Source organism: Triticum dicoccoides, chromosome 6B (assembly GCF_002162155.2).
Source record: "Triticum dicoccoides isolate Atlit2015 ecotype Zavitan chromosome 6B, WEW_v2.0, whole genome shotgun sequence".
Lineage (NCBI taxonomy): Eukaryota > Viridiplantae > Streptophyta > Magnoliopsida > Poales > Poaceae > Triticum > Triticum dicoccoides.
In genome coordinates, this window is record NC_041391.1 from 262370529 (window position 1) to 262514707 (window position 144179).

At 45.5% G+C, this 144179-nt stretch overlaps 1 long non-coding RNA gene across 1 annotated transcript; it reads left to right on the forward strand.

Moving 5' to 3' along the window:
* Positions 1-138815: 138815 nt before the first annotated feature.
* On the forward strand, positions 138816-143504 carry LOC119324639. Its single transcript, XR_005157066.1, has 2 exons — positions 138816-139221; positions 142268-143504. It is a non-coding gene; the product is annotated as an uncharacterized LOC119324639 (long non-coding RNA).
* The last annotated feature ends 675 nt before the right edge of the window (positions 143505-144179 follow it).

The window sequence follows — 144179 nt, forward strand, 5'->3', positions numbered from 1 at the left end:
AGAGACATTGATAGATGATTTGAAGGAAACCTTCGATAATCTCCGGGTTTACAAGATGATGCTTAACCCGGCCAAGTGCATTTTTTGTGTGCCAGCAGGCAAGCTTTTGGGTTTTCTAGTTTCTAACAGAGGCATTGAGGCTAACCTGGAGAAGATCAAGGCAATCAACTCCTTGGCTAAGACGGCGTGTATCAATGATGTTCAGCATTTGGCGGGTCGTATTGCTGCTTTAAGCTGGTTCATAAGCCAGTTAGGTGAGAAGGCCATACCACTGTACGACTTCGTCTGGAGTGATGCTGCTAACGCTGCCTTTGAAGATTTGAAGAGACAACTAGCTGATGCTCCTTGCTGCTCCCATTGATAAGGAGCCATTATTGTTATATGTGGCTGCTAACACACATGTTGTCAGTGTAGCCATTGTGGTGGAGCGCAAGGAGGCTGGCAAGGAGCATCCGGTTCAACGGCCGGTTTATTACATCAGCGAGGCGCTTATTGAGTCCAAGCAAAGGTATCCACATTGGTAGAGGCTCGTTTATGGGGTGTTCATGGCGAGCCGGAAGCTCAAGCAATATTTCTTGGGTCATCCCATCACTATGGTCAGTTCTGCCCCTTTAGGAGATATCATTCAAAACAGAGAAGCCACATGACGAGTCGCCAAGTGGTCCATTGAACTTGGGCCTCATGGTTTAAAGTATGTGCCACACACTACTATCAAGTCTCAAGCACTGGTGGACTTCATCAATGATTGGATAGAGCTGCAGATGCCTTAAGAGAAGCCGGACAACACATATTGGACTATTCACTTTGATGGGTCCAGGCAATTAGAGGGCTTGGGGGCTAGAGTTGTTTTAGCTTCCCCTCGAGGTGACAAATTTTGTTATGTGCTACGGTTGATGTTTCCCTGTACTAACAATGCAGCTGAGTATGAGGCCTTGCTCCATGGTCTTCGAATGGCTCAGGAGATGAGCTTAAGCCGGGTAAGGTGCTTTGGCGACTTAGATTTGGTGGCTCAACAAGTATCAGGCAAGTGGGATTCCAAGGATCCTCTCATGGTGGCTTATCGCCATGAAGTTGATGCCATTGCTCGACACTTCAAGGATTACCAAGTGGAGCACATTGATCGCAGAAAGAATGAGGCGGCTGATGCCTTAAGCCGGCTGGGGTCTCAGCGTAAGCCGGTGCCACCTAACACTTTCTTGGATATTCTGCATAACCTTCTATCAAGTTGCCTACAGAGGAATACTTGGTTGTTCCTGACCCGAAAGCACAATTGGTGGCGGCTCTTGACGTCATCCCAGATTGGACAGTGTCGTACTTGTCTTACATGACCCGGGGTGAGTTGCCTGAGGATGAAACCTTGGCTAGGCAGATAACCCGGCGGTCTAAGTCAATGACAATTGCCAATGGTGAGTTGCATCATCGCAATGTGAGTGGGGCATTTCAACGTAGTGTCTCTCCTGAGGAAGGTCAAGAAATTCTTCGTGAGATTCATGAAGGAGATTGTGGCCATCATGTCGGTTCAAAGTCCCTGGTGGCCAATGCTTTTCGTCATGGATTTTATTGGCTGACGGCTCACGCTGATGCGGAGGATCTGATCAGTAAATGTGACGGTTGTCAGAAGTTCTCAAGGCGTGCTCATGTGCCGGCTCAAGAGTTGAGGATGATTCCAATTACTTGGACGTTTGCAGTCTGGGGGCTTGACATGGTTGGGTCTTTCAAAAGGTCCAAATATAAAAAGACCCACCTCTTGGTGGTGGTTGACAAATTCACAAAACGGGTCGAGGCAGAGCCAGTTAGTATGTGTGATGCAGCCACGGCAATTCAATTCATGAAAAAGGTGATCTTTCGTTTTGGCTTTCCACACAGCATTATAACTGACAATGGTACTAATCTGTCCAAAGGTGCCATGGAGGAGTTTTGTCAACGTGAGCATATTCGGCTAGATGTTTCATCAGTAGCTCACCCCCAATCCAATGGTCAAGATGAAAGAGCCAATTAGGAAATCTTGAAAGGCATCAAGCCCCGGCTTTTAGTTCCTTTGCAACGGACGCTGGGTTGTTGGGTTGAGGAGTTACCCTCTGTGATATGGAGCATCAATACTACCCCCAACAGGTCTATGGGTTATACGCCTTTCTTCATGGTCTATGGAGCTGAGGCGGTTCTCCCTAGTGACATCCGTCATGACTCGCCTCGTGTTGCGGCTTATGTTGAGGCTGATAATGAGCTAGCGCGTCAGGATGCACTTGACCTATTAGATGAAAAGCATGATTTGGCAGCAGCCCGCTCGGCCATTTACCAGCAGGACCTGCGTCGTTATCACAGCCGTCGGGTTAAGTCCAAAACCTTTCAAGAAGGTGATTTGGTGCTCCGGCTCATCCAGGATCAAACTGATGCACACAAGTTATCCCCACCTTGGGAAGGGCCCTTTGTGGTTAGCAAGAACTTGAACAACAGGTCATACTACCTTATCGATGTTCGAGAGCACAAAGACTCACGTAAGTCGGAGTAGGAGACCCGCCGGCCGTGGAATATCTCTCATCTGCGGCCTTACTAGACTTGAGCCACCGGCTCTCATGATGTACATATTTTGACGATGTATATATTATGATAAGTAATAAAGTATGACCTGTGTCCTTTTCATCCTCAATGATCATATGTCCTCGTTATCATTTCAAACGACCAATTGGGGGTTGATCATATCCGAATCTAGCTTAACCCTCTTGGTCCGGCTCATGATCGTATTTGAATCTAGTTGTTAAATCTCATGGTCACTAGGGGGCTTCCTGTTCAAACATAGGTCGTATTCGAACCGAAGAGAACATAGCTGTCGGTACCCTCTTGATCGGCACAATGCCAAACTCACTAGGGGGCTTCTTGATCGTATTTGAATCATAGCTTAACCCCTTTTGGGTCCGACTTTGACCGTATTCGAATCAGAGTCGTTAAAAAACTCTCAAAGTCAATTGGGGGCTTCCTGTTCAAACATAGGTCGTATAGAAACCAAAGAGAACATAGCAGTCGGTACCCTCTTGATTGGCGCAACGCCAAAGCCACTGGGGGCTACATGATCATATTCGAATCCTAGCTTAACCCCTTTGGAATAGTTTATTAATCGTATTCGAATCAAAAGCCTCAATTTTTTTTTCTATTTTGTTTAAGTTTTTTAAAACAATCTTTGGTTTTATCTTGAGACTTTTTTGTTCAGATTTAAGTATAAGTGTGGTTTAAATTTAACCCGGCTTGGCTTTGGACGATAAGTCGCCAGCATATGACAATCATCATATATTTGGAAGTGTTGGCTTCTAAGGATTGGGTTATCACCCTTACTGTTCAGGTCACGTAAACCGGCAGTACATTCAAAATCACAGGTATGATAATTTTTTTGATAGAAAGACAGTAAGGGAACCCCCTACAGTATAATTGGTGCAACAAACCCAAATTTCAAGTACTATGCCTTGAACCTGGGTGGGTGGGAAGGCATCAGCCCCTTCCCACCACTAGGGTATGCCTTAGTCTGCATCACAGGTATGATATTATAGTTGTGTTTCAAAGCTATAATCCATAATAGGCTTATCTGTGACGCTTTTTTCCATATTAGTGGTTATATGAAAAGATCTTATAACCCGCCCTGCGGTAAACCGCCAAGGGTTCTTGTGATCTATTTCTGTGTGCAGGACAGTTCAAACAGTTTCTTATGCATAAGGAAAACAGATGATAAGTATAAAAAGGGGTGAATATAGTACGGTGGCTTAACAATCTTGAGCACAAAAACGTCCACGATGGCACGGCAAAGCAAAGTCATTTCTACCCTATTACATGACTCCCCGAGTCCAAATGATTTTTTTTTCAGCGGTTACAAATATGAGCCGCCCGGCGCATCAATTCTCTTGTTGGCCTGAAGCTTCCGGAACAACCCTTTCTGCTCCTCCGTCCTGTTCCCTGTCCTCGAAGGTTGATGATGACCAGTCAATGCCATTCAAAGCTTCAAATTCAGCTTCATCATCAATTAGTTCGGCCGGGTCAACTTCAGGGGCAAGGGTATGCTTACGGATTGGTGGAATCAGGCTGGTCACTTTATAATGCGGAGTTGGAATCCTCCGATTCTCCGCGTCGTAACCCGGCTGGTACCTGGTGAGATCCGCCTCATTGGCAATCAGGGTGGCCACAGGGCGTATTTCCTTCACACAAGCGGCGAAGTCATCCTGTTCAAATGAAGTGCCATCCTCCTTAACTCTTGGATACCCAATGGCGATGTCGGCCGGGTATAATTCCGGTAGCCAAGCTTTGGCCCGGCTTAAAGCAACCATGACTCTGGCTCTCGCAGACGGTCGCCTTAGTTCACTGAATCGCTGAGGCAGCTGTCGGTGTCAAAACCAGCGGATCTCGGGTAGGGGGTCCTGAATTGTGCGTCTAAGGCTAATGGTAACAGGAGGCAGGGGACACAATGTTTCACCCAGGTTCGGGCCCTCTTGATGGAGGTAATACCCTACTTCCTGCTTGATTGATCTTGATGATATGAGTATTACAAGAGTTGATCTACCACGAGATCGTAGAGGCTAAACCCTAGAAGCTAGCCTATGATTCTGATTGTTCCTGTCCTACGGACCAAACCCTCTGGTTTATATAGACAGCGGAGGGGCTAGGGTTACACAGAGTCGGTTACAAAGAAGGAGATCTAACATCCGGATCACCAAACTTGTCTTCCACGCAAAGGAGAGTCCCATCCGGACATGAGACAAAGTCTTGAGTCTTGTATCTTCACGGTCCAACAGTCCGGCCAAAGTATATAGTCTGGTTGTCCGGATACCCCCTAATCCAGGACTCCCTCAATAGCCCCTGAACCAGGCTTCAATGATGATAAGTCCGATGAGGGAGTCCTGGATTAGGGGGTATCTGTCACACCCTAGCTAGTTCATGCATTAGAGTGTTGCATCATGTTTATTTTTTCATCACAAACCTGAAATGGGGATGACAGAACCCCCAGCCCCCTCTGAAACCAACTAGGGTTTACTAAAAACTTTTTCAATGAACCTGAAATGCCCTTCTAAAATGCCCATCATTTTTGTCTTGGTTCAGAACCTCTGCCAGAAGTGATGCACATTTTCCTAGGCCATCTTAGGGTTTTTGAATTAAATCATAAATATTTGAATTTGGGCATCTAAAATTATATAAAATGTTCAAATGCTCAAATATCTCCAAACTAAAATGTTTCATGTTGGAAATAATCCAACTATGGACCAGGAGCAGTTTGGTGATTTTAGGAGTTGCCTAAGTATTTTTAATAATTCAACAAAGTTGCAGAAGTATTAAATAAACAGAAAACAGGAGAAAATAGAAAGACTTACCTGGCGCCCAGCACCCGGCCCACCTGTCGGCCCAGCCCAGCGCCGCTCCAGCGAGCTGCTTGCCGGCCAGGCAGGCAGGCAGGTGCCCGACGGTGACCGCAGCGCGCGCCACGCACCTGCTCGCCGCCTCGCCGCTCCCCTCGCCCGGTGACGTCGTGGATCGCTCCCCCTCTCTCCCCCGAACCCCCCAGACACCCCCTCTCCTCTCCAGCTCCTCCCCCTCGCGCCCCCCAGCCATGGCCGACGCCACCGCCGCCGTACCTACGTCGTAGCCGCGCTCCCCGCCGCCCGTGCGTCCTCTCGACGTGTCCAGGAGCTCCGTCGCTGTCCACTTCATCGAGCAAGCCGAGCCCTAAGCGCTCGCAACGCCCGAGTCCACCGCACCGACCTCGCCCGAGTCCGCCGTCGCCGGAGATCCCCTTCAACGCCGTCGTCGCTCCGGTCCATCCCCGGCCGCACCAAGGGCTTCGTCGCACTCCCTGTGAGCTTAGCCATCTTCCCCTCCCTTCTCTTCTTGCTCCCGAGCCGTGAAGCCACCGCACGGAGCTCAACCGCACCCACCGCCGTGGAGCTCGTCGCCGACGTGCTCCCGATCATCCTCCGGCCACTCCATGGTGTCCAACGCACTCCCCACACTGCGTTGGGTCCAACCGTGCACTCCCCGCACCTCACCGACCCCTCTAGCGTCAAGTTCGTCTTCGGCCGAACTCCGGTGGCCGCCAAAGTCGTCGCCGGCGCCAACTCCGGCTACCCCGACCCCAACGGACTCCACCAAGAGCTCCGGCTCGTCCTCAGCTCCTCTCCAGTGGCCTCCGCGACTCGTTTGGTTGCCGGAACGGCAAAAACCACTTCCGCCGCCGCGTCGGGCTCGCCGGCGGCTAAACGCCGGTGCAGCCGACCCGGGTTTGACCACGGGTGGTCCCTGGTTGACTCCCCTGAGTCAATGACAGGTGGGGCCCAACCCTGTTAATTAAACAGATTTAGTTTTAATTAAACCTTAACTAATCTAATCACACTGACACGCGGGACCCACTGTCAGGTTTGACCCGGACCGTGTCCCGTTGACCTGCTGATGTCACACTGACGTCAGGCTGACGCAATAATTGATTTTCTGGATTTATTCTAATATAGGAAATTCCAGAATATAGTTTAAACTTCAAAAATTCATAACTTTTATTCTGTAACTCCAAATCAGACAAATTATATATGAAAAATGATCAGAAAAATCCAATATATCCATCTGTACTATTTTCATGCATGATTAAACAAGTTAACTTGATGTTTAATGCAGAACAAGGAAAAACACGTTAAAGGGCCATGTATGAGGTTGAAATTTGAATCTTTGGTTCAAATTGGTTCAAACCCTTCTGGTCTTAGCTGCATTAGCCCAACACACTCATATTGCCATGTTTCATGCATGCATCATATTGTCGCACATTGTTTGGTGATGGTTGTGTACCGGTGTTCTTTGCGGCAGGTTCTGCCTCCGAGGAGTACCGTGATTACCCTAACGAAGAACTGTATCAGTGCATCGAACCATCAGGCAAGCAACCAACCATTTGATCATATCGATACAATCCCATGTTCTCGCTCCTGCTCTCTTTTACTACATTAAGACAATGCGTTTCAAACTGCTGTGTGTTGCGGTAGTTGAACCCATTTCCTCTGCATGACCTGTCATTGCCACAGTAACTAGATGAAACCCACTAGCATGTGTAGGAATTGTTTGAGCCATATGTGTGTGTTGTTCCTACCTTGCTATGCCTGCTATGCTTAGAGTCGTGTCAGGTCTGGTTCATCTGGGTGATGGACTAGAGTGAAATGATTATGTCGGTAATAAGAGTGGTGTGGTGAACACGTTTTGGTAAAGGTATTGATGAGAGGCCATGTAGGAGTACATGGTGGGTTGTTTCATTGAAGCCGACCTTAAGCACTGAGATCTGTATGTGTGATTTAAGATACAGCTACTACCATGCATTGGGCCCTGAAATATGACCCCGCTCGACTTCTTATTCACCCTAGTTCTCTGTCCAGGAGTTGCAAGTAGTTTCTGGTGTTTGTAGCCTACCGGAGGCCGTGGACAGCGCTGACCGTAGGGGTGGGCTGTGATGCGGTAGGTACGTGGCCGGGTGTACCGAATACCCGTTGGGTATCTCGGGAACCCTGTTCACATCGTTCGGGGCCGTATGGGAAACCTCGGCCGGACTCCCTGCGGATGGAACCTGGATAGGAAATAAACCTGGACTAGAGACTTAAGTGTTTAGGTAGGTCGTGGTCTACACCCACGTCGGCTTTCGCTTGAAGTCTGCCGAGCACATGTCGTGTGCAGACGCTAAGTGGTGGAAACATGTATGAAGAAGTACACCCCTGCAGGGTTATCATGATCTATTCGAATAGCCGCGTCCACGGTAAAGGACTACTTGGTTGCCTATACAGTTCATAGACAAGTAAACGGAAACTACTAAAAGCCTCAAGATAAGTGTGAGTGCCGAGGATGGCTCTTCCGTAGAAAGACGGAGGTGGATCCTCGGTAGTGTATTGAAGTGGTGAGTAGTGGACTCGTGTGCGCAAAACCATTTCAAGTTGGAGTCTCGTAGGATAGCCTAGCCAAGAGTCAAAGCTGGCTTGCTGCAATAACTCCACCAACCCTTCTTGATAACGTGCATGTATGTAGGATCTAATGTAAGTCTTGCTGAGTACCTTTGTACTCATGTTGCTATAATTTACATTTTTACAGAAGACGCTGCAACCCCTTCTGATGGGTTCTTCGTAGACGTTGACATCAATGAGTAGGCTAAGGCCCAGGTGGTGATCCTGAGCTTGTGAAGGACCACGTAGTATAGCTAGGCTTTCCAAGCCTCTTTTATTTTACTAGTTGTCTGTACTCAGACAAGTTACTTCCGCTGCTGGTTTGTATGACTGTATGACTTGAATGCTGGGTCGTGTGACCCGTACTTGTGTGTATGTTATGTATGGCTCCCTGAGCCTTAAATAAAGTACTTGTGTCATAGAGTCATGTTGTGATGCCTTGTTGTATTTGCACATATCGGGCATATTGCGTGTATGATTGAAATGCTTGGTATGTGTGGGATCTGACTATCTAGTTGTTTATCTTTAGTAGCCTCTCTTACCGGGAAATGTCTCCTAGTGTCTCCACTGAGCCATGGTAGCTTGCTACTGCTCTGGAACACTTAGGCTGGCCGGCATGTGTCCTTCTTCGTTCCTGTGTCTGTCCCTTCGGGGAAATGTCACGCTTTGAGTACCGGAGTCCTGTTAGCCCGCTACAGCCCGGTTTACCGGAGTCCTGCTAGCCCAGTGATACAGCCCGGACCCACTTGCTGATGACCGACACATTCGTTGCTGGGTCATGGATGCATGTCCCTGTAAGTCCGTGCCACTTTGGATTTACGACTAGTCATGTCAGCCCGGGCTCCTTATCATATGGATGCTAGCGACACTGTCATATACGTGAGCCAAAAGGCGCAAACGGTCCCGGGAAAAAGGTAAGGCGACACCCGTGGGGATGCCGTGCGTGAGGCCGCAAAGTGATATGAGGTGTTACAAGCTAGATTGATGTGACATCGAGTCGGGGTCCTGACAGCGTTGGTATCAGAGCCGGACTGCCTGTAGGTTCTCCAAGCCAAACTGGTCGATGTTGAGTCTAGAAATTCCTTAGTTATATGTAGGGGAATTGTTTGTGGGTTGGAACGTAAGGTTCTTTTTACTCCTTATCTTACGACATTCTGATCTGAGTCAGTCTATTCTTCCACCGGGGGTTAGGAAATTAGGATCTTTTCTCTCTATCAGGATCACGTGTTACTAATCAGTAGTACCTTATAGGTTGGATGGATACAAGCCTAGTTCAGTTCTACTACCACATTATGTTGCTAGGATGGACTCAGAACTTGATATGATGTTGTTGAGTGTGTATGAAATCCTTTGTCAAATGTCTCAAAATCCTTCTTGAGCATTTACAGCTGTTATGCTGCCGAAATTTTGCTAGAAATTCTAATGCCTTTGCATTATGGTTGTGCTTTCAGATGGCCACTCGCGACCTCAATCAAGTGGTTCACCTGACTCGATGCCTAGATGTACCCGGCCATACCGCCATGTTGGTCAGGGTGATGACTGAGGCTGGATACCGTTGGTATCCTGAGTACACGGTCGAAGAGCAATTTCGAGATTTTAATCAAAGCCAGTATCTCTGCACTGTCAGGATATTTCCGTCTTATCCTGGATCCACCGAGCCCCTTCACTGCTCCTATGGACTCGAGGTTACTATTGAGATGGCTGTGCAGGACGCCGCCTACTCTATGATGACCATCATGCGAGTTAGGTCTGGCCTATTTCGGGACTTTGATTTCCGGTATATGCCAGGATCACTTCCGGGAGCACAAGGGTATCTCCAGGCTATCTATGCTGACCCCACTCAGGAGGATTCACGGACTCGCACCACTGCTGAGATGCTCGAGGATAAGGACCGTGAAAACCGGGCCTTGAGGCTAGAGCTTTTCAATACCCGTGCTGACCATTGGGCCACGTTGACTCGGTTTGCACCGGCTGTGCAAGCTGGATATTCGGATATGCGCGATCTCTATCCTGTGAGATCTGCTCTGCTAGACGTGATGGGTTGGTGTGATGTAGGAGGCATCACCCCACCTCGCGGTCCCCGCAGGCCACCGTCTGTTGGTCCAAGACCTCATCCTAGCCCCTATGGTCCTCAAGCTCCGCGGGATCGTCTGTTCCCGGATGATCATGTTGAGCTTCCAGGCTATGGAGGAGATTTCTGCGAGGACTACTACGGATCGGTCTGAGTTAGTGGTAGTATCACCAGTTCGTACTAGCTGTGTCGTCTATCGTCCTGCGTGACTCGTGGGATATGACCTAGTTTGTACCGCTTTCCGGAGGTGTACAAAAATAATGTATAGGAGCTTGGGATGCCTCCGATGAGATGTAATCCTCTTTTCACCGTAATAGTACCTTGTTTGGTCTTGTACTAAACCTTGTATGGTGTGTATGACAATGGAATAAAGAAGCAGTTCCTGTATCTACCATGTCATACGGATGATCATCTTGCATTCCGAGTTATTCCTTACATTCTGTATCCTATGTCAGAATCTTATCATTCTGACTAAATCATTGTCTTGTTTACCTAGGATGGTCAACACGCGCAGCAACCCTGTTTCCCAAGAGCAGGCCGAAGGCAGTGAAGTCAGGAATGCAAATTTGCCTCATCCTCCTTCCCTAGCCGAAGTTATGCTGGAAGCTGAGAGAAACAAGCGGGAGACCAACCGTTTGTTGGAGCGTATTGAACAGAACACCGCACACCATAAGAGAAATAACTTGGTGTCACTCAGTGATTTCATCAAGTTACATCCACCCACGTTCCACCACTCCGTCGAGCCTCTCGAGGCTGATGACTGGCTTCACAGTATTTCTCACAAACTGCGTTCCGCGTTAGTAGCTGAGGCTGACAAGGTCACCTTTGCTGCATATCATCTTGAAGGCCCCGCCAGTCTATGGTGGGAGAATTATGGAGCTATGCGCCCAGCGGGCCATGTCACTAGTTGGGCTGAATTCAGCGAGGCTTTCCGTGAACATCACATTCCGGAGGGTCTCATGGACCATAAACGTGAGGAATTTTGCAGTTTCACCCAAGGCCGACTCTCTGTGGATGCTTACAGCAGGGAGTTCGGTAACCTCGCACGATATGCCACTTAGGAAGTCTCTACTGATGCCAAGAAGCAAGCAAGGTTCCGTAAGGGACTTAGTCCTGAGCTTCGCCGCGACCTCCGTCTGCATGAGTGCACATCTTTTCAGAAGCTTGTTAACAAGGCCATCAGTGCTGAGACTGGTCACACTGATTATGACGCAACACGCAAGCATGGCCGTGACATGGGCTCCTCATCCGGTGCTGGTCCTCAGAAGCGTCGCGTATGGGTGCCTAACACTGCCCTGCCACCCAGGTTCACACCGAGGCCATCCTTCCAGGCGCCTCGCCCCGTTCAACAGTCTGCACCAGCCAAGCCCTATGGTGGTCCAACCAACAGTGCTCCTCCACGTGCCAGTTCCGTGACTTGTTTCAAGTGTGGGGTATCTGGCCACTACATGCGCGAGTGTCCCCAGACCAACCCCAACCAATCTGCTAAAGCTGTGGGCCGTGGCAAGCCGACAGGTAAAGTGTTCCACGCCAAGCCGGCCACCGCCACACGTGGCAATGTCAACTGTATCTCTGCCGAAGAAGCTCAAGAGGATCCCAACGTCGTTCTCGGTACGCTCCTTGTTAATTTCCACCCGGCATCTGTTCTTTTCGATATAGGAGCCTCTCATTCTTTCATATCCGAAAATTATGCTCGTTTGCATAACACCGCATTCTGTAACATGCCATCCACTATGGAAATTTCTACTCCCGGTTCTAGATGGCAAACCTCCAGGGTAAGTTATGGAAATGAAATCCAAGTCGACAGACTTGTTTTCCTTGCATCTTTGATAGCTCTTAAATCTTCAGATATTAATATTATCTTGGGTATGGACTGGATGTCAGCCCATCATGCCAAAATTGACTGCTTCTCTAGGACTATTCAACTCACCCATCCTTCGGGGAAGGTAGTCAATGTCTTGACCCGAATGGCCAAGTGACAGTTATATTCTCTTAACGCTAGCCCTTTGCCAGACCTTGAGGACGTTCCGGTAGTCCGTGACTTTCCGGATGTCTTCCCAGAGAAATTGCCAGGTGTTCCACCTGACAGGGATGTTGAGTTCGTAATAGACCTCATTCCAGGAACCGTTCCGATTGCTAGAAGACCCTATAAGATGGCACCACTAGAACTAGCCGAGCTTAAGAAACAACTCGATGAGTCCTTGAAAAAGGGTTTCATCCGACCTAGTTCATCTCCGTGGGCTTGCCCCGTCCTCTTCGTCAAGAAGAAGGATGGTACGGACCGGATGGTTGTAGATTATCGACCTGTCAATTTGGTCACAATCAAGAACAAATATCCGCTCCCCAGGATCAATGACCTGTATGATCAGCTCGCTGGATCCTCAGTCTTCTCCAAAATGGATTTGAGGTTGGGCTACCATCAAATCAAAATCAGGAACGGGGACATTCCTAAAACGGCCTTTGTTACTCGTTATGGCCAATACGAGTACACCGTTATGTCCTTCGGTTTAACCAACGCTCCAGCCACCTTTTCTCGGTTAATGAACTCAATCTTCATGGAGTATTTGGATAAATTCGTCGTGGTTTACCTCGATGATATACTCATCTACTCCAAGAACGAGGAAGAACATGCTGAACATCTAAGGCTAGTGTTGAAGAAACTTCGAGAGCATCGTCTTTATGCCAAATTCTCTAAATGTGAATTTTGGTTGTCAGAAGTGACCTATCTGGGTCATGTAATATCTGGTAAAGGTATTGCTGTTAACCCTGAGCGAGTTCAAGCCGTCCTTAATTGGACTCCACCTGAATCGGTCAAGCAAGTACGGAGTTTTCTGGGCTTAGCGAGCTATTGCCGTCGCTTTGTCGAGAACTTCTCCAAAGTTGCTAAACCTCTAACTGAACTCCTCAAGAAAGATAAAAGGTTCGAATGGACTCCACAATGTGAGCACAGCTTTCAGGAACTGAAAAGACGCCTGACTTCTGCTCCCGTACTGGTACCGCCAGACTTCTCTAAGGACTTTGTTATCTACTGCGACGCCTCGCGACAAGGACTAGGTTGCATTCTCATGCAAGATCGACACGTAATTGCTTACGCTTCACGGCAATTGCACCCACATGAGGAGAATTATCCTACTCATGATCTAGAGCTTGCAGCCATAGTCTATGCACTTAAAACCTGGTGACATTACCTTCTTGATAATCGTTGCGAAATATTCACTGATCACCAAAGTCTGAAGTACATCTTCACCCAACCGGATTTGAATCTCAGGCAAAGACGTTGGGTTGAGTTGATCACAGATTTCGACTTAGGAATAACTTACACCCCAGGGAAAGCCAACGTCATGGCTGATGCGCTAAGTCGTAAATCTTATTGTAACAACCTGATGTTACAACAAAGTCAACCGCTTCTCCATGAGGAATTTCGGAAGCTTAACCTTCACATTGTTCCTCAAGGATTTCTCTCCACCTTGGTGGCGAAACCTACTCTTACGGATCAAATCATCGCTGCCCAAAAGCGAGATAAGGGAATATCTAAGATCAAGGAGAACATTGCTAGCGGAGGTGCTAGTTGTTTCTCCACAAATGATCATGGTGTTGTGTACTTTGAGAACCGTTTAGTGGTTCCCAAGAACCAGCATCTACGGCAGTTGATCCTTAAGGAGGCTCATGAATCTCCTCTCACCATTCATCCCGGTAGTACTAAGATGTATCAGGACCTACGCCAGAGGTTCTGGTGGACTAGGATGAAGAGAGAAATTGCTCAGTATATCGCTAATTGCGACATCTGCCGTCGTGTAAAAGCAGAGCATCAACGGCCTGCTGGCACCCTTCAACGCCTAGCTATTCCTGAATGGAAATGGGATAAAATTGGTATGGACTTCATTACCGGTTTCCCTAGGACCAAAAGAGGGAATAATGCTATCTTCGTCGTTGTCGATCGTCTTTCCAAAGTAGCCCATTTCCTACCTGTTCGCGAGAGTATAACCGCTAGTCAATTGGCAGACTTATACATCTCCCGAATAGTGTCTCTCCATGGTGTTCCTTTGGAAATTAACTCGGATCGAGGAAGTCTTTTCACCTCTCGATTTTGGGAAAGTTTCCAAAATGCTATGGGAACCCGCCTTTCCTTTAGCACCGCTTTTCACCCTCAATCAAGTGGTCAAGTAGAACGCGTCAACCAGATCCTAGAAGACATGCTTCGAGCCTCTGTTATCTCATTCGGAATGGAGTGGGAGAAATGCCTTCCATTTGCCGAATTTGCATATAACAACAGCTATCAATCTAGCTTGGGTAAAGCCCCTTTTGAAGTTCTCTATGGACGACGGTGTCGAACACCCCTTAACTGGTCAGAAACCGGGGAAAGACAATTCTTTGGCCCGGATATGATTCAGGAAGCAGAAGAGCAAGTTCACATCGTTCGTGAAAAGTTGAAAACGGCCCAATCTCGTCAAAAGAGTCAATATGATCGAAAACATAAGGCTATGACTTTCGAGGTTGACGAGAAGGCTTACCTTCGGGTTACTCCTCTGAAGGGAACCAATCGTTTCGGTATCAAGGGAAAATTGGCTCCTCGTTACATTGGACCTTTCCGCATTCTCGCAAAACGAGGGGAAGTTGCTTACCAGTTGGAACTACCTCCGCATCTCTCCAGAGTACACGATGTCTTCCACGTTTCTCAACTCAGGCGTTGCTTCTCGGATCCTATCCATGGAGTGGACCACGAAACGCTTGATCTCCAAGATAATCTCATGTATCGAGAGTACCCCATTCGTATCCTCGATCAGGCCGAGCGTACCACTCGACGTCATAATATCAAGTTTCTCAAAGTTCAATGGTCGCACCATTCTGAGGATGAAGCAACTTGGGAAAGGGAGGATCGTCTTCGACTTGAGTATCCCGCCTTCTTCCTGGAGGAACCCAAATCTCGGGACGAGATTCTTTTGAGTGGGGGTGAGTTGTCACACCCTAGCTAGTTCATGCATTAGAGTGTTGCATCATGTTTATTTTTTCATCACAAACCTGAAATGGGGATGACAGAACCCCCAGCCCCCTCTGAAACCAACTAGGGTTTACTAAAAACTTTTTCAATGAACCTGAAATGCCCTTCTAAAATGCCCATCATTTTTGTCTTGGTTCAGAACCTCTGCCAGAAGTGATGCACATTTTCCTAGGCCATCTTAGGGTTTTTGAATTAAATCATAAATATTTGAATTTGGGTATCTAAAATTATATAAAATGTTCAAATGCTCAAATATCTCCAAACTAAAATGTTTCATGTTGGAAATAATCCAACTATGGACCAGGAGCAGTTTGGTAATTTTAGGAGTTGCCTAAGTATTTTTAATAATTCAACAAAGTTGCAGAAGTATTAAATAGACAGAAAACAGGAGAAAATAGAAAGACTTACCTGGCGCCCAGCACCCGGCCCACCTGTCGTCCCAGCCCAGCGCCGCTCCAGCGAGCTGCTTGCCGGCCAGGCAGGCAGGCAGGTGCCCGACGGCGACCGCAGCGCGTGCCACGCACCTGCTCGCCGCCTCGCCGCTCCCCTCGCCCGGTGACGTCGTGGATCGCTCCCCCTCTCTCCCCCGAACCCCCCAGACACCCCCTCTCCTCTCCAGCTCCTCCCCCTCGCGCCCCCCAGCCATGGCCGATGCCACCGCCGCCGTACCTACGTCGTAGCCGCGCTCCCCGCCGCCCGTGCGTCCTCTCTCGTGTCCAGGAGCTCCGCCGCTGTCCACTTCATCGAGCAAGTCGAGCCCCAAGTGCTCGCAACGCCCGAGTCCACCGCACTGACCTCGCCCGAGTCCGCCGTCGCCGGAGATCCCCTTCAACGCCGTCGTCGCTCCGGTCCATCCCCGGCCGCTCCAAGGGCTTCGTCGCACTCCCTGTGAGCTTAGCCATCTTCCCCTCCCTTCTCTTCTTGCTCCCGAGCCGTGAAGCCACCGCACGGAGCTCAACCGCACCCACCGCCGTGGAGCTCGTCGCCGACGTGCTCTCGGTCATCCTCCGGCCACTCCACGGTGTCCAACGCACTCCCCACGCTGCGTTGGGTCCAACCGTGCACTCCCCGCACCTCACCGACCGCTCTAGCGTCAAGTTCGTCTTCGGCCGAACTCCGGTGGCCGCCAAAGTCGTCGCCGGCGCCAACTCCGGCCACCCCGACCCCAACGGACTCCACCAAGAGCTGCGGCTCGTCCTCAGCTCCTCTCCGGTGGCCTCCGCGACTCGTTTGGTTGCCGGAACGGCAAAAACCACTTCCGCCGCCGCGTCGGGCTCGCCGGCGGCTAAACGCCGGTGCAGCCAACCCGGGTTTGACCACGGGTGGGCCCTGGTTGACTCCCCTGAGTCAATGACAGGTGGGGCCCAGCCCTGTTAATTAAACAGATTTAGTTTTAATTAAACCTTAACTAATCTAATCACACTAACACGCGGGACCCAATGTCAGGTTTGACCCGGACCGTGTCCCGTTGACCTGCTGATGTCACACTGACGTCAGGCTGACGCAATAATTGATTTTCTGGATTTATTCTAATATAGGAAATTCCAGAATATAGTTTAAACTTCAACAATTCATAACTTTTATTCTGTAACTCCAAATCAGACAAATTATATATGAAAAATGATCAGAAAAATCCAATCTATCCATCTGTACTATTTTCATGCATGATTAAACAAGTTAAGTTGATGTTTAATGCAGAACAAGGAAAAACACGTTAAAGGGCCATGTATGAGGTTGAAATTTGAATCTTTGGTTCAAATTGGCTCAAACCCTTCTGGTCCTAGCTGCATTAGCCCAACACACTCATATTGCCATGTTTCATGCATGCATCATATTGTTGCACATTGTTTGGTGATAGTTGTGTACCGGTGTTCTTTGCGGCAGGTTCTGCCTCCGAGGAGTACCGTGATTACCCTAACGAAGAACCGTATCAGTGCATCGAACCATCAGGCAAGCAACCAACCATTTGATCATATCGATACAATCCCATGTTCTCGCTCCTGCTCTCTTTTACTGCATTAAGACAACGCGTTTCAAACTGCTGTGTGTTGCGGTAGTTGAACCCATTTCCTCTGCATGACCTGTCATTGCCACAGTAACTAGATGAAACCCACTAGCATGTGTAGGAATTGTTTGAGCCATATGTGTGTGTTGTTCCTACCTTGCTATGCCTGCTATGCTTAGAGTCCTGTCAGGTCTGGTTCATCTGGGTGATGGACTAGAGTGAAATGATTATGTCGGTAATAAGAGTGGTGTGGTGAACACGTTTTGGTAAAGGTATCGATGAGAGGCCATGTAGGAGTACATGGTGGGTTGTTTCATTGAAGCCGACCTTAAGCACTGAGATCTGTATGTGTGATTTAAGATACAGCTACTACCATGCATTGGGCCCTGAAATATGACCCCGCTCGACTTCTTACTCACCCTAGTTCTCTGTCCAGGAGTTGCAAGTAGTTTCTGGTGTTTGTAGCCTACTGGAGGCCGTGGACAGCGCTGACCGTAGGGGTGGGCTGTGATGCGGTAGGTACGTGGACGGGTGTACCGAATACCCGTTGGGTATCTCGGGAACCCTGTTCACATCGTTCGGGGCTGTATGGGAAACCTCGGCCGGACTCCCTGCGGATGGAACCTGGATAGGCGATAAACCTGGACTAGAGACTTAAGTGTTTAGGTAGGTCATGGTCTACACCCACGTCGGCTTTTGCTTGAAGTCTGCCGAGCACATGTCGTGTGCAGACGCTAAGTGGTGGAAACATGTATGAAGAAGTACACCCCTGCAGGGTTATCATGATCTATTCAAATAGCCGCGTCCGCGGTAAAGGACTACTTGGTTGCCTATACAGTTCATAGACAAGTAAACGGAAACTACTAAAAGCCTCAAGATAAGTGTGAGTGCCGAGGATGGCTCTTCCGTAGAAAGACGGATGTGGATCCTCGGTAGTGTATTGAAGTGGTGAGTAGTGGACTCGTGTGCGCAAAACCATTTCAAGTTGGAGTCTCGTAGGATAGCCTAGCCAAGAGTCAAAGCTGGCTTGCTGCAATAACTCCACCAACCCTTCTTGATAACGTGCATGTATGTAGGATCTAATGTAAGTCTTGCTGAGTACCTTTGTACTCATGTTGCTATAATTTACATTTTTACAGAAGACGCTGCAACCCCTTCTGATGGGTTCTTCGTAGACGTTGACATCAATGAGTAGGCTAAGGCCCAGGTGGTGATCCTGAGCTTGTGAAGGACCACATAGTATAGCTAGGCTTTCCAAGCCTCTTTTATTCTACTAGTTGTCTGTACTCAGACAAGTTACTTCCGCTGCTGGTTTGTATGACTGTATGACTTGAATGCTGGGTCGTGTGACCCGTACTTGTGTGTATGTTATGTATGGCTCCCTGAGCCTTAAATAAAGTACTTGTGTCATAGAGTCATGTTGTGATGCCTTGTTGTATTTGCACATATCGGGCATATTGCGTGTATGATTGAAATGCTTGGTATGTGTGGGATCTGACTATCTAGTTGTTTATCTTTAGTAGCCTCTCTTACCGGGAAATGTCTCCTAGTGTCTCCACTGAGCCATGGTAGCTTGCTACTGCTCTGGAACACTTAGGCTGGCCGGCATGTGTCCTTCTTCGTTCCTGTGTCTGTCCCTTCGGGGAAATGTCACGCTTTGAGTACCGGAGTCCTGTTAGCCCGCTACAGCCCGGTTTACCGAAGTCCTGCTAGCCCAGTGCTACAGCCCGGACCCACTTGCTGATGACCGACACGTTCGTTGCTGGGTCATGGATGCCTGTCCCTGTAAGTCTGTGCCACTTTGGATTTACGACTAGTCATGTCAGCCCGGGCTCCTTATCATATGGATGCTAGCGACACTGTCATATACGTGAGCCAAAAGGCGCAAACGGTCCCAGGAAAAAGGTAAGGCAACACCCGTGGGGATACCGTGCGTGAGGCCGCAAAGTGATATGAGGTGTTACAAGCTAGATCGATGTGACATCGAGTCGGGGTCCTGACAGTATCCGGACAGCCGGACTGTGTACAACGTCCGGACTATTGAAGCGTGAAGATCCAACACTCAAGACTTCGGCCCGTGTCCGGATAGGACTTTCCTTGGCGTGGAAGGCAAGCTTGGCGATCCGGATATTATATTTCCTTCCTTGTAACCGACTCCATGTAAACCCTAGCCCTCTCCGGTGTCTATATAAACTGGAGAGGTTGGTCCTTAGACGGCCGATCACAATTACAATCATACCATCATAGGCTAGCTCCTAGGGTTTAGCCTCTACGATCTCGTGGTAGATCTACTCTTGTACTAAACATATCATCAATATTAATCAAGCAGGAAGTAGGGTTTTACCTTCATCGAGAGGGCCCGAACCTGGGTAAACATCTGTGTCCCTTACTTCTTGTTACCATCAGCCTTGACGCATAGATCGGGACCCCCTACCCGAGATCCGCCGGTTTTGACACCGACATTGGTGCTTTCATTGAGCGTTCCTCTGTGACGTCGCCTCAAGGTTTGATGGCTCCTTCAATCATCGTCAGCAACGCTGTCCAGGGTGAGACTTGCCTCCCCGGACAGATCTTCATGTTCGGCGGCTTCACACTACGGGCCGATCCGCTCGGTCATCTGGAGCAGATTGTGTCGTGATCGCCGGATAGTTATGATGAGCATGGCTTGGGCCTGCCGTCAGACGATGCTCAGGATATTACCCCGGCAGAAGCCTCGGGTCTAAATCTGGGGCAGGTTGCGTTGCCTAAGGACGGAGGGCTGGTCCTGCAGGTCGTACCCTCGTTGGCGATAGAGCCGAACACAGGTCTCACCCCCGCGGGAACCTGTGACTCCAGAACCCTGGATGCATATCCGGGTGTAGGTTCCAGTCCGCGCATCCCCGAGCCCGCCGATCCTGGTTGGGCTCTGTTGATGGAGTTCACCGCGGCGGACATCTTTCAGCATTCGCCCTTTGGCGACATGCTAAACTCATTTAAAACCCTCTCTTTGACAGAGAACTTCGGGCCAAACTATGCAAGGCTCGAGTGGGAAGCAGGCGACGAGGAAATTCGTTACCCACCCACCACCCACTTAATAGCCACTGAGGGAGTCCTGGACTAGGGGGTGTCCGGACAGCTTGGACGCATTGGAAGAGGAGCGCGACATGGCAAAGGCTCGTTCCGCATTCTATCAGCAGCAGGATCGAAGATATCAAAGCAGAGAAGTACGGGCTAAAACTTACAATGTTGGCGAACTAGTTCTACGCCTGCCGGACAAGAAAAAGGACAAACTCAAGCCCAAATGGGAAGGTCCCTTCATCATCGACCAAGTCCTGACCGGCGGAGCATACCGTCTGCGAAACGCATCGGACAACCAACTCGACCCGAACCCATGGAACGCAGCCCGCCTCCGAAGATTCTACGCCTAGTGCCGGACTCAGAGTTCGTCTCCTTCCTCCGTCCACATTTTATACTTCAGTTGTCTTTTGTTTCTCTCTTTTCTCCCACCTTTTTCATCAAGCCCTTGAGGGATGATTCGCGCATTGTTCGCACCCGCTTGACGTGCTACTCGCACTCATTATACCTGGGGGCTTCTTTAACAGAAGCTTATTAATACGGGCTTTATGCCCAACACATGCGTCAAACTTCCGCATGTACCTTTTATTCACCATTATATGCATCGATATGACTTAAGTTTTGGCCAAGCTGGGGTGTCTGGCTCCTGTGCTTACCCCTACGTTCCCGATTATTCGGCTAGGAGGTAAAGGGAGCACCTCTGCGATTGTTACTGCCTGGTCAGCCGGATGTGTACCTCAGACTGGGTGAAGCCGAAAGCTAGCGTTCTTAAGGGAATATTCGGTCGGTGACTTGAAAGATGATTTCTCATTTATTTATTTATCTGTCCCCAGATGTTTTCCTGCTCTTTTCGCAGTCCGGACATGCACTTTAGGGCATGCCTCCTAGGGAAAGGAACCCTTAACGGAACTATTCTCCCTGGAAGATGTTTCTTACTAACCATGTAATATAACATAACTAGTTGGGCACTTGTCACATACCTAGCTGTTGGTAGTGCTCTAGGCTAGCTCATGTGTGCATCATATTTAAATTCTGAAAAATTTGAACTGAGGGAATTATTGGAAGCCTCAAAACCCTAAATAAAAGAGGGGCAAAAACCCTAGAAATCTTATTCATTGCTCCAAATGGCTCTTCTTAAATGTTTGATAATTTTGGTAAGGGTTCTGGTCCCAACCAAAATATTGAACATTTTTAAGGATTTATTTTTGGGACTTTGGATTTAATTCATTAGCTATTTGAATTTGAATTATATTCATATAATTAGAATATAATTCAAATATCCCTGAATTATTTTATGAGCTTTTGGAAAAGTCCACCTAGCAAAATAAAAAAATATTCAGAGGAGTTTTGGCATTGTTTGAATTATTTTTAAATTCAAACAATGGAAAAAGGTGTTAAAATAAAACAAAACAGGAGAAAAAAAGAGAGAGAGAAGCCCACTTACCTGCAGCCCCACCTAGCGCCCCATCTGGCCCAGCACCCGTGCAACCCAGCCGGCCCGGCTCCTCCCGCGGCCCAGCCCACCTGGCCCCTCCTCCTGTCTTCTTCCCGTGCCAGCGCACGAAGCAGCTGCGTGCTGGACGCACGCGCGCCGACGCCGGCCACCTCCTGCTTCGCCGTGGCAGCCTCCCCGACCCCCTCGCGACGCCACGAAGACGGCCTCGACCCCCCTCGATCGTCTCTCTCTCTCTGGACCCCCTCCCTCTCCTCTGTTTCCCTCTCCCGCGAACGGCCGAACGCCATCGTCGCCGCCGTTCGTCACCGCCGCAGCCACAGCCACTCCCTCGCTCCCTCGTCGTATCCCCGAGCTCCGCATCATCGTCCTCCTCGTCCACCCCGAGCCAAGCAACCAGGGGAGCGCTGCATCGCCGCCCCGGACGTCTTCTTCAACCTCGGTGCCGGCGATCTCCGTCGCTTGATTCGCCGCGTCCAGAGCCTCCCCGGCCCCGCCGTCTGCACCGTCTGACTCGCCGTGAGCTACTTACCTTATCCCCTAACTCCTTGTGCTCGCCCCCGTGCTGTAGCGCCGTTCCCCACGAGCACCGAGCTCCGGCCATCGCCATTGCCGGCGAACCTCGCGTCCCGGAGCTCTTCCGCTCGCTCCAGTAGCTCCCGCGTGCTCTCCAGGTTCCCAGGGTTCCGACGCGCTCCTCTGCTCTCTGGCTAACGCGCTGCAGCCACCGCGCCGTGCTGGCCCGAACTCCGGCCGCCGCCGAAGTCGACGCTGCGCTCGACTCAGGCCACGTCTCACCCTCCCGATGCTACAAATGGATGCGCGCAAGTGCTAGCAAGCTAACGCCGCCACCAACTCGTTCTCTTGTGCACCATAGCGCTAAGCCGCCCGAAACCGTAGCTCCGGCAGCCGCCAAAGAGCTCTCCGCCGGCAGCTCCGGCCACCCCAGCCCCTCCCACTTGCACTACCAGACGCGCGCGAGTCTGGGCTTCGCGTGGGTGGTCTCCGCCGCCCGAATGGTCGCCGGAGCGGCGATCCCGAGCCCCTCCGCCGCGTTTGCTGTCGCCGGCGGCTAAACGCCGGCGCATTAGCCCAGTTGACCAGGGGGTTTGACCTCCCCTGGGTCAATGACATGTGGGCCCGGCCCTGGCTAATTCTAGTTTAGGATTAATTTAAAGTTAATCAATTCTGTTAATTAATCGTGACACTGACAGCAGGGCCCCACCTGCTAATTAAGTATAGATTAGTTTCTGTTTAGTTTTTAACTAATCCAGTGGCCCCACCCGTCAGCATTGACTCTGCTGACGTGGCCTTTGACCCGGCCCCACCTGCCATTGACACTAAACAGCCCTGGGTCACTGACCAGTGGACCCCACTGGTCAGGTTTGACCTGGAGGCGCACTGTTGACCTGCTGACGTCAAGGTGATGTCATGCTGACGCATTAAATGATTTTCTGGATTTAAAATAAATCAGAAAATTCCAGAAAATTGTTTAAACTTCAATAAATCATAGAAAATTAACCGTAACTCCAAATTAAATAAATTATATATGAAAAATTATCAGAAAAATTCAAGGAATCCATCTGTACCATTTTCATGCATGTTAGAACAACTTATCACTACTGTTTAGGGCAAATGAAGTAAATGGCATTTGAATAATCACATATGGAGTTTGAATTTGAATCTTGTATTCAAACCAACCTCATTTAATCTGTTGCTAGCTGCATTAGCTCAAAACACATTCATATTGCCATGTCATGAGCATGCATCATATTGTGCATTGCATTGATTGTATTTCTTCTTTGTTGCCGGTATTTGTCCCCTCTCGATAGACGTGATACCGATGATGTGATCGTTGACACTGATGAAGACTCAATGTTATCTTCAGAAGTGCCAGGCAAGCAAAACCCCCTTGTTCATTCCGATAAAATCCCACTCTCTCGCTCCTGCTCTCTTTTACTGCATTAGGACAACAACGATTCAACTGTTACTTGCTGCGGTAGCTGAACCCCTTTATCCTTTGCATGACCTGTCATTGCCACAGTAAATAGATGAAACCCACTAGCATGAGTAGGAGTTGTTTGAGCCCTGTTGTGCCTACTCATTCATGTTTGTTTGTCATGCCTGCTACTGCTTAGAGTTGAGTCAGGTCTGATTCATCGGGGATGAATCAGAGGCGTGTGAACATGTCCTACTGTGTGTGAGATAAGTGTGTGAACACGATTTGGTAAAGGTAGCGGTGAGAGGCCATGTAGGAGTACATGGTGGGTTGTCTCATTGCAGCCGTCCTCAGGAACTGAGTTCTGTGTTTGTGATCCATGATTCAGCTACTACCACGCATTGGGCCCGAAACCAATGGACCCTCTCGGCTTCTTGATCACCCTTGTCCTCTTTCCAGGAGTTGCAAGTAGTTTCTGGTGTTTGTAGTATGCTGGAGGCCGTGCGCAGCGCTGACCGTAGGGGTGGGCTGTGATGCGGTAGGCACGTGGCACGGTGTACCGGGCGCCCGTTTGGTGTCTCGGGAACCCTGTTCACATCGTTTGGGGCTGTGAGCGAAACTCCGGCCGGATCTCCTCATGGATGGAACCCGAATAGGCGATAAACCTGGACTAGAGACTTAGGTGATTAGGTAGGTCGTGGCCGACACCCACGTTGGGCTTCCGCTTGAAGGTTGCCGAGTACATGTCGTGTAAACGACGGTAAGTGGTGAGAGCGTGTGTGAAGAAGTACACCCCTGCAGGGTTAATATGATCTATTCGAATAGCCGTGTCCGCGGAAAAGGACTTCTGGGTTGCTTATATCAGTTCATAGACAAGTGAAAGTGGATACTCTAAAATACGCAAGATAAGCGTGAGTGCTATGGATGGCGTTCTCGTAGGGAGACGGGAGCGGATCCATAGTGGTGTATTGATATGGTGAATATGTGGACTCGTGTGCGCCACCTCAAAAGTTACTCGCAGTCGTAGTTCAGGATAGCCACCGAGTCAAAGCTGGCTTGCTGCAGTCAAACTCCACCATCCCCTTTGTTGATAATGATGCATATGTATTTAGTTCTGATGTAAGTCTTGCTGGGTACATTTGTACTCACGTTTTCCTATTTTATGTTTTTGCAGAGAGACTTCAGTCTCACTAGTAATTCCGCGTGGTCTTCGACGTTTAGCTTGATACCTCAGCTACGATCTTGTGCCCTCGGCAGGATCTGATAGATAGTCAGGCTTCTCAGCCTTTTTCATTTATAGTTGTCTGTACTCAGACATGATAGCTCCCGCTTGTGCTTTGACTTGTATGCTCTGAGTGTTGGGTCATGAGACCCATGTTTGTAATATCTCGCTCCTCGGAGCCTATTGAATAAACTACTTGAGTCGTAGAGTCATTTTGTGATGCCATGTTGTATTGCACATATCGAGCATATTGTGTGTATGTTATTGAAATGCTTGGTATGTGTGGGATCTGACCATCTAGTTGTTTATCTTTAGTAGCCTCTCTTACCGGGAAATGTCTCCTAGTGTTTCCACTGAGCCATGGTAGCTTGCTACTGCTCCGGAACACTTAGGCTGGCCGGCATGTGTCCTTCTTCGTTCCTGTGTCTGTCCCTTCGGGGAAATGTCACGCGATGAATACCAGAGTCCTGTTAGCCTGCTACAGCCCGGTTCACCGGAGTCCTGCTAGCCCAGTGCTACAGCCTGGATTCACTCGCTGATGACCGACACGTTTGATGCTGGGTCATGGATGCCTGTCCCTGTAAGTCTGTGCCGCTTTGGGTTTACGACTAGCCATGTCAGCCCGGGCTCCTTATCATATGGATGCTAGCGACACTGTCATATACGTGTGCCAAAAGGCGCAAACGGTCCCGGGCAAAGGTAAGGCGACACCCGTGGGAATACCGTGCGTGAGGCCGCAAGGTGATATGAGGTGTTACATGCTAGATCGATGTGGCATTGAGTCGGGGTCCTGACAGCGTTGGTATCAGAGCTTGACTGCCTGTAGGATTACCAAGCCAAACTGGTCGAAGTTGAGTTTAGAAATTCTTTAGTTATATAAGGGAATTGATTGTGGGATGGAACGTAAGGATCTTTTTACTCCTTATACCTCATGCCCTTCTGATCTGAGTCATCTTATCTTTCCTGCGGGGATTAAGAACTAGGCTATCTCTTCTTTCCATCAGGATCACGTGTTACTAATCCGTAGACTTATAAGATTGTTCGTTAAGCTTGAGTTCAGTTCCTACTACCTCCATATGTTAATTGTTGATCTCGAAACCTTGATATTGTGCTTCTGAGTGGTTATGCCACCATTTTTGTGAATGTCTCAAGTCTTTTCTGAGCATTTACAGCCGTTATGCTGTCCGAGTCGTTCCAGGTTTCTAAATAGTCTGATGCATTTGCAAATCCTTTCTTCCCGTTTCAATGTTCCCATGGGCCAGATTAACCACACTAATCAGTGAGTTGAGGTACTCCGTTACCCTGACATATATGTTGGAGATATTATTATGGCCCTAGGTGTTTAGGGAGTCACCTAGTAATCTAGCAATGTTTTGTGATCCCCAGTGTGATGATTCTGGCTTTTATTCTCGAAAGCATCCCGTGATGCCACTTAGTAGTAGGTATTCTACTCCTGGGTTCTGAACCCGAGATTCACTCTACCTACTTCATGTTGATAGTAATTGCTAGTGCCTTTAGGATATTAGTAACCTTTGCGATAGTCCTTGAAGTCCGTGGTATCTTCTTCTTCCAAATACCATGAACTACTTATGGCAGATGTTTATTGGATCAAAAAAAATCACAATTAGAGTACTCTTGAGGAGTTCTCCATTCATAAATCGTGACTCTGCCAGTTCTACCTTTCTGCATGGGTTATCCGGAAGAAATATGTTGAACTTGGTTCGACATACTAATCTATGCATCCACAACTCAGAAAGTTATATGTTCCTTTGAGTTGTTCTCTTTAGTTGCATTCTGACCCTCGTCTATCAATTGATAGTCAAGAGTATGCATGCATTCGTTTACCGATGCCTATTACCCTTATGGTCCGTCAAGCCATTCTGTCCTGAATGACTTGGAGAAACAAACTCCAGTACCTCATCCATACCTAGGATTGGGTCAAAGTAGTTGTATTCCGCAGATCAAATGCCAACCCAGCTTTTGGTTCTGTTCTACCTTGGAGTATCACCCCCTTTATGTCAGGATCTTCATGAGAATTGCTCCAGCCCTTGTGAATTCTTGACGTAGTGATACTTCTCGCCATCCTTTTCATTTTTTGCTTCCGTGTTGTTGCAACCGGAGCGCCGACAAGTGAATCGTGATGTGTGAACTCCATACTCCTAGCAACCCCGTTGCTTGGTAGTTAAAGGACAATAACTTCATTCTTAGCATGTTGGTTATCGAATCATCATTCTAAGATTGATCGTGCTACCTAGTCCATTCTCCTGGTTCACTCCTCGATCGATGAGTTAGGATTATTTCAAATTCTTGCTCTATTGATCATATCGTCTTGCCCTGGAAAGCAAGATTGTTCTCGAGCTTAGTAACATACCGGTGGCTCGTGATTTTCTGATTATCTTCTCAGAAGTATTACCAGGTTGTCACCTGACCGCTATGTTGAGCTCGTGATCAAGTTGGTTTCTTGTGAACCATCCTTCTCCAAGAATCTGTGTTGGATATCCCTGAGCTAGTTGTTTAAGTTAGACAACGACTTGGAGAGTTGGAAGATAAAAGCTTGCCTGACTTAGTTCGTTCCAAAGGGATGTTCTTGTGTAGTGTGTGTTGAAGAAAGATGATATCTTCATCGATTGGTCCCTGTGATCAGTTGCTGGACCTATCGTCTTATCAATCCTTTGATTTGAGTGTGGGCTATCGTCAAATCAAGTCAGAACCAACGATGCTCGTAATGTTGTCTTCCTCGTGGTTGATCCCTCGAGCATACACCATTATATCTTTTGGATCTGACCAATGCTATCACCGTGTTCACACGATGGTGGAAGTCCAGTGATATGGAAATTCCGATGAGTTGTTGTTGAGCCCATTGACAACATCCTTATCTCCTCCATGATGTTGTTGAACATTAAGTTAGCGTTGGAAACTTTTGAAAGCATTTTCTTCATGCTAGCTCATGAAGTACTTGTTTGATGAAAGGAGTGACTTCCTTGATTCACGTGCATTTTGATGTAAGTTGCCGTCGCGAATTCGAGAGAGCATGTTTTTGCCTCCTCTGGAACCATCCCAAGTCAGTTATGCACGTGCGAAGAATTCTGTGGTCTGTTAGACTGATCATCTTCATTCCATATGTGTATCCTAGCACATCAAGCCACCAACTGATTTGTTCAAGGAGAAGGAGTATCTTCATAAGAGCTAATCCGGACTTATGAAAGAACTTCGATATCCTCGATGATGGCTCCCAACCAGAACTCGGTAGTGTTTTATTGTAAGACTACCACGTGGTCATGTTTGTCTGGGACAGCGTGTTCACATGTTTGTAGCAGAACCAGCTCATGTTTTGGAGCTTGCTATCGTAGTTCATTTCCCGAGAATCTCGCAACGTCATCTCGTCGATTTGTGTTGCAAACTTTCATTTTTCGTCCTAGACTCGATGAGTCTGGAATAACCTGACACCAACCAGATCTGAATCTCAGGCAGATAGGATGGTTGGAACATTTCCCAAAAACTATAATACTAGTCCCTCGATAACCGGTAAAGTGGATGTCGTGGCCAACACACCCAGCCGGAAGACCTATTATTGTAGTATCCTTATGGATTCTATTGCTCCCGAAGTCCGACCTTTTACTTGATGTTCTAGGTATCAAACCATATCTATGGGTGTATTACGCTAGCACATTAAGGAGAACATTAGAAGCGGAGTGCTAAATGTCTCTCGGTCGTTCATCCAGATTTTATTTGCTTGGCCTCGCTAAGGTGAAATCTGAGAAAGTGTTATCCTCCTTCGCATCTGCATCCTCCATCACCATTCATCATGGTAGCAAGTTGTGTTGCCAGGATCCTTGACACGGATGTTGGTAAAACTTTGATGAATATGGAAATGCTCAAGTTCTTGAGAGCACGCACAAGCGCTACGTGTTATCATCGGCACTAACCGAGGTTGCTCTCAGTTTCCTCGGCAATGCTATAATCTTTCAAACATAGAATCCACTCTCTTTGTTGGGTTCTTCTTCCCCAGTTACCAGAATCATTCCAGCATTTGCATTTTGTTCCCAGCTTGCACCACCAATGTGCCATTCTACCATGGGTCTCTTCCATCTCCGGTGATAAGGAAATTCATCCATTACGTTGTCTTCAACAAGGTAATCCACATCATCCAAGTCCGAGTATGCCATTCTACTGACCCCCTCCAAACGATCGTTGTGAATTGCCTTATGCTGGTATGAAGAGTTTCAATGATCTCCGAATCAAAAGTAATTCTTTTTGCCACTTAAGGAAATATCTCTACGAGTCACCTTCCCTAAGGTGTATCGTTATGGTATTAAGACAATTCAACTCCTCGCTACGTTAACAATCGATTACCACCTTCTTAAGTGTGGAATTGTTGTCCACCTAGTGAACCTTCGTCATCCATTTCTTTCCACCCCTCTTGATGTGTATCTCGTGTCTCACCCGAGAGATGGTTCTAAGTCTCATTCCGTGAGTTAGTCCTGAGTTGTTCGACCTTCGAGAAGACCGATCCTTTTAGAGTTTTCCTTTCCTCTTCTTGTCATGATTAGCTGAAGTTCTCAGAGCAAGACGACAAGACCAAGATGGTGTTCAAATCAACGTTCAACTAAAGTGCACCCTGGATCGTGAAGATTACACTAGTTTGCGTTTCCCCTTCATCCTACCCTACGCTTGAATCTCGAGACGAGATTCTTGTTTAGTGGGGGTGAGTTGTCACATCCCTAGCTGCTGGTAGTGCTCTAGGCTAGCTCATGTGTGCATCATATTTAAATTCTGAAAAATTTGAACTGAGGGAATTATTGGAAGCCTCAAAACCCTAAATAAAAGAGGGGCAAAAACCCTAGAAATCTTATTCATTGCTCCAAATGGCTCTTCTTAAATGTTTGATAATTTTGGTAAGGGTTCTGGTCCCAACCAAAATATTGAACATTTTTAAGGATTTATTTTTGGGACTTTGGATTTAATTCATTAGCTATTTGAATTTGAATTATATTCATATAATTAGAATATAATTCAAATATCCCTGAATTATTTTATGAGCTTTTGGAAAAGTCCACCTAGCAAAATAAAAAAATATTCAGAGGAGTTTTGGCATTGTTTGAATTATTTTTAAATTCAAACAATGGCAAAAGGTGTTAAAATAAAACAAAACAGGAGAAAAAAAAGAGAGAGAGAAGCCCACTTACCTGCAGCCCCACCTAGCGCCCCATCTGGCCCAGCACCCGTGCAACCCAGCCGGCCCGGCTCCTCCCGCGGCCCAGCCCACCTGGCCCCTCCTCCTGTCTTCTTCCCGTGCCAGCGCACGAAGCAGCTGCGTGCTGGACGCACGCGCGCCGACGCCGGCCACCACCTGCTTCGCCGTGGCAGCCTCCCCGACCCCCTCGCGACGCCACGAAGACGGCCTCGACCCCCCTCGATCGTCTCTCTTTCTCTGGACCCCCTCCCTCTCCTCTGTTTCCCTCTCCCGCGAACGGCCGAACGCCATCGTCGCCGCCGTTCGTCACCGCCGCAGCCACAGCCACTCCATCGCTCCCTCGTCGTATCCCCGAGCTCCGCATCATCGTCCTCCTCGTCCACCCCGAGCCAAGCAACCAGGGGAGCGCTGCATCGCCGCCCCGGACGTCTTCTTCAACCTCGGTGCCGGCGATCTCCGTCGCTTGATTCGCCGCGTCCAGAGCCTCCCCGGCCCCGCCGTCTGCACCGTCTGACTCGCCGTGAGCCACTTACCTTATCCCCTAACTCCTTGTGCTCGCCCCCGTGCTGTAGCGCCGTTCCCCGCGAGCACCGAGCTCCGGCCATCGCCATTGCCGGCGAACCTCGCGTCCCGGAGCTCTTCCGCTCGCTCCAGTAGCTCCCGCGTGCTCTCCAGGTTCCCAGGGTTCCGACGCGCTCCTCTGCTCTCTGGCTAACGCGCTGCAGCCACCGCGCCGTGCTGGCCCGAACTCCGGCCGCCGCCGAAGTCGACGCTGCGCTCGACTCAGGCCACGTCTCACCCTCCCGATGCTACAAATGGATGCGCGCAAGTGCTAGCAAGCTAACGCCGCCACCAGCTCGTTCTCTTGTGCACCATAGCGCTAAGCCGCCCGAAACCATAGCTCCGGCAGCCGCCAAAGAGCTCGCCGCCGGCAGCTCCGGCCACCCCAGCCCCTCCCACTTGCACTACCAGACGCGCGCGAGTCTGGGCTCCGTGTGGGTGGTCTCCGCCGCCCGAATGGTCGCCGGAGCGGCGATCCCGAGCCCCTCCGCCGCGTTTGCTGTCGCCGGCGGCTAAACGCCGGCGCATTAGCCCAGTTGACCAGGGGGTTTGACATCCCCTGGGTCAATGACATGTGGGCCCGGCCCTGGCTAATTCTAGTTTAGGATTAATTTAAAGTTAATCAATTCTGTTAATTAATCGTGACACTGACAGCAGGGCCCCACCTGCTAATTAAGTATAGATTAGTTTCTGTTTAGTTTTTAACTAATCCAGTGGCCCCACCCGTCAGCATTGACTCTGCTGACGTGGCCTTTGACCCGGCCCCACCTGCCATTGACACTAAACAGCCCTGGGTCACTGACCAGTGGACCCCACTGGTCAGGTTTGACCTGGAGGCGCACTGTTGACCTGCTGACGTCAAGGTGATGTCATGCTGACGCATTAAATGATTTTCTGGATTTAAAATAAATCAGAAAATTCCAGAAAATTGTTTAAACTTCAATAAATCATAGAAAATTAACCGTAACTCCAAATTAAATAAATTATATATGAAAAATTATCAGAAAAATTCAAGGAATCCATCTGTACCATTTTCATGCATGTTAGAACAACTTATCACTACTGTTTAGGGCAAATGAAGTAAATGGCATTTGAATAATCACATATGGAGTTTGAATTTGAATCTTGTATTCAAACCAACTTCATTTAATCTGTTGCTAGCTGCATTAGCTCAAAACACATTCATATTGCCATGTCATGAGCATGCATCATATTGTGCATTGCATTGATTGTATTTCTTCTTTGTTGCCGGTATTTGTCCCCTCTCGATAGACGTGATACCGATGATGTGATCGTTGACACTGATGAAGACTCAATGTTATATTCAGAAGTGCCAGGCAAGCAAAACCCCCTTGTTCATTCTGATAAAATCCCACTCTCTCGCTCCTGCTCTCTTTTACTGCATTAGGACAACAACGATTCAACTGTTACTTGCTGCGGTAGCTGAACCCCTTTATCCTTTGCATGACCTGTCATTGCCACAGTAAATAGATGAAACCCACTAGCATGAGTAGGAGTTGTTTGAGCCCTGTTGTGCCTACTCATTCATGTTTGTTTGTCATGCCTGCTACTGCTTAGAGTTGAGTCAGGTCTGATTCATCGGGGATGAATCAGAGGCGTGTGAACATGTCCTACTGTGTGTGAGATAAGTGTGTGAACACGATTTGGTAAAGGTAGCGGTGAGAGGCCATGTAGGAGTACATGGTGGGTTGTCTCATTGCAGCCGTCCTCAGGAATTGAGTTCTGTGTTTGTGATCCATGATTCAGCTACTACCACGCATTGGGCCCGAAACCAATGGACCCTCTCGGCTTCTTGATCACCCTTGTCCTCTGTCCAGGAGTTGCAAGTAGTTTCTGGTGTTTGTAGTATGCTGGAGGCCGTGCGCAGCGCTGACCGTAGGGGTGGGTTGTGATGCGGTAGGCACGTGGCACGGTGTACCGGGCGCCCGTTTGGTGTCTCGGGAACCCTGTTCACATCGTTTGGGGCTGTGAGCGAAACTCCGGCCGGATCTCCTCATGGATGGAACCCGAATAGGCGATAAACCTGGACTAGAGACTTAGGTGATTAGGTAGGTCGTGGCCGACACCCACGTTGGGCTTCCGCTTGAAGGTTGCCGAGTACATGTCGTGTAAACGACGGTAAGTGGTGAGAGCGTGTGTGAAGAAGTACACCCCTGCAGGGTTAATATGATCTATTCGAATAGCCGTGTCCGCGGAAAAGGACTTCTGGGTTGCTTATATCAGTTCATAGACAAGTGAAAGTGGATACTCTAAAATACGCAAGATAAGCGTGAGTGCTATGGATGGCGTTCTCGTAGGGAGACGGGAGCGGATCCATAGTGGTGTATTGATATGGTGAATATGTGGACTCGTGTGCGCCACCTCAAAAGTTACTCGCAGTCGTAGTTCAGGATAGCCACCGAGTCAAAGCTGGCTTGCTGCAGTCAAACTCCACCATCCCCTTTGTTGATAATGATGCATATGTAGTTAGTTCTGATGTAAGTCTTGCTGGGTACATTTGTACTCACGTTTGCCTATTTTATGTTTTTGCAGAGAGACTTCAGTCTCACTAGTAATTCCGCGTGGTCTTCGACGTTTAGCTTGATACCTCAGCTACGATCTTGTGCCCTCGGCAGGATCTGATAGATAGTCAGGCTTCTCAGCCTTTTTCATTTATAGTTGTCTGTACTCAGACATGATAGCTCCCGCTTGTGCTTTGACTTGTATGCTCTGAGTGTTGGGTCATGAGACCCATGTTTGTAATATCTCGCTCCTCGGAGCCTATTGAATAAACTACTTGAGTCGTAGAGTCATTTTGTGATGCCATGTTGTATTGCACATATCGAGCATATTGTGTGTATGTTATTGAAATGCTTGGTATGTGTGGGATCTGACCATCTAGTTGTTTATCTTTAGTAGCCTCTCTTACCGGGAAATGTCTCCTAGTGTTTCCACTGAGCCATGGTAGCTTTCTACTGCTCCGGAACACTTAGGCTGGCCGGCGTGTGTCCTTCTTCGTTCCTGTGTCTGTCCCTTCGGGGAAATGTCACGCGATGAATACCGGAGTCCTGTTAGCGTGCTACAGCCCGGTTCACCGGAGTCCTGCTAGCCCAGTGCTACAGCCTGGATTCACTCGCTGATGACCGACACGTTCGATGCTGGGTCATGGATGCCTGTCCCTGTAAGTCTGTGCCGCTTTGGGTTTACGACTAGCCATGTCAGCCCGGGCTCCTTATCATATGGATGCTAGCGACACTGTCATATACGTGTGCCAAAAGGCGCAAACGGTCCCGGGCAAAGGTAAGGCGACACCCGTGGGAATACCGTGCGTGAGGCCGCAAGGTGATATGAGGTGTTACATGCTAGATCGATGTGGCATTGAGTCGGGGTCCTGACAGCACTTGTCTGATAAAGCACTAATGACCCCTACGCTTGGTCTCCATGCATGTCCCGGTTTTTTGCATAACCGCGAGGGTATTCGGACACACTCCGGACTGTTGGGTCCTGAGGTTGAAGCGAAAAGGTCCGCAAAGACAAACGATCTACAATCCGACTAGAAGGCATTATACATGTCATTTTAAAAATACATCGTCACATTGACTGATTGTACTCCTCTTCAATCCCATCTAACAGGCTGTCTAATTTACAGTCCCGTTGGGAATACTTAGCGGCCAACTCTACTTGGCCGTACACTAAGCTCACAGGGATCTCCTTCCCATCGGGCCCCACAGGTCCGACCTCGGCCATGTGGTTCGGATCTGCCTTCTTGTACTGCATCTTCACCATGGCCCAGGCCTCCCTGGCGCCTTGACGACAGGCCGATATCTTTCATAGACGGAAGCGCTGCCGTGCTCCCTGAAGCTTCTCCGCAAGCCCTCCAAGACCCTCGGGTAGGGAGACAGACGGCCATAAGGCCTGGGCGACGCCAATCATTGCCTGTCGAACACGTTCGTGCAGTTGCAGCAGCTCGGGAAGTTGGTCACCCGTTGAACCGGCATTTCCTCCGTAGGGTGACCTGTGAGCACACCTACATACACATTTCTGTCAATCGACTTCCTCGCCAAACTCTTTCTTTCAAAAGAGTTTTCTCAAGCACTTACTATAGATGCCGCGACGAAGCCGCTGATTCTCCTTCACGGAGCCAAACAGCTGGGCCCGAACACCTTTTAGCTCTTCTCCAAGCTGGGTGTGAGCATCTTGGAGTTTGTTCCTCTCCTGCTGCACCTTCATAAGCACCCTCTCGCCGGCCTTCAGCTGACGCAGTAGCTGTTGCTTGTCCGGATCAAGTCCGGCAACATCTGCAATATCATTGTCAGACTTATACGCACGCCGCACACTACTTATCTTTTCGAAATATGTGTTACCGGAGGGGGTCTCTATGTCTCCTCCTGCGGCTGATAGTGCGGCCTCAAGTTGGGACTTGCACTCTTGTAGCTCCTGGGACAATTGGGTATTCTTCTCCGTAAGATCCTGCACATCAAAGGATCCTTAAATCAGTTATTCTCACTACTTTAAGTCTTAGGGGCTACTGGCATATACAACTATTAAAATCCCTTACCCGTATGTCTTTCACATACTGCTCCATGGCTCTGGTTAAACCATCTTTAGCGGCACAGAGGTGCGCGTCTCCCGCGTTAAAGGCATTCAACGCCTCAGGGGAGAAACACGCGTCACAAAGAACTGTCCGGCGGTGCCTGTGATTCATGTCGCTCTCCACCTCAGACCTGGTGGCGGACAGCCTGTCGGCATCCTCCGTTGGAGGAGCATCCGGCTCGCGCCTTGCGCTCGCCTCCCCCTCTGGACCAGGTGTTGGAGCCTGGCTGGCGGAGGCCTGGTTGGCAACCTCTCCGGGCACAGTCCGGCGAGCGCTCTTTCACCTGGAAAAGTCATGAGCATCAATATACTTCACAAGGGTCTTTTCCTTTAAAACGGTGGCGTGCCATACCGTTGTGGCGACGTTTCAATTTGCACCGCACCCCTCTTCCGCCTGCTGGGCCGAACTGACCCTGGTTGGTCAGCTGCCGCGGGATCAGCTTCCCGCCCTGAAGGCACCTCCTGCGAAACACCGTTGGTATGCGGTGGTCAGAAATAAGCACGGACGAAGTAATGGTGTCAGGGCTCTGGTCATAGTTACCTGGGAAGTCGGAGATAAACCGGGGTAGTCAGCCGTAATGGCGACTAGAGCATTATCCATGCTAAGTTGGTGGACCACCGCGTCAATCAGCTCCACCTTTATGTCCGGATCCTCTTCAGAGGCCGGATCAAGGGATCTTCCCGGATCCTCGGGTTGTGGAGCCGGACTGTGTATGCCCTCCACATCCTGGCGCAGTTCCTGCGTCAAAATCATAAAGTAAGACGCTTAACTTTGAGAGCACAGATCGGATGAATAAACGTCCGCTTACCCAGCTTCGAGGGTTATTCATGGAGAATCCGTTCAATGGGATCGTTTGGAGGAAGTCCTCCTTCTCCCCCTTGTACAAGCCGGACAAGATCTTCACCAGATCTGCGGCCGATCCCGGCCCCTTGCGGCCATGACAGGTGGCGTCATTCTCCCTGTTGAAATCCCACATGGGGTGGCCCCTATATTGGAGCGGCTGCACCCCTCGCATAATGCACGTGGCCATGACTCCAATCATGGTCAATCCGGAATGAGCCAGCAACCTTATCCGGCCCATCAGATAATGGACGCTCCGTCATCCTCCTGTTGAGGGCTCCGCGGGCGCCAACTCAGGCGTTTCTTCAAAGGAGCATTGCTGAACTCTGGGAGGCCGATCCGAACTGGGTCCGGCAGTGGAGCACCTTCCACATAAAACCATTCCGAGGGCCAGTCTTCGGACGCCTTCTTTGGGGTTCCGGATAGATATCCGGTCCCGGCGATGCGCTGTATTTCGGCTCCTCCCACTTGATATATCGACCCCTCGTGAGAACGAGGTACGAGGCAAAACAATCTCTTCCACAGTGCGAAATGGGGCTCGATGCCCAGGAACAGCTCGCAAAGAGCTACGAAGCCCGCAATGTGCAGAATGGAGGCGGGCGTAAGATGATGAAGCTGGAGTCCGTAGAACTCCAGAAGCCCCCGGAGAAACGGATGTATGGGAAATCCGAGCCCCCTTATTAGATAAGGGACGAAACACACCCGCTCTCCTTTGAAGGGACTGGGGGTGTTCTCCGCCTGCTTTCCACCCTTGTAGGTGGCCAGCCCGGCTCGAACCGGGACCATAAAGGCCGGAGGAAGGTATCCCTCCGCTTGGAGCGTCACCAGCTCGTTGTGTGGGACTGAACATCTCCTCCAATCTCCTGGCTGAGGGCTGGGAGCGTGAGAGGAGGAGCCGCGTCGACGGTCCATGATGGAGTGGATTTTTGTCAGAAGCGCTCCGATGAGTACTCGCGGAAGGAGGATGGTGTGATTTGGATCTGGATTCTTGCCTCTCTTATAGGCGGCTTATTCACGCAGCTAGGGGGTAAAATGTAAAAATACCATGGCCTTTCGCATTCGTACGACACGTGGAAGAGGGCCTTTATTGGGCGTGGAAGCCAAGGAGCGCAACATTTATAAGGAAGCCGGACACTATTCGGCAAGCACATGGAATTTGGAGGAGAACCCGCCTTGCAACGCCGAAGACAATGCACGCGCCGGACTCGTCGTCATTGAAGCCTGGTTCGGGGGCTACTGTGGGAGTCCTGGACTAGGGGGTGTCCGGATAGCCGAACTATCATCATCGGCCGGACTCCAAGACTATGAAGATACAAGATTGAAGACTTCATCCCGTGTCCGGATGGGACTTTCCTTGGCGTGGAAGGCAAGCTTGGCAATACGGATATGTAGATCTCCTACCATTGTAACCGACTCTGTGTAACCCTAGCCCTCTCCGGTGTCTATATAAACCGGAGGGTTTTAGTCCATAGGACGAACAACAATCATACCATAGGCTAGCTTCTAGGGTTTAGCCTCCTTGATCTCGTGGTAGATCCACTCTTGTACTACCCATATCATCAATATCAATCAAGCAGGAGTAGGGTTTTACCTCCATCGAGAGGGCCCGAACCTGGGTAAAAACATCGTGTCCCTTGTCTCCTGTTACCATCCGCCTAGACGCACAGTTTGGGACCCCCTACCCGAGATCCGCCGGTTTTGACACCGACAGCCACGGTTGATGATTTAACCAACGTGCTGGACTTTGACTCCGAAGGCATTGACGGTATGGACGACGATGTAGGAGAAGACTTAGAATATATGGGGTACCAGATTCCCTCCTCGTCACATGACATATACATGGTGGATACGCCCAAGGAAGGCGACGATGAAAATCCGGAAGATAACACCCCTGGGCAAAAACCAAAGCGACGGCGCAGACGCCGTTCAAAATCCGGCAACAGTAACAACATCAGAAAGAGCGCCAGAAGAATGGATACTCTGGTCAACCCTGAAGGCAATAACAACCAAATAGAACCAGCAATAGAGCAGGACGAACCAGTTCACGCCAAACATAGTCCGAAGCATACGCCCGAAGAATACGATCCAGAGGGATGAGTTTATCAATCCGGCCCAGAACAAGAAGAGAGTCCGGACGATGACGCATTCATCGTTCCAGAAGGACGCGCGGAACGAGAGAACCTCCACGGAAAGCTTATGGCCACAGCAAGAAGTCCGAAGAAGCAGAAGCAACGGCTTAAAGCCGCACAGGAAACGCTCAATCGCAGATGGAACAAAGTGCTAGACACTAAAGAAAGATATGGCGACGATCGCCATACAAAGAGCTACCCAAAATGCAAGCTACTACCAGAATTCGACGACGAGGCCGTTCCACCGAAGAATAGCACGATCAGGAGACCAGGAGTACCACTCCATAACCACAATAAATCAACTACTGAAGACGCCCACGATCTGTGTGGGCACTTGGAGGAGAAAACTGGCGCAGCTAGGTCCATCTACGGATCTAAAGGACACACCCCGGCAGGGGACCGTGGTCGTCAAAACAATTATGACAACCAAACACCAGTTCGGAATAAACACCAAACACAACAACAGCCGACGGCATGCCACAACGCGTCCAGATACAGAGGGGCTGCTCACCCCTGTGCTTTACTGATGAAGTACCGGACCATGAATTCCCACAGGGCTTTAAACCTGTAAACATAGAGGCATACGACGGAACGACAGACCCAGGGGTCTGGATCGAGGTCTTTATCCTCCACATACACATGGCTCATGGGGATGACCTCCACGCCATCAAATACCTTCCCCTCAAACTGAAGGGACCAGCTCGGCACTGGTTGAAGAGCCTCCCCGAAAATTCAATCGGGAGCTGGGAGGAACTAGAGGACGCTTTCAGGGACAATTTTCAAGGGACCTATGTCCGGCCTTCGGATGCTGGCGATTTAAGTCACATAATCCAACAGCCCGGAGAGTCCGCCCGCAAGCTTTGGAACAGATTCCTCACAAAGAAGAATCAAATCATTGACTGTCCGGATGCCGAAGCCTTAGCGGCATTCAAACACAGCATCTGTGACGAGTGGCTTGCCAGACACCTCGGCCAAGAAAAGCCAAGGACAATGGCAGCACTAACAAGCCTTATGACCCGCTTTTGCGTGGGAGAAGACAGCTGGCTAGCCCGTAAAGGCACCAGCGACCCCAGAACATCCGAAATAAGGGATGGCAACGGGAAGCCATGGCGTAATAAAAATAAACGCCAAATCAAGGAAGATAGCCCGGACAACACAACGGTTAATGCCGGAGTCAGGGGCTCTCGACCTAAACAGCAAAATAAGCAATCTAAATGCAGTAAAGAAGGACCATCCGGTCTGAACAGAGTTCTGGACAGACTATGCCAAATTCATGGCACCTCCGACAAACCTGCGAACCACACTCACAGAGAGTGCTGGGTCTTCAAGCAGGCCGGCAAACTAAATGCCGAACACAAGGAAAGGGAAACACCAAGTGAAGACAAGGATGAACCTCGCCAGTCAAACACTGGGGGGCAGAAAAAATTCCCGCCAGAGGTTAAAACAGTGAACATGATCCACACGACTCGCACATCCTTGGGGAGGCACGAACGCGCCCATAAAGACGCGCGCGATATAAATCCCATCGTACCCACACCTAACTACTGGATGTCTTGTTCGATCACTTTCGATCGCCTGGACGGCCGAACTAGTATTCGGTGCGAAGGATCAAATGCCTTGGTACTTGACCCAATAATCGACGGATAGCATCTCACTCATGTCCTCATGGACGGCAGCAGTAGTCTCAATTTAATATATGATGACACTGTCCACATGATGGGGATAGACTCATCCAGAATCAGCAAGATCAACACCACGTTGGAAGGGGTGATACCAGGAATTGAAGCTTACAGCAGGGGCTCCATCATACTGGAGGTAACATTCGGCTCCCCAGGCAACTCCAGAAGCGAAGAAGTAGTCTTCATCATCGCACCCTTCCAAAGCAGCTATCAAGCATTGCTTGGAAGAACGGCCTTCGCCCGCTTCAACGCATTGCCGCACTATGGCTACCTTACACTTAAGATGCCCGGTCCTCGCGGCGTCATCACCATTAGCGGAATAACAGAGCGCTTTTCGCGCGCAGAGGATTACGCGACGGCCCTACCGGCCGGACTATAAGCGGCCTCCAACAAAAATATACCGGGTCGTTAAGACCACGGACACGGTTAGACGAGTCCAGCAGCCCATATTAAACTAGGGCACTGTATATGTAATCCTATAGTGGACACCAGGGGCTAATAATAAAGCTCCACACTCGGCTCAACCTTATTGGCAGGCCAGCATCTTATATTTTCTACTATCTATGGCATACTTATGTTGCACTCTCCTATGAGATTCCCTTTTCTGCAGACAACGTTCGCACGATACCCTTCCTAGATGCGGCACAACGGAGATAAAGGCGCAGACGTGCAACAGGGCCCCGTTCAACAGGTTTCTTTTTAGATTAAGCCCCGAGCCTGTTCCTTGGCTAGAGGAAGTTCCGCCCTCAGGGCCTTGACGGCAGCAACACCATTTGCAGTCCGAACATATTACATTACTATATGCCACCTCAAATATTTTCCTACGCAGGAAAGACAGGACGCATACCTTGGGATTTATCCCGCCGCTCATTCATCAGAGTGATATCGGCATCAACCGAACCAATTTGCCTCGTCAGTTCGGTTACTTCAATGAACTGGCCGGCGGCCGGATCCACAGGTACCTGCACATATTTACAACATAAATCTTTGGTTTATGATCCCCCGTTTGCCGCCTAAGGCGGGCAACTAGAGTCTCAGGGGCTACTGTCTATATGGAGCACACCTAGCGCGTGCCTCACAATTAAAGAAACGGTGGATTCTCCATTACATACCTCAAAGCCTCTGAGCAGACTTGTGAATGCTTCATTCAAACCGCTCGTAGCGGATGAAATCTTGTTAAGCACCGCGCTCATTAATGAGCGGTGCTCCTCCGAGAGCGCAGCTCGCTCCAGCATGCCCGTTAGTACGTCCGGACGGACATCAAACTGCGCCGGACTCCTCCCATCACCCCCCGTTGTAGCCAAGTGCTTCGGGTGCAGGGCGGCTGACGAATTGACTGCCGGATTCGGTGGATCCGGACTCCTCCGTGACGACACCTCGGTGTCGCCCGCTTCGTGAGTCGGAGAAGGGGGTGGGGTATCGCTCTCCATCATCTCCGGAGGAAGGTCCCCTGAAGACGAACCCTGTTGAGAGGAGTTGCTGGCCGGACTGCAAAAATTTTAATCCTGGTTACTGACCGAGGAGAAACGTAGTACCTTCGGATCGTAGATTGACTTACAGCTCGGTGGAGGGCTGGCCCATTGGAGGGCATGGTGCGGTGAGGGTGCCTATCGGGGCAAGGTCCCCTTGGGATGCCTTTTTCCCCAATTTTGGCATTTCTGTCTCCAAATCTTCGGAGGCGGCCCTCTTCTTCCTGCGTGAGGAGGAGGCCTCGACCTCTCCTCCCCGACTATCCTCCTTGGGGGAGGTAGAAACTCCCCCGGTTCGGATGCGTAGCGTGTGGGGTTTGGATTTTTCATCCCTCCCCTCGCCTTTCCCCGAGGGAATCCTGCTGAGTACTCAGTCAAGCATCTTGGCCATGGTGGGAGCGGGCGAGCCTTCGGGAAGTGGTGCCGGACACCTGATTCTCTCCGCCTTGTTGAGCCATTCCTGGACGCGGATGATTTTCAGAATAAACAATCATGATAAATACAAAACGGGGTGTCCGGTATCAAGGCTACTTGCTCGAGTGTCTAGGCGATTGCAGCTTAGGCCCGCATCCTTGGTGGTGTCCGAACACGTTACTTTCCGTCCGAAGAATAATTTGCACATCTCTTCGAGCTTCAGGCCGAAGAAGTGCTTGACAATCCGCGAACCCTTCGGATTGAACTCCCACATCCGGAGAGGCCGGCGTTGGCACGGAAACTTCCGCCGGATCAACATCACTTACATTATGCTGACAAGATTAACGTCCCTTGCAAGATGCTCCCGGATGCAATTCTGTAGTACTGGTATATCACCAACGGGTCCACAATTCCGCCCTACGTCTGTCCAAGACGCCAACTGTGATGGAGGGCCTGAGTGAAACTTGGGGGCAGCCGCCCACTTTGTGCCTCGGGGAGCCGTGACATAAAACCACCTCCGTTGCCATACATCGGATACCTCTGGAAAAGAACCCTCCGTCCTTGGGGCGTCAGTGTTTCTGCTTATTACGGCACCTCCGCACTCCACATGTCGCCCCCAATCATCTTCGACTTCACATTAAAGGTCTTGAGCCATAAGCCGAAGTGCGGGGTGATGTGGAGAAAGGCCTCGCACACGATAATGAACGACAAGATATGGAGGATAGCGTCCGGAGCCAGATCATGAAAATCCAGCCCATAATAGAACATGAGCCCCATCATGAAAGGATCAAGGGTGAAACCCAAACCGCGGAGGAAGTGTGGGACAAAAACAACACACTCATTGGGCTCCGGCATGGGGATGACTTGCCCTAGAGCAGGAAGCCTGTGCTGGATATCTGCGGTTAGGTATCCGACCTCCTTAAGCTTTGCTATGTCTGTCTTCTCAATCGAGGAGGTGACCCACCGGCCTTGAGGATAAGATCCAGACATATTGGAGGATTCCGGAGGGATGGAACTTAGGTTTTGGGTGTTAGAACTCGAGGTGCGAGAAGGCGCGACGAAGGTGAAAAAAGAGGCGTAGGTCGCGGCCCCTCTATAAAGAGTGTGAATATCAAGAGTCCCTGGTGTGACCGTTTGAGGCTTATCTAAAAACACACGGGGTAATACCAACAGCCGTCGTGGGGTCACGCACGCTCATATTGATGGAAAATCCCGTAATAAAAGGGACACGATCTCTACCTCGATGTGACATGCCAAAAAAATCGCCTCGTAACACGAGTCGTTGTGGGGTAGGAAACTTTGGTTCACGTTGGACCGAGCCGCGATGCAGGGGCACGACGCACGAAGATTGCCAGCAAATCAGATCTGAACCATACGAAGATCATCTTGCAGATCCGGACACGGTCTACATGTTCGATAACCACTTTGGAGTAGCCCTTGAACCAGGCTTCACTGACGATGAGTCCGGCGCGCAGTATTGTCTTCGACATTGCAAGGCGGGTTCCATCTCCGAATACTTCAAAGTAAACCTCGAACACTTAAATCGTGTCTGGCTCTGCAAGACGATTTTCACATACCACCGTAGAGAGAACGATATTCCACAAATATAATCTGCTGACAAATTTAGATAACGTGACATCACACCATGGTCGAGTCATTATTTGAACCGTTTCCCAACAACCAGCCACTGCACATATTACGAGGTGGCTTCCTCGGCATGTCTTGTCGAAGCAGAGACCATGTCCCCTTATCATGGGATTCTCATCAATACGGGTACAGGTAACCCAACCGCGCCATCAATCATGGCGCTTGGGAAATAAGCAATTTCTAACGGAGGCGCACCGTTTTTGCCACCTCTATAAAGGGATAAGGATCCCCATTCTTACCCACGTCTTCTTCCTCCTTTGCTCATCCATTCTCGCACCCTCGAGCTCCAGTGCCCTAGTTCATGCCTTCTCTGCACAGCCAAACATGTCCGGAGTGGGAGGCAAGTGGGTGGCCTCCACCGTTAAGGAGGAGCACATTATGAAGCTCCGGGCGGCCGGATACTTGGCCGCAGATATCACGCACCGGCTGCCGGACGCAGGGCAGATTATTCCGACTCCGGGACCCCACGAGAGGGTCGTGTTCCTCGCCCACTTCGTCCGCGGACTGGGATTCCCCCTCCACCCATTTGTCCGCGGGCTCATGTTCTATTACGGGTTGGATTTTCATGATCTGGCCCCTAACTTCATCCTCAACATCTCGGCGTTTATCGTCGTGTGTGAGGCCTTTCTCCGCATCAGGACCCACTTTGGCCTGTGGCTAAAGATCTTCAACGTAAAGCCAAAGATAGTGGTCGGCTAGCAGGCGGACTGCGGTGGCGCCATGGTGGGCAACATGCCCAAGGTCACCTAGCTCGAAGGCTCCTTTGCGGAGACCGTGAAGGGGTGGCAATCAGGGTGGTTCTACATCACCGAGATGCGCGACGCCAACTGGGTGGCGGCCCCCAATTCCGATCCGGCATCCCTGTGCGGCTCACTTCCTGGAAGAGGAAGGGCCTGGCCTGGGGCGCATCTGCGGAGCTGACCGGACTCCAGAACTGCGTCAAAAACATGATAACGAAGAATATCAAGCTGGTCAATGTGGTCTAGGTCATGCTATTTCGCTGGACTCTCCCGTGTCAGAGATGGGCATTCAACCTGTGGGAGTTCGACGCGGCCCAAAACCAGACACTGCAAGAGCTCTTTGACACGACGCACAAAGACGCCAGGAAGGTGTTGTTCAAGGCCCGCGAAGTTCCTCCCCCCACTTCTGAGGACCGCGGGCTCAGCGCCAGGCGCCAGGCCAATGCGGTAAGCATTCTACATTTTGCAAGATGTGCCTTTCCTCAGTATATTCGTGGGAGAAACTTAGGCCACTGTGCGGATTTTAATAGGAATATGTGGCGACGGCGGAGCAGATCGACTGTCCAGCTCCGTTGCCTGAGGACCCAGCCGACAAACTCCTGACGAAGATGCTGACTCCGGCACCCTATGAGGTGACGGAGAAGAAGGCCAAGAAAAAGGCCACGGGGACCAGAAGAAGTTCCCGGCGCAATGTGGTGATGGACTCATCGTCCGAAGACACTGGGGCGCACTCCAACGACAACGAGGAGGAGGAGGAGAAAAAACCCCTCCCCGAAAATGAGGGGGGTAACAAGAGGAAGGCCACCCTTTCCGGGGAGGCCAAAAGGTCCAAGAAGGGACGGACACTTCCTCCAGACCACTCCACAACCGCCGCCTATAGCGAGGAGGAGTGGCTACCCAGGGGCAAGCCCCTGGCAAGATCATAAGTATCCGCACTCTGTAATACTTTTAGTGCGACTTAGCTGCATCGTTTGTTATAACGCCGAACACGCATATGCAGTCCGGCCAGGTCCCATCCCGAGGTATCCTCTTCGGATGGGTCTCTAAGTGATTCGGCAATGAATTCGCTCCCGACGGCCACCTTCCCTTGGCCTGCGGATGACACGGAGGTGTGGTCCCAAAGGGTACCAGAGTAGGGGGAGGCGGCTCTGGAGACGCCCCAAGGCGAAATTCCAGACACCGGGCACATGGGGAGTAAGATCCCCATAGATTATGCTGACGAGAGCCGCAGCAAGTTGGGCTCCCAGCCGGACACTGCACCGGAACCACTAGAGGTTCGGGATTCGGGTAGGCAGCCCCTCGCTGGGGAGGGCGAGCCGGCTGTGCCGATGACCTTCGTTGCGCCAAAGGCTTCGGATAGTCTGCTAGAAGTGCTTTGCGGCGCTTCCATGGATGAAGAGCACAATACTCTTATGAGTACGGTGATTCAGAAGGTTCGGTCCTCCAAAAGCGGATTGATGGAAGCCTGCACCAGCCTCCTGGCGGGCTTTGAGGTAAGTAATCAAAAGTGTGAGAAATTATCACCCAATAGATAGTAGCCGCTGATACTCTGTTTGGTGTTCGGAAAGAAAAGCCAAACGGAGGGTCAACTTTAAACCGCAGGAATCTAACAGTATGTGCCTATGTGAATAGCAGGTTGTGCTGCTTGCGCTGCTGCGCGTATAGCAGAGGTCACCGGACTTGAACAGGACCTGAAGTAGTCCAAAGAGGAGCTCAATCTCACGAAGAGGCAACTCGAAGAGAACAAAGGTGAGTGATACCCCGTTCATGTGTCGTATCGAGGAGAAAAAATTGGTGATGCTAACAAAAAGTGTCATGATTTTTTAATAGGGGCCACGACCGAAGTGGCCACCCTGAGGAAAGTGTTATCCGAGGCCGAAGACAAGGCGGCCACGGAGCGCATTGAGCATGAGAAGCAAGATGCTTGGGTGGGTGAGGTACAGCAAGAGCTCCAGGAGCTCGGCAAGAAGTTCGAGTCCTTGGAGCGTGACTTCAAGACGAAAGAGTTTGAGCTTGTGAAGGCCCTTCTGAGCGCGATAGACGCCAAGGCCGAAGCCCAAAAGGCCCAACAGGAAATCCAGGCGGCCAAGAAGATAGCGGCGGGTAAGGCATTCATTATGCAAAGCAAGCATGTGGAGGAGACATTTCTTTTACTTACCCGAGTTTGGAGCTCTCCAGGGGCATTCGCAGATCTGCCACACAGCATATCGGATGCCACAGAGTTCTACCGTGCCGAAGAGGGGAGCTCGACGGAGAAGCTGTTCTTGTCCCAGTATGCTGGAGCCAAACACCCAATGCCTCTGAGTGACCAACTGAAGCAATTGGTTGAACTCCACAGGGCGGTCGAAGTGGCCATGAAGGACTTTATAGTCTGGATGTGGCCTGGTGAGCCCCTTCCCGACAGCAACTTTGGCCTTATAAAGCGGATGGTAAATGTCTGTCTGCGGCTTGAAGTTATCAAGCAATCCGTTTGTATTGAGGGTGCCCGCCGGGCCTTTGCCCGTGCGAAAATGCATTGGGCCAAGCTGGATGCAGAGAAGCTGGTGAAGGATGGACCGCCGGAGGGCAAGGCGCATCGCTACCCCGAGAAATATTATGATGGCGTTATGAAAGGCGCTCGTCTTGTGGCCGATGAATGTACCAAGGACACAATCTTTGAGTGAATGTGCTCATGTCATTTTTGTAATATGAAAACGAATTTGTTTGCGCTACATGGCGCTTTTGTTGATTTAAAATATGACCTTCTTTGCGACTGTTTATAAAATTTTGAAAGTAGGCCAATTGTCGGCTTCCGCCCCCACATAACTAGTACTGGGGTGTTCGTGGAAAACCCAAACACTCTTTATCCAAATTTTTGGTCCTTGAAGGAGGTGTTTGGCGCAGCAAACAAGGCAATCGGACTATGCGGCTTTATAACTCTCACTTAGCCATGGAAGTCTACAATTTTCAATTTCGGCAAAGCCTCTAGAATTTGGAAAGCCGAAGTGGGGCGCTATACACGCCTAAATCGGACAAGGCCGATTCCTCGCCTGAAGCGGAAAAAATCTTTAAGGATTTAAGACCTCTCGAACAGCGACCAGCTCTCGCTGCATCATGACAGTCAGTTTTCGGCTTTCTCTACTGAGGTGTTCGTCCGGAAGAACCGGGACACAATCGCAGTAGTTCTCCCTGCGCTACCTTAGCTGATATAATGGAACATAAGGTACCAAAACAAGGGAGCCAAGAAAAACCCAACTATTGACCCAAGACATGATTCGGAGCTGATGCATATAATGCTATAAGTTCGGGGTGCCGCACTGTTGAAAGTGTTCGGACTTATCTTGCCGTATTATGGGGCACCATAAGAAGCCCCAGGCAAACTGAACGTACCAAAGTGTACAGATTCAATATTAAATAAACATTTTAGGGGAAAATGTGAAGATAGGAATAATAAGCTAACGCTATATATTATTTCCCATTGTTAAGTAATACGTCCAATCATATGTGTACAATTAATGCGTTAAGAAGAAGCAAATAGAACTATTTGACATGTCCTGTCCAAGGTCGGGCCGCATGTGGGTATGTAAAACAGGTATAACGATCATTGGCAGATACCACCTAGGTATTCCCTGTGTGCGCGAAGCCTTTTGCCTCTTTAGTTTTCCTCCTGTGATAAGCCCAATGATCTGGCTCTCTGAGGGTGCTGCCCGAAAGTAGGGTCCTAAAAGAGAAAGAAGGTTATTTAAAGTATGTGGCGGTTGAGCCGCACTGTGGACCGCGTCACCGTTGCGCCTCCGCCTATGCCCATGGTATTTTGAGTGCGTAATTGTGTACGCGCGGCACAAATGCTGCCTGAATGGGGCTAGGGCGGAGGCCGGACTGCTAGTTGCGCTCTTGGCGTGCTTGGCGATCCTGTTGCATGGTACTCCGGACTCGTTTGACGGTGTTCAGGGTTGTTGTCGCCGGATTGGTGGTTTGCCGGAGAAGGCTGCTTTGTACTTCTGCCACGAGGGCCACATTGTGCTCTTCTGTACGGAGAGAGGGTCTGTGTTTCCATTGACTGTTATAACCCCACGAGGTCCTGGCATTTTGAGCTTGAGGTATGCATAGTGTGGTACCGCATTGAATCGAGCGAATGCGGTTCGTCCAAGCAGTGTATGATAGCCACTACGGAAAGGGACGATATCAAAGATTAACTCCTCGCTTCAAAAGTTATCCGGGGATCCGAAGACCACTTCCAGTGTTATGGAGCCTGTACAACGGGCCTCTACTCCTGGAATTACACGTTTGAAGGTGGTTTTGGTGGGCTTGATCCTTGAAGGATCGATGCCCATTTTGCGCACTGTGTCCTGATAAAGCAGGTTCAGGCTACTACCACCATCCATAAGGACTCGCGTGAGGTGGAATTCGTCGATGATTGTGTCAAGGACCAATGCGGCTGAACCGCCATGACGGATGCTGGTAGGGTGATCCCTACGATCAAAAGTGATCGGACAGGCTGACCATGGGTTGAACTTTGGGGCGACTGGCTCCATCGCATAGACGTCCCTTAGTGCTCGCCTTAGTTCCCGCTTGGGAATGTGGATGGCATAGATCATATTTACCGTTTTCACCTGGCGAGGAAATTTCTTCTGTCCCCCCGTGTTCGGACACTGGGGCTCCTCGTCATCATCGCTATGCAGCCCCTTGTCCTTGTTTTTGGCACTTATTTTTCCGGCCTGTTTGAACACCCAGCAATCTTTGTTAGTGTGGTTGGCTGGCTTATCAGGGGTGTCGTGAATTTGGCACGAGCAATCAAGTATGCGGTCCAGACTGGACGATCCCTGATTGTTTCTTTTGAACGGTTTTTTCTGCTGACCAGATTTTGAGCCACTAAATCCAGCGTTGACTGTCGTGTCTTTGGTGTTGTCGCCATTGTTCTGACGCTTGTGTCTGTTGCGCCATGGCTTGCCGTTACTATCACGGACATCTGAAGTGCCGGAGGTTCTAGGAGTGGTGCTACTGCGAGCCAACCAGTTGTCCTCGCCCGTGCAAAAGCGGGTCATGAGTGTCATGAGGGCCGCCATGGACTTTGGTTTTTCTTGGCCGAGGTGTCGAGCGAGACACTCGTCGCGTATATTATGCTTAAAGGCCGCCAAGGCTTCGGTGTCCGGACAGTCAACAATTTGGTTCTTTTTAGTTAGGAACCGAGTCCAGAATTTCCTGGCTGACTCTCCGGGCTGTTGGGTAATGTGACTCAAGTCGTCAGCATCCGGTGGTCGCACATAGGTGCCTTGGAAGTTGTCGAGGAATGCGTCCTCCAGGTTTTCCCAACTGCCGATGGAATTTGCCGGAAGGCTATTCAGCCAGTGTCGGGCCGGTCCTTTGAGTTTAAGGGGAAGATACTTGATGGCATGTAGATCGTCACCACGGGCCATGTGAATGTGGAGAAGGAAATCTTTGATCCATACTGTGGGGTCTGTTGTGCCATCGTACGATTTGATGTTTACGGGTTTAAACCCTTCTGGGAATTCGTGATCCATCACTTCGTCAGCGAAGCAGAGGGGGTGTGCGGCGCCTCTATGCCGGGCTATGTTGCTACGCAGTTCGAATAAGTATGGTCGGCTATGTTCGGCCCGACCGGACTTGTTGATAGTGTATCCGGCATGACGATCATCGTCACGTGTTGGGGCACGCCCCGCGATCTGTAGATCGATCTTGGCTATCCTGCCTTGTTTTCCAGTATGTCTCGCAGGTCCTACCTATTGCCCCGGGCCGTAGTGTATTGGCGTGGGGGTGCGGGCTGGTATTCGGGCAGATACGCCCTTTTATCCCAGCCATGAGGTGGCCGGTCAGTCTCGTCCCGTGCTGGTAGTGTGGGCCTTAGGGCCTCCTCCTCGAGTTGAAGTAGCAACTTGTGTTTTGGGTAACCTTTGGGGTGGCGCTCGAGTCCATATTCCTTGGCTGCCAGGACCTCGGTCCATCTGTCTGTGAGAAGATCTTCATCAGCTTGGAGCTGCTGCTGCTTCTTTTTCAGGCTTCTTGCAGTGGCCATAAGCCTGCCCTTAAAGCGCTCCTACTCTACGGGATCCTCAGGCACGCCGAATTCATTGTTGCCGAGGCTCACCTCATCTTCGGAGGGGGCATGTAGTTGTCCTCCTCCAAGTATCCGTCCGTCGCCTGTTCGTCTAGGCTAACCTGCTCATCTTCCCGTTCGGCCTGCTCGCAGGCAGGCTGATCGGGATTGTATTCATCTTCGGCACCATCCGGATTGTTTTCGTCTCCTGTACCGGTATTGCTGTGGCGGGGCTTGGAGCGGTGCTGATGACGCCCATGCTTTGATTTCTTCCTTGAGGGGCTATCCTCCATTGCCTCATCGCCATTGGTTTCTTTGGGAGTGTCCACCATATATATATCATACGAGGAGGTGGCTGTCCAGCGCCCCGTGGGCGGTGGTTCATGTTCTTCTCCTGCATCGTCGTCCACACCGTCGATGTCTTTAGAGTCAAAGTCAAGCACATTGGTCAAATCATCAACAGTGGCAATGAAGTGGGTGGTGGGTGGGCAACGAATTTCCTCGTCGCCTGCTTCCCACTCGAGCCAGAGATAGTTCGACCAAGAGTCTCCTGACAAAGAGAGAGACTTTAATGAATTCAGCATGTCGCCAAAGGGCGAGTGCTGGAAGATATCCGCAGCGGTGAACTCCATTACTTGAGCACAACCAGATTCGGCGGGCTCGGGGGCGTGCGGTCTAGAACCTACAGCCGGATACAAGTCCGGGGGTCCAGTGACACAGACTTCCTTGGGGATGGAGTCCGTGTTCGGCTCTACCACCGATGAGTATGCGGCCTCTGGGGCGGGGTCCATCCACCCGTCCTCGGACGACGCAATCTGCCCCGGATTTAGGTCCGAAGCTCTTGCAGGTGCGATATCCCGAGTATTGTCTGACAGCAGGTCTAAGCCGTGCTCGTCGTGATTGTTCGGTGCTCTTGGCGTAGGCCCGAATCCGTCGAAGATCAAGTCTTCGCGGATATCGTCCGTGTAGTTCAAGTTTCTGAACCTGGCCTGATGGCCAGGGGCGTAGCAGTCGATCTGCTCAGATGGCCAAGCGTATTGGGCCGCAGTGTGAAGCCGCCGAACACGAAGATCTGTCCGGGGAGAAAAGTCTCACCCTGGACCGCGTTGTTGTTGATGATTGAAGGAGCCATCGAGCCTTGCAGCGACAACACAGAGGAACTCTCAATGAAAGCACCAATGACGGTGTCAAAACCGGCGGATCTCGGGTAGGGGTCCCAAACTGTGCGTCTAAGGCTAATTGTAACAGGAGGCAGGGGACACGATGTTTTACCCAGGTTCGGGCCCTCTCGATGGAGGTAATACCCTACTTCCTACTTGATTGATCTTGATGATATGAGTATTACAAGAGTTGATCTACCACGAGATCGTAGAGGCTAAACCCTAGAAGCTAGCTGATAACCCACAACTGTAGGGGATCGCAACAGCTTTCGAGGGTAAAGTATTCAACCCAAATTTATTGATTTGACACAAGGGGAGCCAAAGAATATTCTTGAGTATTAGCAGTTGAGTTGTCAATTCAACCACACCTGGATAACTTAGTATCTGCAGCAAAGTGTTTAGTAGCAAAAGTGGTATGATAATAAAGGTAAGGTAGCAAAAGTAAGGATAATAGTTTGGGGTTTTTTGTAGTAGTTGTAACAGTAGCAACAGAAAAGTAAATAAGTGAAGAACAATATGTGAAAAGCTCATAGGCAATGGATCCGTGACGGATAATAATGCAGGATGCGATTCCTCATGTAATAGCTATAACATAGGGTGACACAGAACTAGCTCCAGTTCATCAATGTAATGTAGGCATGTATTCCGTAAATAGTCATACGTGCTTATGGAGAAGAACTTGCATGATATCTTTTGTCCTACCCTCCCATGGCAGCGGGGTCCTAACGGAAACTAAGGGATATTAAGGCCTCCTTTTAATAGAGAACCGGAACAAAGCATTAGCACATAGTGAATACATGAACCCTCGAACTACGGTCATCACCGAGAAGTATCTTGATTATTGTCACTTCGGGGTTGTCGGATCATAACACATAATAGGTAACTATATACTTGCAAGATAGGATCAACAACACACATATATTCATGAAAACATAATAGGTTCAGATCTGAAATCATGGCACTCGGGCCCTAGTGACAAGCATTAAGCATAGCAAAGTCATAGCAACATCAATCTCAGAACATAGTGGATACTAGGGATCAAACCCTAACAAAACTAACTTGATTACATGGTAATCTCATCCAACTCATCACCGTCCAGCAAGCCTTCGATGGAATTACTCACGCACGGCGGTGAGCATCATGAAATTGGTGATGGAGGATGGTTGATGATGACGACGGCGACGAATCCCCTCTCCGGAGCCCCGAACAGACTCCAGATCGGCCCTCCCGAGAGAGATTAGGGCTTGGCGGCGGCTCCGTGTCGTCAAACGCGATGAAACTTTCTCTCTGATTTTTTTCTCCCCGAACGTGAATATATGGAGTTGGAGTTGAGGTCGGTGGAGGTCCAGGGGGGCACGAGATAGGGGGGTGCGCCCCCTTGTCTCGTGGACAGGCCCTGGGCCCCCTGGTGTATTTATTTCGCCCAGAAATTCTTATTAATTCCTAAAAGTGCCTTCGTGGATTTTCAGGACATTCCGAGAACTTTTCTTTTCTACACATAAAACAACATCATGGCAGTTCTGCTGAAAACAGCATCAGTCTGGGTTAGTTTCATTCAAATCATGCACGTTAGAGTCCAAAACAAGGGCAAAAGTGTTTGGAAAAGTAGATACGTTGGAGACGTATCAACTCCCCCAAGCTTAAACCTTTGCTTGTCCTCAAGCAATTCAGTTGATAAACTGAAAGTGATAAAGAAAAACTTTTACAAACTCTGTTTGCTCTTGTTGTTGTAACATGAAAAGCCAGCATTCAAGTTTCAGCAAATATTATGAACTAACCATACTCACAATAACACTTAGGTCTCAAAATTACTCATATCAATAACATAATCAGCTAGCGAGCCATAATAATAAAACTCGGATGACAACACTTTCTCAAAATAATCATAACATGATATAACAAAATGGTATCTCGCTAGCCATTTCTGAGACCGCAAAACATAAATGCAAAGCACCTTTAAAGATCAAGGACTGACTAAACATTGTAATTCACGGAAAAAGAGATCCAGTCAAGTCATACCCAATATAAACCAAAAGTAATGAATGCAAATGACAGTGTGCTCTCTAGCGGGTGCTTTTAATAAGAAGGGTGATGACTCAACATAAAAGTAAATAGATAGGCCCTTCGCACAGGGAAGCAGGGATTTGTAGAGGTGCCAGAGCTCGATTTTAAAATAGAGATTGAATAACATTTTGAGCGGCATACTTTCACTGTCAACGCAACAACTATGAGATGGTTGTATCTTCCATACTACATGCATTATAGGCAGTTCCCAAATAGAATGGTAAAGGTTTATACTCCCCCAACCACCAACAAGCATCAATCCATGGCTTGCTCGAAACAACGAGTGCCTCCAACTAACAACAGCCCTAGGGGAGTTTTGTTTAATTATTTTGATTTGCTTTGATCTTTTTGAATCAAGGGACTGGGCATCCCGGTTACCGACCCTTTCTCGTGAATGAGGAGCGGAGTCCACTCCTCTTGAGAATAACCCACCTAGCATGGAAGATATAGGCAGCCCTAGTTGTAACATGAGTTGCTCGAGCATACAAAACAGAATTCATTTGAAGGTTTGGAGTTTGGCACATACAAATTTACTTGGAACGGCAAGTAAATACCGCATATAGGAAGGTATAGTGGACTCATATGGAACAACTTTGGGGTTTATGGAGTTTGGATGCAAAAGCAGTATTCCCGCTTAGTACAGGTGAAGGCTAGAAAAATACTGGGAAGCGACCAACTGAGAGAGCGACAACAGTCATAAACATGCATTAAAATTAATGCACACTAAATACAAGCATGAGTAGGATATAATCCACCATGAACATAAATATCATGAAGGCTATGTTGATTTGATTCAACTACATGCGTGAACATGTGCCAAGTCGACTCACTCAATTCATTCAAAGGAGGATACCATCCCATCATATCACACCATAATCATTCTAATAGCATGTTGGCACGCAAGGTAAACCATTATAACTCATAGCTAATCAAGCATGGCACAAGCAACTATAATCTCGAAATGTCATTGCAAATATGTTTACTTCATAATAAACTGACTCAGAAACGATGAACTCATCATATTTACAAAAACAAGAGAGGTCGAGTTCATACCAACTTTTCTCATCTCAATAAGTCCATCATATGTCGTCATTATTGCCTTTCACTTGCACGACCGAATGATGTGTATAATAATAATAGTGCACGTGCATTGGACTAAGCTGGAATCTGCAAGCATTCAACTCAAGAGAGAAGACAAGTAAAATGGGCTCTAAGTTAAATAAACAATCATGCATATGAGAGCCACTAAACATTTTCGATATGGTCTTCTCGACCCCCAAAGAAAAGAAAAGAAAAGGAAACTATTTACAAGGGAAAGCTCCCAACAAGTAAGAAGAAGAACTAGAGATCTTTTGGGGTTTTCATTTTAATTTCTACTACAAGCATGGAAATTAAACTAACTAATTTTTTTTGGTTTTTCTTAAAGTTTATCAAACACACAAGAAGAAAACTAGGAAAAGAAATTTAAACTAGCATGGATAATACAATGAAAGAGTATGAGCATCGACGACTAGTGTGTGAACATGAATGTAAAGTCAGTGAGAAATACGTACTCCCCCAAGCTTAGGCTTTTGGCCTAAGTTGGTCTAGTACCATGGACCGCCTCTACTCTCCCCGGTGTAATGGGAGGTGTAATCAGGATACCACTGGCTGGTCATCTCCGGATCCCACTGGACAGATGATGCACGATAAGGGTCCAGTTCAGGTTCCGCTCAGGTTCAGGTTCTGGAGTAAAAGCTTGAGCTCGATGATTGTTCACCTCTTTCGGTGTAACAAGAAGATTTTCTGCAAGCAAATCAAACAACAGAGGGGCAGGCAAAATAATAATCTCAAAGTGTTTCTTATTGAATCTAAGTTTATACAAGAGCATCTTTTCTTCGTTGTCAACAATAAACTTGTGTGCTACCATGCTCTTGTAATCTAAAATGTGAGGAGGCAATTTTATCTCCTCCTTCTCATGGTGCCTAATGGGTATCTGAAAACGTCTAGCAAGACATGCAGCATAGATACCTCCAAATATGGGGCCTTTTGTACGATTCACGGCTAGCCGTTTAGCAACGACGGCACCCATACTGAAAGTATTGTCTCCAAGCAAAGCATGTTGAAGAATGATAATATCAGGAACACTCAAGTTTCCACTATTTCCAGGACCAATCAAGCATCTACTAGAAAGTATGGCAAAGTAGCGTAAAACAGGATAGTGTATGCTAGAGATTTTTGCTTCGGAGCCCTTCTTTGGCTCCTCTACAGCTATAGTGTTAACAAAACCACCCACATCTTCACGATGGGGTTCCTCTAATTCTCCCTCATAAGGTATCCTACACACCGCGCAAAAATTAGGTAAAGACATTTCTCTGAATTCATCATATAAATGAAATGATACTGCAGGCGGTGACTTCTTAGGATAATAATAAAAGTTTTGGACGAAAGTATTGGTGAGTAAGAGATACTGATCGATTCGGTCGTTCATGAAACCGGTGAGGCCTGCAGTCTCAATCAAAGAATAAAACTCTTCATGAATTCCAGCTTCTTTCAAGAAATCCTCACATGGCCATTCACACGACCATACTTCCGCTAAGCGAGGAAGATTATACTTGGCTTTTTCCTTCTCTTTGGCTTGTTTTTCTTGAGAGCTTTGGCTAGAAGAGCCCCTCAAAAGTTTCCTCAACATTTTCTGAAAATTTCTGAAATTTCAGTAACTTCAAAATAAAAGAGAATAAAACTAAACAAGATTGATAGCAACTACTCCTACAAGTGCCTGGAGCCTATATCATGCATAGGAATTGCTTGGGACCTCAAAAAATTAACATGCAAGCTCAAGAACATGGTCACCTATGCAGCAAAAATTTGCAATGAATAAAGCACTAGAACAAAAACTAATTGGACCAATGGAGGAGTCACATACCAAGCAACAATCTCCCAAAGCAGTTTTGTGAAAGGAGCTTTGAGCAAGGAGATCAAAAAATCACAGCAAAACGAGCTAGAACTCGTGCTTGAGCTGGATGGGGATTTTTTTGGGTAGAAGATGAAGTGTGTGGGTGCTGGCATAAGTGGAGGGGGGCCACCAGGGGCCCACGAGACAGGGAGGCGCGCCCTCCACTCTCGTGGCCTGGTGCTTGCCCCTCCTGCAGTGTTTTCAGTGCCTAAAATCCACAAATATTCTAGAAAATCATACTAAATTTGCAAGGCATTTAGAGCACTTTTATTTTCGGGCTATTTTTTAATGCACGGATAATTCAGAAAACAGACGGATAATACTATTTTTTCTTTATTTATTCTAAATAACAGAAAGTAAAAAGTGGGGACAGAAGGTTGTGCCTTCTAGTTTCATCCATCTCGCGATCATCAAAATGAATCCACTAACAAGGTTGATCAAGTCTTGTTAACAAACTCATTTCGAATAACACGGAACCGGAGAAATTTCGAATAACACTAAGTTGCCTCAACGGGGATACGAAAATCCCCAACAATAAGAATATCATACTTTTTCTTGACAATAGGAAGAGGAAATTCAAAACCTCCAATAATAATAGTTGGAGCTTTCCAAATAGAATTGATGCTATGAACTTGAGATTGTTTCCTCAAAAAGTGTACCGTATGCTCATTACCATTAACATGAAAAGTGGCATTGCCTTTGTTGCAATCAATAACAGCCCCTGCAGTATTAAGAAAAGGTCTACCAAGGATAATAGACATACTATCGTCCTCGGGAATATCAAGAATAACAAAGTCTGTTAAGATAGTGACATTTGCAACCACAACAGGCACATCATCACAAATACCGACAGGTATAGAGTTGATTTATCAGCCATTTGCAAAGATATTTCAGTAGGTGTCAACTTATTCAATTCAAGTCTACGATATAAAGAGAGAGGCATAACACTAACACCGGCTCCAAGATCACATAAAGTAGTCCTAACATAATTTCTTTTAATGGAGCATGGTATAGTTGGTACACCCGGATCTCCAAGTTTCTTTGGTATTCCACCCTTAAAAGTGTAATTAGCAAGCATGGTGTAAATTTGAGCTTCTGGTATCTTTCTTTTATTTGTAATGATATCCTTCATGTACTTAGCATAAGGATTTACTTTCAGCATATCAGTTAAGCGCATACGTAAGAAAATAGGTCTAATTATTTCAGCAAAGCGCTCAAAATCCTCATCATCCTTTGACTTGGATGGTTTAGGAGGAAAGGGCATGGGTTTCTGAACCCATGGTTCTCTTTCTCTACCATGCTTCCTAGCAACAAAATCTCTCTTATCATAACATTGATTCTTTGATTGTGGGTTATCAAGATCAACAGCAGGTTCAATCTCTACATCATTGTTTTTCCTAGGTTGAGCATCAACATGAACATTATCATTAACATTATCACTAGGTTCATGTTCATCAACTGATTGTGTTTCAGCATCAGAAATAGAAATATCATTGGGATTCTCAGGTGTGTCTACAGTAGGTTCACTAGAAGCATGCAAAGTTCTATCGTTTTTCTTTTTCTTCTTTTTAGAAGAACTAGGTGCCTCTAAATTATTTCTCTGAGAATCTTGCTCGATTCTCTTAGGGTGGCCTTCAGGATACAAAGGTTCCTGAGTCATTCTACCAGTTCTAGTAGCCACTCTAACAGCAAAGTCATTTTTATTATTTAATTCATCAAGCAAATCATTTTGAGCTTTAAGTACTTGCTCAGCTTGAGTAGCAACCATCGAAGCATATTTGTTAACGAGTTTGAGTTCATCTTTAACTCTAGCCAGATTATCGCTTACGCGTCCTATCTCGAAAGAATTATTCTTTAACTCTCTACAAACATAAGCATTAAAACTTTCTTGTCTAGCCATAAAGTCATCAAATTCATCTAAGCATGGGCTATGAAATTTAGTAGAGGGTATTTCAACTTTATCATATCTATAGAGAGATTTAACCTTTACTACCTGTGTCGGGTTATCAAGACAATGTGGTTCTTCAACAGGCGGTATATTAAGACCATGTATTTCTTCAATAGGAGGTAAATTCTTAACATCTTCAGCTTTAATACCTTTTTCTTTCATTGATTTCTTTGCCTCTTGCATATCTTCAGGACTGAGAAATAAAACACCTCTCTTCTTCGGAGTGGGTTTAGGAATAGGCTCAGGAGTTGGCTCAATAGGTTCAGGAATTGCCTCAGGAATTGGCTCAGGAAGAGTACAATTATTTTAATTAGTCAACGTATTATTCAATAATATTTCAGCTTCGTCGACTATTCTTTCCCTGAAAACACAACCAGCACAACTATCCAAGTAGTCCTTGGAAGCATCGGTTAGTACATTATAAAAGATATCAAGTATTTAATTTTTCTTAAGAGAATGATTAGGGAAAGCATTAAGTAACCAGAGAAGCCTCCCCCAAGCTTGTGGGAGACTCTCTTCTTTGGTTTGCACAAAATTGTATATTTCCTGCAAGGCAGCTTGTTTCTTATGAGCAGGGAAATATTTAGCAGAGAAGTAATAAATCATATCCTGGGGACTACGCACACAACCAGGAGCAAGAGAATTATACCAAGTCTTAGCATCACCCTTTAATGAGAATGGAAATATCTTAACGATATAAAAATAGCAAGACTTCTCATCATTAGTAATAGGGTGGCTATATCATTCAACTTGGTAAGATGTCCCACAACAGTTTTAGATTCAAGGCCATGAAAAGGATCAGATTCAACTAAAGTAATAATCTCAGGATCAACAGAGAATTCATAATCCTTATCAGTAACACAAATAGGTGAAGTAGCAAAAGCAGGGTCGGGTTTCATTCTAGCATTAAGAGACTGCTGCTTCCATTTAGCTAATAATTTCTTAAGATCATATCTATCATTGCAAGCAAAGATTTCCCTAGCATCTTCTTCATTCATAACATAACCCTTAGGAACAACAGGCAATACATAATCATTGGGAGAACCTTCATCATCACTATCACCAATAATAGGTTCTTTAGTAATATCATTCCCCCTAACTCTAGCAAGTTGTTCATCAAGAAATTAACCTAATGGCAAAGTATTATCACGCACAGAAGTAGTTTCATCATGCATAGCAGAAGTGGCATCATCGATAACATGCGACATATCAGCATTCATACCAGTAGCAACTTTAGGTGTCGCAATCTTACTAATAACGGAAGGAGAATCTAGTGCAGAGCTAGATGGCAGTTCCTTACCTCCCCTCGTAGTTGAGGGCAAAATAGTAGTTCGGTCGTCTTTCAAGTTCTTCATAGTGATCAACAGATATAAATCCCAAGTGACTCAGAGAATAGAGCTATGCTCCCCGGCAACGGCGCCAGAAAATAGTCTTGATAACCCACAAGTGTAGGGTATCGCAACAGCTTTCGAGGGTAAAGTATTCAACCCAAATTTATTGATTCGACACAAGGGGAGAAAAAGAATATTCTTGAGTATTAGCAGTTGAGCTGTCAATTCAACCACACCTGGATAACTTAGTATCTACAGCAAAGTGTTTAGTAGCAGAAGTGGTATGATAATAAAGGTAACGGTAGCAAAAGTAAAGACAATAGTTTTTGGGTTTTTGTAGTAGTTGTAACAGTAGCAACAGAAAAGTAAATAAGTGAAGAACAATATGTGAAAAGCTCATAGGCAATGGATTAGTGATGGATAATTATGCAGGATGCGATTCCTCATGTAATAGCTATAACATAGGGTGACACAGAACTAGCTCTAGTTCATCAATGTAATGTAGGCATGTATTCCGTAAATAGTCATACGTGCTTATGGAAAAGAACTTGCATGACATCTTTTGTCCTACCCTCCCGGGGCAGCGGGGTCCTAATGGAAACTAAGGTATATTAAGGCCTCCTTTTAATAGAGAACCGGAACAAAGCATTAGCACATAGTGAATACTGAGAAGTATCCCGATTATTGTCACTTCGGGGTTGTCGGATCATAACACATAATAGGTGACTATAGACTTGCAAGATAGGATCAAGAACACACATATATTCATGAAAACATAATAGGTTCAGATCTGAAATCATGGCACTCGGGCCCTAGTGACAAGCATTAAGCATAGCAAAGTCATAGCAACATCAATCTCAGAACATAGTAGATACTAGGGATCAAACCCTAACAAAACTAACTTGATTACATGGTAAATCTCATCCAACCCATCACCGTCCAGCAAGCCTACGATGGAATTACTCATGAATGGCGGTGAGCATCATGAAATTGGTGATGGAGGATGGTTGATGATGACGACGACGGCGAATGTCCCTCTCCGGAGCCCCAAACAGACTCCAGATCAGCCCTCCCGAGAGAGATTAGGGCTTGGCGGCGGCTCCGTGTCGTAAAACGCGATGAAACTTTCTCTTTGATTTTTTTCTCCCCGAACGTGAATATATGGAGTTGGAGTTGAGGTCAGTGGAGGTCCAGGGGGCCCACGAGATAGAGGCCCTGGGCCCCTGGTGTATTTCTTTCGCCCAGAAATTCTTATTAATTCCAAAAAGTGCCTCCGTGGATTTTCAGGACATTCCAAGAACTTCTCTTTTCTACACATAAAACAACACCATGGCAGTTCTGCTGAAAACAATGCCAGTCCAGGTTAGTTTCATTCAAATCATGCAAGTTAGAGTCCAAAACAAGGGCAAAAGTGTTTGGAAAAGTAGATACGTTGGAGATGTATCTCTAGCCTATGATTCTGATTGTTCCTGTCCTACAGACCAAACCCTCCGGTTTATATAGACACCGGAGGGGGCTAGGGTTACATGGAATCGGTTACAAATAATGAGATCTAACATCCGGATCGCCAAACTTGTCTTCCATGCAAAGGATAGTCTCATCCGGACATGGGACGAAGTCTTGAGTTTTGTATCTTCAAGGTCCAACAATCCGGCCAAAGTATATAGTCCGGCTGTCCGGATACCCCCTAATCCAGGACTCCCTCAGCAGCACAGAAAGCTTCTTTAGCACATCCTCCAAGAGTGTGGGGACTTTGTTTGACAGGGCAACTGTGGCTAAGGCACGCTGAGATCCAGTGTAAAGTTGTTCCACGAGCGTATAAACCGCCTTCAGCTTCACCAGCATGTCCTGATTAAGATTTGTTCTCCTGGGGCCTGCATAGCAATATCAGGTGAGTTAATGAAAATTCATATGATCATTAGAAAGATTCAAATATTTGACACTTGCAGGGCAACTTACCAAAGATTGCTGAGACCATCTGAGATACATGGCGTTTTAAGCCGGATAATTCGGCGGTCACCTCTTCAAGACCCGCCTCTGCTTTCTCAGCTCGTTTGGTCAAAGCAATCTTTTCTTAAGCCCATGCCTTTTTTTCTGCTTCGAAATCTTTTTTCAGTTTCTCTTGTTCAGACACACTGAATTCAAATTTGGAGTTGGCTCTTCGGGTTTCAGTCTCCTGTGCTTCCAGGCGGTTCTTCAGATCAGACAGTTCTAACTGCGGTTGAGTACTGGTGGCCTGTACAAATGCTGGATCAAAATCATGAATATCATCGTACAGTATTAAGTCCCAAGCCTTTTGCAAGCAACAACACTTGGCACTTGGGGGCTAATGTCTACCGAAGAATTTTATCTCAATGGCGGTTCATGAGGGTAAGTCCCAAGCACCTTGCAAGCAAGAGTACTTGGCACTTGGGGCCTAATGCATATTGCTGTTAAAGTTTTACAAGTATTTTATTCTATACAAAGCCTATGAAGGACCGGCTCATTCATGCTGATTAAACCGGCCCTTGGGGACTATGGAGTAAGCCGGATTCTTTACACGATTTGTCAAAATATATTACTAATGTTCATAAGTTTGTTTCTAAGTCTACAACATATTCATCATAAGCAATAGACTTGGGGGCTGGCATAGTAAGGATAATTCAATGAAGGGAAGAATTTATACCTTAAATTTCTGGTGCATTTGCTTCACCATATCAACTTCGAGGTCACGGCTGCTGTGCACTTGGCCAATGCTCATGTGAGTATAATCAGCAATGTTAAATCTGACCTTATGGTGTTCCAAGTGCTCCTCCTTGGCAGAACACTTGGCTAGTACAGTTGGTATCCCCGGCTCAGCGAAGCCGGTCCTGGTAATCTCAACATCAGCATTTTGCGAGTCATCTGTCTTGGCCGGGCTAGAAACTTCAGGGTTTTCAGAGCCATCGGCGACTTGATTAGCAGGCGGGTCAGTAGTTGATGTTGGCGTATCATGCGCCAGTTCAAGTGGCGGATCAGGAATAGAGGCCTTAGGCGCGGCCGTCTGGAGTTCCGGTTCTTTGAAGATTGGATCTTCGGCCGGCTTGTTCTTCTTCGTCCTCTTGCTAGGCTTTGCTTTTCTGCTGCATAAGATCAAAAAGATCAGTACAAACATGAAGAATGAAATGAGTACAGGATAAGTAAATCATCATTACCCTGGAGCGGTCTTAAAAGCCGGCAAGTTGGACTGGATTGAGTCGCCGGAGGAAGGTGAAGTTTCTTGATAGTTTGAGTCAGAAAAATTGAGTGGTTAACGAGTGAGACCCGCCAAAGGATAAAAAGAGTTTAAGTCAGAGGTGACCTCGTTTCGACACTTCCTTGGTGTGTTAGGTAAGCCGGAGGAGAGTTCCGCATCCTTGCTAGTCCGGGTCTGCCTCCGGCTCTCATGAATCTGTCGCGTCAAAAGAAATTGAGGATCTTGATAAGCTAAGGGATGTGAAAATCTTACCTTCTGGGTTACTCTTCGGATTTTCTCTCTTGGCAAAGGCTCGGAGTCAGAGGAAATAATAGTTACCTTGTCATCCGCCCCATGACTCGTTCCCGTGTCCTGCTGATGATAATCAGTGTCAATAAGGTGGTTAAAAAAGGAGCCAAGAGAGTCAAGAGCTACCTCCGACTCAGAGGAATCTTCTAATCAAAGCAAGTCAGAGGCGCTGGCCTTCTTTCCTTTTTTATTGGCGGCGGCTTTCCTGGCGGCTCTCTTGGTCTTCCTAGCTCTCTTTGCAGCCTCATGATCATACTTCTTCTTCCAAAATTCATCGTCAGCCTGTAAAAATCAGCAAAAGTTTGAGTAAAGACAAAACATCAAGGATGAAGGTAAAGCTATTCAGTTTGGCGGCTTACCGCTGGAGGCAGGTTAGCTTCATAGAAGGGGTTTAAGCCCACCTTACCACAATCTGCTAGGCTTTCATTCAAGAGTGACTTTGTCATGTCATCAACAACATGGTTAGGTAAATCATCAGGTATGTGCCGCAGAGGATCATTCTTCTTGCCCGTGTAGGTGCACATCAAACCGGAGCGGCGGCTCAACGGAATGATCCGCCAGGCAACCCAAACCCGGACCAAGTCAATGCCATTTAAACCGTTCCCCAAAAGAGCCTTGACTTTAGCCATGGTGGGGGCAATTTTCTCGCGATCCACAACTGACAACTTGTCTAGAAGAGGATGATTAGACTCCAGGCGCAGGGCCCGAAAGCCGGGCAGAGGGTTCTCATCAGCCGGAGAAGTGTCTTGGCAATAGAACCACGTCTGGTTCCTGTCTTTGGGGTGACTTTTGTGGATTCGCGTAAGGAAAGATGGCGTCTCTCCGTCGTTGGATTAAGACCCCACCAAGCTCCAAACTAGGTCCATTGGCATATTCCTTCTGGCGGTTCAAATAAAATAACTCTCTGAAGAGTAGTAAGCTGGGATCTTCTCCAAGATACACCTCACAGAACACTTGAAAGTTGCAAATATTAGACACGGAATTGGGTCCGATGTCTCTAGGATGGAGGTCGAAGAAGTGCAGAACATCTCTGAAGAATTTTGAGCCGGGTGTTGAAAAGCCCCAGATCATATGATCAGTGAAAGCGACAACCTCCCCTTCTTTGGGTTGAGGTTTTGAGCCGCCATGGCTAGATGGATCTAACAAAATGCAGTTTTTGGCTAAGTGTTATACAAACAAGTTTCACAGGCTGGAGCTATTATTTGGATCAACGACTGTTCAGGAAAAGAAAATAAATCTAGACCTAAAAACCAGTACAGATGAGTTCATGAGCTCTTACAAGATCTTTTCTTCAAGAAAGGGGATCTACTGGTATCAAAAGTGGAAACAGAACAACTACCGCATTGGTTATACACCTTTTTTAGATCAAAGGGGCTCGCGGTACGAGCGTTGATGATGAATAACAAAGAACTTCGAAGAACATAGAGAAGCTCGCAAACCCTAATGCGAATCTGAGGTACGGGAAGGCAGAAACTTATAGCTACAGATCTACTACAGAGGGTCACCACCATTCTCTGGATCGACTCAGGTTGATGCAGTGGCCGAGGTTGAGGAAGACGGGGTGCTCTACGGCGGCGGCGGAGCTTGAGCGGCAGAAGGGTTGCGAGAGGTGGAAGGCGATGGAAAGGGGGAGAATGAGAAAAGACTAGGTCGTGGCTATTTATTAGTAAACTGATAAGTGGGCGCAAAAAATGAGGAAGTCGAAAATATGGTTATCCAGCTACTAGGACGCCTCGATTCTCGGGATGGTTATTAAGATAAGGATCTGTTGAGATATGTTGGACAAAGTGCGAATTAAAGACAGATGACGTCATGGTGGGTTATCACAAATCTAGAAGATGACGTCATGGTGGGTTATATATTCTCGCGCAATGAAGAGCAGAAGATTTTTTCTAAGTGTTTAAGATTGACATGAACCAGTTCAAATCAACCTGGGGCCTGATGTTGGGGATATAACTATTAGGTATGACCCACCCAGGAGGGGCCGGGTTATACCTATGGAGATTCAAGATTTGAAGCCCAAGACGACACTTGAAGATGGTGGTTCAGTTAAGGGCCCAAGCCCAAAGGCGACTCAAGGCCCGTAGAGATAAACCACCATATGTATGTAACTTGTGTTGTATGGAAAGAATAGAGAGAGACCGAGCCGGACACTGTTTATGAGCTGGCCGGGACTCTGCGAGCCACTGGGCGTCGACCTCTGTATATAAAGGGACGACCCGGCGGTGGTTCAGGACAAGGAACATCAGATCGAGAACTAGGTCAAGCGGATTCGCTCCCTGGTAATCGAGACATAAGCAATCCCACCTCAAACTGGATTAAGCCATTACCTTCACCGCAAGGGTCCAAACCAGTATAAACTCCCGTGTCCTTTGTCCCGTTTTAACCCCTTTAAGCTTCCTAGTTGCGATGGCTCCACGCCTAAGTCCTTTCACTAGGACATCTACCGTGACAACTCCACAATAGTGGGCGATGACCTAAGGCAACGCACGCAGTTTCTAGGAATAAACCGTGTTGGATCGATGAACAATCACACACGACATTCTCTTCCAAACTGTTTTCATTAGGCCACCTTCCGCAAATGTTTACTGCATAAAAACTGCGTGTGATGCATTCAGTAATGCAAACGATATAATTGTTAATACTGTGTGCGATGTCAATGCTATCACAAACGATTTAACGCGGAAAATTGTGTGTGATGTACGTGCGAACGGAAACTTTTCCTTGGAGAGACTATGTTGGATGTATATACAAACGGAAACGCTTAGCAGGGACTGACTGTGTGGGTTGTACTTACGACCGGAAACAATTTCGCCTGTATAATTGTATTATTTTGAGCACTACTGTACGTATAACCGTATTTGCTCGCTCGCCGGTCGCACACGACCTCATTTTGCCGAGTGTGTCTGCCAGGAGGGCACATCCCCGATGGTTTCTGGGTCGTGTGGAAGGACCCCCCCCCCTATCGCCCACACTAACTTGGCGATGGTTCCAAGTGTCGTCGTGGAAAGGGGTTAAAAACCATTTGTATAGCACCGACGCGTACGAGTGATGGTGCTACTTTGAAGTTCAAGTGTGGAAAAATGATAGTAACATTACCCCTTCTCTCTTTTTCTCTCATTTTTTTCCTTTTTTCTTTTTCTTTCTTTTTTCTTTTTTCTTTTTTTTCAATTTTCCGTCCGGATTCTCAGCCCGGCTTGTGCGGGAATCATAGCCTTCATCACACTTTCCTCACATGGGACAATGCTCTAATAATGAATATCATCACACTTTTATTTAATTACAACTCAAGAATTACAACTTAATGCTTTGAACAAAATATGACTCTATGTGAATGCCTCCGGCGGTGTACCGGGATGTGCAATGAATCAAGAGTGACATGTACGAAAGAATTATGAAAGGTGGCTTGCCACAAATACGATGTTAACTACATGATCATGCAAAGCAATATGACAATGATGAAGCGTGTCATAATAAACGGAACGGTGGAAAGTTGCATTGCGGTATATCTCAGAATGGCTATGGAAATGCCATAATAGGTAGGTATGGTGGCTATTTTGAGGAAGGTATATGGTGGGTGTACGGTACCGGTGAAAGTTGCGCGGCACAAGAGAGGCTAGCAATGGTGGAAGGGTGAGAGTGTATATAATCCATGAACTCAACATTAGTCATAAAGAACTCACATACTTATTGCAAAAATCTATTAGTCATTGAACGAAGTACTACGCGCAAGCTCCTAGGGGGATAGATTGGTAGGAAAAGACCATCGCTCGTCCCCGACCGCCACTCATAAGGAAGAAAATCGGAAAATAAATCATGCTCGGACTTCATCACATAACGGTTCACCATACGTGCATGCTACGGGAATCACAAACTTTAACACAAGTATCTATCAAATTCACAACTACTCACTAGCATGACTCTAATATCACTATCTTCATATCTCAAAACAATTATAAAGAATCAAACTTCTCATAGTATTCAATGCACTTTATATGAAAGTTTTTATTATATCCCTCTTGGATGCCTGTCATATTAGGACTAAATTTATAACCAAAGCAAATTACCATGCTGTTCTAAAAGACTCTCAAAATAATATAAGTGAATCATGAGAATTCATAAATTTCTTATAAAATAAAGTCACCACCATGCTCTAAAAAGATATAAGTGAAGTACTAGAGCAATATTGCCTAGCTCAAAAGATATAAGTGAAGCACATAGAGTATTCTGATAAATCACGATTCATGCGTGTCTCTCCCAAAAGGTGTGTACATCAAGGATTATTGTGGAAAACTAAAAAGCAAAGACTCAAATCATACAAGACGCTCCAAGCAAAATACATATCATGTGGTGAATAAAAATATAGCCTCAAGTAAAGTTACCGATAGACGAGGACGAAAGAGGGGATGCCTTCTGAGGCATCCCCAAGCTTAGCTTTTGGTTGTCCTTGAATATTAGCTTGGGGTGCCTTGGGCATGCCCAAGCTTAGGCTCTTGCCACGCTTATTCCATAGTCCATCAAATCGTTACCCAAAACTTGAAAACTTCACAACACAAAACTCAACAGAAAATCTTATGAGCTCCGTTAGTATAAGAAAATAAATCACCACTTTGAGGTACTATTGCAAACTCATTATTTATTTATATTGGTGTAATATCTACTGTATTCCAACTTTTCCATGGTTCATACCCCCTGATACTACCCATAGATTCATCAAAATAGGCAAACAACACGCAAAAACAGAATCTGTCAAAAATAGAACAGTCTGTAGAAATCTACAACTCTGGAATACTTCTGTAACTCAAAAATTCTGAAAAATATAGGAAAACCTTAGCAATTTGTGTACCAATATAGTGAAAAAAGAATCATATCAAAAGAAAGTTTCTGTGAATTATGAAAATTATTTTCCTGGGCGCAAAAGTTTATGATATTTAGCAGGATCAACACAACTATCACGGTAAGCTATCCTAAAGGTTTAACTTGGAAAAAACACTAAATTAAACACAAAACCAAATCTAACCAGAGGCTACATGAATTATTCAAAGCAAAACAGGAAGGAAAAATATTGGGTTATCTCCCAACAAGCGCTTTTCTTTAAAGCCTTTTAGCTAGGTATTGATAATTTCAATGATGCTCACATAAAAGAGAAGAATTGAAGCACAAAGAGATTATCATAAAACTCATGACAAACACATCTTAAGTCTAACATACTTCCTATGCATAGGAATTTTATAAGCAAACAAATAATTAAGGCAAGCAAAAACAAGCATATGCAAGGAAGAAGAAAAAGACGATAGCAATCTCAACATGAAGAGAGATAATTTAGTAACATGAAAAATTTTACAATCATATTTTCCTCTCTCATAATAATTACATGTAGGATCATAAGAAAATTAAACAATATAGCTATCACAAAACATATTCTCAACACGATCCACATGCATGCGAAGTTGACACACTTCCAAAATAGTGGGATTAACATTAACTAAAGTCATGACCTCTCCAAACCCACGTTTATCAAAAATTTCATAAGATTGAATATTCTCCAAATATGTGGGATCTAAAGTTGAGACTCTTCCAAAACCACTTTCAATATTATTGCAAACATTATTATCAATCTTATATTCATTATGGGTCTTAGATAAATCTTCAAGATCATAAGAAACATCACACCAATCATGATCATTGCAACAAGTAGTGGACATAGCCAAACTAGCATCCCCAAGCTTAGGATTTTGCATATTTTTTTAGCATAGCTGACATTAATAGAATTTATAATAACATCATTGCAATCATGCTTTTTATTCAAAGATCTATCGTGAATCACTTCATAAAGCACTTCATCACAATTTTCAGATTCACGGATTTCAAGCAAAACTTTCTAAAGATAATCTAGTGCACACAACTCACCAGTGATTGGTTCATTATAATTGGATCTCTTAAAAAGATTAGCAAGTGGATGAGGATCCATAAAATTTTAGCAAGAAAAAGAAAGGCACATGGTAACACAGGAGAGTTCCGAGGGGCCCACGAGGTAGGGGGTGCACCCTACCCCCCTGGGCGCGCCCTCCACCCTTGTGGCCGCCTCGTTGAGTCTCTGACTTCATCTCCAAGTCTCCTGGTTTTCTTCTACTCCAAGAAAGATCATCGCGAAAGTTTCATTCCGTTTGGACTCTGCTTGGTATTCCTTTTCTGCGAAACTCTAAAACAGGCAAAAAACAGAAACTGGCACTGGGCTCTAGTTAATAGGTTAGTCCCAAAAATAATATAAAATAACATATAAATGCATATTAAACATCCAAAACAGATAATATAATAGCATGGAGCAATCAAAAATTATAGATACTTGGAGACGTATCATGGTGATACACATATTCATAATGTTGATGCCAAAAGATGCAAAGTAGATAATGATAGTGCGACATATTTATGGCACTGGCATTTAGGTCATATTGTTGTAAAGCGCATGAAGAAACTCCATGCAGATGGGCTTTGGAATCACTTGATTATGAATCATTTGATACTTGCAAACCATGCCTCATGGGCAATATGACTAAAACTCAATTCTCCAGAACAATGGAGTGAGCTAATGACTTATTGGAAATAATACATACTGATGTATGCGGTCCGATGAGTATTGAGAATCGCGGCAGGTAATGTTATTTTCTGACGTTCACAGATGATTTGAGCAGATATGGGTATATCTACTTAATGAAACACAAGTCTGAAACATTTGAAAAATTCAAAGAATTTCAGAGTGAAGTGGAGAATCATCGTAACAAGAAAATAAAGTTTCTACGATTTGATCGCGTAGGCGAATATTTGAGTTGCGAGTTTGGCATTCATTTAAAACAATGTGGAATAGTTTCACAACTCACGCCACCTGGAACACCACAGTGTAATGGTGTGTCCGAACGTTGTAACCGTACTTTATTAGATATGGTGCGATCTATGATGTCTCTTACCGATTTACCACTATCGTCTTGGGGTTATGCATTAGAGACAGTTGCATTCACGTTAAATAGGGCACCGTCTAAATCCGTTGATACGACACTGTATGAACTGTGGTTTGGCAAGAAACCTAAGCTGTCATTTATTAAAGTTTGGGGTTGCGACACTTATGTCAAAAGGCTTTAGCCTGATAAGCTCGAACTCTAATCGGAGAAGTGTGTCTTCATAGGATACCCTAAGGAAACAATTGGGTACACCTTCTACCATAGATCCGAAGGCAAGATCTTTGTTGCCAAGAATGGAACATTTCTAGAGACGGAGTTTCTCTCAAAACAAGTGGGTTGGAGGAAAGTAGAACTTGATATGGTAATTGTACCTTCTCTCAAATTGGAAAGTAGCTCATCACAGAAAACCGTTCCAGTGATGCCTACACCAACTAGAGAGGAAGCTAATGATGATGATCATGAAACTTCAGAACAAGTTACTACTGAACCTCGTAAGTCAACCAGAGCATGATCCGCACCAGAGTGGTATGGTAATCCTGTTCTAGAAGTCATGTTACTAGACCATGGCGCCTACGAACTATGAAGAAGCTATGATGAGCCCAGATTCCCATAAATGGCTTGAGGCCATGAAATCTGAGATAGGATCCATGTATGAGAACAAAGTGTGGATTTTGGTGGATTTGCCTGATGATCGGCGAGCCATAGAGAATAAATGGATCTTCAGGAAGAAGATGACGTTGATGGTAATGTTACTGTCTACAAAGGTCGACTTGTCATGAAAGGTTTTCGACAAGTTCAAGGGGTTGACTACGATGAGACTTTCTCACCCGTAGTGATGCTTAAGTCTGTCCGAATCATGTTAGCAATTGCGCATTTTATGATTATGAAATCTGGCAAATGGATGTCAATACTGCATTCCTTAATGGATTTCTTAAAAAAGAGTTGTATATGATGCAACCAGAAAGTTTTGTCGATCCTAAAGGTGCTAACAAAGTGTGCAAGCTCCAGCGATCCATCTATGACTGGTGCAAGCATCTCAGAGTTGGAATATTCGCTTTGATGAGGTGATCAAAGCATATGGTTTTATACAGACTTTCAGAGAAGCCTTTATTTACAAGCAAGTGAGTGGGAGCTCTATAGAATTTCTAATATTATATGTGGATGACATATTCTTGATTGGAAATGATGTAGAATTTCTGGATAGCATAAAAGCATACTTGAATAACAATTTTTCAATGGAAGACCTCGGTAAAGCTGCTTACATATCGGGCATCAAGATCTATAGAGATAGATCAAGACGCTTAATATGACTTTCACAAAGCACATACCTTGATAAAGTTCTGAAGAAGTTCAAAATGGATCAGTGAAAGAAAGGGCTCTTGCCTGTATTACAAGGTGTGAAGTTGAGTCAGACTCAATGCCCCGACCGCTGCAGAAGATAGAGAGAAAGTGATAGTCATTCTCTATGCCTCAGCCATAGGTTCTATCATGTACGATGTGCTGTGTACCAGACCTGATGTCTGCCTTGCTATAAGTCTGGCAGGGAGGTACCAAAGTAATCTAGGAGTGGGTCACTAGACAGCGGTCAAGAACATCCTAAAGTACTTGAAAAGGACCAATGATATCTTTCTCATTTATGAGGTGACAGAGAGCTCGTCGTAAATGGTTACGTCGATGCTAGCTTCGACACTAATCCGGATGACTCTAAGTCACAAACCAGATATGTATTTATATTGAATGGTGGAGCTGTCAGTTGGTGCAGTTCCGAGCAGAGCATCATGGCGGGATCTATGTGTGAAGCGGAGTACATAGCTGCTTCGGAAGTAGCAAATGAAGGAGTCTGGATGAAGGAGTTCATATCCGATCTAGGTGTAATACCTAGTGCATCGGGTCCAATGGAAATCTTTTTTGACAATACTGGAGCAATTGCATTAGCGAAGGAATTCAGATTTCACAAAAGAACCAAAGACATCAAGAGACGCTTCAACTCCATCTGTGATCAAGTCAAGGATGGGGTCATAGAGATTTTCAAAACACATACGGATGTGAATGTAGCAGACCCGGTGACTAAGCCTCTTCCACGAACAAAACATGATCGGCACAAAGAATCCATGGGTGTTAGAATCATTACAATGTAATCTAGATTATTGACTCTAGTGCAAGTGGGAGACTGAAGGAAATATGCCCTAGAGGCAATAATAAAGCTGTTATTTTATATTTTCTTATTCATGATAAATGTTTATTATTCATGCTAGAATTGTATTGATCGGAAACCTAAATACATATGTGAATACATAGACAAACATTATGTCCCTAGTGAGCCTCTACTTGACTAGGTCGTTGATCAAAGATGGTTAAGGTTTCCTAACCATGGACATGAGTTGTCATTTGATAACGGGATCACATCATTGGGAGAATGATGTGATGGACAAGACCCATACGTTAGCTTAACATATTGATCTTCAGTTTTATTGCTATTTCTTTCTTCATGTCAAATACATATTCCTTCAACTATGAGATTATGCAACTCCTGAATACCGGAGGAATACCTTGTGTGCTATCAAACATCACAATGCAACTGGGTTATCATAAAGATGCTTTACAGGTATCTCCGAAGATTCTTGTTGGGTTGGCATAGATCGAGATTAGGATTTGTCACTCCAAGTATCAGAGAGGTATGTCTGGGCCCTCTCAGTAATGCACATGATAAGAAGCCTTGCAAGCAAAGTGACTAATGAGTTAGTTGCAGGATGATGTATTACGGAACGAGTAAAGAGACTTGCCGGTAACGAGATTGAACTAGGTATGAAGATACCATCGATCGAATCTCGGGCAAGTAAGGTTCGATCGATAAAGATCTTCGTAGAATATGTATGAGACAATATGAGCATCCAGGTTCCACTATTGGTTATTGACCGGAGAGGTGTCTCGGTCATGTCTACATAGTTCTCGTACCCGTAGGGTCTGCATGCTTAACGTTCGATGACGATTTAGTATTATATGAGTTATGTGATTTGGTGACCGTATGTTGTTCGGAGTCCCGGATAAGATCACGGACATGACGAGGAGTCTCAAAATGGTTGAGAGGTAAATATTGATATATAGGATGATGGTATTCGGACACCACACGTGTTCCGGCGGGTACCGGGTACATATCGGGTCACTGGAAGGGGTTCCGGGCACCCCCTGCAAAAGATATGGGCCTTATGGGCCAAGAAGGGAAAACACAGCAGCCACCAGGGGCTGCTACGCCCCCATATATATGGGCTGCACCAGAGAAGAAGGAAAGAGGGGAAGGGAGAAGGAAAGGGGGGATTCGGCCTCCCCCTTCCTTCCCTCCTCCCTACTCTTTCCTTCCCCCTCGAGTAAATAAGGAAGGGGGCGCCGGCCAGGGGAAGGCCGCAAGTAGGATTCGGCCTACTTGTGTGCCTCCTTGGCTGCCTCCCCTGTCTTCCCACCTATATATATGTGGGGGGCGCCTGTCGGTGTCAAAACCAGCGGATCTCGGGTAGGGGGTCCCGAACTGTGCGTCTAGGCAAATGGTTACAGGAGACAAGGGACACGGTGTTTTTACCCAAGTTCGGGCCCTCTCGATGGAGGTAAAACCCTACTCCTGCTCGATTGATATTGATGATATGGGTAGTACAAGAGTAGATCTACCACGAGATCAGAGAGGCTAAACCCTAGAAGCTAGCCTATGGCATGATTGTTGTTCGTCCTACGGACTAAAACCCTCCGGTTTATATAGGCACCGAAGAGGGTTAGGGTTACACAGAGTCGGTTACAATGGTAGGAGATATACATATCCGTATCGCCAATCTTGCCTTCCACGCCAAGGAAAGTCCCATCCGGACACGGGACGAAGTCTTCAATCTTGTATCTTCATAGTCCAGGAGTCCGGCCAAAGGCTATAGTCCGGCCATCCGTACACCCCCTAATCCAGGACTCCATCAGTGCCCCTAGCACATCTCAGACGATTGCATAGTCGTGTGCGGCGCCCCCTCCACCGTTTACTCCCACGATCATATCTTTGAGTGCTTAGGCGAAGCCCTGCACGGATCACTTCACCATCACCGTCACCACCCTCTCGTGCTAACGGAAGTCATCTACTTCCTCGACACCTTGCTGGATCAAGAAGGCGAGGGACGTCATCAAGCTGAACGTGTGCATAACTCGGAGGTGTCGTACGTTCGGCACTTGATCGGTAGGAGCTATAAGAAGTTCGACTACATCAACCGCGTTGTCAAATGCTTCCGCTTACGGTGTATGAGGGTATGCAGACACTCTCTTCCCCCCTCGTTGCTATGCATCTCCTAGATAAATCTTGCGTGAGCGTAGGATTTTTTTTGAAATTGCATGCTACGTTTCCCAACAGTGGCCTCACAAGATCTCTAGATCTGGCACTCTTTCTTCGGCATGGCCGGATCACACAATGATATCAATGTGCTTCAACACTCGCCGGTGTTTGCAAGGATTGCCGAAGGTAACAACCCACCGGTGAATGTTGCCATCAACGGCCACAACTACGACAAATGATACTACCTAGGTGATGGCATCTATCCTCAGTGGACCACTATCGTGAGGATAATCCCCAACCCTGTCGGAGAGAAGAGGAAAAGATTTGCACAAGAGCAAGAGAGTGCTAGGAAGGACGCCGAGCGTGCCTTTGGTGTTTTGCAATCTCGATGGGGCATCGTTTGGTATCCTGCTAGGACTTGGAGCACGGAGAAGCTTTGGGAGGTGATGGCTGCTTGTGTGATCATGCACAATATAGTCGTTGAAGATGAGCACACGGAACGTATCTACGATCAAGGGTTTTAGTTTTAAGGTGAGAATGTTGTGCCCGAGCATGGAGAAGCGGCAACGTTTGAATAGTTCACCAAATTTCATCATGACATGCGTGATTGGGAAACTCAAATGCAATTGCAAAGTGATTTGGTTGAGCATATGTGGGCTCATGTTGGAACCAATAGTTGTATCTTTTTTATTCGGCTTGCAAAACTATGTGACACTATTTTATTTTCATTCGGGTTGTAAAACTATGCTCTTTTATTTGGTTTGAAACTATATGTTTACTTGTGAAAATTTGTTGAAAATGGGCGGTCAGCCGTCCACGCCGGCAAATACGGGTCAGCGCGTTGGGCGCACTGCTGATGTCTACTACACAACCTTCTTCTTGTAGACGTTGTTGGGCCTCCAAGTGCAGAGGTTTGTAGGACAGTAGCAAATTTCCCTCAAGTGGATGAGCTAAGGTTTATCAATCCATGGGAGGTGTAGGATGAACATGGTCTCTCTCAAACAACCCTGCAACAAAATAACAAAGAGTCTCTTGTGTCCCCAACACACCCAATACAATGGTAAATTGTATAGGTGAACTAGTTCGGCGAAGAGATGGTGATACAAGTGCAATATGGATGGTAGATATAGTTTTTTGTAATCTGAAAATGTAAAAACAGCAAGGTAACTAATGATAAAACTGAGCACAAACGATATTGCAATGCTAGGAAACACGGCCTAGGGTTCATACTTTCACTAGTGCAAGTTCTCTCAAGAATACTAACATAATTGGATCATATAACTATCCCTCACCATGCAACAAAGAGTCACTCCAAAGTCACTAATAGCGGAGAACAAACAAAGAGATTATTGTAGTGTACGAAACCACCTCAAAGTTATTCTTTCTGATCGATCTATTCAAGAGTCCATAGTAAAATAACATGAAGCTATTCTTTCCGTTCGATCTATCCTAGAGTTCATACTAGAATAACACCTTAGGACACAAATCAACCAAAACCCTAATGTCACCTAGATACTCCAATGTCACCTCAAGTATCCGTGGGTATGATTATATGATATGCATACACAATCTCAGATTCATCTATTCAACCAACACAAAGAACTTCAAAGAGTGCCCCAAAGTTTCTACTGGAGAGTCAAGACAAAAACGTGTGCCAACCCCTATGCATAAGTTGACAAGGTCATTGAACCCGCAAGTTGATCACCAAAACATACATCGAGTAGATCACGTGAATATCCCATTGTCACCCCAGATAAGCACATGCAAGACATACATCAAGTGTTCTCAAATCCTTAAAGACTCAATCTGATAAGATAACTTCAAAGGGAAAACTCAATCCATTACAAGAGAGTAGAGGGGGAGAAACATCATAAGATCCAACTATAATAGCAAATCTCGCGATACATCAAGATCGTGGCAAATCAAGAACACAAGAGAGAGAGAGAGAGAGAGAGATCAAACACATAGCTACTGGTACATACCCTCAACCCCGAGAGTGAACTACTCCCTCCTCGTCATGGAGAGCGCCGGGATGATGAAGATGGCCACCAGTGATGGATCCCCCCTCCGGCAGGGTGCCGGAACATGGCCCCGATTGGTTTTTGGTGTTTACAGAGGCTTGCGGCAACGGAACTCTCGATCTAGGTTATTTTCTGGAGTTTTCTATATTTGTAGGAATTTTTGGCGTAGGTCTCACGTCAGGGGGGGTCTCCGAGTCGTCCACGAGATAGAGGCCCACACCCAGGGGGGTAGGGCATGCCCCCCACCCTCGTGGACAGTTCAGGACTCTTCTGGCCCAACTCTTTTACTCCGGGGCTTCTTTTGGTCCATAAAAAATCATCAAAAATTGGCACGTCAATTGGACTCCGTTTGGTATTCCTTTTCTCCGATACTCAAAAACAAGGAAAAAACAGAAACTGGCACTGGGCTCTAGGTTAACAGGTTAGTCCCGGAAAACATATAAAATAGCATATAAATGCATATAAACATCCATGATTGATAATATAATAGCATGGAACAATCAAAAAATATAGATATATTGGAGACGTATCAATCATCCCCAAGCTTAATTCCTGCTCATCCTCGAGTAGGTAAATGATAAAAACAGAATTTTTGATGTGGAATGCTACCTAACATAATTATCAATGGAATTTTCTTTATTGTGGCATGAATGTTCAGATCCAAAAGATTCAAGACAAAAGTTTAATATTGACATAAAAATAATAATACTTCAAGCATGCTAACAAAGTAATTATGTCTTCTCAAAATAACATGGCCAAAGAAAGTTATCCCTACAAAATCATATAGTCTGGCTATGCTCAATCTTCATCACACAAAATATTTAAATCATGCACAACCCCAGTTTTAGCCAAGCAGTTGTTTCATACTTTAGTATTCTCAAACTTTTTCAACTTTCACGCAATACATGAGCATGAGCCATGGACATAGCACTATATGTGGAATAGAATATGGTGGTTGTGGAGAAGACAATAAAAGAGAGGAAGATAGTCTCACATCAACTAGGCGTATCAACGGGCTATCAATAGACATCAATGTGAGTGAGTAGGGATTGCCATGCAATGGATGCACTAGAGCTATAAGTGTATGAAAGCTCAAAAGGAAACTAAGTGGGTGTGCATCCAACTTGCTTGCTCACGAAGACCTAGGGCACTTTGAGGAAGCCCATCATTGGAATATACAAGCCAAGTTCTATAATGAAAAATATTCACTAGTATATGAATGTGACAACATAGGAGACTCTCTATCATGAAGATCATTGTGCTACTTTGAAGCACAAGTGTGGTAAAAGGATAGTAACATTGTCCCTTCTCTCTTTTTCTCTCTTTTTTTGGTGGGCTTCTTTGGCCTCTTTTTTTTGGGCTTCTTTGGCCTCTTTTATTTTTCATAAAGTCAGGAGACTCATCCCAACTTGTGAGGGAATCATTGCTTCCATCATCCTTTCCTCACATGGGACAATGCTCTAATAACGAAGATCATCACACTTTTATCTACTTACAACTCAAGAATCTTAGAACAAAATATGACTTTGTGTGGATGCCTCCGGCGGTGTATCAGGATAATGAATCAAGAGTGACATGTATGAAAGAATTATGAATGGTGGCTTTGCCACAAATACGATGTCAACTACATGATCATGCAAAGCAATATGACAATGGTGGAGCATGTCATAATAAACGTAACGGTGGAAAGTTGCATGGCAATATATCTCAGAATGGCTATGGAAATGCCATAATAGGTACGTATGGTGGCTGTTTTGAGGAAGGTATATGGTGGGTGTATGATACCGGCGAAAATTGCACGGCACAAGAGAGGCTAGCAATGGTGGAAGGGTGAGAGTGCGTATAATCCATGGACTCAACATTAGTCATGAAGAACTCACATACTTATTGCAAAAATCTACAAGTTATCAAAACAAAGTACTACACACATGCTCCTAGGGGAAGGGTTTGTAGGAATTAACCATCGCGCGATCCCGACCTCCACACATAAGGAAGACAATCAATTAATAAATCATGCTCCAACTTCATCACATAACGGTTCACCATACGTGCATGCAACGGGTGTAACATCCCAAATTTTCAATTTGGAATGTTATACATTAGGTCATCATTGCATATCATATTTTATTGTATTTTCGTTGATAATAGAATTCTAAGCAACTCAAGGACCCGTTGAGAGAGTTGGGGATTTCGTTATTTTCATATTTGAGTTTTCTCAAATTTTGAAAAAAGGATCATTTGGTTTTAATTATTTTTATCTTCGAATATTTCTTAAATGAAAATAAAAGGGAGGGGATAAAATGACTTCTCCAAAATAAAGAAATATTGGAGGAAAATATTAACATCAAATAAGAATTTTATTCGGAGTTTTATTGCTATTTTATTTGAATTAGGAAAAAAATGTGTTTTCAAAATTGCATTAGAGGTCCAAATAAATGTTCACTTTGTCCGCAATATTATTGGAGGACCGGGAAAACTTATTTCAGGATTTTTGGACTCCGTTTAGTATTTCTTTCATTAGTTTTTTTGTGTCAGGATTTATTTAAAAAAAGTAACCGACCTAACCAGGTCGTGTCCGGCTAGGACTCTGGCCCGACCGGCCTTTATAAGCCCGGGAGCCCACCCCGCCGAACCGTAGCGCCAGCCCCGCCCCGGCCCGATCCGCCACCGCTACCGCCAGAGCCGCGAGCCGCCGCTGCCAACCCCGCCGCCGAGGTAGCCGCCGCCGCCGGTTTTCTTAGGAAAACCGATCGTTTTTTTTTTGAAACCCTAGGTTTTTTTAGATCGGTTCGTTTTTCCTTCTGGTTTAGTTAAATAGCGGACGTTCGTCCGTACATTCGCTTTAATGGACGTTGTTCGTCAGTTAGCCACAGACAGCAAACGTTCATTCGTTAGCCTGTTCGTCTCGTTCTATTTTTCCAGGGTTTTTCTGCGATTATTTTCGATCGCGATTTCTGCCCTGAACTTCGTTTTAGTTTATCTTTTCGCTCGTTATCGGATTCAGGCAATTCAAGCGCCTAGATCTTCATTTCGAAGCCCTCTTTCTGTTTAACCAAATTGAACAGGATTTTGGTACTGTAAAATTTGACTTTAGTTCAGATTAGTAAAGGGATCTTATTTTTTTGGCAGTTTGAGTTTCTTGTTTCGTTTGATTTGATCCGTTTTGCAAACTAGAGTTCTTCTGTTGAACTTTGTAGTTAGATATCTTATTTGAGATTTGCCCATGCTTCTAGTTGAGTGCTTATGTATGTTACTGCTTGTTTGCGATAGAGTACCCGGAGTGCAAAGCATGCTACTACGAGTCTCTAGGTTTTGCGGATCATCAGCAAGGCAAGTAACACTTTGATCATACTCTTTATTACCTAGTTTTATGCATTAGATCAACCCTCAAACATTGCATGGTTAGGATTTGAATAACATGTGGATTTTGGGAAGTAGATGATGAGGTAGAACCTATTGCCCTGTTTACTATCAAACCTTTGGAAGTTACTTCTACATTATGCTTATATTGCTATGCTATGCTCGTAGACGTGGTTTGGGTGAGTGTATCCATGACAGATGTGAGTATTGTTAATTAATGCTTAACTTAAGGTGGCTACTTAAATACACATCTAGGTGGATTGGTTGAGGCACCCTGGAGTACCCAGTGGTTGTCATGGCACCTGGAGAATCCAGTGTTCTCCTAGGATATCCCGGAGTACCCGGGTGATCATCCTACGGTTCGCCACCCAGGCTCAAAGGGATCATAAGATTATTCATGCTAGAAACTTCCGTGTGCAGCCACAAGCCATTATGGACTCTGGCATAGTTGAGTAAGTTGCGTGAAGCTCTTGAAGAGGTAGACTAGCAGATGTAGTGGGTTGTAGGTGGTACTGTCTACCCAGAATAAAGAGTTAATGCTTCTGAAAGACTGTGTCTCGGTCATCCATTTCTCAAACATCATGAAGTACGAGAAATTCAACAGAGGAGATTGAGTCTTGTGGGGAAAAGTGTGCAAACCTCTGCAGAGTGTATAAACTAATCATAGTTAGCCATGTCCCCGGTTATGGACATCTTGAGTATCTGGTTCTTGGATTATCATGTTGATCTCATCACTCTAAATTAATTTGATTGGGTTTAATGATGATGTTTAATTGGGATTGAGTTGGAGGAACCTTCTCAATGTTTATCAACCACCATGATAGTTAAATAAAATTTATTCCTTTGTTGTAGGGAAAAATTGGCTTTATGCAAAATTGTAACCATAGAGCTTTCCACCAGCCATATATGCATGTAGTGATAGCATTTATTTTGTTAATTACTCTATGTGTTACATTGCCAACATATTCCATGTGCTGACCCGTTTCGGGCTGCAACATTTCATGTTGCAAACTTTTCAAACAACGAGTAAGGTGCCATAGGTCGTTGTCGTTCACTCAGCTATGCCGTTGGAGTTGATGGTCACACTCTATCTTCCAAGCCTTCTGTTGTTATCATTTTTAGATGGCCTTAAGCCATATTATTGTAATAAGTTCTCTTTTGAGACATTCGATGTAATAAGTGTGTGACTGAAACTCTGTTATAAATCCTCAAGTATAGTGTGTGTCAGCATTACCTGTCCAGGGATGACACTGATGCACAGAGACTAGACTGTTTGAGGTCTGGTTGCTACAAGATGGTATGAGAACACACGTTGACTGTAGGACACGACCACTAAGCTAAAACCATAGGTCACATCTCTCTTCTCATTTCTGACTTCTCTCCTCTTTTCTACTATATACAATGGTGGATGCAAGGAACAAGTTTACACAACCGGATGAAGACACTCCTTTTGGACGACACTTGAAGGAAGTTACTAGGTACCTGAACATAGGAATACCAAGATTCACCGGGCCCTACATCGCCACTTTACCAGAAGAGGAGCGTTGGATGATTCGAGTTCATGTTCCAGGAAGGACGTTCATGCCAGTCTCTGAGCCCATAGAGTTTTCCTTTGATGCACCAACTTGGAGTCTAGGAAAGAGCATGGCAGCTCACATCACCATGGGACGCATTGGAGAAGTTTACCACAAGGATCTTAAGGACACTATCTACCAGATATGTGGGCACCGAGATGAGCAATGGGAGATGATCAGCACCAGGAGGGATAGATCCATTGCAGCTTTCATCTAGGAGTTCAACCAGCACATTCGTCGCCAGGAGAACCAGATGTGTGCGGGCATGATAAATCTGAAGAAGGCAATGACCAGGATCACGGAGCTGGAGGAAGAACTCAAGTCTACACGCGGTGGATATGAGGAGGAAATGACGACACTTGTGGAGAAGAATGACGATTTGACAAGGAAGCTAGGAGTATTCATAGGAGACCCCACGCCAAGAGGAGATGACGATGATTCCAAGGACATTCGTTCAGAGGACTACATCATCATCGATGACACCGACTCAGACCCCGACGGCAGCGATGATGACTATGTTGATGAAGCTGGAGCAGATATCATGGAATCTTCCACTGATTAAAACTTCTAGTCGACCACCATATTAGTAGTAGTATTTCCCCATGTATATAGCATTGTCCGAGCACTTTTGTAACAATAGTTAGACCGATTGTATGCCTTGTTTGAATTGAATGAAGTTATATGATTGTGTTTGTCTCATGTGCATATGGGTTGTGTTTTCCCTTTAGACCTCATTCTATTCTGTTTTCTCACCTTTTCTAAACCCATCAAAAGCCTCCGAGATGTGACAATGAATTTTCTTTCCCACCGGAGCTCACTCAGTTGATCCAGCAGCAGAATACCCTGATGCAACTACTAGATCAGAATCAGAATCAGGGGAACAACAACAACAACCCACCACCACCGCCTATTGATAACTTAGCTTGTTTTCTAAGGCTGAATCCGCCGGTGTTCTCTAGTAGCATCGAGCCGATTGTTGCAGATGATTGGCTCCGCAAGATTGGAAGAGAGATGACCACTGCAGGATGCATAGATGCGGAGAGATTGCATTTCGCCGCACATCAGCTTGATGGACCCGCAACATCATGGTAGAAGAATTTCACAGCCACTTACCCCATTGACACTGTTACAAGGGACCAGTTTCAGCTATGGCCATTAAGAAGCGCAAGTTGCGTAACTTGCACCAAGGAGGACGCACAGTGGGCCAGTATGTGGATGATTTTAGTAAGTTAGCACATTATGCCCCAGATGACGTATCTACCGATGCCGCTAAGCAGGAGAAGTTTCTGGAAGAACTGAATGATGAGCTGAGGATGCAGTTGATGGTGGCAACCTTCAACAACTACCAGGAGTTGGTAGATAGAGCTCTCATGATTGAAGGGAAGCAGCAGCAGATTGACAACCGCAAGAGGAAGTATGGACAAGGGAAGTACAATTCAGGACCTCAGCAGAGGCCCCGTTTTACCCCGAACTCGAGAACACATTCACCATAACCATGGAGGCCATAATTCCAATGGAGGAAGTTCACATAACCATAGTGGCTCCAAGAATGGGAATGGGAATGGAGGAAGTAACGGCCAGAACCGTTCCAACCCGGCAACGCCAGCCAAGAAGGATCTAAGTCACATTACTTGTTTCAAGTGTGGGAAGAATGGACACTACGCCATGGAGTGTTCTGAAGCAAAGAATGGAAATGACAATGGAAGCTCTGGGAAGAAGCCCAACCCTTTCAACAGGGGACAAGTTAACCACGTTAGCATGGAGGAGGTTGAAGCGCAACCCGATGCAGTTATAGGTAAGTTTTTGGTTAAGTAATTTACTGCAATCGTTCTTTTTGATATTGGTGCATAGCATTCATACATATCAAGGGGATTTGTGGATAAGTATAACCTACCATCCCAAGCCCTTAGGTCACCCATGTTAGTAACCTCGCCAGGAGCAGAGTATATGGCTAGCCTATGGTGTGATTGGTTACCGTTAAGGATTGGTAACTACGTGTTCCCATCAGACCTAATAGTATTGGAGTCACAAGGATTGGATGTAATATTAGGCATGGATTGGTTATCAAAGTATGAAGGGAACATTGACTGCGCCAGTAAGTTGATTTTGCTCACTACCCCAGAAGGAAGAAGGATTAAGTATGTATCCTGGCATGTGCCGAAGAGGACTCAAGTGAATTCCTTATCAGGAGTTGTACAGAGAGTGGTGAAGGATTTCCCAGATGTATTTCCAGAGGAGTTGCCAGGCATGCCACCAGATAGTGACATTGAGTTTTTAATTGAGCTTTTGCCAGGCACAGGGCCAATATCTAAGAGACCGTATCATATGCCCGCAAAGGATTTGGAAGAAATTAAGAAGCAGATTAAGGAGTTACTGGATAAAGGCTATATTTGCCCAAGTTCGTCACCTTGGGGATCACCAGTGCTTCTAGTGGAGAAGAAGGATGGATCGTTGAGGATGGTTGTTGATTATCGTGGATTGAATGAAGTGATGATCAAGAACAAGTACCCACTGCCGATGATCAATGATTTGTTTGACCAGTTGCAAGGAGCTAAAGTATTTTCCAAGATCGATCTTCGATCAGGATACCACCAGCTGAAGATTCGAGAGCAGGATATACCTAAGACAGCTTTTACCACAAGGTATGGGCTATATGAGTATACCGTTATGTCATTTGGTCTGACTAACGCGCCTGCCTATTTTATGAACATGATGAACAAGGTGTTTATGGAGTTTTTGGATAAGTTAGTCATGGTGTTCATTGATGATATTCTAGTCTACTCAAAGAATGAATAGGAGCATAAGGAGAAATTGCGTCTGGTACTTAGGAAGCTCAGAGAACATCAGTTATATGCCAAGTTCAGCAAGTGTGAGTTTTGGTTGAAGGAAGTGGATTCCTCGGACATGTTATATCCGAAGAAGGAATAGCAGTAGACCCCACCAAGGTTGTCACTATGACTAAATGGGAATCACCCACGTCGGTTGGAGAGATCCGGAGTTTTCTTGGACTGGTAGGATACTACAGAAGGTTCATTGAGAATTTCTCTAAGATTGCAAAGCCCATGACGGAGTTGTTGAAGAAGGACACCAAGTTCAATTGGACTGAGGAATGTGAGGCCAGTTTTCAGGAGTTGAAGAAACCTTTGGTTACAGCCCCAGTGTTGATTCTTCCAGATCAACGCAAGGATTAGCAAGTGTATTTCAACACTTCTCGTCGAGGACTTGGAGCAGTGCTTATGCAGGAGGGAAGAGTTGTTTCATATGCCTCACGGCAGCTTAAACCTCATGAGCTAAATTATGCTACGCATGATTTGGAGTTAGAAGCCATAGTGCATGAATTGAAGACATGGAGACATTTTGCTCATCGGAAACCACTGTGAGGTGTACACGGATCACAAGAGCTTGAAGTATATCTTCACGCAGAAGGAGTTGAATCTCAAGCAGAGGAGATGGTTGGAGCTCATCAAGGATTATGATATGAAGGTACACTATCATCCTGGTAAGGCTAATGTGGTAGCCGATGCGTTGAGTCACAAGAGTCATGTCAATACACTCATGACCGGAGGATTACCCAACGAGTTAGCAGAGGATCTTCGCGAGCTATGGTTGGAAATAGTTCCGAGAGGCTATGTAGTAGCTTTGGAAATTCAGTCTACATTGATGGATAAGATCAGGGAAGCTCAGAAGACTGACAAAGAGATTGCAGAGATAAAGGAAAGGATGAGCAAAGGAAAGGCTAAAGGATATCGTGAGGATGAGCACGATGCCCTATGGTTTGAGGATCGCGTATATGTGCCTAATGACCCGGAGACCAGGAAGTTGATTTTGCAAGAGGCCCATGATTCGCCATATTCAATTCACCCAGGAAACACCAAGATATATCTGGATTTGAAGGTCTGTTTCTGGTGGACCGGAATGAAGAAAGATATTGCGGAGTATGTAGCAGTTTCTGATGTATGTCAGATAGTAAAGGCGGAGCATCAGAAGCCAGCAGGATTGTTACAACCATTGCCGATACCCGAATGGAAGTGGGACAAGCTAGGCATGGACTTTATCATGGGATTGCCCAGGACTTGTTCAAGCTATGACTCGATATGGGTTGTAGTCGATCGGTTGAGGAAGGTAGCTCATTTCATCCCAGTGAAGACCAGTTACACTAGTGCTAAGTTGGCAAAGATATACATGACCAGGATCGTATGTCTGCATGGAGTTCTGAGGACCATTGTATCAGATAGAGGAACCCAGTTTACCTCAAAGTTCTGGAATCAGTTGCATGAGACTTTGGGCACCAGGCTAGAGTTTAGTACAGCCTTTCATCCACAGACAGATGGATAGATCGAGAGAGTCAATCAGATTCTGGAGGACATGTTGAGATCATGTGCGCTAGATTATGGATCTAGTTGGGACGCCAATCTGCCATATGTGGAATTCTCTTACAACAACAGTTATCAAGCCAGTTTGAAGATGGCCCCTTTCGAAGCTTTGTACGGAAGGAGGTGCAGGACACCGTTGCTTTGGGACGAAGTTGGAGACCGCCAGTTGTTTGGATCAGATTTGATTAAAGAGTTCGAAGAGAAGGTTAAACTGATTCGTGATAGACTCAAGGTAGCCGAGTCCAGGCAGAAGAGCTATGCGAATTCTAAACGCAAGGAGACAGTTTACAAAGTCGGAGATAGAGTGTATCTTCGTGTGTCCCCACTTCGAGGAGTTAAGCATTTTGGAGTTTAGGGAAAGTTAGCGCCACGCTTTGTGGGACGATACAAAGTTTTGGAACGTATGGGAGAAGTTGCTTACTAGTTGGAGTTGCCAGAAGGATTGTCATTCACGATGTGCTTTAGGTTTCCCATTTGAAGAAGTGCCACGCAGAGATGGCCGATATTCCTCTGAGAGATGCAGTGCCACTGGAAGCGATTCAGTTGGATAGCGATTTGACTTACGAGGGGAAACTAGTGAAGATTCTCGAGTTTGCCAGCCGAGTCACACGCAGCAAGGTTATCAACTTCTGCAAAGTGCAGTGGAGCCACCATACCAAGGATGAAGCCACCTGGGAACGAGAGGAAGACCTATGGAAGGACCACTTGTACCTATTTTCTAGCCAACCCGAATGTCGAGGGCGAGATTCAACTTAAGGGGGGTAGGTTTGTAACATCCCAAATTTTCAATTTCAAATGTTATACATTAGGTCATCATTGCATATCATATTTTATTGCATTTTGGTTGATCCTATAAATTCTAAGCAACTCAAGAACCCACGGAGAGAGTTGGGGATTTTGTTATTTTCATATTTGAGTTTTCTCAAATTTTGAAAAGAGGATCATTTGGTTTTAATTACTTTTCTCTTTAAATATTTCTTAAATGAAAATAAAAGAGAGGGGATTAAATGACTTCTCCAAAATAAAGAAACATTGGAGGAAAATATTAAAATCAAATAAGACTTTTATTTAGGGTTTTATTGCTATTTTATTTGAATTAGGAAAAAATGCGTTTTTCAAAATTGCATTAGAGGCCCAAATAAATGTTCACTTTGTCCGCAATATTATTAGAGGACCGTGAAAATTTATCTCGGGATTTTTGGACTCCATTTAGTATTTCTTTCGTTAGTTTTTCTGCGTCAAGATTTATTTTAAAAAAAGTAACCGACCTAACCGGGCCGTGTCCGGCTAGGACTCTGGCCCGCCCGGCCTTTATAAGACAGGGAGCCCACCCCGCCGAACCCTACCGCTAGCCCCGCCTCACCCTAATCCGCCGCCGCCACAGCCATCGCACGCACTCACCGCTGCCAGCTACCACACCGCCAGCCGCCACCGCTGATCGCCGGAGCCTCCGCCGACCCCGCCGCCAAGGTAGCCGCCGCCGCCGGTTTTCTTAGGAAAACAGATCGTTTTTTTAAACCCTAGGTTTATTTTTTTAGATTGGTTCGTTTTTTTCTGATTTAGTTAAATAGCAGACGTTCGTCTGTACGTTTGTTTTAACGAATGTTGTTCGTCAATTAGCCGCAAATAGCGAACGTTCTTTCTTTAGCCTGTTCGTCTCGTTTTATTTTTCCAGGTTTTTTCCGCGATTATTTTCGATCGCGATTTCTGCCCTGAACTTCATTTTAGTTTATCTTTTCGCTCGTTTATCCGATTCAGGCAATTCAAGCGCCTAGATCTTCATTTTGAAGCCCTCTTTCTGTTTAACCAACTTGAACAAGATTTTGGTACTGTAAAATTTCACTTTAATTCAGATTAGTAAACGGATCTTGTTTCTTTTGCAGTTTGAGTTTCGTTGTCCCATTTGATTTGATTCTTTTTGCAAACCAGAGTTCTTCACTTGAACTTTCTGGTTGGATCTCTTATTTGAGTTTACTCGTGCTCCTAGTTGAGTTCTTATGTATGTTACTGTTTGTTTGCGATAGAGTACCTGGAGTGCGAAGCATGCTACTACGAGTCTCTAGGTTTTGCGGATCATCAGCAAGGCAAGTAACACTTTGATCATACTCTTTATTACCCAGTTTTTATGCATTAGATCAACTCTCAAACATTGCATGAGTTAGGATCTGAATAACATGTGGGTTTTGGGAAGTAGATGATGAGGTAGAACCTACTGCCCTTTTTACTATCAAACCTTTGGGAGTTACATCTACGTTATGCTTATATTGATATGCTATGCTCGTAGACGTGGTTTGGGTGAGTGTATCCATGACAGATGTGAGTATTGTTAATTAATGGTTACTTAAGGTGGCTACTTAAATACACGTCTGGGTGGATTTGTTGAGGCACCCTGGAGTACCCAGTGGTTGTCAGGGCACCTGGAGAATCCAGTGTTGTCCTAGGATATCCCGGAGTACCCGTGTGATCATCCTACGGTTCGCCACCCAGGCTCAAAAGGATCATAAGATTATTCATGCTAGAAACTTCTGTGTGCAGCCACAAGCCATTATGGTCTCTGGCATAGTTGAGTAAGTTGCATGAAGCTCTTGAAGAGGTAGACTAGCAGATGTAGTGGGTTGTAGGTGGTACTGTCTACCTAGAGTAAAGAGTTAATGCTTCTGAAAGACTGTGTCTCGGTCATCCGTTTCTCAAACATCATGAAGTACGAGAAATTCAACGGAGGAGATCAAGTCTTGTGGGGAAATGTGCGCAAACCTCTGCAGAGAGTAAAACTAATCATGGTTAGCTGTGTCCTCGGTTATGGACATCTTGAGTATCTGGTTCTTGGATTATCATGTTGATCTCATCACTCTAAATTAATTTGATTGGGTTTAATGATGATGTTTAATTGTGATTGAGTTGGAGGAACCTTCTCAATGTTTATCAACCACCATGATAGTTAAATAAAATTTATTCCTTTGTTGTAGGAAAAAATTGGCTTTATGCAAAACTGTAACCATAGAGCTTTCCAGCAGCCATATATGCATGTAGTGATAGCATTTATTATGTTCATTACTCTATGTGTTACATTGCCAGCATATTCCATGTTCTGACCCGTTTCGGGCTACAACATTTCATGTTGCAGATTTTTCAGACGACGAGTAAGGTGCCATAGGTCGTTGTCGTTCACTCAGCTATGTTGTTGGAGTTGATGGACTCACTTTATCTTCCAAGCCTTCCGCTGTTATCGTTTTTAGATGGCCTTAAGACATATTATTGTAATAAGTTCTCTTTTGAGACATTCGATGTAATAAGTGTGTGATTGAAACTCTGTTATAAATCCTCAAGTAGAGTGCATGTCAGCATTACCGATCCAGGGATGACACTGATTCACAGAGACTAGACTGTTTAAGGTCTGGTCGCTACAACGGGAATCACAAACTTTAACACAAGTATCACTCAAATTCACAACTACTCACTGGCATGACTCTAATATCACCATCTTCAAATCTCAAAACAATCATAAAGAATCAAACTTCTCTTAGTATTCAATGCATTTTATATGAAAGTTTTCATTATACCCATCTTGGATGCCCATCATAGTAGGACTAAATTCATAACCAAAGAAAATTACCATGCTGTTCCAAAAGATCTCAAAATAATATAAGTGAAGCATGAGAGTTCATTAATTTCTTCAAAATAAAATCACCGCCGTCCTCTAAAGAAAATAAGTGAAGCACTAGAGCAAATGACAAACTACTCCAAAAGATATTAGTGAAGATCAATGAGTAGTCAAATAATTGTGCAACTATGTGAAGACTCTCTAACATTTAAGAATTTCAGATCTTGGTATTTTATTCAAACAGCAAGCAAAATAAAACAAAATGACTTTTCAAGGATATCACACATCATGTGAAGAAGCAAAAACTTAGGTCCAATCGATACTAACCGAAAATTGTTGAAGAAGAAAGGTGGGATGCCTATCGGGGCATCCCCAAGCTTGGATGCTTGAGACTTCTTGAAATATTATCTTGAGGTGCCTTGGGCATCCCCAAGCTTGAGCTTTTGTGTCTCCTTAATTCCTTTTATATCTCGGTTTCCTAAATCTCAAAAGCTTCATCCACACCAAACTCAACAAGAACTCGTGAGATAAGTTAGTATAAAAAATTGGAAAAACCTTATCATTTTCTACTGTAACAAATCACAAAAATTATTATTCAACATTGCATTCTAAATGTATCTGCATATTTAATACTCCTATCCTCAAATAGAATCATTTAAACCAGCAAACATATGCAAACAATGCAATCATAATAGCGATCTGCCAAAACAATACAGTCTGTAAAGAATGCAAGATTCATCATACTTCCCTAACTCCAAAAATTATGAGAGTCTACCAGACTGTAGAATATTTATCAGAGCTCAATATGAAAAAGGTTTCAACATTTTATCATTTTCTGACTTTTCTAGGGAATTTTTGCAACAACGGTAAACTTTCTGTTTTGAAATAGCAACATGTATACTTGCAAAATAAGCATGGTAAAGGCTATCCTTGACATTTTTATTGAAAAAAATATAGATGCAAAACATTATTATAATCAACAGCAAGCAAATACTAACAAAAGAAAATGACGCTCCAAGCAAAACACATATCATGTGGTTAATAAAAATATAGCTCCAAGTAAAGTTACCGATGAATGAAGACGAAAGAGGGGATGCCTTCTGGGGCATCCTCAAGCTTAGAATCTTGGTTGTCCTTGAATATTACCTTGGGGTGCCTTGGTCATCCCCAAGCTTAGGCTCTTCCCACTCCTTCCATAGTCCATCGAATCGTTACTCAAAACTTGAAAACTTCACAACACAAAACTCAACAAAAAACTTATAAGCTCCGCTAGTATAAGAAAATAAATCACAACTTTTGGTACTGTTGTGAACTCATTCTAAATTCATATTGGTGTAATATCTACTGTATTACAACTTATCTATGGTTCATACCCTCCGATACTACTCATAGATTCATCAAAATAAGCAAACAACACATAGAAAACAGAATCTGTCAAAAACAGAACAGTCTGTAGTAATCTGTAACTCTCGAATACTCCTGTAACTCTAAAAATCCTACCAAATTAGGAAAACCTCAGAAATTTGTGTATAAATCAATAACAAAAAGAATCAGATCTATATCACGTTTCAGTGAATTATAAAAACTAATTTACTGGATGCAAAAGTTTCTGATTTTTAGGAGGATCAACACAACTATCACAGTAAGCTATCCTAAAGGTCTTACTTGGCACTTTATTGAAACAAAAGCTACAAAACATGATTACTACTGTAGCTTAATCATGTGGACACACAAAAACAGTAGGGGTAAATGTTGGGTTGTCTCCCAACAAGCGCTTTTCTTTAATGCCTTTTTAGCTAGGCATGATGATGACAATGATGCTCACATAAAAGATAAGAATTGAAACATAACGAGAGCATCATGAAGTATATGACTAGCACATTTAAGTCTAACCCACTTCATATGCCTAGGATTTTTTTGAGCAAACAACTTATGGGAACAATAATTAACTAGCATAGGAAAGCAAAGCAAACATAACTTCAAGATTTTCAACACATAGAGAGGAAACTTGATATTATTGCAATTCCTACAAGCATATATTCCTCCCTCATAATAATTTTCAGTATCGTCATGAATGAATTCAACAATATAACCATCACATAAAGCATTCTTTTCATGATCCCCAAGCATATAAATTTTACTACTCTCCACATAAGCAAATTTCTTCTCATTCAGAATAGTGGGAGCAATCTCAACAAAATAACTATCATGTGAGGCATAATCCAATTGGAAATTAAAATCATGATGACAAGTTTCATGGTTATCATTATTCTTTATATCATACATGTCATCATAATAATCATCATAGATAGGAGGCATGCTATCATCATAACATATTTTCTCATCAAAACTTGGGAGACTAAAAATATCATCTTCATCAAACATAGCATCCCCAAGCTTGTGGCTTTGCATATCATTAGCATCATGGATATTCAAGGAATTCATACTAAAAACAATGCAATCATGCTCATCATTCAAATATTCAGTGCCAAACATTTTAATGCATTCTTCTTCTAGCAATTGAGCACAATTTTCCTTTCCATCATTTTCACAAAAGATATTAAAAATATGAAGCATATGAGGCAACCTCAATTCCATTTGCTTTCTTTTATAGACTAAACTAGGGATAAAACAAGAAACTAAAATATTCGATTGCAAGATCTAAAGATATACCTTCAAGCACTCACCTCCCCGGCAACGGCGCCAGAAAAGAGCTTGATGTCTACTACAAAACCTTCTACTTGTAAACGTTGTTGGGCCTCCAAGTGCAGAGGTTTATAGGACAATGGCAAATTTCCCTCAAGTGGGTGACCTAAGGTTAATCAATCCGTGGGAGGCATAGGATGAAGATGGTCTCTCTCAAACAACCCTGCAACCAAATAACAAATAGTCTCTTAGGTCCCCAACACACCCAATACAATAAGAAATTGTATAGGTGCACTAGTTCGGCGAAGAGATGGTGATACAAGTGCAATATGGATGGTAGATATAGTTTTTTGTAATCTGAAAATATAAAAACAGCAAGGTAACTAATGATAAAAGTGAGCACAAACGATATTGCAATGCTAGGAAACAAGGCCTAGGGTTCATACTTTCACTAGTGCAAGTTCTCTCAACAATAATAACATAATTGGATCATATAACTATCCCTCAGCATGTAACAAAGAGTCACTCCAAAGTCACTAATAGCGGAGAACAAACGAAGAGATTATCGTAGGGTACGAAACCACCTAAAGTTATTCTTTCTAATCGATCTATTCAAGAGTCCGTAGTAAAATAACACGAAGCTATTCTTTCCGTTCGATCTATCCTAGAGTTCATACTAGAATAACACCTTAAGACACAAATCAACCAAAATCCTAATGTCACCTAGATACTCCAATGTCACCTCAAGTATCCGTGGGTATGAGTATACACTATGCATCACACAATCTCAGATTCATCTATTCAACCAACACAAAGAACTTCAAAGAGTGCCACAAAGTTTCTACCAGAGATTCAAGACAAAAACATGTGCCAACCCCTATGCATAAGTTCACAAGGTCACTGAACCCGCAAGTTGATCACCAAAACATACATCAAGTAGATCACATGAATATCCCATTGTCACCACAGATAAGCACATGCATGACATACATCAAGTGTTCTCAAATCCATAAACCCTCAATCCGATAAAATAACTTCAAAGGGAAAACTCAATCCATTACAAGAGAATAGATGGGGAGAAACATCATAAGATCCAACTATAATAGCAAAGCTCGCAATACATCAAGATCATGCCAAATCAAGAACACGAGAGAGATAGATAGATAGATAGATAGATAGAGAGAGAGAGAGAGAGAGAGAGAGAGAGATCAAACACATAGCTACTGGTACATACCCTCAGCCCCGAGGGTGAACTACTCCCTCCTCATCATGGAGAGCGCCGACATGATGAAGATGGCCACTGGTGATGGATCCCCCCTCCGGCAGGGTGCCGGAACAGGGTCCCGATTGGTTTTTGGTGGTTATAGAGGCCTGCGGTGGCGGAACTCCCGATCTAGGTTATTTTCTGGAGGTTTCTGTATTTATAGGAATTTTTGGCGTAGGTCTCACGTCAGGGGGCTCCGAGTCGTCCACGAGATAGGGGCCCACGCCCAGGGGGGTAGGGCGCGCCCCCACCCTCGTGGACAGCACGGGACTCTTCTGGCCCAACTCTTTTACTCCGGAGGCTTCTTTTGGTCCATAAAAGATCATCAAAAATTGGCACGTCAATTGGGCTCTGTTTGGTATTCCTTTTCTGCGATACTCAAAAACAAGGAAAAAAACAGAAACTGGCATTGGGCTCTAGGTTAATAGGTTAGTCCCAAACATGATATAAAATAGCATATAAATGCATATAAAAGATCCATGATTGATAATATAATAGCATGGAACAATCAAAAATTGTAGATACATTGGAGACGTATCAACTGCCGACCAAATCTCAAACCTCGCGCACACCGAGCGGGCAAATGACCGAAACGGACAAAAAAACAGACAAAAGTGTCGTCCGTTTGGGTCGGCACGTTGGAGTTGCTCTTAGTGTATGAGGTTAGTCGAGTGGGGTGCATGAGCAATGCGGCTATATGATGGAGGGTAGTCTGACTTCGTGCATGGAATATGTGTAGGGTGGCCTAGAGCAACTCTAGCAGACCCTGTAAAACGCCGACCCGCATAAGGCTTTTGCAGTTTGCGGAAAAGGGTATATGCGGGCCGTCGCGGGTGAGGTCAGACTCAGACACCGCAAGACGGACCCGTAAAAAATGATATTCGGTGAATATGCTCTTTTACAGGTCGGCTACACGGGGTCTGCTCGGGCGCCGCCGCGTCGACCCGAAACCGAAGGCGCCTACTTATTGAATTTGACATTGATTCAGACAAATTAGTTCAAATTCAAACAATAGAACAAAGTTCACCCGCAAATTAAAAGCTTGGTTTTGTAGGACAAACGCAAAAGGGGGTCTTGCAAAAGTTACAACCACGTCCGACATCATCTTGGTCGATCTTCACTCCGTGCCACCGACTCCATCGAGGTCATCGCAACTACTGAGTCCACTGAGGGAGTCCTGAATTAGGGGGTATCCGGATAGCCGGACTATATACTTTGGCCGGACTGTTGGACTATGAAGATACAAGACTCAAGACTTCGTCCCGTGTCCGGATGGGACTCTCCTTTGTATGGAAGACAATCCTGGCGATTCGGATGTTAGATCTCCTACTTTGTAACCGACTCTGTGTAACCCTAGCCCCCTCCGGTGTCTATATAAACCGGAGGGTTTAGTCCGTAGGACAAGAACAATCATAATCATAGGCTAGCTCCTAGGGTTTAGCCTCTACGATCTCGTGGTAGATCAACTCTTGTAATACTCATATCATCAAGATCAATCAAGCAGGAAGTAGGGTATTACCTCCATCGAGAGGGCCCAAACCTGGGTAAAGCATTGTGTCCCCTGACTCCTATTACCATTAGCCTTAGACGCACAGCTCGGGACCCCCTACCCGAGATTCGCCGGTTTTGACACCAACATTATTGCTTTCATTGAGAGTTCCTTTGTGTCGTCGCAGCAAGGCTCGATGGCTCCTGGCGAATCTAGACTCCTCCGTGACGACACCTTGGGGTCTCCCGCCTCATGGGGCAGAGAGGCAGGTGGGGTTTCACTCTCCATCATCTCCGGAAGAAGATCTCCCAAAGACGAACTCTGTCAAGAAGAGCTACTAGCCGGACTGCAAAGGATGGATCTTGGTTATTATTCTCGGAGGAGGAAGCAGTAGCTTTGTATTTATGATTAACTTACAGCTTGGTGGAGGGCTGTCCCGTTTGCGAGCATGGCACAATGAGGATGCCCTCCGGGGAAGGGCCCCCTGGTGAAGTTTTCTTCCCTTGTCTAAGCACCTCCGTTTCCAAGTCTTCGGAGGTGGCCCTCTTCTTCCCGTGGAGGGAGGAGACCTTAGATTCCCCTCCCCGACTATCCTCCTTCGTGGAGACAGTAATTCCCCCGGTTTGGATGTGCAATGTGTGAAGCTCTGCTTCTCTACTCTTCCCTTCGTCTTTCCCCGAGGGCACTTGACTTAGCACACGACTAAGCATCCTGGCAATTGCAGGGCTAGGTGAGCCTTCGGGAAGTGGCGACGGACACCTGATTCTCTCTGCCTTGCTGAGCCAATTCTGGCCGCGGAAGGTTTTCAGAATAATGTTTTGATAAATATAAACGAAGTGTTCGGTTTTAGGGTTACTTACTTGGGTATCTGGGCGGTTGCAGCTCAGGCCCGCATCCTCGGTGGTGTCCGGACACTTTACTTGTGGTCCGAAGAGTAACCTATACATCCCTTCGAGCATCATGCCAAAGAAGTGCTGAATAGTTCATGGACCTTCCGGGTTGAACTCCCACATCCGGAGAAGCTGACGTTTGCACGGCAAGATCCGTCGGACTAACATTACCTGAATTATGCTGACAAGACTTATGTCCCTCTCAAGAAGCTCCCGAATGCGGCTCTGCAATGTCGGTACGTCATTAGCAGGCCCCCAGTCCAGTCCCACGCTGGCTCACGACGCTAGTTGAGGCGGAGGGCCCGAGCGGAAGTCGGGGGAAGCCGCCCACTTTGTGCCTCGGGGAGCCGTGACATAGAACCACCTCCGCTTCCATAGATCGGACACCTCCGGGAAGAAGCCCTCTGGCCATGGGGCATCGGCGTTTCTGCTTATTACAGTGCCTCCACACTCCGCATGTCGCCCCTCGATCTCCTTCGGATTTACATTGAAGGTCTTGAGCCATAAGCCGGAGTGCAGGGTGATGTGGAGGAAGGCTTCGCACACGACGATAAATGATGAGATGTGAAGGATGGAGTCCGGAGCTAGATCATGAAAATCTAGCGCATAATAGAACATGAGCCCTCTACGAAGGGATCGAGGGTGAAGCCTAGGCCACGGAGGAAGTGAGAGACAAATACGACGCTCTCGTTGGGCTCGGGAGTAGGGATGACCTGCCCTGGAGCAGGAAGCCTGTGCTTGATGTCGGCGGTCAGATATCTGGCCTCCCTAAGCTTCGCAATGTCCTCCTCTGTGACAGAGGAGGCCATCCACCGGCCTTGAAGGTTGGATCCAGACATGATTGAAGATCTGAAGTGCCTAAGCTTGAGCTTCGGGTGTTGGAACTAAAGATGCGGAAAAGTGCAAGCATGCTAAGAGAGAGGGATAGGCCTCGGCCCCTCTATAAAGGGGGTGAATATCAAACGACCTCAGCGTAACCGTTTGGGACTTGCCTAAAAACACGGGGTTATACCAACAGGCGTAGTGGGGTTGCCCGCACCCATATTGATGGGAATCCCACAATAAGGGGAACACGATCTCTGCTTCGACAAGGCGTGCCAATAAAACCGCCTTGCAGTGCGTGTCGTGGTAGGCCGAGAAAAACCGGTTCGTATCAAGCCAGGCCGCGGCGTAAGGGCACACCGTGAAAAATTGTCAGCAGATTATATTTGTAAAGTGTTATGCTCTCTACGGTGGTGTGTGGAAATTATCTTGCAGAGCCGGACACGGTTTAAGTGTTCGAGAATTACTTTGGAGTATTCGGAGATGGAACCCGCCTTGCAATGCCGAAGACAATCTGCGCGCCGGACTCATCGTTATTGAAGCCTGGTTCAGGGGCTACTGAGGGAGTCCTGGATTAGGGGGTATCTAGACAGCCGGACTATATACTTTGTCCCGTGTCCGGATGGAACTCTCCTTTGCATGGAAGACAAGCTTGGCGATTCGGATGTTGGATCTCCTCCTTTGTAACCGACTCTGTGTAACCGTAGCCCCCTCCGGTGTCTATATACACCGGAGGGTTTAGTCCATAGGACAAGAACAATCATAATCATAGGCTAGCTCCTAGGGTTTAGCCTCTACGATCTCGTGGTAGATCAACTCTTGTAATACTCATATCATCAAGATCAATCAAGCAATAAGTAGGGTATTACCTCCATTGAGAGGGCCCGAACATGGGTAAAACATCGTGTCCCCTGCCTCCGATTACCATTAGCCTTAGACACACAGTTCGGGACCACCTACCCGAGATCCGCCAGTTTTGACACAAACATCCACCTCCAACGCTTGTTCCAACTCCGGCACCAAAATCATTGGCTGGTGCATAGAACGCATCGGCGACATTGGTTCCAAACCCCGTTGAGAAAACATCTCCGACATGTAACACGCACTGGGCGATGCAAGTATTCTCCTCTTCAAGATTTCTCTTCTTGCCATATCATGCCACTCTTTGGTGAGGTCGTCCATGTCATTGCGGTTTAATGTCACGATCTTGTTCTCTTCGGCAAGCAACTTGGACATGGATTTGTTTTCAGCGGCACGTGCTCTTCTCTCCTCAATGGCCGCTTTGCACAACCCCTCTTGAGCAATTGCCATTTTCCTTGCTTCTCCCGTGCCTTCTTCTCATCCAACTCTTTCTTTATCTCCAACGTCTTTGCTAACATCAACTCATTTGATTGCACCATGGTATCAATCTTGTCTCGGAAGCTCGATGCTTCATGCTCTCTCTTCATCTTCTCCTTAGTCTTCTTGTCACCACCGGGCTTGTTCAAGTTTCTTGGGCCATAATCATCCTCATCTTCATCCATGTTCGCAAGTGAACCTCTGTTTGGTGGGGATTCTTTGTCAACCAACTTCCACTTCTTGCACTCTTTGAGCAAGTCCCAACAATGCTCTACTTTGAAGAATTTGCCTTCCGAAGCTTCCATGTCTTTGTATCTTTGTTGGGCAATTTTGTCCTACACAATTTAAACAAAGTCAAATGATGCAATCATTTTATATGATGCAATATGATGTGCACAACTTGGGATGTGAAAACGAACTCACATAGTCGAATTCCACGGTTCCACTTGGAGGTGCATTGCGTACTTGTTCCAAACAAGATGCCCAATGGCTGCAAATCGGCTTGATCACGTCCCAACGCCCTTGGAGTGACCGAAAGGTGCGTGGAGTACTATTTGGATACTTTGCCATCATGTGAAAATATTGATCTTTGATCCTTTGCCAATACCTCTTGGCGGTCTGAGACGTACCCGTGCAAGCATCAAGAGACACCGCACTCCAAGCCTTGATCAAGATTTGATCTTCCAAGATCGTGTAGTTATTCGATCTCTGGCTGGTTTTTTTCCTTGCGCTTGCTCATACGCCCCCTCATCTATCTCCTCCAATGCTTTTTCACCACCATGATCATCCACACCGCCCTCCGTTTCATTGTAATCGAATGCAGTGAACGAGGCTTGATCGATGTCAACGGTGTTGGTGTCCAACAAGTTCACGAACTCGGCAGTAGCATTGTTCGAACCACCGCTATAGTGAGGAAAAACAAGTCACGAGCTACCGCAATGGTGAAAAGCAAAGAAAATTGAAGGGACCGACGATGCATACCTTCCGCCCATTTCGTCAAACACCTTGCTACCGCTGGAAGCAGCATCGTCGAATGGCATCGCCGGGGAAGCTCTTGTCGGGGCGGAGGGAGTGGATGAAGGAGTCGCCCTCTTTGTAGCCGTAATCCTCTTGTGATTTACGCTCGAGACCTTGCTGACCCTCTCCAATGACAGCCGCGATCGCACAGCGGCATTGGCGCCTGGAGCGCGGGGCTTCTCGGCGGGGCCAGCCGGATTCCCACCCTGCACGACCACGTTGCCCTGCCGCTTGCGGGCAGGCGCAGTGGTGCCTTGGGCGACGGCGGGGCCAACATTGACGGCGATGAGATGCGACGGAGGGGATTGAGCGTGCGCAACCTCGATGGTGACGGGTGATATGTCCATTTTCATCATGCTTTTATATCAATATTTATTGCATTATGGGCTCTTATTAGACGTTATATCACAATACTTATGCCTATTCTCTCTTATTTTATAAGGTTTAGATGTAGAGGAAGAATGCCGGCAGCTGGAATTCTGGACAGGAAAAGGAGCAAATATTAGAGACCTATTCTGCACAACTCCAAAAGTCCTGAAACTCAATGGAGATCAGTTTTGGAATATATTAAAAATATTGGGCGAAGAAAGCACCAGAGGTGGGCCACTAGTCATCCACGAGGGTGGAGGGCGCGCCCTACCCCCTGGGCATGCCCCTACCTCATGGCCCCCCTGGCAGGCCTCCGACATCCATCTTCTTCTATATGGTGTCTTTTGCCCTGGAAAAAATCATAGAGAAGCTTTCGGGACGAAGCGCCGCCGTCTCGAGGAGGAACCTGGGCAGGACCAATCTAGGGCTCCGGTGGAGCTGTTCTGCCAGGGAAACATCCCTCCAGGAGGGGGAAATCATCGCCATCGATCCTCTCATCAAGAGGGGGTCAATCTCCATCAACATCTTCACCAGCACCATCTCCCCTCAAACCCTAGTTCATCTCTTGTATCCGATCTTTGTCTCAGAACCTCAGATTGGTACATGTGGGTTGCTAGTAGTGTTGATTACTCCTTGTAGTTGATGCTAATTGGTTTATTCTGTGGAAGATCATATGTTCAGATCCTTAATGCTTATTAATACCCCTCTGATTATGAACATGAATATGCTTTGTGAGTAGTTACGTTTGTTCCTGAGGACATGGGAGAAGTCTTGTCATAAGTAATCACGTGAATTTGGTATTCGTTTGATATTTTGATGAGATGTATGTTGTCTCTCCTCTAGTGGTGTTATGTGAATGTCAACTACATGACACTTCACCATGATTTGGGCCTAGGGCACTACAAAAAAAGACACATCCGTGACATTTTGGGTCGAACGAATTTTTTTCCTGTCATACATATGACACTTCTATGACGATAATTGTGACAAAACCCGGTATCATCATAGATGTGGTGGGCTCCTACTTCTATGATAAAAAATCAGGACAGAAAATGGTCTTTTCGTCCTGGGCGGGCCGGAGACACAGCTGCATGGCATTCTTTGGGTCGTCCATGACGGAAAAAACCGTGGTAGAAGCGAGGGCGAGGAAAATTTCGGGGAGTTCCCGGTTACGGTGGGCGGTCGGGGGCCGAGCGATGCACGTTTCTCTCGTACACGTACTCGCGTGTGTGCGAGGCGTTGGCTCTAACTGAACCCGAGCGATTGCACTGCAGGCTACGCGTTACTGAACCCGAGCGGTCGATCGATGGCTATTAACTGAACCCGATCGAGCGATTCCTTCGCTACTGCTGCTAACTGAAGCTGATCGATTGGATGAACAGTGAGCGTTGTGGAGGGTTTGGATGAACAGTGAGCGGTGGCATTGCCTCTGGATGAACAGGGCCCCGTGGTGTGGAGGGTTGGATGAACAGTAGACGGTGCAGGGGTGCCCGTGGAGGGGTGGTTGAACAGTAGCCGGTGGAGTAGCGCGCGGTGGAGGCTGGATGAACAGGAGCCCGTGGAGGCTGGAGGAGGTCGACGGTAGCCCATGGAGGCTAGAGGAGGTCGACGGTGGAGATGAACAGTACCCCGTGGAGTCCCGTTTTGCGGTACGCCACACCCCTCCCGATGAACAGGACCCCCATTTCGACCTATCGCTCCAACACAAGTCCGTTTCGTCCGTTTTGCGGTACGCCACACCCCTCCCGATCAATAGGACCCCCGTTCCGACCGTAGGAGGTCCGTTTCGTCCATTTTGCAGTACGCCACACCCCTCCCGATCAACAGGACCCCCGTTTCGACCGTAGGAGGTCCGTTTCCTCTGTTTTGCAGTATGCCAGACCCCTCCCGATGAACAGGATCCTGTTTCGAATGTGGCTAGTCAAACACAAGGCCGTTTCCTCCATTCGGCGATACGCCAGGCCTCGTTTCCATCGCCTGTTCCATCCAAGCCCTCGCGATAAACACGATGATCCATTCCGTTCCGACCCAGTCGGCTGGCTCCCCATGAACACGACGACGACGCTGTTTCCCCAGCCATGTACACGAGCCCTGGCCGTACGTATGCGTGAGTACGCGTTCGAGACCCCGCCCGTATGTACGTACGTGGCCATTTTTTCTTTCTTGCACCCTGGCCGTTGTACGTACGTGTACATGCTACATGCACGCCTCTACTACGACACGTGTGTGCTTCTACTATGACACGTGCGTGCCTCTACATCCACCAGTATGTACGTACATGTTCGCGACCAGAATGACAACGCTACGTACACTTCGACCAGGTGGGTCCCGACTGTCAGGCACTTCCTTGCGTGCGAAGATGTAGCTGGTAGGTCCCAGCAGTCAGGGGGGCGAATCGTTTTGTTTTTTTGCCCGGACGCACTTCCTTGCGTGCGAAGGTGTAGCTGGTGGGTCCCAGGAGTCAGGGGGGCGAATCTTTTTTTTGCCCATACGCACTTCCTTGCGTGCGAAGATGTAGCTAGTGGGTCCCAGCAGTCAGGGGGGCGAATCATTTTTTTGCCCGAACGCACTTCCTTGGGTGCGAAGGTGTAGCTGGTGGGTCCCAGCAGTCAGGGGGAAACGTTTTTTTCATGAAATACGGTGGCCCGTTCGGTGGGTCCCCGCTGTCAGGTGGAGGAATAATTATTTTGCGCGTAATAAGGAGGCACTTCCTTGTTGCGGCCGTGGACCCAGCTGTCAGCCTCTCCACATACAGTCCACGTCCGATGGAAGCCGTTCCTTGACCACGTTGACCACACCGCGCCGAGAGCACCAGGGCGGTGGACGACGGCGAGGCCTAGGAAGGGGACAACGCGGAGCCGGGGAAGACGCGACAGTGGATGCCCATGCATAGAGGAGTACGAGGGTTCACTGGTTCGCTGTGGTGTGAGGCTGCCGTCGCCGCGGAATAATAGGGGGTGTGGGTGAGTAGAGGGATGGCCTGGCCAGCGGTGGGAGTAGTAGGGGGCGGTGAGGCCTCCGCAGCGTCGCAGCCGGCCACGGGAGGCAGGAGCCCGAGGTACGACCGGCGCTGGTTTGGGCGGCTGGAGCAAGAAGACCAGAGGTTGAAGAAGCACTACGGCCATTGGATGGACGTCGTACGGTCACTTGAGCTAGAATCGTGCATATTGACTAAGTTGACAAAGCCCTCCGTCCCCGTAAACTTGGTAGGCCCACAAGTCAGCCTGCCACTATACTGGGTCCCAGCTAATAGGGGGAGTATTCATTTTTTTAGTGCGTAATAAGGAGGCACTTCCTTGCGTGCGAAGATATAGCTGGTGGGTCCGAGCTGTCAGCGGCGGTAACATTTTTTTCACAAAATACAGAGGCCCTTTTGGTGGGTCCCTGATGTCAGGTGGAGGAATCATTATTTTGCGCGTAATAAGGAGGCATTTCCTTGCGTGCGGCCGTGGACCCAGCTGTCGGCCTCTCCATGTACAGTCCACTTCAGATGCATGTCGGTCGTTGACCATGTTGACCAGGCCGCGCCGAGAGCACCAGGGCGGTGGACGACGGCGAGGCCTAGGAAGGGAACGACACGGAGGCAGGGAAGACTCGGCAGTTGTTTCCCACGCGGATGGGAGTACGACTGTACGAGGGTTTGTTGGTTCGTCTGCCGTCGACGGAGAATAACAGTAGGTGTGGGTGAGTAGAGGAATGGCTAGGCCAGCGATGGGAGTACGGTGGGGCGGTGAGGCATGCACGGCAGCACAGCCGGCCGCAGGGAGGAGGGAGCAGGCAGTCCCGCCGGCGCTTGTTTGAGCGGCTGGAGCAGGAAGAGTAGAGAGTGAAGAAGCACGACGGCCGTTGGATGGACATCCAATAGTCACTGCTTGTGTGTCAATCTTTTTTTAGGAAAGCCTCAAATCTGTGGAAAATAGCATACAACCCATCTGCCATTATTTCTAATAATTCACAGCCCATTTGCTAATTCTTAAGGTTTTTTTTGGAGCCCATATTCTTTTTGTTAGCATTACATCCCATATTGTGGCCACGGTTAAAAAATTATACGAAATTTTGCATATTTCGCTGGGGTTCGAACTGTTTTTAATCCCGAAATTTCGACTCACTTTCAAACTGATTTTAAAAATAAATGTATATCAATATAAAATCCAACAAATTCTCCACGCATAAAAATTAATGTAATTTAAAATCTCGAAATGAAAAAAAGATATTTGAAACTAATTACCGGTTTGATGTGTTTTAAAAATGTACATCCCATTTCTCATTACTGATGGGCCATTTTCTCGGCCAGCTGAATGAAAACTTTCCTCGTCTTGAAAGATTTGCAGCCCAACAGGCCTGAAAAAGCGACTTACTTGGCAAATCACAAAAAACTGGGTTGTGGCAGTGGACCCAGCTGTCAGCCTCTCCACGTACAGTACTCTTCCGATGGAATGTCGTTAACCACATTGACCGTGCCGCGCCAAGAGCACCAAGGCGGTGGACGACGGTGAGGCCTAGGAAGGGGACGATGCGGAGTCGGGGAAGACGCGGCAGTGAATGCCCACGCGGAGAGGAGTACGAGGGTTCACTGGTTTGGCTGCGGTGTGAGGCTTTCGTCGCTGCAGGGACTAGCTAGCGGTGGGAGTAGTAGGGGGCGATGAGATCTCAACGGTAGCACAACCGGCCACTGGAGGCAGGAGCAGGCGGTCTCCGCGGCACTGGTTTGGGCGGCTGGTGCAAGAAGAACAGCGATTGAAGAAGCAGCAGGGCCGTTCGATTCAAATCCAACGGTACTGCTGCTAGAATCGTTTGTTGACTAAGTTGACAAGCCCTGCGTACGCATCAACTTAGTAGGCCCACAGGTCAGCCTCCCAACCGGTCCGCCCCAGATGTCAGTGGGAGGAATCATTTTTTTCGCATAATAAGGAGGTACTTGATTGTGTGCGGCCAGCCAGCGGAGGGAGTAGCATGGGCCGAGGAAGCCTGCGCGGCATCACAGCGGGCGACAAGAGGAGGGAGCAGGCAGTCCCGCTGGCGCTAGTTTAGGCGTCTGGAGCAAGAAGATCAGAGATTGAAGAAGCACGTCGGCCGTTGGATGGATATCCAACATTCACTGCTGCTAGAATCGTGTGTTCACTGACAAAGCCTTGCGTAAACAAGTCAGCCTCGAAATCTGTGGCGTTTACAACCCATTTGCTATTATTGTTATAATTTTTACTCATTTTCTAATTCATATGGAATTTATTGCAGCCCGTTTTCCATTTTTAGAATTGTTGGCCATTTTCTGGTCAGTACCAGGGTCAAAAAGTTAACTAAATGTGTGGGAAATTTTGAAGAATCGCAAATTTTTGCTGGGGAATGAAATATTCTTAATTCAAAAATTAATAGCCATACTAAAACAAATTTAAAAATAAATTAGTACTATGTCATGTTAAATCCAATGAAATACGTATAAGATATCAGTGAAGAACAAAAACAAAAAAAGAAACTAATATCCCATTTGCTATAATTTTTTTGGAATTTTCAACCCCTTTTGATATTACTTTTAACAGACATTAACCATACTCTTTGGCCAAGACGGAATGCATCCGTCCTCGTCTTGAAAGATTTGCAGCCTAGTAATTCGGAGAAAACAAATAGGCCTAGCTTGGGTATTCTTCAAAAAGAAATATTGGGCTACCTATTTTCCCAAAGAACTGGTGCATGAGCATTTAGCTTTATTTATTTATTTACTTATTTATGTTTAGGGGACCATGAGCATGTACCTGGGCAGGATTCATGTGAGAGCCTCCCTTCCAGTTAATTATGGGCTTCTCTATTGGGCCTTCATCAGTGTGCTGCATGTTATCAACAAGTGGAAAATGTGTTCCATACAAAAAATAGTATGATCTACGTATGGTACGGGGCACTAAAGGATCGAATCGTGCAACAACTTCCAAAACATTGTGTTTATCATTCTAACAACACATTTATTCAACCAACAGACGAAATATACTACTGATTGTACATTGAAAATAGTAGCAGCAGCAACCAGGGCTGGGGGTGCAACAGAAGCAGTAAGCAGGCCAGAAGAGTGAAGACACGGCTCTCTCTTCCAAACCAAACATCAGCCATCATTACAAAAGGGCTACCAAAAAAGAACAAGTGTATGCCTCAAACTAAATAAAGATCCTACTACACCAAGTGTACGCATCTAACTAACTGGCTCAGTTAGACGTTACTATTTATTAAGCTGTGGAGATTGGCTGACGGCTTGAACCAGATGGGTGCCTGACAGGGGAAACTCCAGCCAGCAGGTCGAAGTCTGATACTTGCGACCCTCTCTCCTACTTTGGGTTGCAGAGCATGGCGGCACATATCAGGGTATGGTGCATGCAGAGACGCATGGTATGCTATGTACACACAGTTTTGCCTGATGAATGAAACCGCGTTGCCATCATGATCCTTGTCGTCGGTTATCTCCTGGTTAATCGGATAATCCAGTCCAACAAATAGAGAGCGTGTACCAAGGCTACTTACCAGCCTCCAGTCAAAAATTCCTGAAGGCCCAGAGAAGTTGGGATCCTGCTCAAAGACCTTGCAGTGACTGTGATTGTATTCCGCGAAACAACACGTCTGATACGTGTGAACAATCATCAATCTTTCGCCCTCGTCTAATCGAGCCAGGAACCACCTGCAACTGCCATGCCGCTTTTCTTTGAATGGTTCTGGGATTAGGAAGGGTAGGGACACCAGGCGGCCTACAACATCATATCAAGTTGGAGTCAAATAAAAAAGGGCTCTTGATTTAGTCAATCTTAATAACAACATGTTATGAGCATGAATATTGTTTCAGTAAATGTTGACAGTAGTATAAGCAAGCCATCATGTTATCATAGGAAAGTAACGTACTGCTGTAACAACCATTTGTAGCGATGACTAGAGTAGGCCAGCAATACGTCCAGCCATAGAAGGAGTCGACAGCGTAAATGAAGCCCTTGTGTTCAATGGCATCAGAGAACCATGGAGGATGTATGATCCTGCGATGGACGTGCATATTTATCCACTTACCGCAGTGACCTGTCAGATAGGCGAGACCGCGGTTGAAGAACGCAATTAGCCTGAAGTCTTTATAATTCGTAGATCTTGTGGGTACTTGGCAGATTACAACCTTGAGCAAATCAAACTTGGTATCATGTTGGCTACTGTAAGATTCCGAGTATTCTAGGCCGCGGTGCCAAAGCAGTGCAGTGTTAATCGAAGGAAGGGGGATCAATCGCCGGGTGTAGACCTCCACGAGCATCCAGCTGCTGCGACCGTCGACGAGCACCATCCAAGATGTGTTCATGCCGACCCAGTACATACCGTTAATGTAGTTGAGGATGACGGGGATCAGATCGCAGTCAAGGGAGTTGATGCTCGCCACCCTACGATCGTTATGCTGTGTGACACTTCGTTTCTGAAGATCAGGCGGCATCAGCAAGCAAGGAGCTGGCTTAAAAAGCTCCGGTCTGAGGGCTTTGAGTAAACGGTACAGCCCCGACGAGCACGCATCGAGCGGCATGGTACTGAGATTATCCACACGCGAAACACTGAGCTTGATTACCTCTGTGGGGAGCGAATTCCAGCCACTCTTTCGGCGGACTCTGCTCGGTTCTGCCATTGTTAGTGCTTGGGTTTCATACGAGGGGGGAGGCGCCTTAGTGAGGATGGAAGATTGGACGAGATTATGTGCGGACAAAGATGGAGAAGCGAATATGTGCTGCGGGAAGTGGACAGGTGATGATGACTACAGCACGCCGCTTGACTTACGAGACACATACCAGCAGCGTAGGGTCATATCGATGCCAGACAACTTGCTTGAGTGATCACAATACTGGTACTCCCTACAGTACCTACTACAGTACTATGCCCTAACTTGCTTGAGTAGAGTAGTAGATTAGGACTCTTCTCTACTACTAGCACCGGAGGAGTAGTATATTCTAATCTAAAATAGTTACAAACTTCAATGCCCGAGCGTGGAACGACTACGAACCGTGCTCAAAGACCGTGTCTACGTGGTGTTTGGACTTATATGCAAAAAATATCAAGATGCTTGTGCATTGCACGGCACACCATCATCACCAACTCGGTTTTTTCTCTACTCCTACTCCTATAAAAGACTCAGTTGGTGATGATGGAGGCGAGGAGGCGTGTTCAGCCGGGCGTGCAGCGAATGACGCAGCACTATTCGATTTGTTATAAAAACAAAGAAGAGTAGTAGAGATAGAGACATAGGGATGAGCACGAGGTTGTGGGAGATAAGGATGAACGAGGCAAGGCTTTATCTGTAAATGTGGAGAGAGGTGCGGGTATCTTTTGTAAAATTGTCATAGTTGGCTTTCTATCCGTCAGATATAGATCGGATGGTCTATATTACAAGATGGCAGGCATACCATCATCACCAACTCGGTTTTCTATAAGAGTAGATATAGATAGATAGAGACTAGGGAGTACTAGTAAGGACACCATCTACTGCTTCATGTGCTACTCCTGCGCTCCATTCGGCGGCCGCAACATCCCCTACAGCCGCTCCCTCCTGCGCTCCATTCGGCGGGCGCTATTGAAATTTGGGGAGCACACTCTCACAACTGCTGGCAGCCACGACTTCACCGACGACAACTTCTTCCCTGACCTCGGCAACCTCTTCCTCAACGACATGGGCGACAACCTCAACGCCAACGGTGCTGCTCCGGTTGCACCGTATGTGTTTTTTCCTTCCTGTTTGAAATCATGGTAGAATTCATGTTTCTACTCTGTATCCTACTACTATGCTAGTCCACATGATTAGTTTCATCTCTGTTATAACCGTCACGATTTATTTTTTGCTTATTCGGATTAAATCTCGTAGTAACTTGCTCATATATTCAACTGGCGCAATGTCCCCTACAGCCACTCCTGTTTCATGGACGGCCTGGTCGATGCCGCCAAGGAGCCCTTCGTCCACTGCTATGAGTGCCCGGTGCTGTTTTGTGGCTCGCCGGTGGACATGGTGCATCACCTCACGGATGCGTGCAGCGGTCACTGCTGGCCCTTGGCGGAGAACATCAAGTACGAGACGTGCTACCCGTTCACCATGCCAGAGTCGTTGGAGGATCACCGCCGCCTGCTAGTCTTGGAGGAGGACGGCAGCGTCTTCCTCTTGATCGTGGGCACCAGCGAGGCCCGCGCAGGCCGCTGCCCCGTCTCTGTAATGTGCGTCAGGGGTGACGCCGCTGACGCTGACACTAACACGAGGCCGATGTATGGTTGTGTGGTTAGTGTTACTACCCCTCCGGGTCACGTGGGCGGCGACACCGGCCTCATCGAATGGACTTGGACTCTGGGGAGCTGGGACTATCCCGCCAATGTGGACTTGGAAAACCCATGGCATCCTTTACCCGCCGATGCGGTGCACGGGGACTCCAAGGAGGTTCACCTGGACATATGCATTATCAAGTTAAATGTTGATCATTAGTCTTCGCTCAATGTAATCCGTTGTCTAAGCATGTGGAGACTTCCATGCAGGATCTTTCTCTATTGGAGTATCGCGCATGAATAAAAGTGTATCCATTTATGGTTTAGTCTAGAATCTTCCATGTATGAATTTTTACTACAGTACTGGTGAAAGACTTATGATGAACCATTTCTTACATCTCCTCTGCCCCCTTGCAAGTCATCCTGATTTAATCCCTCCGTCTAGGTGTATAAGGGCATGGTTAATATTACTTAATAGTATAGCCAACTGTTGACTATAAGATAGTGCCATGTCATCTGTAGCCAACATGTATAACAATCGATACTCAAAAACTAATTCTTAAAGATCATTTCTTGCAAAGCACAATAAGTGTTATTTCTTCACAAGTTTTGGATGCAGGTTGAACAGTTGAATGCTTTTGTTTGCAAAAGATACCTTTTTATCTATTTCACCCGGATGTTTGTGAGCTCTGGAGATGAAATAATATTCGAAGAAACCTATCGATACCCATTACACATGAGATGACCCCCACATCCTTTGTCAAAATAAACAACTCCCCGATCAATGCATTTCACTCTTCGGTGCAACACATGGGCACCTTATTACTATAGATTAGTACGACCAAAAATTGAACTAACATTATATATAGTACGATAAATGCTGATGCATGTCACATAAACTTATATCATTCAAAACTATGTTCAAATACGAATCCAACGATATAGTTTTTGTTGACATGCACTAACTTTTTGTCAGTTAAATCTTCAGTCAAATTCAATGGGGGACTAATAAACCATGATCGATGTAGTACAAGTGTAGAGGGCGGCGCTGCACGGGAGTCTCACCTCTCACCCCGCTCGTGGCACGGCAGTAAAGTCGTCATATCACAAAACCCAACCACTCCCAGTAATATGTGGCCTGGTAAAATAAACGGACAAGCAACCATCACATCCCTCCGTCTTTTTTGCATTTCATCTCTGTGCATTTACTTTCTCCGGTTCATCTCGCACACTCGATCCCTAGCTACTACTCCTAGGGCCAGTTCTTTTGGCGGATTCCCCAGCTTTTCCCATAAGACTAGTCATAGTGGAGAGTAACAATAAGGCGCCTCACTCATTTATTTGGGCTTCTAAACTACTACTCCGTCCTGGTTTATTCCTCACCATTGTAATTTGTGCTAAATTTTGACCAAAGATTTAATTGATAAAATGTTACTCCCTCTGTCTAGGTGTGTAAGTCATCTTACGAAAACCAAATAATCCCACAACACTTAGGCGCGGTGCATTAACTTCTACCTCGTTTCTTGTTTCTTGACATATCAACCAATAAGAGATAAAGAGTGTGCATGCTTTTAATGACTTGAGATATCAAACACGACATGCAGTGGTTAGTTCATTGCATGCAATACTATTAATTAGCAAATAAACATTAACGTTTCTCTTTTTCTCCTCCTCCTTGGTCACGGTGCACAGCCTAAGATGACTTACTCACCCAGACGGATGGAGTAGTGCATGTGACATGCACTAACATTTCATTAGTTAAATTTATGATCAAAATTTGACACAGATTACAATGGGGACCAATAAACCAGGACAGAGGTAGTAGTTATGGGATTACTAATCTAGAAGCCTAAAAGAACTGACCCCTGATACTCCTACTAGTAGTAGTACTCAAGTTGGAATTCCAATTGCGCGGCACAACTTGTTAGGCAAAAAATTCGATACAGGGTGTAGGAAGCGGTTTGGGAATTTGCATGCCTTTCCAACCAGTGAGATACTCCGTACAAAGTACGACAGAGAAAAAACCATAGAGAAGGAAGCTAAAAGTAAACAATCAAACGAGCATTTTTGCATTTGTTTTGCATTGAATCGTTTCACAAGCTTGACTAGTGTTGTTTTTCTACTTTTACAAAAACCGCATCGTAATGTTAAAACGTGCATTTGCACGTACATAAGTAATAGTAGTACTCCCTCCGTCTAGGTGTATAAGTCTTCCGTCCTTCTTGGTCGCGGTGCACAACCAAACATGACCTATTGACCTAGACGGAGGGAGTAGCACGGTCTGCAAACATATATCGAGAGAGACGTGTAGTGCGATAGTATATAGTAAAGTTTGTGCTATATGCACAATACTTGCAAAATGCGTACAAATACACAAGGTTTCCAAACTTTCCCTTTTACATACTTAATTAAGGACGCTAAAAATTCCTGAACGTTCGGGATTTATCATTTGCGTCCCAAAACTAATGAGATCGCCTTACGAAACAAAAATTATACTCCTCCTAAAAGCCACGACGCTCGCAGGAGCGCTTGCGGCGCGCCACGAGTGCCCTGGTGCACGGCCGTTTCCCAGCGCGCCGACACAACGCCTCTTCCTCAGCCTCGCAACTCGTGAGGTGCTGATTGGCGGCTTACCGGCGGGCGAGCGCGATCTCACCGGTGTGGTGATCCGGCGCCAACAGGTACTCCTCGCTGGAAGCGTGCACCCGGTCCACGTACCGCCAAGCGTAGATAAGGCGCTTGGGCCCGACAGCACTCAGGACGTCGGCACGGGCGTCCTCCGCCACCCTCATGGCCCTCGCATGAGCCTTCTGCCAAAGAGCCAATTGCCTAACTCTCTCAGACACGACATAGGCCTCCTAGGCAGCTGTTTCCATGGTGCACTTCTCTTCCTCGGCCTTCTTCTCTGCCTCTATTTTGGCACGCTCTGCTGGAGGCAAAGCCTCCCACAAGGCGACATCCATTTCTTTCCAAAGCTCCTCAAGGCTGGGGGCTCGACGGGCGATGTGGCGTTCTCCTCGTAGCGGGGAGCCGACGAGTCCTTCGACGTGCATGTTGGCGAGATTGGGAACGCTGATGTGTCCACCTCGACGCGTCACGGCGAGGAGCGGAACACCGACGCATCCTCCTCGACTAGTGGCGGCAAGGAATGGAACGGCGACACGTCGCGTCGCGGCGAGGAGCGGAACACCGACGCGTCCTCCTCGACTAGTGGCGGCGAGGAACGGAACGACGATGCGTCATGTCGCGGCGAGGAGCGGAACGCCGATGCGTCCTCCTCGACTAGTGGCGGCGAGGAACGGAACGACGACGGGTCGCGTAGCGGCGAGGAGCGGAACACCGTAGCGTCCTCCTCGACTAGTGGCAGCGAGGAACGGAACGGCGACAAGTGAACGTCCGCGCGGTGCAGCGAGGGGCTCCTAGGGCTTGGGAGGGGCGATGCCATGGTGGTCGAAGTAAGAGGGAGGGGGAGGAGATAGCGATGAACGTGAACGTGAGGGGGAGGAGATAGCGATGTCGTGGGAGGCGCAATATTTATAGTGAGCAATGGCACACCTACGTAAGATATGAACTGAGCTGCACTGACTTAACTGCAGGTCCAGTTGCGTCACTGACATGTGGGCCAAACCCCTGTTGGGCCCATATGTCAGTGACCCAATGCACCTGCAGTTAAGTAACAGCTACGTGGGCATATTTGTTGGAGTAAATTACGGGGGAGCGAAGGGGTGGAAATATTGCTGGTCACAACGGATTGGACGAGCGTGGGGGGAGGAGAGTCATGCATGCAGATTTTTTCACACGGGGTGGAGTGTTGGGATTGCCGGAGGGAGAAGGAGAGTTTGTTAGGCATATTGGTTCCCCACATGGAGAGGAAAAGATTTGGAGACGAACGGGCTTCCTACAGGTATGGGGAATGGTGCATAATAAGTCATCTTGCATGTCGGGCTAGGTATAGTCTCAAGTCATTAAAAACATACACGCCCCACACATGTTCATATTTCAAGGTGCACTAAATAATTGCATGCAATAATTAAGGATGGCCATAATGGTGGTATGTTAGCTGGTATCATGCACACGGGAATAGCAAACATGCTGATGTGGCAAAGAATTAAAGAAGAGAGGGGGTTAGAGTAACTAGTGTTCATGCATGCATTGGTAAACACATTTTTTTGTGAAGAACGACAACATTAGTTGATTACTTTTGCAGACTTCAAAAACTATTCCACCGCCTCTTCTATCTTGCTAAGAGTAGGTGAAATTTTTGAATCAGGCCCTTTAAACTAGAAGGGAGGTAGTGGTACTCTAATACCTAACCTTGTTGTGATGACAAGATAGGACATGGCACGCACCTGGACGGAGGAACTAGTCTGCATTGTGCATTTAAGTTTTGTCTGAAGTCAATGTACCTCTACTTTCACCAGACTTATAGAAAAATGTACTCCGTCCGTCTAGGTGTGTAAGTCATCTTACGAAAACCAAATAATCCTAAAACACGTAGGCGTGGTGCATTAACTTCTACCTTGTTTCTTGTTTCTTGACATATCAACCAATAAGAGATGAGGGTGTGCATGCTTTTAATGACTTGACACTATCAAACATGACATGCAGTGGTTAGTTCATTGCATGCAATACTATTAATTAGCAAATAAACATTAATGTCTCTCGTTTTCCCCTCCTCCTTGGTCACGGTGCACAGCCTAAGATGACATACTCACCTAGACGGAGGGAGTATCAACATTCACAATGTCAAATCAATATTTTTACACTCATTATAAAACGTAGTTCTTATACTCATTATAATCATTATTGTAGATATTGATATTTTTAGTATAAATTTGGTCGTGGGATTTCATTGATGCATGTCAAAGCATGGAGGAAGCGGAGCTTAGGGCTTGCATTGTCGGTCTCTACTTAGGTATTTCTCTTCATAATCCTATAATTTTAGAGACTGATTGCGCTTTTGTGGTAGCGTCTCTTGCATCGGGGGACTATGACAGGTCTGCTATGCGTGACCTGAAGATGAAAGCGTTGAGCATCTCGAAGTTGCTCAACAATCTTCAATTGTCAAATATTAGCCGTTCGGCCAATAAGGTGGCACACTTAATCGCTAAGTATAGCTTTGACAATAGATTAGATGCTATTCTTGTAAATAACGTACCGCCCTGTGTGGTGAATATTGTATCGAATGACTGTACTGGTGTGGCTGGTTAATTAATATAAGGTGGTGTTCAAAAAAAGTATAAATTTGGTCAAACACTTCGCAAACGGTTGACGGGAGTAAAAAGGACTAGAGGGAGTATCATGCATGCGGAGTAGGCTAAAAAAATTGCTCATTTATAGCCGGTCGAAGTCTCAAAGGGCGCGAGCGTGCGAGGGAGGCGAAGGTCGTGGGAGGCGTGACGGTTGATGGAATTAAGTGAAGTTACATCCACCCGCCGGCATGGCGTGCGAACAGGCAGAAGCTATACCGTCAGGCCTACGATATGGGTCTAGTAGACATGACATCTAGTGGGTTCCGCATAGTTCTCGAGAACTCTTTGGGGGCTTGCAGCCGTTTATCCATCGGGCAAGCCAGCAACCCCACGCCGTTCGCACGCCCTACTCGTCCTCATCTTCTACCTTACAACAGTTCGCTCCCAGTCGTCCCGTCCTTTCACATTACTTCGCTCCCAGTTTTTTTTCGTGTGGTACAACAGTTCAACTTCTCCTAACCCTCCTCCAAAATCATGGCCTCCCAAATCTCCATGGTCGCCGCTGAGTACCAAGTTAGAGCCATCACCGGCGATCAGTTCATCATCATCTACACACGTTGATCCGCGACGGTGAAAGCATGGCTTGCTCGCTTCCTACGCATGTTCAACAGTTCAACGGATGAGTGGGTCGTTGTGCTAGATGTTGAGTACACCACAGTCCTGGGACGAGAGAAGGATCTAAAGGACAAAGAGAGGAAGAAGCCCGCCATGATCCAGGTTTGCGTACATAACGTTTGCTTGGTCTACCACATATGCCATGCCGACGTTGAGTGCCAGGATTTTAAGAACTTCCTCAAGGACAAAAGAGTGAAATTCGTTATTGTAGGCTTTAAGAACGACAGGGATGTCCTGCAGCGGATAGGTCTCGTTGTAGGCCAGCCCTTCGATCTTTAGAAGGCAAGCCTGGTGTCCTCCTCTCAACCTTCAATGCTGACCCTGGCAGCAGCCATGATTGATCCTTCGTACGCTAAACTGAAGAAACCTCATCACGAGTTTCAACATGCATGGGAGTCGAAGACATTAGATGAAGATCACATCTTGTACGCAGCAATGGATGCCTACCTTTGTTTAAATATCTACAAGGGTTGGATGAATAAGCAGAGCCCAGTGTCCGGTTCAAGCAAAGAAGCGTCGGCAAAGAGGAAGAGGAAGAGGGACGAGGACGAAGTCGAGGACGTGGACTCGGACTCCGAGTTGGTGGTAGTGTCGTTGCTCATGCTGGTTCTACTACAATGTCAAGCGGACTAGTTGCTTAGTTTATTTTCAAGGGTGTGTTGTGTTGAGGCCCCAGCAGAACTATGTTTATGTTCTTTCTCATTATTTGAACTCTTTAGTACGTACAATAGTACTAGTACTATGTCTTACTATTGTTCTTCTTGCAGTTGGTACTACTGCTCGTATCTTCGTGTTCCTACTTTACTTAATACATTCGTACTAGTAGTATAATTTGGGTCAGTCGATTTGTGAAATAAGTTTGACGGAGCGAAGGAAGAAGACGGCAGAAGAGGTGGAAGAAGCCCTTCTAGCCAACCATGTTGCATCAAACGGCTCACATGAGTCGACTGACCCAAATTGCTCCTTCAGATTGCAGGATCCATGTGGCATTCAAGGTCTCGAACGTAGATTCCGCATCCGCACCCGGTTTGCGGGCTCGACGTGCACGCGACCGGGTTCCGCCGCGACAGCCACCATGCGCGCCTCCTCCGCGCGGGCGGAGACGACAATGACACGCTAGTTCCTCCTCGCCGGCGTGCTGGAGCATGCGCTCGTCCTCCTCTTTGTACGTTGCGTGCATAGACGCGGCTCCACTAGCTGCTCGCGTGCTTGGCAGCGCGGCGGCATCGCAAGGAGGGACTGCAGACGACATGAGCAGGCGAGCCTTCGGCTTCATGGCACAGGGATGGCGGCGACACGGCGGTGATGGGCGGGAAATTGTTGGCCGAAGCAGGCGGGCGCCGGCATGCGCAACGGCAGCGGCGGCATATTGATGAGTGCACGTGTGGGAGCTTACTTTAGTTTTACATAAGGTTGGTCAAACTTAAAAGAAAACCGTACTAGTACACGTAAACATTAGACTTAGGCAGCGCTTTTATTAGTTAGTGCCACAGCCACGATACGGAATCCTGTGCAAGTGCGTGAACCGCGGCCACGCGGTCGATCGAACTGTGCGTCACCGTGTCGCGCTCGAAGGACATCCACCGAACCTTTTTGTGTGTGTGAAAACAATCCTTGAATATTACTCAACTTTTTTTTCCTGGGAAAGTTCTTGACGCTGCAATATTTCCATATATTTGAATTTAGCTCTAGTTCGTGTTTATTTGGATTTGGACGTTTTAGGTGCGCCCTAGTTTTTTTTAATACTGATTTTGTGTGTGTAGCTGAGAGAGAACGTGTGTATGTGTCCATATGTGTGTTGTGGTGGAAGGGCAATGTGGAGACAGTGTGCGTGTGATACAGACATAGAGAGGTGTGAATGTGCAAATGATCATGCATGAGTGAGACATAGACAGATGCCGATACGTTGTGTATACATGAGAGAACGGTCTTCTAGTTTACTTGTGTGTGTGTGTGTGCATGTGTGTGTGTGTATGTGTGTGTGTGAGTGAGAGAGAGAGAGACAGGAGCATTCGTAACACTACAACCATCTCTCTCAATTCGTCCGTCCCTCGCACGATCGCATGCAACACATGCATCAATGCTCACATTTTGACACCCTCACCCGGCCCCTGCCCACCTCAAGGCCCGCACAATCTCTTCGTGAATACCCATTTCTCTCCTTAGGTTTGTTTTCTCTCAATATCTGACACACACACACACACACAGAGAGAGAGACACACGCAGCACAACACACACACACACACACACACACTCCCCCGAGCACACAATTCATCCCCATCCAAGGTTATACGGCGACCACTCTCGCTTGTGCTTCTTTGCACCCCCAACATGCACAACACCTCAATCTTCAAAGAGGGCATCAAGCAGATCGAAGACGGCGACCACACCGCGCTAGAGAATGCGAGGTCATTTGGAAGCAGGGTGATGTGACGACGGCTGACTGACTCCTCCCCCCACCCTCTCTCTCTCTCTCACACACACACAAAATTACCAATTCCTCTCTCCCCCGCACAAAATTGTCAATCCCTCAACCCACGAGACCCTTCCCCTCTCGTCCATGTTTTCCCAGCTCTCTCATCAAACATGTTGTCTCTTCTCCTTCCACGTATACAGAATCCGGATGCACACGCATCTCACGTATATTACATGTCTCTATCTTTCTCACAGACCTAACTTCTTCCACTCTCTTTCTCTCTCTATCTCCCTATCTCTGTCTCGTTAGGTTTGTCTCCTACTCTCTCGTCCACATACATACAATCTTTCCCGCCCTATCTGCTCCATCTTCAAAAGCTCTCTCTATACGTTTCATTCACACACTGGGATATGTCAAAATGTTGCTTCTATAATGGCTGATGTACAGTTATGGTTGTTTTTGTTGCATCCTACAAAGTAATAACTATGAAATGCATTTAGATTCTCATTTGACTGGGATTATGTGAGTTTGAGCATGTTGTGAAGTACTATAGACCTTGTATACATCTTGGGATTCGACAATGATTGTAACTATTGAATTGTATAGACCATTACATTCGATGTCAATAGCCTAATATATTTATTTCACAATTTCAACAAATGATTAGTTCACTACAAACTAAGAAAACAAATGTGTACTCCCTCCATTTTTATTTAAGTCCGCGTATTAGCATTGGTCAAAGTCAAGTTTTGTAAACTCTCAGAAAGCTTATAACAAAAAATATTAACATATATAATAACAAATAAATACCATTAGATTCATTATTGAATGTACTTTCACATCATACATATTTGTTATGGTAAATGTTTATATTTTTCTATAAACTTGGTCAAACTTTAGGAAGTTTGACTTCGGTCAAACCTAATATGCAAAGTTTACTACTACTACTCGCTAGTTGCTTAGCCGAATCACTCAACACGCCATCCGGGGAGTCGAGTGTCACAAAATTTTGAGGTCCGCGGGAAAATCTCCCGCGACCCTGATTCGAACAGTGGGAAGTTACCATCATAGCCTTCGGAACAGGCCTACGGATGACGCTTGGTAGGGGGCTGTTTTCGTAACTTCAGGTTCACCCTACCCAGCCAACCCCACCCCGGCACCTAGAGTAGTACACCTGAATACTCCCCATTTTCTATCCCCACCGCAAAATAGACTTCTCCATGGAACCGCAGCCTTCGTACTCCTCCCCTTTACATCGGCGCACTCGTCCACCGCAGAGCATCTGCCTCATCGACGACCTCGTACGCCGCACTGGAGCCGGTCCACCGTTGTCATCGTACACGGAGCCTCTTCCCCGACATCGTCTTCCATGGTCTCGGATCTGCTTCCCGGAAGCCGACGCCAAGCGCAGAAGTACCACCGTCGTGGACAATGAACTGACTCCCGTTGCCGACCATGACTCACAGAGGCCGCCGCGACCATCGTTCTCCTCCTCGATTGGTAATGTGTGTATTGAATCACTTAGTAGTACATGTGCAGTTCCAATTTTGTTCATACCTACCCTTCAAATTTCATGGGTGATATTGTTCCCGTAAAAGTAATTGGTTATAGCCTCCATTGTCCAATAGAATATCAACTTGTAATTGTGCGTCGCTCCTGTATCACGTTGTGCTTGGGTAGGTTTTTCATCTGCAATCAGTAGTGTGGCAAGTGATAGAAAGGTTCTTAGAACTAGCAAGATGCCCATGCGTTGCACGCATCAAGATGCATTTGTATGAGTAGTTTATCTTGTGGCAGAAAAGGATGAACGAGGGAAGGCCTTATTTTCAAATCTGGAGAGGGGTATGGGTATCTTTTTGCAAAATTCCCATTTGTTTCCTTCCTATATGTCAGATATAAATCGGACGGCCTATATTGCAAGAAAAAAAGTATAGAGAAAAAAAAGTAGACAGTAAAGGAAGTAGAGATAAATATTAAATATAAAATATAAAATAAATATAACAGTAGAGAAGAGAGTAGAGATAGCAGAGACGTCAGGAAAGGATCGCGCATGCGCGGGAAAAAGCGGCCGGGCGTGCGCTAGTTTTGGCGCGCGGCGTCCGGCGCGCTTTATAAAATCCAACGCCCTCCCACCGCTTTATGCCTTGCCACCGCTCTCTCCCCGCTCTGTGCCTCGCCACCGCTCTCTCCCCGCTCTTTTTCGCCTCGCCGCCGCCGCGCCACCATGCCGCCGCGTCGCCGGGAAACATGGGGATACCGCGGCGTCCGCGCGTGCCCCTCCGGCGGCTTCTCCTCTGAGATCCGGTTCGGTGGGATGCGCCTTGGCCTCGGCAATTTCAACACCGACAACGAGGCTGCCCGCGCGTACGACGCGGCAGCGTGGCGCCTCTAGTGGCCTCATAGAACATTGAACTTCCCCAATGTGCCGATGCGGGAGCGGGTCCAGGAGCTCGCGCCTCTGCCGCGGCTTAGCACCGACGAGGATCGTTGCGACAACCAGAGGCGGGAGCACCGTCTCGGCATCGCCGTGATGGACGAGGAAGCCATGGCGCTGTGGCGCCAGCACTTCCCGCAGGACATCATCAACGAGTGCGAGTTCTACGCGCAAAGGAGGGTGGAGAGGGATAAGAGGAGGGCGGAGCGAGCCTCCTATCGCGAGGACAAGCGTAGGCGAAAAGCGGATGCTCAATTCAACATGAGGCTAGGAGCAGCGTCTCCCTGGGAATCCAACGATGATCGGTATCTTCACGCCTACAGTCAGACGTCGGAGGAGGACATCACCGAGGAGGAGTCGGATGACGAGGAGTAGTTGAATTATCTTTTTTTATCTACCTATGCTGAGAACTATCCTCTACTCTCTAGTATCTACTTCTCGATCTCATCACTGTAACCACTTTTTTAAAGCGCGGCGCATTGCGATTCTGTTGGAGATGCTCTAACATGGCAGACGAGTGCTTTAATGTTGCCCACAAGATGCGCGAGTATTACTAGTAGTATATTTTTCTTGCCATGTTGAGATTTTAAAACCACGAGTGCGAACATGCAGAGGAGCAATGAAGACCAAACACGGGATATTCGGGACATCTTCAAGGAGCGTGGCAAGTTAAAGAGGAGCTGCACTGAACCTGTAAAACGAGCTTTGGTAAGTAACACCCTTTCAATTACTTTCGTTTAGCCTCGTGTTCTTCGATGTGTATATGTTGTAGTTTCTGTTTCTCTTAAGAGTGGTGTTCTTCGATGTGTAATAAGAAGAGTTTTAATCGTCGTAATGCTTTCATTTTTAGCTTGATATAGGAAGTGGGTGTTCTCACCTTGTAGTTTGTTTTTATTTTATTTTTCCTTTTGAATTCACTTCTCTGAGTTTTGTTTATCTGGCTTCTACTAAATGGATCTAGGTTTCTCTGAGTATTGATCTAAATAATAAGTAACTTCATGTCAGGATGCAGTTCCTGCGAGGAGGGAAGTATAGTCAACCTCGAGATCATGTTTCCAAAATAAGGCTGGATTACACACAAGGTGCCAGTTCCCTAATGATGCTGGATTAGACACAAGGTGCAAATTCCCAGATGATGCTGGATTACACACAAGCCAGGTGGAGCCGTCAGCTGTTTGTGTCCTCGTGGCATTAGTAAAGGCTGAAAGAAAGCATGCAGCAGCCCTTGAGAATGTAGCTGAGTTCCTGAAGAAGCGAAAAGAGCAATCAGATGCTCTCTTCACCCAAGCCAAAGAAGATATGGAAGAAGCCAGAAATAAGCTAGCAAAGGCAGAGTAGGCTAGGCGTCTCCTACTATCTAAAACTGTTGTCAATACAAAATTTCCTTCATAATAGCTAGGTTCAAATGTTTATCCAGTCAGCATGCCTGTTTTGATGTTCGTGCATCTACTGATGTGGCACAAAATGTTTTTTTCGGGTCATGTAATAACAGCAATTACTTTCCAAACAATAACAGGCAAAGCATTGGACATGGTATAGTTCACGCGCAAGCCCGACATTCCAAGTTCAACTTCCACATCAAACTGATGTTCACAGATATCTGGTCATTCATACATAATGTCCACAACCATGATTCACTTCAAAGCCAAAAAAAATGTGAGGAGAGTTATAAATAAAGAAAAACCTCTACTAGTTCCTGCTACCAGTGCAAGCACAACAAGTCAAGACCATGCGTAAATTAATTATATTTTAATCATTTTTTGTGTTCTAAAATGCCCGCCGGCTCGCGGAAGGACGTGTTGCCGGCAGACGCACGGATTCAATGAAGGCAGGCGGGGCAGTATTAAGCTGGTTGCACGCGGCGAGGAGGCATGCTCAGCCGGGCCTGCAACGAGTGTGGCTCTCTTGGCCGGCGCGTCGGTTCAATGCCTGCGCTATGAGAGGTCACGTCCGTGTCAGAGCAATCACTCCCTCCAGTCCTTTTTCTTTTGGGCATAACAAAATCTCGTTTTCCATTCACATTTTACAAGTAAAATTCGTGTACAAACTTTGACCCAAAGTACGACGGGGACTAGTAAACCAGAATGGAGGTAGTAGTTTTTTTTTAATCAAAGAAGGGTTTCCCCTTCCGATTTTCATTACTGAAAACCAGCATCTAAATCTAAACCATAGTATTTGCCCTAGAACTACCAAGTTCAACATCTCGCAACATAAGCCCATACAACCATACTCCAAGGAGGTACGTAGTACTATGAATTCCATTTTCGCTCCATACCAATCGTTCTAAAAACTAGTTACTACTAATAACGCACCATTGAAAATCGGAACTCTTAACCCCGCTAAAAAATGATATTTTAAACATGGCTACTCAATCTGTGGCAACTGGCGAGCCACCGCGCTCCAAGTCGTTCACCTGTGGTCCCGACCATCAACTCCTACAGATCAAATTATCACGCGAGCTGACTATTCCTACAATGGTGCCCCACCACGTACCTGGTACCCGCGAATGCAGCAATCGTGCACCTAGGGTTTTAGGGTTTATTTGTTAACGTCGCCTTTACGTAACACTCATGTGTGCGAGACAGCGAGAGGCCGACTGCGTGTGTGCACCTCTTCTCTTCGTATATGTACTCCACCGTTTGTCTGGTGTCCAAAAAATTATAATAACTACTAGCAATGTGCCAATGCGTTGCCACACCATCAAAGTAGATTAATACATATTCACCGATTTGATAGAAAAAAAAGTCTAGTTTTGAAATACGTATATCACTAAAAATATGTTATGTTTCGCTCAAAATATATTCCTTTGGCAGTTTTGATGAGATAAGTGAGGAATGTTGTTGGTTTCAAGATTCGAGAAGTGGTATATGTCTAGTATCTACTCTTACTAGCAAGATGCCCGTTCGTTGCACGGAACATCAAGATCTTGCGGGAGAAAAGGATGAGCGAGGGAAGGTCTTATCTGCAAATGTGGTGAAGAGTGCGGGTAAATTGCCATATTTTCCTTCCTACCCGTCAGATATAAATTGGACGACCTACATTGCAGGATTGCAGGCCCACCATCATCACCAACTCTATTTTTTATCCCTACTCTTATAAAAAGCATTGTCGGTGATGATCGTGTGCATGCCATCCTGCAATATAGGTCGTCCGATCTATATCTGACGGATAGGAAGGAAACTATGGCAATTTTGCAAAAAGATACCCACACCCCTCTCCACATTTGCAAATAAGGCCTTCCCTCGTTCATCCTTTTCCCCCAAAAGATAAACTACTCATACAAATGCATCTCGATATTCCGTGCAATGCATGGGCATCTTGCTAGTTGTTGCAAAAAGCCCATGTGTGTGAGAGAGAGGGAGAGTGGAGGAGGACGGAGTGCATGTGTGACAAAGACACAAGGAGTGTGTGTGCGATAGGTATCAGCTTAAAATGAGGCGATAGTGTGTGTGTGTGCACGATCGAGAGGGCGTGTCTCAAGAAGGGAAGAAAAATCTACATAGATACAAGGAGCGTGAGAGAGACATGTATGCGATAGTGGAAGCACGAGTGTGCGGGTGTATAAACCTATCTAGAGGCTAGCTAGTCGATAAATGTTTGTGAGAGAAATACGAGTCGAGGTGCGAAAGCGAGAGTTTTGTGTGTGTGAGAGAGAGACGGTAGTCAGGAACGGGAATGGAAGTAGGAGCTGTGTGTGTGTCAGTGAGAGAGAGAGGAGACGGTAGTCGGGGTTGTCTGATCGGTAAACAAATGAATAATGTCAGTCTGGGATGGAGACGAAAAGGAGACCGCAACAAATTTGAATAATGTCGAATTGAGTTGGCACGGTAAACGTGCACTCTGCAAAATTTGAATGAAGCGGGGAAAGTCGCAGTAACCGCCCGAAACCAAAATCTGCGAGATGGAAATTACTACTGCCTATCCCTGCCACGCAAAGCCTATCTGCTGGATTTCTATAGGTTTCGATAGGGGTAGGTTTGTAATTTCACCCAAATGTGACGTAACCGCCTCTCACCCGGATTCATACACGGTCAGCGCCAAAACACAGTGTGTCCTCGGCCGAAATCGACTCCCACCCCGATTCATATTCACACACGGTGGGCGCCAAAAACAAACTCTCGTCGGCAAATATTTGGTGTATGCGAGATTACCGTCCTATCCCCAACCGACTAATGTTGCTGTGATGTAGTAGAAATTTGAAATGGGGGCTAAGTTTGTAAATTTCCTCGCATTTGAGACAAGCGCACCCTGAATACATGGTTCCCCCTTCCTCTCTACCTCCCTTTTCCCCATTCGTACTCCGTGGGTACCAAAACACCCTATCCACCCCACCCTCCTCCGTCCGCCGCCGTCCTCCACCCCATCCACCGCCGTCCTCCTCCACCATGCCGGAGCTGATACCCTGACGCTGCCATCCATTACAAGAGATCGACCTCTCTCATCCACGGCTTCGGACCGGGATCCTTGCATCCCGTCCTCTCGCTTCATCCCCGTCGTCGTCCACCTTGCCGGCGTCGCTCCTACGACCGTCTCGTCCATCGCGCCCCGCCGCCACCGTCTACCCTCCTAGATCTGCTTCCACGCCGCCGACAACCATCGCTACCATAGCATCGTCAAATTCTCAGCAAATGCATACACGGCGCCGCACCAGAGGCAGTACTCTTTCGTATCTGCTCAACTTATTTATCGCAGCAAGAAAATAGATCGCCACCGCTTTACTCTGATTTCTTGTCTTGGTTGCGAAGTTGCCTTTGTCCGGTTTGCACCTTCAGATCCGCCATGGCACGCTCAACACTATACTCCCAATGCTTATGGTTTTCCCCTTTTATATTCTACACTAGTTAAATCATAGTAGACTAAATTTCAAAATTGGGTCAGTCGATTTTTCGGAGCTCGCCAGTGCGAAGGAAGGGGCTCGAGTGGTTGTGGGGCCTCACCGAATGAAGAAAACTCGATGCGGGTGGGGGTTGGGGCGGGGGTGGGGGTGGGGGTGGCAGAGGAACACAGGCGGTGAGGGCCGGTGGTCCGGCCGGCGGCCCGTGTGGTGTTCTGTATGGCAAGAATCAGAGATGATTAAGAAGATGCGTTAGGAGATGTAGGATCTTCATCCAACCACCTGAAATGGTCGAGAGACAGCTGGGAGTTGCATTCTTAATGCGCTCTGGTTCATCATGTGTGGGCACTGCGCAACCAACATTTTATTATCCAAAATCTGCTTGCTCTTCTTTACCATGTTCCTCTTCTGTTCTTCTTTAATATGTACTCTCTCCGTTCCTAAATACAAATCTTTGTATAGAATCCACCATGGACTACATATGGAGCAAAATGAGTGAATCTACACTCTAAAATGTATCTGGATACATCTGTATGTGATCCATAGTGGAAATCTCTACCAAGACTTATATTTTGGAACGGAGGGAGTATGATAGTAGTACAGTATGTTTCTTGTACTGAAGATGAGTAGGGACATTTGCAGTGTAGAGGTCTATACGGTCGGTTGTGATGGACACTTTGAGCCTCTTTGATTCATAGGATTTTGTAAACATAGGAATAGGATTTGTAGTCACCTCCCACTTGAATCCTATAAGAATAGTAAGGAAATGCGGGGAGCTGTGTCACCTTTGAGAGTTACACTGATATTAACAGTACCGCACCTTCACTTGAAGAGAGCTGGTGTCCGAAGCCTTTCTAGCCGTACCGGCAATACTAGCACATATATTCCAGCAAGTTCCACTTTGCTGATTTTACTCTGATGCTTACGGTTTTCCCCGTTATATTTACACTATGATCTGTGTAGCTGCTTTGTGTCGCACTAGCAGCAGTGCACTCTCTAAGCTAAACACTGCAATGACTTACAAAATTGGCACCAAGGCATTGAGTGCCATTCTGGATGCAATGAAACTCATACGCTCCCCACCTGTTGATTCTTGTTCAGAATATGATCCTAATGACTATTCTAACCTCGAGGAGTCAAAGGCAGATGGCCTGTCCTGTTCACCCATCAAGGTGCATGTTCTAATTTGGCAATGTTTTATTGATTGCGGGTATCTTGCATATGCCGTCTTGCATTTCTTCTACTTTTTTGCACCGCCATCTGCTTAGTCTACTCATCATATATGTCGAGATGCCATGCCCATCCATTATCAATACATATTCCATCTATCATCATACCATGTTTTTCCACTCAAACGTTGTTCTTGTGCATCAGACAGAAAAAGGAAGAGGGTGATTGCCGAACCTAAAGGAGCACCAGCAAAGTCCTTGAAAAACGTGGTGGTGCTAGAGAAATCAGACAGCACCCACTTATATTGGCTGTACAACTAGAGACACAAAATGTAGGACCGACTCTAACAGACTGTACCCATACTTCACTGGCCACACCACTAGCTCCACCACACAGGACCTGCACTCCAGCAAAAGGTATACCGATTTCATTTGCCATAGCACCAGCTGTACCACAGAAAAATCCCAATCCAGCAAAAAGTACAGCAAGTCCACCGGCCGAAGACCTATCCCAACTGCAGAGACGGCCAATTCCTGCAGATTGGAACCCCATTCCATTTATTCCTAGTTTAAAAGACAATGCTTTCAATGATGTTAGGGACTACATGCATATATTCCCATCATGGGAAGATTATTGTGAAGACAAACACCATTTTCACATCTTCCTGTCCAACTTACGTGTAAGTACTATTATTCATGGTTATTATTTTCCTGTTTTTGCTGATTGAACACATCAATGATTTACATTACATTGTTGTAACTAGGCGAGGGTCAATCTGGATAGTCATGACGAGCAAAGCTTGCTTGTGCTTTTCAAGGAAGCATTGCAGCAGTATCGGTGTTACCTGAGGAAATCACACTTTGATGGCAAGTCTATAAACGAATTTTCGGTGAAGTCTCCTGTGCTAAATTTAGAAGACATTGAATGGAAAAACCTTGTTATGCACTGGTCTCGTTCCTAGGATGAGGTACTGTCTATGAAATCACATGACACTTTGAACTTCTACTTTTCCGCATGTGCCTTACGGATCTTTTTTGCAGGAAATCTGCTCGAAGAGGAATTCCGGTTTGAAAAGAACGACAGGATATCGCAAATATGTTGCCCGCTGCTTTGCTCTTGTTAGTACCTGTTATCCTGTATCACTGTACTTGCATACATACCTGGTTCATTATATGACAGCAATATGCATGATAGCTTGCTTATCAATTGTTCGCTCCAAATTATCTGATCTGTATGAATGGTTACATTAGTGTAGAATATATCCAATGCCAATGTTTTTTTAGCTCTGCATTGTTCTTGTAAGTACATGGTGTCCTTTATCAGTGTACTTATAATGACAGATAGTTGTTCATGTACCATCACTCTGCAGCTTATTTTCCTTTGCCCTCCATTTTCTACATATCAGATCTATATTTACTCTTACCATTAGGTTGGTACTGAAGAAGTTTAGCTGTGCATTGCTCTTGGCTGTACCTTTTGCCTGTATCGCTGCACTTACATTTATAGCTACTTGGTTATGTAGCATCACTCTTCATCTTATCTTAAATATTCTCCATTTTTTCATATATTATCACATCTATATTTACTCTTAACAAAATGTAAGAATAAAGGCCATGCTTATGAAGAAGATTATGTGGTAAACTTCTTGAATTGCCCCCCCATCAGCATGGACAAGGCCTTTATAGAGCCTATCTTCACCAATAATGTAAGTTTGTCCATCTCAAGCCTTCAAACTTTGTTGTATATATTTGGTTAGGCATGACTACAACAGCTGTTTATTTTTGGCGTTTGCATCAAATTGCATGTTTAAAGTTTATTATGTAGTTCATAAACAAAAGTTTGTCCTTCTCAATTTAAGTTTTTAGTTGTACAACCAAGTTCCTTCTTCATACCATGTAAATTAAACTATACAGAGCAAGTGATCTTCTTTTGCACTGCATGTATACTTCTGTTCTTCATCCGTAATCCAGTGGTGTGGTGAACCTACCCACTACAGCACAATGTCATATTCTGCAATGTCTTAACTATGAACAATGTCATATCATTCTACTATTATTTAAACCGTCTCTTTATTTGCCAATCTGAAATGGGATAAATTGACAGGACACTAACCATTGATACTTATGAGTTCTTGATCTGTAATCCAGTGGTGTCGTGAAGCTGCCAACTCCTTCACAATGTCATTTCCTGCCATGTCTTGACCTGAACAATACCATATTGTGTTAATGCAATTTTAAACTATGTCACTTTATTCGTCAGTAAGAAATGTGATGAATTGTCAGCACTGATACTTTTATGTGAAAAAACTGTCATCTGTCTGCTTGTTTACCTTTCAGAGTGAGGAAGATATAAGTGTTGAACAAGCGCAGTCTCATCATCTTCCTCAACTGCTTGCACTGCAGCTCCCCAGCAGGGCTAACCTTTCTTGAACTCTATTGAAGTGTTGTCGGTTTTGTATATTATTTTGTCGGCGTGTTTATTTGCACTGGTGGCGATCTTTGATGCCCAGTGTATGTAATCTGCTGTCTTCTTGTGCTTTATTATCATAGTGGCGAACTTTGATGCCTAGTGGATGTAATATGCCGTAATTTCTTTATTGTATAGTCTAGGTTTTTTTTCTTATTCACGATGTTGCAGTTATTTTACTGTATATATATCCTGTCTTCGCAGTAAACCGGTCAAACCGTAAAATTATGGTACATAATGGGGCCGTCATGCAATCACGATGTAGGTTGGGCCTGAAATGTGCCGAATAGCTCACGGGCCGGCAGCAGCCCGAAATGGACCCCGGCCCATGATTGTGTGAATCAAATCACGGGCTTTTAACAGGCCAAAATTGTCTCGGTCCTTGTTTGGCCCAATCAGATATCGGCTGCGAGCAGGCCGGATGCAAACCGGGCCGTAGTTAGGCCCAACTATATGACGGGCTTTTAACAGGCCAAAATGTTAAACGGGCCCTTAACAGGCCAAAACTAATATCTGGCCAAATTACTAAGTGGGCCTTTAGCAAGTGGGCCCAAAAGCATAGTGTCCAGTTGATGGGCCAAATCTGATATGGGCCATAATTGATCCCAAAGCCTCTTAAAGGGTCGGTCCTAATCTAGGCCGTAATTTGGCCCAGAACGTGGTAGGCTTTTAACGGGCCGGATCTCATATGGGCCATTATTAGGCCCGGAATGTGGCAGGCCATTAATGGACCGGATCAAATATGGGCCGGCATTTGGCCCAAAACATGGCAGCCAGTTAATGGGTCAGCCTACTAGGGTCCTCAAAATCTTGTGGGCCTACAGCTGGGCCGGCCCATTAATGTCGGCGAAATCTCGTGGGCCTTTAGCTAGGCCGGACCATTATGATCCGCAAGAATCTTGTGGGCCTTTACCTGGGCCGGCCCATTATGGCACACAAAAATCTTGTGGGCCTTTACCTGGGCCGGCCCATTATGGCACACAAAATCTTGTGGGCCTTTAGCTGGGCCAGCCCATTATGGTCCGCAAAATCTCATGGGCCTTTAGCTGGGCCGGCCCAATATGGTCCACAAAATCTTGTGGGCCTTTAGTTGGGCCGGCCCATTTAAACTTGATGGGCCGGTCCACGTGTCAACATATCATAGGCGCGTCTCGCCCATTGGATGAGTGACACCTATGCCAACGCGGACCTGACACGTGTCTCCTCCAGCCAATGATGATTTTACACGTGGAAAATCCCCATTGGTCGGGGCTGTTAATGGGTTATCGGATCCAAAACCCGACTTGATAGCTTAACGGTGTTCCGTTATGGTGGATGCCACGTGTCGGTCACCCTTGACGAAAGCACTTCTGTGACGCGCGATTTATCGTCATGGAAGTGGACACTTCCGTGATGATAATTTTGGTAATGTCATGGAACACTTCTACGACAGCACAGGTATGACTATCTTGATTCTGTCATAAATTTGTCATGGATGTACATGCATGACAAAAAATGCGACCTACTGTAACAAACACGTATCATCACGGAAGTGTATTTTTTTGTAGTGGGGGAAGGCATTGGGAAGTAATAGGTAGATGATGGGTTGCTAGAGTGACAAAAGCTTAAACCCTAGTTTATGCGTTGCTTCATAAGGGGCTGATTTGGATCCATATGTTTCATGCTATGGTTAGGTTTACCTTAATTCTTCTTTCATAGTTGCGGATGCTTGCGAGAGGGGTTAATCGTAAGTGGGAGGCGTGTCCAAGTAAGGACAGCACCCAAGCACCGGTCCACCCACATATCAAATTATCAAAGTAACAAACGCGAATCATATGTGCATGATGAAAACTAGCTTGACGATAATTCCTATGTGTCCTCGGGGGTGCTTTGATTTATATAAGAGTTTGTCTAGGCTTGTCCTTTGCTACAAAAAGGATTGGGCCACCTTGCTGCACCTTGTTTACTTTTGTTACTTGTTATCCGTTACAAATTATCTGATCATAAAACTATCTGTTACCGATAATTTCCGTGCTTGCAGAGAATACCTTACTGAAAACTTCTTGTCATTTCCTTCTGCTCCTCATTGGGTTCGACACTCTTACTTATCAAAAGGACTACGACAGATCCCCTGTACTTGTGGGTCATCAAGACTCTTTTCTGGCACCGTTGTCGTGCAGTGAAGCGCCTTTGGTAAGGAAACATTTATATAGTGTGCTGAAAAATTACTATCACTTGTTACTATGGAAAATTATCCTTTGAGGGGCTTGTTTGGGGTATCTTCACCCCGACCAGAAGAGCAAAGAGTTTCTCCTCCACCTACTGAACCTACTAAAATATTTACTTCGAAATTCCTTCGGGTATGATAGAGAAACTGCTAGCTAATCCCTATACAGGAGATGGAACATTACATCCCGATATTCACCTAATCTATGTGGATGAAGTTTGTGGATTATTTACACTTGTAGGTATGCCTGAGGATGTTGTCAAGAAGAAGGTCTTCCCTTTATCTTTGAAGGGAAAGGCATTGACATGGTATAGACTTGTGATGATATTGGATCATGGAACTACAACCGATTGAAATTGGAATTTCATCACAAGTTTTATCCTATGCATCTGGTTCATCGTGATCAAAATTATATAGATAATTTTTGGCCTCGTGAAGGAGAAAGTATCCCTCAAGCTTGGGGGAGGCTTAAGTCAATGTTATATTCATGCCCCAACCATGATCTCTCAAGAGAAATTGTTATTCAAAAAATTTATGCTCGGCTTTCTCATAATGATCGCTCCATGCTCGATACTTCTTGTACTGGTTCTTTTATGATGAAGACTATTGAATTCAAATGGGATTTATTGAAAAGAATTAAACGCAACTATGAAGATTGGGAACTCGATGAAGGTAAGGAGTCAGGTATAACCCCTAAGTTTGATTGTGTTAAATCTTTTAGGGATATCGATGATTTTCGTGAATTTAGCACTAAATATGGATTTGACTCTGAGATAGTAGCTTCTTTCTGTGAATCTACTCATGTCGATCTCCCTAAGGAGAAGTGGTTTAAATATCATCCTCCCATTGAAGTGAAAGTAGTAGAACATATTAAAGTTGACGAAGAAACTATTACTTATAATGTTGATCCTATTATTCCTACTGCTTATATTGAGAAATCACCTTTCCCTGTTAGAATAAAGGATCATGCTAAAGCTTCAATTGCGGTTCGTAAGAGTAATACTAGAACATCTACACCCCCTGAGAAAATTAAAGTTGAACCTAGTATTGCTATGGTCAATCTCTTGGTTGAAAATATTGATGGGCATGTTATTTATTTCTATGATGAAGCTACTAGAATTGCTAAACCTGATACTAAAGATAAACATAGACATGTTGTTGGCATGCCTGTTGTTTCTGTTAAAATAGGAGATCATTGTTATCATGGCTTATGTGATGTGGGTGCTAGTGTGAGTGCAATACCTCATTCCTAATACAAAGAAATTATGCATGATATTGCACCTGCTGAGATAGAATATAATGATGTTACTATTAAGCTTGCCAATAGAGACACTATTTCACCAATTGGGATTGTTAGAGATGTTGAAGTCTTGTATGGGAAAATTAAATATCTTACGGATTTTCTTGTTCTTGGTTCCCCACAAGATGACTTTTGTCCCATTATATTTGTTAGACCCTTCTTGAATACTATTAATGCTAAGATAGACTGCAAAAAAGGATATTGTTACTGTTAGTTTAGGGGATATGTCTCATGATTTTAATTTTGCTAAATTTCGTAGACAACCCCATGACAAAGAATTGCCTAGTAAGTATGAAATTATTGGTATTGCTTCTATTGTCGTGCCTCCTAATGATCCTTTAGAACAATATTTGCTAGACCATGAAAATGATATGTTTATGCATGAAAGAAGGGAAATAGATGAAGTATTCTTTAAGCAAGGACCTATTTAGAAACACAATTTACCTATTGAAATCCTTGGGGATCCTCCTCCACCCAAGGGAGATCACGTGTTTGAGCTTAAACAAATACCTGATACTTTGAAATATGCTTATCTCGATGAAAAGAAGATATATCCTATTATTATTAGTGCTAACCTTTTAGAGCATGAAGAAGGGAAATTATTGAAAACTCTGAAGAAGCATCGTGCTGCTATTGGATATACTCTTGATGATCTTAAGGGCATTACTCCCACTCTATGTCAGCACAAAATAAAACTGGAGAAAGATGCTAAACCAGTGGTTGATCACCAACGACGGTTAAATCCTAAGATGAAAGAAATGGTAATAAATGAAGTACTAAAGCTTATGGAGGCAGGCATAATTTATCCTATTGCTAATAGTTAGTGGTAAGTCATGTTCATTGTGTCCCTAAGAAGGGAGGTATTACTATTGAATGAATTGATCCCGCAAAGAATTGTTATAGGTTATAGAATGCTAATTGATTTCCACAAATTAAATAAAGATACTAAAAATATCATTGCCCTCTACCTTTTATTGATCAAATGCTAGAAAGACTATCCAAACATACACATTTTTGCTTCCTAGATGGTTATTCTGGTTTCTCTCAAATACCTGTGTCGAAAGAGGATCAAGAAAAGACCACTTTTACTTGCCCATTCGGTACCTTTGCTTATAGATGTATGCCTTTTGGTTTATGTAATGCACCTGCTACCTTCCAAAGATGTATGACTGCTATATCCTCTGACTTCTATGAAAAGATTGTTGAGGTTTTCATGGATGATTTCTCCGTTTACGGAACTTCTTTTGATGATTGTTTAAACAACCTTGATCGAGTTTTGCAGAGATGTGAAGAAACTAATCTTGTCTTGAATTGGGAGAAGTGCCACTTTATGGTTAATGAAGGCATTGTCTTGGGGCATAAATTTTCTGAAAGAGGTATTGAAGTTTGTAAAGCTAAAGTAGATGCTATTGAAAAGATGTCGTGTCCTAAAGATATCAAAGGTATAAGAAGTTTCCTTGGTCATGTTGGTTTCTATAGGAGGTTTATTAAAGACTTCTCTAAAATTTCTAGGCCTCTCACTAATCTCTTGCAAAAAGATGTTCCTTTTGTTTTTGATGATGATTGTGTAGAAGCATTTGAAATACTTAAGAAGGCCTTGACTTCTGCACCTATTGTTCAGCCACCTGATTGGAATCTACCCTTTAAAATTATGTGTGATGCTAGTGATTATGATGTTGGTGCTATTCTAGGACAAAGAGTTGATAAGAAATTGAATGTTATCCAATATGCTTGTAAAACTCTAAACATTGCCCAAAGAAATTATGCTACTACTGAAAAAGAATTTTTAGCAGTCGTATTTGCTTGTGATAAGTTCAGACCATATATTATTGATTCCAAAGTAACTGTTCACACTAATCATGCTGCTATTAAATATATTATGGAAAAGAAAGTTGCTAAACCTAGACTTATTAGATGGGTTCTCTTGCTACAAGAATTTGATTTGCATATTATTGATAGAAAAGGAGCTGAGAACCCCGTTGCAGACAACTTGTCTAGGTTAGAAAATGTTCTTGATGACCCACTACCTATTGATGATAGCTTTCCTGATGAACAATTAGTTGTCACAAATGCTTCTCATACTGCTCCATGGTATGCTGATTATGCTAATTACATTGTTGCTAAATTTATACCACCTAGTTTCATATACCAGCAAAAGAAAAAAATTCTATGGTTTAAGACATTACTTTTGGGATGATCCACTCCTTTATAAAGAAGTAGTAGATGGTGTTATTAGACATTGTGTATCTGAGCATGAACATGAACAGATCCTACGCAAGTGTCACTCCGAGGCCTACGAAGGACACCACACTGGAGATAGAGCTGCACATAAGATATTGCAATCCGGTTTTTATTGGCCTACTCTCTTCAAAGATGCTAGTAAGTTTGTCTTGTCTTGCTATGAATGTCAGAGAATCGGTAATATTAGTGGACGTCGGGAAATTCCTATGAATTATTCACTTGTAATTGAACCATTTGATGTCTGGGGCTTTGATTATATGGGACATTTTCCTTCCTCTAATGGATATACACATATTTTAGTTGTTGTTGATTATGTTACTAAGTGGGTAGAAGCTATTCCAACTAGTAGTGCTGATCATAACACTTCTATTAAGATGCTTAAAGAAGTTATTTTTCTGAGGTTTGGAGTCACTAGATATTTAATGACTGATGGTGGTTCACATTTTATTCATGGTGCTTTTCATAAAATGCTTGCTAAGTATGATGTTAATTAATGACCCACAAGTATACGGGATAATTGTAGCCTCTTTCGATAAGTAAGACTGTCGAACCCAACGAGGAACTAAAGGTAGAACAAATATTCTCTCAAGTCCTATATGCCACTGATACGACTCTACGCACACTTAGTGTTCGCTTTACCTAGAACAAGTATGAAACTAAAAGTACTTTGTACGTGTTGTTGGATAACTTTGCACGATAATAAAGAACACATAAATAAAAGCTAGGGGCTGTTTAGATAAATAAGCAATAAAGTAAATATAGCGAGTGTGGAAAAGTGGTGGTAGGAGTTGTGAAATTTTCCCTAAGCAATTGACTACTTTACTAGACCGATAGCAAGTTTTATGTGGGAGAGGCATAAGCTAACATACTTTCTCTACTTGGATCATATGCACTTATGATTGGAACTCTAGCAAGCATCCGCAACTACTAAAGATCATTAAGGTAAAACCCAACCATAGCATTAACATATCAAGTCCCCTTTATCCCATACGCCACAACCCCCTTACTCGGGTTTATGTTTCTGTCACTCAAGCAACCCACTATAAGCGAATCATGAACGTATTGCAACACCCTACAGCGGGAATCCCTCACGCTTGTGCGACATAGAGGGCACAATAGGACAGCAACATAACCACAAGCAAATTAAACCAATCATAGCAATTCATCAATCATGGTCCCTCCGAGAGCCCCTCCGAGATTGGATCTATCTCTCTGTCTCTCTCTGTTTCTGTGTTCTGGGATTCTGCCCTGGCACCGTTTCTTTTATATCCGGAGATCCATAACTCCGATTGGATTGAAACCTTCGCCCAGATATTTTTCCAAAAATTAGCTTTCTTGTGGCCAAAGAAGGGCATCAACCGCCTTATGAGGGGCCCACGAGGGTGGGGGGCGCGCCCACCTGGAGTACGCGTGGCCCCCTGTCTTGTGGCCACCTCGGGCACCGTCTCGCGTTGATTCTTCCTCCCAAAAATCACAAATATTCCAAAATAATTCTCCGTCCGTTTTTATCCCGTTTGGACTCCGTTTGATATGGGGTTTCTGCGAAACATAAAACATGCAACAGACAGGAACTGGCACTGGGCACTGGATCAATATGTTAGTCCCAAAAATAATATAAAAAGTTGCCAAAAGTATATGAAAGTTGGATAATATTGGCATGGAACAATCAGAAATTATATATACAACAGAGACGTGTCAGCATCCCCAAGCTTAATTCCTACTCGTCCTCGAGTAGGTAAATGAGGAAAAGGATAATTTTTGATGTGGAATGCTACCTAGCATAATCTTGATCATATGTCTAATCATGGCATGAATATTAAGACACGAGTGATTCAAAGCTATAGTCTATCATTTGACATAAAAAACAATAATACTTTGGGCATCCCAGCAAACAATCATGTCTTTGAAAATAGCAATGCTTCCAGAACATTATCCCTACAAAATCATATAGTCTTGTATGCTCCCTTTTCTTAACACAAGGTACCCCTCATGCCTATCCCGGTGTCAGCCAAGCAATTGTTTCATACTTTAGTATTCTCAAACTTTTTCAACCTTCACGCAATACATGAGCGTGAGCCATGGATATAGCACTATGGGTGGAATAGAATATGATGGTGGAGGTTATGTGGAGAAGACAAAAAGGGATAAAGTCTCACATCGACGCGGATAATCAACGGGCTATGGAGATGCCCATCAATTGATGTCAATGCGAGGAGTAGGGATTGCCATGCAACGGATGCACTAAGAGCTATAAGTGTATGAAAGCTCAACAAAAGAAACTAAGTGGGTGTGCATCCAACTTGCTTGCTCATGAAAACCTAGGGCATTTGAGGAAGCCCATCGTTGGAATATACAAGCCAAGTTCTATAATGAAAATTCCCACTAGTATATGAAAGTGACAACACAAGAGACTCTCTATATGAAGAACATGGTGCTACTCTGAAGCACAAGTGTGGTAAAAGGATAGTAACATTGCCCCTTTTCTTTTTCTTTTTTTTGGGTGGGCTTCTTTGGCCCCCTTTTTTTATTTAGGCTTCTTTGGACTCTTTTTTTTTTCTTTTTTCATGGGGAAATGCTCTATAATGATGATCATCACACTTTTATTTACTTACAACTCAATATTACAACTCGATACTAGAACAAAGATATGACTCTATATGAATGCTTCCGGCGGTGTACCGGGATGTGCAATGATCTAACATAGCAATGACATCAAAAAAACGGACAAGCCATGAAAACATCATGCTAGCTATCTTACGATCATGCAAAGCAATATGACAATGAATGCTCAAGTCATGTATATGATGATGATGGAAGTTGCATGGCAATATATCTCGGAATGGCTATGGAAATGCCATGATAGGTAGATATGGTGGCTGTTTTGAGGAAGATATAAGGAGGCTTATGTGTGATAGAGCGTATCGTATCACGGGGTTTGGATGCACCGGCGAAGTTTGCACCAACTCTCGAGGTGAGAAAGGGCAATGCACGGTACCGAAGAGGCTAGCAATGATGGAAGGGTGAGAGTGCGTATAATCCATGGGCTCAACATTAGTCATAAAGAACTCATATACTTATTAGAAAAATCTACAAGCTATTGAAAATAAAGTACTACGCGCATGCTCCTAGGGGGAGGTTGGTAGGAGTTAACCATCGCGCGCCCCCGACCTTCACGCAAAGATAAACAATCAAAATACAATGCGCGCCAATTTGGTTACATAGTTAGTAGACCATACGTGCATGCTTCGGGAATCACAAACCTTAACACCAACATCCTTACTAAACACAACCATCTACTAGTACCTCCCACATATTATCACCTCTATATCGCAAAAATATTGCAAGGAATCAAACATATCATATTCAGTGATCCACAAGTTTATGTAGGATTTTATGACTAACCATGTGAACGACCAATTCCTGTCATCTCTCTAAATAGATATTAAGTGAAGCAAGACAGTTTAATTCTTTCTACAAAATATATGCCCACGCTCTAAAGAGCATTCTACAAATGGCGGTTTTCTATGTGAAGAGAAACAGGCAATCCAAACTTCAAATGATATAAATAAAGCACATGAAGCATTCTATAAAGCCATACTCAAAAGATTTAAGTGAAGTGCAATGAGCATTCTATAAATCAACCAAGGACTATCTCATACCAGCATGGTGCATAAAAGAAAAGTGAAAACTAAATGCAAAAGATGCTCCAAGACTTGCACACATCGCATGAACGAAAAGAATACGAAAAACATACCAATACTTGTTGAAGAAAGAGGGGATGCCTTCCGGGGCATCCCCAAGCTTAGACGCTTGAGTATTCTTGAATATTTACTTGGGGTGCCTTGGGCATCCCCAAGCTTGAGCTCTTGCCTCTCTTCCTTTTCCTTATATCGAGACCTTCTCGATTAAACACTTCATCCACACAAAACTTCAACAGAAAACTCGGTAAGATTCGTTAGTATAATAAAGCAAATCACTACTCTAGGTACTATTGCAAACCAATTCATATTTTGTTTTTGCATTGTTTCTACTGTAATATAGCTTTTCCATGGCTTAATCCACTGATATAAATTGATAGATTTATCAAAACAAGTAAACTATGCATCAAAAACAGAATCTGTCAAAAACAGAACAGTATGTAGCAATCTGAACATTCACCATACTTCTGGTACTCCCAAAATTCTACCAAAATTAGGAAAAATAAAAAAATATGTATAGAAATACAGTGCAAAAAGAATCAGAACCGTTTGACGTTCCAGTCAAAAACGTAAAATCGTGCACTACAGCCAAAGTTTCTGTCCTCCATCGTACAAACCAGCAAGTATTGTAAATATCCTAAAGGCAAACCTTGGCACATTATTTTCATAATATAACTAGCATAGTGGCCCGCTCGATGCGCGGGCTAGAACTTTAAAAAAATAATATTAATGTGAATTCACTATTTTGGTTTGTGTAAATAAAAGTATGACCTAAGTGTAATGACATTTAGAAATATTGTTTTGGATCCATCGCATGCAAGGATAACTCTGAAGCTCCCCATTATTTCCTTCTTGATGGTCCTCACTTTCATGCACTCCGTGTTTCGGGCGTGGGCTAGTAGTTAACGAAGTTTCATTGCCTAACAAAGTCAATATTTGTTGTTTCTTTGCCAGGTGGTGATTGTAAATATAATTTTACCATAAGGCATATTTTCGATGGTTTTCATGATGAGAGAAATTTCTCTTTCATGTTAGAGAAAATTTTGGGCACAAACTTTTTTACCATACTCTTTATGAGCGCCTCTGTTCAACACGTGGATTTGTTGGATGTGGTTGCACAATCATGTCGATAGTTTGTGTTGGTTTGACATTAAATGGCGGTTCCTTATGCATTGTCCAAACAACAATGATTTGTACCTGTTTGAGTTTTTCTATGATCACGTACTGTCTATTTTTGTATTTTTTGTAGTATTTGCATCATCGAAAATTGCTTTTGGAGGCCGAGCTCCATGGAGGCATCCTTTTGTGAAATTCATGACAATTTATATTTTTACATTTTGATTTTTATTTTAAAAAATACAAATATACATGGAGGCGTAATGTACATGTATGTAAATTTCCAAGACAAAATAAGTTGAAATGAGGGCTCTGCAGGAAAAACAAATTTGATGTTGTTTAACACATGATACTATTCATTCTCAAAGTCCAAAATTTTGTCTTCTTTGTACTGGTCGCATTTCAAGGTATTTTGTACTGAATTTTTACACACATGTACATTTCACCCTTTTATAGTTGCTTAATTATTTTCAGATTTTTTTGAACTCAAAAAGTATGAATTTTGATTTTTTTTTTCAAAAATAAAGGGTCCAAGAAGCTCGGTTGCCAAAACGCCATACTCTTTGCATCATACTCCCTCCATCCGGAATTATTTGTCGCATAAACGGATGAAAATGGATGTATCTAGAATTAAAATACATCTAGATACATTTATTTTTCCGACAAGTATTTCCGGACGGAGGGAGTAGAAAATTATACTAATTTAGTCCCAAACAGACATATGCAAACTCTACTTCTTTAGGGATGTATTACTATACGCAATCATAGCTGATTAGTAGGGAGTTTGTTTCCTGGTATAAGTCCAATAGGCTGACGCACAAGTACACATCTATTCTCTCGCACTGGTCCTCAAAAAAACATCTATTTCTCTCGCCATCACCCCCTAAAAAAGTTATTCTCTCGTACTCACACTTTCACACACTCACATGCGGCTCTTGCCTGATCCCCTTTTCATTTCCTTCTATCTGCCCGCTCCAAATCTGCTTCTGCCCGATGAGTTCTAGCTGTTGACTCTGCTAATCGGCTCCGCGGATTTAATTCCTCCGTCTTCGATTCCTTGCTAACCTTGTTCGTCCCACCTGCATGCACCTCTGCAGCTCGGCTCACTGGGGCCGCCACGGGTGGTACTTGATTTGGCTCCGTGAACGCTTCCTCAATATCTCAGGCGGTCAACGGCGATGGAGGTTGGGGGGGAGGGGGGCAGTGGTCGATTAGAAGTTGGGCATTGGAGGAGGCCCGACAGGTCATCTTCATGCTCGATAGTGGCAGCCTGACTTCGGCGGCTCATTCTTCCACATGTGATTGCCCCTTCTCCCTTTTCCTGCCTCCCTTGTTTATTTATTTCCCGTTTCTTCCTTTCTCTGCATGTGTATGGTTGAACCAATATAATGAAACCCAGGCACAACTGCTCAACTTGTTAGTTAAAGATGTAAATTTGTTTATGTCGTCCACTTTTTGCGTGCTTGGGATGGGCATCGGTGGTGTACCCCCCTGCTCCCATTCATATTGAACAAATTTAATAAGTATTTAGTTATTTGAGATTAGCTATAGTTGTAGTTTCATCGCTAAAAAAGCTATAGTTGTACTATTTCCCAAAGATACAATTAAGTTTAATAAGTGAATATGAAATAGGTGCCATTGCATTATACATGTCAACTATAACGATGCGTGGATGTTGTCACTATTGGTTTGTTCAAAAGAATAAGCTTCAAATATTAGATATATAGTGTCCACAATTGGTATTATTGAGCTATTTCCATCAAATGTTGATGCATGTTTCCAGTACCTCTGGCAGTCGTAGTTCATATTCATTTTGCGGCTTCCGCCATATTAGCATAGAAAAGCCATTTTTATTTTAAATATAGTTTGCACTGTACTAATTTTCCATCCACTTATGGTTACCTAAAAAGGCTAGTAGCAAGTGTAAGTGTGTTTTTAGTTCCTACCTTTAGAATATTTTGGTGTAGCCTATGTTGCTGACCACATCATCCTTGTTGTTCGTTCATTTGTGCTATAGAAAATAAAATAATAGATGTGATCAAGTCAGTAGGTTATCACCTGCGATTGGTTTTCCAAACTATTCCCTTCCTCTTATATCTCTCATGAAGTCCTTTAGCTTTATGTAGAAATTCGGTCAACAATATCAGGTCTTTGTGATGTTGCTTGGCATACTTCCTGTAGCACAGATTCAATCTCTGGCCAAGCCGCGTTACACATGAATGTCGCAAATAAATCTGTGTATCCAGCCCACCCATATATTACATAACATTTTGGTAGTTTAATGACTTGTGTCTTGGGCTATCTGTGGAAGTTGGATGGCACATGGTAGTAGTATTGTCCTTCGTACATTGTCAGCCCTTGTATCTCCTCTTTATTTTATGTCTTGCAAGCCAGCATATAATTCCTTTCATAGGTTTCCTTGATGTATTTTGATCCAGTCTAGTATGTACTACAAAATTCAAGCAAAGGCATCCACATCGAACTGTAATTTAAGATTTTTGCACACCATCAAGTGTTTCAATTGGTTAGTACGTTGTTGTATATGATTCTTATAGTATTCCAAAACTGTTGCATGCTTTCTCTTGCCTTTTGCACCTTTTTTTCATATCTAATGTATATTTCCTTTGTTCCCATCTTCTCCGTAAGAGCATATTAATTGACACTGCATGGCCATGAATTTTGAATGGTTCTATGGTATTCTTCTTGGCCGCGTATCTTTGTACTAAACAATGATATCCTATCCTTTTCTATTCTTTGTTGTGTCATTGACAATCTAGGCTGCAACTTCAGTTGCAAATGTCATGTCGTGTCGTCTTAATTTCAAGTTGTGATAGTCGCCTTCTTTGAATTTATCATTGCCATTCTGAGTTTTTTTGCTACTCTATTATCTTTATCCAACATAGTTTTAAGCCCCTCAACAATGTGAGGATCTGTTGACTCCCTTTAATCTTCTAATGTGTATGCATTAATTCTATTTTGTCCTATTCAATTTTCCAAATTTAGCATCAGTTTACAGATTTGTATTGTCTTAATAGAACATACATATGTGGTGCTTTTTTCTATGTCCTCGGTTTTTATGTTTGCACTTTGCGTTACATTTAGTCATGTACACGTGGATGCCCAAACCGTATATCTTGGTTTAATTTTCGTGTTACTTACGTCGTGGTCATACCAGCCTCACTGATTATTGATTTTTTTTGTGCCGTTGGTTCTCCATTGATCTTTCTTTTTTTTCTGTTCCTGTATAGTCTTACATGTAGCTATCTCTGTTGAATTGCTCTGCACAAACATAAATACCATTTAGTAGATTTTTGCAGCATGAGCAATTTATTACTTGTAATAGTGGTCAATGTACATGATTAACATCTGTACAAGATATGGTTCCCTGCGGAAATTCAACAATGTTGATTTTGCCTATGTCTTGGCTAAGGGAAATGTGTTCTCATGTTTTTGAAAAAGAAATAATTGATATCTACAGCCAGGACCTGATGCAACATGTTTTTTTATATTTATTTAATAGAGAACCTCAAATTAGTTGTAGATCATAATGGAAATGCATAAGTGGCCGAGCACCATAACCATTTGTGTATGATAAACTCTGATAGATCAAATATTTGTACATCAATTTGATTGATTTAATGAAGAACTTTTTGTTAGCTTGGAAAGAATTGAACACATAGATAACACAATTGATGTGCAAAGCAGAAGCAAGCTGTAATGCTGGTTCCACTATACCTTACTACATTTGTGCATCATGTAAGGGACGTTTAGCAGTTGAATTCAGGACATTAAGTAAATATAGTGGATGATAATACACATAAGGAAATAACTTTGTAAGTATTTGCTCACCGCACGTAGTTCATAGGTTGTTCTTTCGGCATAGTTGTGCGGTCTGGCACATCTCCATGCATGTATGATCAAAAGTTGTCTCTTTTTCTTGTCTTGAAGTTTCGTTCTCCTCTCATATCTTGTTGGTGTCTATTGACTGGACTCACATCAATCAGATGACAATCTGGAATTACTTTTCCCATCCATGCTTAAATCACAAACCCGCATGTGCCTAATTTGAATTTTTGCATTGCATATTTTAGTTGTAACACTCATGTGATATCTCCCATTAAAGATGGTTAATAATGGATCAGCTTGTTGGATTGCATATTTGATGATTTAAACCATCTTGGAAAGTTTCTCTCATTTTTGCTACGTGGCACACCTTTTGATTTATGTTTCTTCCTACGCAATGGGAATGCATACATCATTAAAGAAGATAATATTGTAAAAATGTTATCGAGTATTTCGTATTGCTCAAGGTTAAGAAGATTTATGATTTTGATTATTTTCCAGCTTACAGTTTTATCTCTTTGTTGTCGAAGTAAAGGAGATCAACTTCCAAGAACAATGGATGTTAAGTTCCAATCTTCATGTGAAAACACAAATATTGTGAGTATCTTTTACCCCTAGTACTGTAGTTACATGCAATTCCATAAATGCATATATTTAGCAAAGAATAAGATTGTAATTGAGGATGGCAAGTTCATATACAATTAGGACTGAAAAATTGGAAGTGGAACTGACGGCCTGATCCAAACTTAAAAGCTATTTGATTGTGTTGTCATACCATGAATTGAAGACATTGGTTGTACTGCCAATTCTGTTGTTGTTGCTGACAAAAGATTGAACTCTAAGAATAAGATGATTGCAATGAGGATATGAAGTTGATGTACAATAACCATTGAGAAGTTGCAAAGGGAGCTTAGGACATGATTAAAAGCTAATTGATTGTGTTTTCATACCTTCAGTTGAAGACGTAAGTTGTAGTGTCGATTCTTTCTTGTTGTTGAGAAAAGATTAAACTTTAAATCAGTTCTATATGATCTCTGCATATGGTACTTATTGAAGATGGTCTGCTCGCTCAATGGAGCCGATGGTGCAATCTAGGAGATTGGGGCGCTCGCTCGTGAGAAGTTTTTAGGGAAAGCCATTGTGGATGTGTATATTAATTTGGAATAATATCTACATAATCAATTCAATCTATCATGATTATTGTTTATGGGATTGTAAGATTGATTGTGAGATTTGTGTGTTAGAATATGCAACGGAAGATTGGCCGTCATATGAGTGCATAGGACATGGGAATGAAAACAAAAGGGCGTAGGCTTTGATAGTTTGGGATTTTGAATCAACGCACGTACCTTGGCTTGGGTTGTTGCTCATGATGCAGGTTGCTGGGCGAGCCACCTTGGAGGGGATGTCATGTCTTCTAGTCCTGCTGCGTGAACCACCTTGGACTGGACGGCATGTGCCTCCTAAGTCCACGCTCGCAATTTTGACCTCAGAGGAAGGGACTGGTAGGCATGGTGTAGCCAAGCTAGGGTTCCTTAGCATAGGGTTTCCTGTTATTTTCTTTTAGTCTGTTTTTTAGTTTGGTCGTTCGTTGTGATAGGATAAAATATTCCTAGAGGGGAAAAAAGCTAGAGGGGAGGGAAGGACGCATTGTTCTATTACAATGGCAATGGCAATGGTCGGTAATTTTCATGTAAAATTTAATCTAATGGCAATAAAAAATTATCTATTAAATTAATGATCGGATGTTTCTGTTTTTTGTGGTAATTTCTAGAGTAATTTCTTTTTTCTGGTTAACCCATCAAGTACTTTTTATATATAAATAGATGGAATTGTACAAGGGGATAATTATTTTTGATGAAAAGTTTCTGTAATTAAGATTCACAAAGTTTCTGTGAGCATGAACGAAGTTCAAGGAGCTCTCTCACTTCAACAATGCTTGTTTTTCTCACTTTCACTTTTCTTTTTGAAATTTTTTAGGTTCCCCTCTTTATTTATTTTTTTGTTTTTAAACTATATAGAAGCACTCAATAGAAATAAATGACTCTCTAAAACTTCCGAGTTGTCTCCCTGACAGCGCTTTCTTTAAAGCCATTAAGCTAGGCATATAGTGCTTAAGTAATGAATCCACCCGGATCCCAATGTATATCAAAGCCAATTTTAATTAACAATGATTTGTAATTTAGTAGTGAGCACAAAGTAACATATAACATGCAACAACGAAGTCTAACTCTCTTCCTGTGCATCGGCATGTCATAAAAGAACAATTCATGCACACCAAGTAAAGGTCAATGCATAGTATAAGCAGTTTCTTGCAATTTTATCGTATTGGAAACATAAAGAGGTGGAGATATAGTTCCCCTCTCATAATAATTGCAAGTAGGAGCAGCAAGCACATGCATATCACATTCAT